The 144,179-nt window shown below is 44.0% G+C and overlaps 3 protein-coding genes, 1 long non-coding RNA gene and 1 pseudogene across 16 annotated transcripts; 4 read left to right on the top strand and 1 right to left on the bottom strand.

Moving 5' to 3' along the window:
• The first annotated feature begins 45,663 nt into the window (after positions 1 to 45,663).
• On the top strand, positions 45,664 to 46,545 carry LOC117030947 (cyclin-G1-like; annotated as a pseudogene).
• Positions 46,546 to 71,593: 25,048 nt separating this feature from the next.
• LOC117030170 (membrane-spanning 4-domains subfamily A member 8) lies at positions 71,594 to 92,136 on the top strand. 4 transcript variants are annotated; one of them, XM_033119982.1, is made up of 7 exons: positions 71,603 to 71,773; positions 72,542 to 72,761; positions 74,725 to 74,850; positions 78,349 to 78,408; positions 79,453 to 79,581; positions 84,196 to 84,309; positions 84,496 to 85,942. In XM_033119982.1, the coding sequence occupies exons 2-7, from the start codon at positions 72,543 to 72,545 to the stop codon at positions 84,601 to 84,603; spliced, it is 756 nt and encodes a 251-aa protein (XP_032975873.1). In that variant the 5' UTR covers positions 71,603 to 71,773; position 72,542; the 3' UTR covers positions 84,604 to 85,942. The 4 variants fall into 4 exon arrangements, with proteins under 4 accessions (XP_032975875.1, XP_032975873.1, XP_032975874.1 ...); XM_033119983.1 differs by having other exon boundaries at positions 72,523 to 72,761; XM_033119981.1 differs by having other exon boundaries at positions 71,604 to 71,773; positions 72,539 to 72,761.
• Positions 92,137 to 96,421: 4,285 nt separating this feature from the next.
• MS4A15 (membrane spanning 4-domains A15) lies at positions 96,422 to 115,131 on the top strand. Of its 7 annotated transcripts, XR_004424335.1 has the most exons (8): positions 96,422 to 96,997; positions 101,698 to 102,924; positions 105,032 to 105,154; positions 107,483 to 107,539; positions 108,281 to 108,373; positions 108,740 to 108,853; positions 109,854 to 110,666; positions 114,796 to 115,131. XR_004424335.1 is itself a non-coding variant. In XM_033119975.1 (7 exons), the coding sequence occupies exons 2-7, from the start codon at positions 102,628 to 102,630 to the stop codon at positions 109,968 to 109,970; spliced, it is 801 nt and encodes a 266-aa protein (XP_032975866.1). In that variant the 5' UTR covers positions 96,422 to 96,632; positions 101,698 to 102,627; the 3' UTR covers positions 109,971 to 112,382. The 7 variants fall into 7 exon arrangements, 6 of the variants coding, with proteins under 6 accessions (XP_032975866.1, XP_032975865.1, XP_032975867.1 ...); XM_033119975.1 differs by lacking the exon at positions 114,796 to 115,131 and having other exon boundaries at positions 96,422 to 96,632; positions 109,854 to 112,382; XM_033119974.1 differs by lacking the exon at positions 114,796 to 115,131 and having other exon boundaries at positions 109,854 to 112,382.
• On the bottom strand, positions 112,982 to 137,418 carry LOC117030172 (uncharacterized). Of its 3 annotated transcripts, XR_004424336.1 has the most exons (6): positions 137,195 to 137,418; positions 135,978 to 136,499; positions 130,003 to 130,115; positions 121,891 to 122,006; positions 120,759 to 120,947; positions 112,982 to 114,340 (listed from the first exon to the last, which is right to left on the bottom strand). It is a non-coding gene; the product is annotated as an uncharacterized LOC117030172 (long non-coding RNA). The 3 variants fall into 3 exon arrangements; XR_004424337.1 differs by lacking the exon at positions 121,891 to 122,006; XR_004424338.1 differs by lacking the exons at positions 112,982 to 114,340; positions 120,759 to 120,947; positions 121,891 to 122,006 and adding an exon at positions 125,973 to 128,265.
• On the top strand, positions 116,300 to 129,349 carry MS4A10 (membrane spanning 4-domains A10). 2 transcript variants are annotated; one of them, XM_033119985.1, is made up of 8 exons: positions 116,708 to 116,975; positions 121,167 to 121,349; positions 121,816 to 121,935; positions 122,990 to 123,046; positions 124,678 to 124,809; positions 125,852 to 125,962; positions 128,210 to 128,313; positions 128,916 to 129,348. In XM_033119985.1, exons 2-8 carry the CDS (start codon positions 121,188 to 121,190, stop codon positions 128,983 to 128,985), a joined length of 756 nt encoding a protein of 251 aa, XP_032975876.1. In that variant the 5' UTR covers positions 116,708 to 116,975; positions 121,167 to 121,187; the 3' UTR covers positions 128,986 to 129,348. The 2 variants fall into 2 exon arrangements, with proteins under 2 accessions (XP_032975877.1, XP_032975876.1); XM_033119986.1 differs by lacking the exon at positions 121,816 to 121,935 and having other exon boundaries at positions 116,300 to 116,975; positions 128,916 to 129,349.
• Positions 137,419 to 144,179: the final 6,761 nt, after the last annotated feature.

Raw genomic sequence — 144,179 nt, 5'->3', positions numbered from 1 at the left:
GTGAAATCTGTGCTCCCAAAAGTCCCCATATATCAATAATCACCTTAAGTGTAAATGAACTGAACTCAGCAAACATAAAGTTGTACACCTGAAACATATGCAATGCAATTAACCAATGTTACCCCAACAAATTTAATTAAAAAAAATCTGTGGTTCCTGTATTTTATAACTCGCTGTATATACACAAAGATGCAGGATATTCTAATTTCTTCAAAAATCAGATGTTGTAGAGCTAGCGAGTTGAAGCATCAGGTATTATCCCAAGAAAAGTTGATACAGAGGGTATTCCATAAAGCTGTATATATTTCTACCCTCTCTACATTTTCTATTCCAAATCTGGGAGACAAAATTTATGTTCAACTTGTGTCACCCCTCACTGATTCAAAGAATTCTTGTCAATGACACATCTGCCTCTTCCACTTCCATGCCAACTGTTCTAAAAACTCAGGTCCCAGACCCAGACTTAAGGAACAATACAAAGGCGATACTAGGTTCCAACAGGAAGAGCGTTTGTCTGTATCCTGGTTCCAAAACAGTCTGGAGAGTCAGGGATTAAATGGGAACAGATTCCAGCACCTGGGAGCATTAGAACTGGAGGAAGATTTGGGGTTGGGGAAGTGCCACAGGTTGGGACTTTGGGAGGCGGGAGGGGACTAGGAATCAGATGGTACCATCGTCAGATACTGCGTATATGTCTCAGTAAAATCAGAGATGCCCGGATAATCCTTTTGTTCTAATCCCAGGATCTCATGGGAATAGACTAACAGCAGCTCCAACTTTGAAATTCATTCATATTAAAGTACAAATGATTGATGCAAGATGGGATAAAAACAAGAAGGTCAAATTGTGCAAAGGAATTACAAGGAACTTTTAGGTATGAGTGCCAGGCTGGGAGAACAGGAAATCAATAAACTCATTTGTAAAATTAGGCCTAAGACTTTTGAGCTTTATTCATAATGAATGTGTCAGATATTAGGGAATATTCATCAGTATGGTAACTGGAATGTGAAAAAAACTTCCCACAGGGATAATTCTATGAAAGAAATCAGTAAGGGGGGAAGAAAAATATGGAAATAATTCGACAATACTGTCTCATTCTTATTGATTAGCCAAATTTTCAAGAACCCAAACTATCTGGACTGACATTAAACCCACACATTTAAAGAAAACAAAGTGTTTTCCACTATTATAAATTAAAAGCCAGACTCTGAGATTGAATGAAAAAGGAAAATAGATTAATGCTACCTCCACAGAAAAAGTTATAATGTCTGATAACGGTCTCTCCCTACTTACCCAACTTTATCAGATTCATTCAAAAATAGAGATGTAATCAAAATGACTTCATATTGCAAAAGCAACTTGACCTGCTCTGACCTGGGAAAAAAGCATATGTTTGCAAAATAGCAAGTAGCTTGCTGGAGATGAACCACAGTGTCTGGAGAGGAGGTGGGAAGTGTTGCTGTACAGGTAGACAAGGGGAGAGCATGACATCAGCTGAATGACATACTCAGGCATTGGAATTTCAGCCTGTAAGTGAATAGTTAGTCTTGGTTAGTTCCCTGTAGGTGGGATGTGGAGGATGGATCTGAGGCAGTTGTTATACTCAAGGCAGGTTATCTAGGTTAGAAGATTCCTAAGATTTTCCAGAGGAGAGAGGATGCATAGTTCAACTAGAAGAGTGGGAGACAAAGACGAGCAGGAAAACTTTGATCTGTATATGGGAGAGAAAATCAAACAGATTGGAGATTGATTAGATTTGCAAGTGACTCCAATGCTCTGGCTAGGGCAGTTAGCAGGATCGTGATGCTATTAATTGGAATTAAGGAAAAAAGAAAAGCTTTATAGACAAGCGATGAATTTAGATCGGACTATTTTTTATCTGAGGTGCTTTTGGATAATCTAGGTAGAAACGTTTAGTAAGAAGTTAAAAATATGAGACTGGGAATTCAGTAGAGGGTTCTAAGATGGAAATTCCACTTTGGAAATTATTTCTAAGATGGTAGTGAACTCTAGATATGCAAATGGCTTTTCCCATCGAGAAAGCCCAGATCCAGCAATCCTAAGGTCCACAAGAAACCAGGTATAAAACTTGACAAAGCAGTGACCAGATGGGGTCTTAGAGAACCAACCCCCACCTAAAGGCCCTCAAAATCAGAGTCAAAAAAATCATATCACAGAATTAATCAAACAAAACCCCTTAACGTTTGTAAATGAAGTTTAATCCAAAAGTCTTTCTAATTGTGATTTCTGAAGAGAGTGAAAGGGAGCCTAGGGAAAAACATCATGTAAGACCGAAATATAAGGCCATAGAAAGGAATCCACAAGGAGTACACAAAGAACTAGGAGAGAGTCAAATGTTGGAAACTAAAGGAAGAGACAGACGGTGGAGAAAAACAAGTTGTTTTAACCATAATTACTTAATTAACTGTTAATAATTTATTTCTAATTTCTATAATTTACAGTAATACATAAGCATAGTTTCTAATGCTACCTAACCACATTTGTACTATTTTCACTAAAAAACTAAATATTCTTATGTTATCATAGATATAACGCTTGTGCTCATTTAGCATATATTTAGGCATCTACCCTTGTTTTAGACCCTAGGCATAAACAAGACATACAAGACCTCTACTATAATGGAGATGAAGGAAAAGATAAATGATACAAAAGTTTTTTTTTTTTTTAAATGAGTTAGCAAGAGAATTTTAGGAACCATGGAATTAGGAAATGCTTTTTAGGAACTAAATAGGATGATGGAAAAGAGATGGGGTGGATGGCTGGCACTATTTTAGATAGGAAATAAATGCTTTTCTAAGAAGGTGACATATAGGGTGAAACTAGCAGGAAGAAGTGGAGCCAGCCATTTTCAAAGTCAGAAGACAAATGCTCCAAGCAGAGAAAACAGAACAAAATCCTCGGAAGGAAAAGGGATTGGCTAGTTTGAGAGGATGGTATGGCTAGAACTCATTGATCAAAAAGGCAGGTGATTAAGGATGAAGTTGGAAAGACAGGCAGAGTCAGCTCACATAGTGCCTTTTTGGCCTTGTTAAGTTGTTAGAATTCTACGTAAATGTGGACAAAATGCATTGAGAAGATGATAAGAGCTAAAAGAGGGAAGCAGTTCATAAGACAGTGAAAAGATCGAGAATAACCACCTATCCATTCGAAAAATAATATGAGCCACATGTGTAATTTTTAATTTTCTAGTAGTCACACTAAGAAAGTAAACAGAAACAGCTGAAATTAATTTTAATTATAGATTTCATTAACCCACTATGTCAAAAATATTTAGATATTTTACTTTCATTTTTATCATGATCAAGTCTTCAAAATGTGTGTGCATTTTACACTTAAAACACATGTCAGTTCAGACTGACTACGTCAGATGCTTAACTGCCATCTGTGGCTGGCGGTTGCTATATTAGATTGCATGGGTCTCAAAGTTTCAGCAGAATTCACCGAAAACATATCCCCCATTCTTCCTACCCAAGGACTCTTGGTTCCTAAGAATGAGCAAGTAATTGGAAAAGTGTTGCCCTCCAGAAAGCTAGGATTCAGGCCAAGGATGTGCAGAAAGTTTCCTGTGAAGAGACTGAAGATGGACAAGGGTCTGTGCACAATAGGAGGCAGGTTCCAGGGGACGCAGTCAAAAGACTTCCCACCGCATCCTCATCTCAGCTGATGACTTTTCCCCTCTCTTCTGGGTTACTCCCACCAGCATATAAACATGTTATTATTTCTGCTGTTTAAAAACCAAACCCAAACCTCATGACTACTTCTCCCTCTGCCTGTGACTCCATTTCTTTCCTTTCCTTAAAAGCAAAATTCAGAAAAACTGCCAATATTGGCTATCCCCAAATTTTCTCCTCTCATTCTCTCTTGAATCCATTGCTCTTAGGGGGGTCTAGCATCTACCGCTCCCCTAAAACTACTCCTGTCAATGACAACAGCGACCTCCGTATTGCAAATCTAATGACCAGTGCTCAGTTCTGATTTTAACTGACCATCCGGGAGACCTCTGCCATAATTTTGTATTTCCCTTCTTTACATTCCAGAACTCTTCAGGTACCTTTCTGGCCACTCCTGACCTCCTGTGCTGGATGCTATTCATTTCCTTGATCTTCTGACACTAACAATTATCACATCCCTTCACCCCAACCTTTCCCACAAGGTAATCTCCATGAGATGCAGGAATATATATGTATTTTCTTCACTGCTTTATTCCCAATTTGCAGAACAATATCTGAAACATATTATTTTAAGACATTTTGTTCCATAAATTATACAATATGTGAAAACACCTGACACCTAAAGCCTCAACAAATATTAATTCCAGTCCCTCTCATAACATCACGTCTAGTTAGCCATCAAAGCAAATCATTTATACTCTTAATCTCAGACTCAGTATAAACTGAGGGAGTTTGAATAGTGACTTGTGATTCATTGATTTCTTTATGTGCCAGACACAGTGCCCTTACAACTGAGTGTTCAGTGGTTTAAAAAAAAAACAAAAACAACAACAACAAAAAATAAGTTATTCGTGGTAACTGGTCCCGTGGAGATGGCCCTTAAGTTAGGATTCTAATACATTAGTTGTTGGGATCTAATTATAGCAGATTTTAAACTTGTGTAAGACGATTTTGGTTGTCATAGTAAATTTACAGAAAAACAATATAAGGAACAGAAAAGGTAAGTATTCTGCCCTCGTATCTAATAACAAGGAGACTTAAGGACTAGAGTCCAGGTCTGCTGACCAATATTCTTCGCTCTACACCTTGCAGAGATTAAAGGTAGAAAGAGTTTTGCTGATCCTAACCTAGCAGAAAAGTAGATAGGAGGGCGTTTGTTGGATGGAGATTCTCTGCAGAGGCAGCCAGGGGATCAGGCGTGGGCCAGATCCGCGGTCAGAGTGTGATGCATCTCGTTCCCTATGCTGAGAGCCTGCAGACTCAGCAGAGCTCTGAGGCCCCCACCGCGCAGGTGCCCACGCGCGCGGGGCTCCTCGCGCAGTGACGCCCCACCCCTTCCCAAGCCGCGCCCTTGGCCACAACCGTAGCGTTGAAACCGCGCGAGAAGGGATGAGAGGCACCACCATCAAGAAAGCAGCAGCCGCCACTGGGCAAGTGCTGCTGCCAGGACTCCCAAGGCAGAAAGGTCTGGAACTCAGGGCTCCAGCAGCTAAATGATGCTCTAGCCCTGTGATCATGTGATCATGTGAATGGAGGGATCCGTGGTGGGTGTGGACCACGCTGCGGGCAAGAGTTCCCTACGCTAGTTTTTCTTGAGTTTCAGTTTTGAACCAGTTTCTCTTATTTGTTCCCCAAGACACTCATTCAGGTTGTTTGTTGCTGAGGACACCGGCCTTTGAAAGAATAAAGGATATGGGCAAGGTCACACAGTAACTGGTAAGGACAAGTTTGAACTCAAGTTTGACTTTTTCCCACCACATCTTTCAGTACTTTCTCAGTTTCAAGCATCAATAGGCTATCGCAGGGACAACTCAAACCTTAAGAGTTCTTGGTTTATGTAAATGGAAGGAAAAGTTTACAAGTGAAGAATTTGGGGACAAGGTCTCAGACTTAAGGTATGGCTATGGATAAAAGGTTGAAGGAAAAAGAAAAGAAAAAAGAAGAAGAAGAAGCATCAGACATTAAAGATTCCAGAGAGTAGATTGTCAAAGCCATGTGAGACAAGTTAGAAGACAAGATGATATTTAAAAACAAAGCAAAAACAAAGAAACAAACCATTTTGCTTACAAGAAACAGAAACTACCTCTTACTAGTTTTAATGAAATGAAGATATATTATTGTAATATGTGAACAGATATGTTTACATAATGTAAGGGCAAGAAGTCAGCCAGGTTTCCAAAAGAAACTGGAACTGGAAAATTGAAAAACCATCAGAAACTCGGAAGTTCTGCTCCTTCTTGTCTCTGCTTTTCTTTGGGTGTCCTCTCTATTCTTCTGACTCTCAAAACTCACTTTCTCTACAAGTCTGCCCGTTAGATTAGAACATGGTAATGTCACTACTCCTAAGGTTTTACATCTTCTTATCGAGAGACCAGCCCAAACAAACTGAGAAAGAGATTTTATAGGCCCAGCTTGCGTGAGATGCTCACCTTTGATCTTATCAGCTAGGCTCAAGGAAAAATTCTCACGGATATTAAATATGGAGTCTAGGGAGGACTGATAGTTCTACAGAAATCCCAAAGGTTATTCATAATTGTAATGCTCGCTATCTGTGAGTTTCAATCGTCTTGTCTACTGAATACCTCCCTACATTTTTATAGGTTCCTAACCTGTGAAGTCCACCTTTCCAAAGGAGAATCTATGAAGTAGCACTTTGTCACCTTCCTGTGCAGCTGATGTGGGCATGTGATTTGGGGTTCTGCCAGTCAGGTGCCCCTGCACCAAACTTTAATTTGGAAGGAAATAACTCGGAGTAAGAGAATAAACCATAGCAAGTAAACGTTCCATTTTCCTGACCCTGTGAACGTGGGATAGGGGTCATTTCTGGAGGGATCGATGGATGGGGGCGCCCACCACATACTGTTTAATACAGTCCAACTTAAGTTTGGCAGATGAACAAAACTATTTGAGAAATAATTCTTGGGGTTTTTTTTTAAGACAGTAATAGTGATGGTTTGAAGAAAAACATCTCTCAAGAGACTATAAAACAGTGCAAACTTAGCACTGTTTTTAAGTAGCTTACCCAGGAAAATAATTAATATTAATCTGTCTCCATATTTTCCTACAGAAAAGAAACACTTTATCCCTCTCACTTTTCTATTGTATATTTGTGAAAAATGCCAAGAAATCGTCTGAGGATAAGAATGGAAACAAGAGTGTTGGGGGTAAGAACTAAATGCTACTTGAATAAATAAATGACTATAGTGTTGCAATTTCTAAATAGAAAAAGACTTTAACCACCTCTTTATGAACTCCCCAAATGGAGGAGAGTTAATAGAAGTGTCCTGAAATGGTTATGCAATATCTACATTTTCCATGTTCATACAGCCTGAACATATAAGCTGTATTATCAGGCTAAAGTTAAATAAAGTAGAAGTGATAAATCTATCACCTCTATTTAAATAACCCCAAACCATCACAACCTAGTCATACTTCTGAGTTTATAAATGGATGGAAAATCCCCCCCCCCCCTTTATTTGGCATCTATAAATTATTTCAAGCTAAACTGATGATGACATGGTCCCAAAGGAGATGATGAGATTGTGGAAACTGTATTTAAGAGAAGGTGCTTTGTGGACAGTAGTGATAATAGTCCTATGTTGATCCCATCCCCGGGACAGGCCAATGTTTCCCAGTCAACTCCCATTAAATCTAGCAGGTTTTATCCTTTTGCGTTATCCATCCGTTTTGTTTGGTGATGGAACCAGATTGGAAATCAAATCAGCAGGATTAACGCTTGGTCCAGAAATATTCCCAGCATCTCAAGTCTATGATTGACTTCACTCATCCAGGGAAGGGACAGTCTAGCAAGGCAGAAAACTTTTAGACAATAATTGTCTTACTCTAGCCAAACACCATAGGAAAAACTATGGCCACCCCCCTAGCCCCAATAACAAAGGCCACGTGGAAACTTGGACTTCCACCATCACCTACTTATAACAAGACACCGCACCCTTTCCCAGGTGATATCAGAGGCAGCTAAGTGGCAGGCTGAGACTTTCATCATCTCAGCAGAAACGAGGCCACTGCCCCAGCCTCCTGTGTCAGCAGAGGCCACGTGAGGCAGCTGCAATGTGGTGACCCTGTTCCAAACAGCCATGGTGGAGTCAGAAGAGGCCTCCAGGTGTCCTTCCCCTCCCCGCACCCAGTGTCAACAGAGGCTGACTGGGGAATTTAACTCCACCTAGCAGTAACAAGGCTGTGCACCCATGCCCTTGCCAGCAAAATACGGGAGAAGATCTGCTGAAACAGAAGATTAAAGTCATATGTTTTTTAATTGTACTAAAATACACATAACAAAATTACCATCAAAACCATTTTTAAGGATATGGTTCAGGGACAGTAAGTACATTCACATTGGTATGCTTCCGTCACCACCATCCATCCACAGAACTTTTTTCATCTTACAAAACTAAAACTCTATACCTATTAAACAATAACTCTCCCATTTCTCCCCCAGCCCCTAACAATAACCATTCTACCTTCTGTCTCTATGAATGTGACTATTCTAGTACCTCAGATAAGTGGAATTATTCAGTACTGCCCATCTGTAATTAGATTATTTTTCTGAGCATAATGTCTTCAAGATTCATTCATGTTGATATATATATATATATATATATATATATATATATATATATATACATATAAATGAATTTCCTTCCTTTTCAAGACTGAATAATACCCCACTGTCTATATAACCACGTTTTGTTTAGTCAGTCATCCATCAAGGGACACTTGGGTTGCTTCCACCTTTTGGCTATTGCAAAATAATGCTGCTATGAACATAAATGTATGAATATGTATTCAAATCCCTGCTTTCAATTCTTTTATATGTATACCTAGGAATGGACTTGCTGGGTTATATGGTAGCTCTGTGTTTAACCTTTGGGAAACTGCTAAGCTGTTTCCATAGCAGCAGCAGCAGTTGACATTCTTGCCAACAGTGCACCCATTTCTCCACATCCTCTCCAACACTTGTCCATTTTCTGCTTTTTGATAGTAGCCACCCTGATGGGTGTAAAGTGGTATCTCATTGCAGTTTTGATTCGCATTTCCTAATGATTAGTGATACTGAACATTGTTTCAGGGCCATTTGTGTTATCTTCTTCAGAGAAATGTCACGTCCTTTGCCCAGTTCTTAGCTGGGTTGTATGTATTTTGGTTGTTGTTGAATGGAAGGAATTCTTTATATTTTCTGGATATTTACTCCTTGTCAGATAAATGATTCAAAAATTTTTCTACCATTCTGTAGGTTGCCTTTTGCACTCTGTGTGTCCTTTGATGCACAGAAGTTTTAAATTTTGATGTCATTCATTTTATCTTTTTTTTTCTTTTGTTGCCTGTGCGTTTAGTCTCATATCAAAAAAATCATTGCCAAGCCAACGTCATGAAACTTTTCTCCTATATTTTCTCCTAACAGTTCGTTTTGTTGTCCCGGCCTTTTGTAGTGATAGTGTCAGCGAGGAATGCCTGAGGCATTTGCCAGGCCCACAGGTACCCATAGCAAGCCCCTCGGACATTCCCACCCCACCCTACCCCACCCCCAGCAGGACCCATATGGTGGCTGGGCTGGCCCTCGTGGTTCTTATGACCACAGGGTGCACTTCAGCAAGATAATAAGCATCAGCAATTTATAAGAACAAGATTTATTACTCCTGGGTCCTGGCGGATACACCGCATACCCAAGTGAGGTTGTGAGGAGAGAAAGAGGGAGGGAGCATGGACCTAGGGCTCCATTAGGGCCCAAGGGCAGGTGTCTGGAGTTCACAGGTTCACTCTTACAAGGGTGAATTGAAAGCAAAAGAGCAGATCAGAGTGATAGATGGGAGGGGCTTGGGGAGCAGGGTGGAAAAGGTGAAGGCAGTAAGTAGACACGGGGATATACAGTAAAGCATAGGGAACGTAGTCAATGACACAGCAGTAACTATGCATAGTGCCAGGTGGGTACTCGACTAGTCAGGGGATCATTTTTAAATTATGTAAATGTCTAACCACTATGTGTATACCTGAATTAATGTAATATTGAATGTCAAAATAAATAAATGTAAAAGAAGCATAAGAACAGGAATTAGGGCATGGGAAGGGGAAGAGGAGAGAAGAGGAGTCACTCACAGCCAGAGCTTTCTAAAGGAAGTGGGGGTGGCCTGAGCCCTAACCTAGTGTTTTGCCAGTACCTGTGTCATACAGCTAGCAATATATTTATTGAAAGGGATGTCTATGAAGTGGATTCCTTGACAATCAAAGGCTTAATGTCAAGCACTTACACTGCGGAATTTTATAGTTTTATGTTTCCCATTTAAGTCTTGGATCCATTTTGAGTTCATTTTTATATATGGTATAAGGTGTGAGTCTAACTTCATTGTTCTGCACGTGAATATCCAGTTTTCTCAACACTATTTATTGAAAACATTGTCTCCCCATTGGATGGTCTTGGCACCGTTGCCAAAAACCACTTGACTATGCACATGAGGGTTTATTTTCTGATCTCTCTGTGCTATTCCAATGGTCTATATGTCTGGTTTTTTTGTTTGTTTGTTTGTTTGTGTTTAGTTTAGGTGCACAAAACAATGCAATAACCAGATATTTTACTCCCCACAAAGTGACAACCCCCACCCCCAATCTACTGCCCCCCTGTGTACTGCCTTTATACCAGTACCACACTGGGGGTTTTGTTTGGTTGGTTGGTTTGTTGGTTTGTTTGTTATTAAGATTTTATTTTTTAGAGCAGTTTTAGGTATACAGCAAATTGAGTGGAAGGTACAGAGAGTTCCCATATACCCCCTGCCCCCACATATGCATAGCTCCCCCATTATCAATACCCCCACCAGAGTGGTGCACTTGTTACAATTGATAAACATATACTGACGTATAATCACTCAAAGTCCACAGTTTACATTGCAATTTACTCGTGGTGGTGTACATTCTGTAGGTTTCAACAATGTGTAAGGACATTTATTCATCATTATGATATCACACAGAGTATTTTTCACAGCTCTAAAAGTTCTCTGTGCATCACCCAGTCACCTACCCCTTAAATAAAATGATTGAGCTTCATATTGTCTTTAACAAGTCTTTGATTACTTAGAAAAATCATCACTTGTGTATGTGTATGTGAACTCTCACCAGATCTTTAATCGTGGCCATTTAAAGTCTTTTGTCATTTGCAGACAGTTTATTATTTCCATGCTTTTGCAAAAGTGTTCTTGAAAAAAAAAATGTTTCATCTTCAAAGAAATTCATGGAAAAGACTCTGACAAGTACAGGTTTCTGATAACTAAGATCAGTAGCCTTCTTGTGGGAGGGACAATAATGAATCTTTCAGTGCTTCCCCAAAGCTAACTACACAGCTCCATAATATGTCATTGCAATGGTAACCCATGGCTTGTCCCTGTTCTTCTTTCCCACATCAATAAAATGGGCCCATTGTATTGATGACATAATGTTAAACATACGAAGACTGCCTCTGCGTCAGGACACCCTACAGGTTTTGCTGGAACATCTCCGTGGGAAAAGATAGATGGTGTCCCAGGTATCACCATAAGGTTTTGAGAATCATTTGGTTGGGTAAGATGCATGTTGTCCCAGAAGCTGTGTTTGAAAAGATACAAGCTTATCCAATCCCTAAGAATGTGAGAGAGATGCAAGCCTTTTTGGGATTTGGGGTTCTGTGAAAGACCCTGTTGAGAAGATGAAATGACAAGCTACAGAGGGGGAGAAAATACTTGCAAAACCTATCTGACAAAGGTTTTATAACTAGAATATATAAAAATTCTCAAAACTCAACAATAAAAAAACCTAAATGATCCAATTTGACGTGGGCAAAAAGACATGAAGGCACATTTCACTGAAGAGGATATGCAGATGGCAAGTATGCATATGTAAAATATTCAACATTATTAGCCACTAGAGAAATGCAAACCAAGACTACATACCTATTAGAACAACTAAAATAAATAGTGACAATACCAATACCCAAATGCTGGTGACAATGCAAGAAATTGGATATCTCTTACATTACTAGTAGCAATATTAAAATGGTAGCCATTCTGGAAAATAGTTTGGCAATTTCTTTAAATACTAAACATACACTTACCATTAAACCCAGCAAGTGTACTCCTGGGGTCTGTGCTGGAGAACTGAAAGCTGAGATCTGTCCAGCTTCTACATGAGTGTTCATGGCAGCTTTGTTTGTGATAGCCCCCAAAACTATCTGAAACTACCTGAAAACTATCAGGTAGTCCCTTAACTATGAATAAACCATGGTTATCTATACCACGGAATACTACTCAGATACAAAAGGAGTGAACTACACTGATACAGGCAAACTCTTGGGTGGATCTCAAGGGCATTAACTAAATTAAAAAAAAAAAGATACGTATTGAATTATTAAATTTATAAAAAGCCTCAAAATAACAAAAGTGTAGTGATAGAAAACATATTAGTGACTGCCAGGGTTATAGGAAAGTTGAAGGCAAAGTAACTATAACGATGTAGCATGAGGAATATTTGTGGTGATGGGAATGGTTCTGGATCTTGATTATGGTGGGGGGCACACAAATATATACATGTGACAAAAAGGCAACAGAACTATATGCACACATTACCAAAGGTCATTTCCTCATTCTGATATTGTACTGTATTTATGTAAGATGTAACAATTTGCGAATCCAGGTTCAGGGAGCACAGGACCTCTCGTACTGTTTTTGCAAATTTGTGTATCTATAATTATTTAAAAATAAAAGTTTTGCAAGTCCTGCATCCTTCACTGGACTCAGACTTCAGAGAAAGTCAGTGTTCCCAAGACCATCAAGGACCTGAAACTGGCAGTAATGGGAAAAGTGCTATCTACCCCAGTGTCCCCTTGCCTCCTCCCTCTGCCACAGCCTGTCAGAAGTGCCACTAAACGCATAGTTCTGTGTTGCCTAGAGGTCAGAGTACTCTCCGAGTGAGCGGAAGTACACCAATTACCCACTTCTTATCTCTCCTCATAGTACATACTAGAACAGAAGCCTATTGCAAATTTGCAGTTGAGGTAATCCTGTTAAGAAGATCTGTGAGAAAAAGGATTGTCAATGTCCCCAGGCATAATGGAAATACAAGTTGAGGTAAAGCAGGAGATGAGGTTCTGAACTCCAATATAACTCCTTCAGTTTTTTCAGGCTTAACTCCTATATTGCGAGGGAGGGTGGCTAATCAGCTGTGGCAGAAGGAGGCACGCCTGAAAAACACCTATCTGAAAACCAACTGAAGATCCTGCAGTAAGATTTAGAAGGCTCTACATAGCAAGCTCAGAATTTCCCTCCTCCTTGGGCTCAGAAACTATCAGAGCTGGCCTGGCTCCTGTGGGCAGAAATCGCCTGCAATCCCCAACCAGCTAATGGTCCCTAGGAAGAACTATAAAAACCAGGTTGCCCAAGGGGTCGCCATCTTTCTTTAACTCTTATATGTAAAGAGCCCAGGACTCTGATATAAACCATAGACACGGATAGGCATGGGAGAGGGCAGAACTAAAGGAATGCGAGTCCAACTCCCAGTTTTGAGAGGATGGAAGAAGGGCAGGTTCAGTCAGAAATACCAAGTCTGCTAGGCTATTGAACAAAAGCTGTATCTACAGGTAAAATTGTTGACCATATACTACTGAGGAAGGTCAATTATTTCAGGACTCCTGGTCTCATGCTTTATGACCTCTTAAACCAAGCAGATAAACAGGCTCCTAGTATAATTTAATTGGACAGGTAAACAGTCATTGTTTCTGTAACTGCTCTGAAATAATAAACTCCCTCATCTGAATTAAATGTTGAGAATACTCAAATTCTGTTAGGTTGTAACTTTCTTCTCTACCTTGGTTTTTTTTTTTTTCTTTTCTTTGTATTGTTTTTTATTACATTTGTTGGGGTGACATTGGTTAGTAAAATTATATAGGTTTCAAGTGTACAGTTCTATAATACATCATCTACATATTGCATTGTGTGTACAACAGCCAAAGTCAAATCTCCTTCCTTCACCATATATTGACCCCCTTTACCTTCTTCTACCATCCCCCCTTCTTCGTTCCCCTCTGGTAACTATTAAACTGTTGTCTGTGTCTATGAGTGTTTGTTTGTTTGTTTGTCTTGTTCGTTTTCTTTTCAGTTTTATATCCCACATGAGTGAAATCATATGGTTCTTGACTTTTTTGTCTGATTTATTTCCCTTAGCATAATAGTCTCAATGGAAAAAATATTCCGTGTTCATAGATTTGGAAGAGTCAACATAGTTAAAATGGCCACGTTACCCAAAGCAATATACAGATTTAATGCAATCCCCATCAAAATCCCAATGGCATTTTTTAAAGAAGTAGAACCAAAAAATCATCAGATTTGTATGGAATCACAAAGACCCTGAATAGCTACCTTGGCTTTTTCTTGATGTGTGCTCCTTTCAATGGTTAGACTGAAATAATGGTAAGTAATTAATGTGTTCTTTTCTCCCAGGCCATACAAATAATGACTGGTCTGATTGTTCACTGGCTGGGACTGATCTGGACATATTTGTTAGTCACACAGTTGTTGCATTTGGAACAGCATATATTCCTTTGGTAGCAACAATAGGATACCCATTTTGGTCATCTTTGTCTGTGAGTAAATAATCTACTCCCTGGTGTTATTCATTAATTTATTCCTTATAGTTAATGACTCTTGTTGAGCCAAGCAGTGTACCCAGAGACAGAACACTAAAACTGCACAATCCCTGTACTCAAGGAACTCATTCTTATAGCTAGTTGATACTACAACTAGATTCTTATCAGTAATGTTTTTTCATAAGAATCTATTTTTGTTAAAGGTCCACTTTTTACACATTCCTTAGATATAGTGAGAAACGGAAGATGCACAAGGGACATTGGGAAACATAAAATGGTTGGTGACTATACAGCTACCCATAGGGCATTTATTTTGCCAGTGGGATAAGCGAGGTGAGACTGGATAACTGCTAAGGAATTAGTGGGACAGACAGAACTTGTGTGGGGAAAAAAAATGAAATATTTTTGTTCTATTGGTCCAAAAAGAAGTTGGTAGAATTCAACAGAGACTTCTAAAGTAAATTTCATTATCCGACATTATGGTGGGTGATGTGTGCCATTGTCCCCACAAAATCCTCAGTGAAACTCAATAATAATATGACGATAATGATAATAATAATATAATACATTTGAAATTTGGTCATTCGATCAATAATTACTGAGTATCCCCTGTGTGTCAGGTGCTTTATTCTAGGTGTCGGAAATATATTAGCAAGCAAAGCAAAGACCCCAGCTCTGGTGGAACTTTATTCTCTCAGAGGGTAGTGTTTTAGAAGATGATGCTATAGACGTAAAAAATTATAAGTAGAGTAGGGTAAGGGGCAATGGAATTTCTTGGAAAGTAGCAAAGGGCTATGGGTTATCATTTAAAATTCAATGGTAGAGGTAGGTCTGTACAGGTATTTATTTCTTACTCACACATCTGTAAGTAGGCAGAATTCAGCCGTTCTAGGCTGGGACAAGCCAGGCTTGGCTTTAAGCTACAGATCAGGTACAGACTTGCTTCTTTTTGTCTGGTGGCTCCTTAGTCTGGTGGCTACAGAAAGCACAGTCTTCTCACAATGAAAAGGCTTGTTTACTCTTTATCTAGACTAAGAAAGTAGAGGCATTTTTTTAAAGTACTTTACAAGTTTCTTCACATTTTTTTAATTGGATTGCCTCCTTTTTCATACTAATTTGCTATAGTTTTTTATATATTCTGGATATAAGCCTTTTGTTAGTATATGTGTTCTAAACATCTTTTTTATTCGGTGACTTGCCTTTTCTCTTCCTTAAGGGTGTCTTTTGATTAAACAAGTTCTTCATTTTAGTGTAGCCCAGTGTACTAATTTTCCCTTTATAGGTAAGTACTTTTTATAGCCAACTTAATAAATCTTTTCCTGCTCTAAATTCAGAACGATATTTTTATATTATATTCAGAAGCTGAATTGTTTTACCTTTGCATTCAGATTTCCAATGTACGTGGAATTTATTTTTGTTTATCATATGAATTAGGGGTCAAAGTCATGTTTTTAAGATACGGATTTTCAAAGCATAATTTATTGGAAGCATATTCTTTTGCCTCTACAAGTCAAGTGTCCAAATAGGTTCGGATCCCCTTCTGAACTCTTTATTTTTCTATAATGTGCTAGTATTACAATATCTTATCTACTGTGGCATTATACAAGTTTTCATATCAGTATAGTGAGTTCCTGCCATCTTGTTCTTCTTCATAGTTATCTTGACTATTCCTGCATCGTTTTACCATATAAATTTTGGAATAAGTGTGGAATTTACATACACACACACACACACACACACACACACCCTGAAGGGGTCATGAGACGCTATTTTTTATGGTCTCTATCACCTGGGACCTAGTTGAAGATGAACTCTGAAGGAGTACATCAGAAGACATGGAATCTATTAAAAGGGCTTTTCACATATTTTTTTAACTTCATTTCTAACGTGAATTATGTTATTTAAATTATATTTTCATTCAGTAAAAAAATATATGGGAGAGGCACTATTGCAAGAACTGCTCTAGGGATGGAAAAAACAATGAAACAAGACATACCCCTCATTCTTGTATGGTCTCCATGCACACCGGTCCTAACAAATAAAGATTTCCTCTGTAAAGGAGGCATTGTCTCTTTCTGGAAAATTGCTGCCAGGCTTCTAGAGAACCTTAGGCACTCTTGTCAAGGAGCGCAGCTGCAGTGACTCGCTCAATGGACCGCCTTGATCCACCTATTTAAAATAGCCCCCAAGTATTCTCTTACATATCACCAGCCCTAGCCTGACAAATATAAATGTACTAATGGAGAAAATGGGAATATACTAAATCAGTTATATCCCATAAAAATCAAGGTTTTTCCTGTCATCATACTGCATCCTGTTAACTCATGTCCATGTCCTAAGCCCTCCTTCAGAGTCCTACATAAATTGGGGATTAACACCTTTGAACAGTTTATGATCTAACTATAAATCATTTGGAATTCACTGTTGCTCAAGACCCCTTTGATGTCTTGAATGGATTACCAGCCAGAAATAGAGCTGCAAGAGAGAATGAAGGAATGTGCCTCAGCCTCTGCACTTCGCGAAGAAGATTCTGCAACATGCAGTAAATAACGACAGTACTTTTGTTTATGACCATGATTTTGCCTGAGATCAAAGAGAAAATATTGTCCTGGTGGTAGTGTTCTTTTTGATGATTTTGTTTTATGTTTTGATTTTCTGAAAGAATTTTTCTAGAATGAGAACCTCAAGTGGAAGAAGTCCTGGATGCTGAGAAGGAACAGTCTTCTCTGGCTATATGTAGACTGTCTAAGATAAGTAAGTGGAAGACAAAAGAAGCACCCATTTCAAAAGTTTAGGAAGAATCCCAAGTAAGCGATGTGGAAGTAGAAAATATAATAGAAAGTAACGAAAATAATATTTGCCATTTGTCCACATTTTGGGCTCTCTGGTAAGTGCTTATTTCAGTATAAGGTTTTGTAAAGAAAACAGGACCATTACAAGATTTATAGGAATAGAGAAAATCGTATGAGAGTTGGAGACTTCATGAATGTGGGAGTTCCTAGAGATGAGAAGATGTAGACCGAAGAGTTAGAGAGTCATAGAGAGAGACACTAACTGCTCCCGCCTAAGACTCGAGAATGAATGGACAAGTTGAAGTTGTAATTAAATCTAGGAAGCCCTGGCCTCCTGATCACCGGAGTGGTGCTGCAAAGGGAAGGTCATGGAGAAGACTGGAAACGGTTAACTTTGGAAGACAAAATGGTAATACAAGAAATGAGAGAGAGGAAAAAAAAGGCCACAGTTGCCATGCCTGATTACTGTGACTTTCTACAAGTAATAGTTTCTGTTTCCCTTCTCCCTTCCAAATATTGCTTGAGATTTTCTCTTGACTAGTTGTAACCTGGAACCATACAAGAAAAGAAATCTGGAAAACATAGTACTAAGCCTCAGGAGGAAGCTGTAGGACCAAACTGACTGTAAATAATTCACCAAATTGCTTTATATGTAACTATTACAACAACAGCACAATAACACAACAACATAGAAAATACTAATCCCCACTTTACCAATAAACAAAGAAAAACTTAACGAGAGGTTAAGTAATTTCTCTTGAGTCATATAAAAAGCAATGAGCAAAAAATTCAAATTCAGATGATTTTGACCCCCAAATACTATTTAGTATTAACATATTAGTAGGCCCATTTTTCTGGGGAAAGAACATTCCTTCTCTCTGCTGCTAACTGAATAGTTTATCTTTTAATGCTGTGGGAAATTTCTATGCATGTATAAAAGTTGCAGCCATGAAAAAATTAATTTATGGTATACCATAACTGCCATCTTTCTAGCAAGTTTTAGGAAATGATGGAAGGTCTCAGAACAAGCTACTTATGGAAGACATTATATGATCTTTATATTTAAATATGCAACATGAAGCTTCAATGTTTTCTGAATGCTGTTTTCTATTAATAAAATATTTTAACATTATATTTAATGTATTCGCATCTGAAGTCACCAGAGTATAATATTGTCTAGCAGTAAATTCATTAACTGGATATATTTTCTTAGAATTCACCTTATGGGCTAAATAAATTATGACAAAAACTAAGTAAAATTTGACACTCTTTTGCCCCCACAAAGTCACCTTAAAGTGCCCCTAGATTCCATTTCCAATACATGTGTTACATTAGTGACCAGAGATTTCATGCCTTCTCTCATCTCTCCAATAGAGAACCCTTGAATTATTTCCTGGATGATTTCCTCAATGTTCCACTAAGATGATACTAAGATGATATTCTTCATGTTACAACATTCCTGAATTCTCTTTCTCTTTAAGTATATTATACCTATAAACATAATGACTGGGTATTAATAAATGTAATTTTTGTTTCTAGTTTACGCTCTCAGGAATCTTCGCAGTATTATTAGAGAGGAGGCGTTCAAGGTTATTGGTAAGTCAGAATGTTTATAGCAACTCTAGAGATAACAGTATTATTTACCAAAAGAAGGAGAGTTAGTAAATTTGGATATCTTGAAATGACCCAGTATCTATTATTACCTTCTTTCTTTCTTCCTTCTTCATATGTCTAGGAACTTTTGGTTATGTGGTAAATAATGGGTAGACAATGAGTATGAGATATTGTAGAATCTAGATTATGCTGATTTCCTTTAGAGAGTGTTGAGTTTTATGTTGACAGGTAGCAAAATGGAAGAATGAATAATTAGAGTAATTTTGAATGTTAATGCTTGGAGATTGACTCTGGAATGGCAGAGTAGGCAACTCCATGAGCTCATTCTTTGACAAACACAAGGAAAATACCAGCAAAACAATTAGAATTCATAATTTCAGAACACTAGAAATTAACCCAAGTCACAGTAAAGACTGAAAATTGTCTACACAAGAGATAACTATTAAACATCAAAATCAGAGGGATCTGCAATGTTTTAACTTGGAGCCATTCCCATTACCCTCAATCTCCAGCTCATTGGCATGGTAGCCATGAAATGCCTGTAGTTTTACAGCCAGCTGAGAGTGTTGATATTCTTTAAAGTTCTCTTAAAATCACCATCCTCTGAGCACAGTCAATATTTTATTTGAACTTGCAGCAACCTAAAAATATCTCTATCCCCCAGGTTTTATAGCTAGTTATGTGGGTACAGATCTCATCTCAGTGAAAACAAAACCCTACTACCAGGGAATTACTGAAACTATATCAATGAGCAGGCAACAGTCTTTCTGGATAAAGCTGTGATTTCAGTTGGGGTCACCAAAGGCCTGGCCAGAAATTTAAAGGAAAATCTTAGGTAACTAGAAAACCATGGGAGATTTGAGAAGCTCCAACATATTCTTAGAGATCAAAAATACTGTATATGTGTGGAAGGTTGTATGCATGACCAGGAAAGACCTGGAAAAGGATAAGGACCCACTCACTCAGCTCTGGCTGATTATGAGGCCCTGCTCAAGCAAGAAATGAAAGCTAAGCCTGTTTTGTAAACTGACTGAAGTTTTAAGGTGTGTATTCTCATAAAGATTCCTCTTGGCAAATGATTATTGACTAGCATTAAATTATACTGATCCAAGGGTAACCTCTAGAAAGCCAGTGTTTAAAAAAAAGGGGGGAGGGAAGGAAGGTAAAAAGAAAAAGAACTTTTAAAAAAGAGATCTAAATATTTAAAAATTATAAATCAAGCTGTTAAATTGAATTTGTCTTCTCTACATTGACAAACATGGCTTTATAATGGCAAAATTTTAAAATTGAAAAACTATAGTTTTTCAACTGAAGGTTGGCAAAATATCAGACAACTGAATTTAATTATTATTGTGCATGTGCTATTGATGGCCCAGAAATATTTGGATGAGTGATAAAATAAAGGCATATTTTATGAATTATCATATATTCCATATATTTTGTTACATTCATGCCAGAAAAAAATCACTAGTTATGTAATTATAATAAAAATATACACATAATTTATGTGCCACTGACAATAAGCCTCTAAAGGATTAAAATTAACATGTAGTTATATTCAAAGAGTATCAAATTAGAATATATTTCCATCAAAAATGTAAATGAAAATAAATGCAAAAAATAAGAAAAAAAAGATATCAGACAGCCAGGAGAGGCACAGTGGACTTTGGATTTTATTCTAAGTATGATGGGAAGCTTCATTAGAGGAGGAGAGTGATATGATCAGCTTTCTGCTTTAAAAGGATTACTTTTAAAATGATTACTCTGTGGAAAATAAAGTGAAGGGAACCAAGAGGAGAAACAGGAAGACCAGTGAAAGAGCTATTACAGAAGGCCTGATAAGTAGTCTCCTGGAAACAATTTGACCAAATGTAAATTTTTTGAGGTCCTAAAAATTTTAATACCTAAGGGGCCGGCCCGGTGGCTCAGGCAGTTAGAGCTCCATGCTCCTAACTCCGAAGGCTGCCGGTTTGATTCCCACATGGGCCAGTCGGCTCTCACCCACAAGGTTGCCGGTTCAATTCCTCGAGTCCCGCAAGGGATGGTGGGCTCCACCCCCTGAAACTAAGATTGAACACGGCACCTTGAGCTGAGCTGCCGCTGAGTTGGTTGGAGCGCATCCTCTCAACCACAAGGTTGCTGGTTCGACTCCCGCAAGGGATGGTGGGCTGTGCCCCCTGCAACTAGCAATGGCAACTGGACTTGGAGCTGACCTGCGCCCGACACAACTAAGACTGAAAGGACAACAACTGGAAGCTGAACGGCACCCTCCACAACTAAGATTGAAAGGACAACAACTTGACTTGAAAAACAGGCCTGGAAGTACACACTGTTCCCCAATAAAAGTCCTGTTCCCCTTCCCCAATAAAAAAAAAAAATCTTAAAAAAAAAATTTAAAAAAAAAAAAAAAAAAAAATTTTAATACCTAAAAATTATGTAAGGGGAAAGAATATAGACTTTGAAATTATACAGAACTGTTTTTATATCCCTGGGATTTATGTGATGTTATACAACGTACTCCATGTTTCTGAGCCTTAGATTCTTTGTAATTCATTGAGTTATAAGGATTAAATGCATAATGCATATTATATGCCAAACTGAGAGCTTGGAATATTGTATACACTCATAAGTGGTAGCTACACTTATTAACCATAAATATGTGATTAACTATTTACTTAGTTTTAAAGTAAAGGATCCAAAACAAGCAAACAAAAAAAAAAAAAAAATCCCATGCAGATGAAAAGATACAGCAAATGAATTCAATATGGCGAGAATGTTGAACTCTAATTCTCTGACACTTCAATAAATGTTAGTACCATAAAAATGATAGCAGAAAACTCAGGGACCCCACATGGAGGAATATAATATTTACAGAATAAGTCAAGGAAAGTCACTAAACAAATAAGCAGGAACAAGAAAAACAACCAAAAGTACAGCAAAAATCATGAATTCTGGAGGGGAGGGAGCAATCTTATACCAAATTTGTTACAATATATTAGGTAAAATGTCCATTAAAAAACAAAGCTTGCAAACACACTGAAACATATTTCACATACTCAGGGGAAAAAGTAACCAACAGCCAATGTCCCTAATGGGGCACAGATTTTGGACTTAATCGTCAATGACATTAACTCATCCGTTATAAATATGTTCAAAGAACTAAATAAAACAGTGTTTAAAAAAATAAAAGTATAAAAGTGATGTCTCACCAAATAGATAATATCAACAATGAAACAGAAATCATAAAAAAGAACCAAATAAATATTCTGAAGCTGAAAAGCACAAACACTGAATGAAGGATATGCTAGAGGAGATAAATAGATTAGAGCTGGCAGAAGAAAAAATCAGAAAACTTGAAGATAGGTCAACAGAGATGATCTAATATGAGGGCAGAAAGATAAAAAAAAATGAAGAAACATGAACACATGCTCAGAAACCTGTAGGACACCATCAAGCATACCAATGTACACATAATGGAGCTCCCCAAAAGAGAAAAAAAAAGGGACAGAAAACATTTTGAAGTTAGCAGAAAACTTTCCAACTTGATGAAAAATAATAATCTAAATATTAGGTTCTCAATAAACTCCAAGTAGAATAATTTCAAAAAGGTTCACACATAGGCTCACCATAGTTGAACTGATTAAATTCAGAAATAAGGAGAAAATCTTGAAAGCAGCAATATAAAAAGATTTATAATATACAAGAGATTCTCAATAAGATTAATAGCTGACTTCTCATTAGAAATCCTAGAGGGTTAAGGCACTGGATGACATTTTCAATGTTTTGAAGAAAATGTCCAAAAAAAATTTATGTAGCCAAACTATCCTTCAAAAGTAAGGGAGAAATTAAGACATTGTCAGGTTTTTTAAAAACTAAGAGCATTTATCACCAGTGTACCTGCACTACAAAATAATGTTAAAGACTGAAATGAATGGACCCTAGATAGATCTTGAATTTGCATGCAGAAATCAGGAGTATTGGTAAAGCAACCACATAAGTAAATTATAAAAGACAGTATAAATGCATTTTTGTTTAACTTTTTTCTTCTAATTTTTAAAAACAATTAAATAAAGCAATAATTATAACCTGTGTTGATGGGCTCATAATGTATAAAGATATAACCTGTAACAGAAAATAGGGGGAGAAAGCAGAAGTATATTGGAGCACAGTTTGACATACTATACAAATTAAGTTAGTATTAATCCAAAATTAATTATTTTAAGTTAATATGGTAATGGCAATCCCCAGGAAAACTACTAAAAATATACAGTAAAGGAAACAAGGAAACTAGTATGATACACTGGAAAATACATGTTTAAGAAAACTGAAGGCAGTAATGGAAGAATAGAGGAACAAAACAGATATAAGACATAGAATAGCAAAATGACAGACACAAATCCTACCTTATTAGTAATTACATTAAATACAAATGGATTAAACACTTCAATAAAAAGCAGACTGAAAAAACTAATAACAAAAAAAATCCAACTATATCTCTGAGAGAGATATATTTCAGATTCAAAGATGCAAATAAGTTTAAAGTGAAAAGATAAAAGGGATATGCCATGTAAACTAACCAAAAGAGAGGTGGATTGTCTATATTCATATTAGAGAAAATACATTATAAGACAAAAATTGTTAGTAGACAAAAGAAGGGCATTGTATAAGGACGTTGTATCAGGAGGATATGCACCTGAAAAAAATGCCCTACAGTAAATGAAGAAAATGGACTTAATTGAAGTGAGAAATGGACAATTCTTCAATAATGTTTGTAGACTCAAATACCCCACTATCAATCATGATTAGAAAAACTAGGCAGAAGATCAACGAGGATATAAAAGAATTAAACAACACTATAAATCAATCATATTTTACAAATATCAATATAACACTCCACCCAGCAACAGCAAAATGCAATTTTTTTAAGTGCACATGGTACTCTCTCTAGGATAAATGACATGGTAGACCATAACACAAGCCTCAAGTCTTGATAAATAAAAGGATTGGACATCAGCATCATGGCACCATATTCCTCCTTTTTGTCTACTCCTTTAACAATTAAAATTCTGCATCCATCTATGAACAAAAGTGCTGCGTGGGAGTTGCGGGATGCAAAATCATATGCCAAGTGACCCTGGAGCAGTCTCACCCATCTGTGCATCAAGTAATAAGCAGACAGACCTCAGTATGGGATATAGAATCAGCAGGAATTGATGAACTACAGTTAGTAGCCCCTCCCTGTTGTGGTTGGGGAACACCAGTTATCCTGATGAGAGATTCCAGCATTCCACTGAAGGAAAAAAAATACATATATGAGTTTGGACACATTGGAGAGGCTAAGAGGAACTTTGCTATCACCACCCGTCCTCCAGAGCAGCACAGCATGGGGCTGAACTAACTACTGACAATTTCTCCTTCACGGTAAAAGGAAAGCAGGTAGTGATTCCCTGGCTTCCCCAGCAGTGTGGGATGCTGCAGGAGAAACCTATTTTTCTCTCTTAGCACCCAGAGTATTGAGGCTGGACCTCCATGACTGGGGGAGGAGATTAGGAAAGAAGCAGATAAGAATGTCAGATGGGGGGCAGCCGAATGGCTCAGTTGGTTAGAGTGTGAGCTCTCAACAACAACATTGCCAGTTCAATTCCCACAGGGGATGGTGCGATGCACCCCCTGCAACTAAAGATTGAAAACGGTGACTGGACTTGGAGCTGAGCTGTGCCCTCCACAACTAGATTGAAGGACAATGACTTGGAGCTGATGGGCCCTGGAGAAACACACTGTTCCCCAATAAAATTAAAAATTAAATTTAAAAAAAAGAATATCAGATGGCAATTAAATGAATGTAGTTTCCTGCTGACTGCATTCTGAACTCCAGCCAGAAGCTGCCCATGAGCCACTGGGAAAACTTCACCAGAGGATCCCCCAACCTGCCCCGCAGGAACCCCAGTACCTGAAGTGCTAAACCCACACCTACCCCACTCTGAGGCCTATTCCTTCTCTGCCCAAGGGTAATGAGAGACTGAGCTCCAGCAGGCAGGGAATGCCAACAGAAAACAGGCCAGGATTTACAGCAAGGGAGAAACCACAAACCTGAGATATAGTTTTGGTAAAACAAAAGAAAGGTTTCCAGCAGCTGGCCTGGTGAGTTGTAAGACCAAGAGAAGACATATAAGCTAAAGAATTCTGCTACAAGAGAGAGCAAAAAGTATGCAATAACTGTATCCATACAAGGTAGGAGAAAACCCCAATGAAAAGAACCAATTAAATGTAAGCAGGACCAACGAAAAGGATCTCCTACCTGAAGAAAACTAAAGATTGAAGAGGTGACTACTATTTCAAATGTGAAAACAGCAACAGTAAACTTCAAGGAACATGAAAAATCAAGGAAATATGACATCATTAAAAGATCGCAATAACCTTCCAGGAACCTAACCAAAAGATATGGAATTCTGTGATTTACCTGATAAACAATTCAAAATAGCTGTTTTAAGGAAACTTAATGAGCTACAAGAAAATACAGAAAGACAACTCAACAAAATCAGGAATATAATACCTGAACAAGATGAGAAATTTAACAAATAAATAGAAATCAAATTGATTCAAAATGGATCAAAGACTTAAGCATAAGACCTGACACAATAAACTGCATAGAAGAAAACATAGGTACTAAACTTATGGACCTTGAGTTCAAAGAGCATTCTATGAATTTGACTCCAAAGGCAAGAGAAGTAAAAGCTAAAATAAGTGAATGGGACTATATCAAACTTAAAAGCTTCTGCAACAGCGAAAGAAACCATTGACAAAACCAAGAGGCAACCAACTGAATGGGAGAAGATTTTTGCGAACAGTGCCTCTGATAAGGGGCTAATATCCAAAATATATAAGGAACTTATGCAACTCAACAACAAAAAAACAAACAACCTAATTGAAAAATGGGCAGAGGACCTGAGAAGACATTTCTCCAATGAGGACATACAAATGGCAAATAGGCATATGAAAAAATGCTCAACATCACTAATCATCAAGAAATGCAAATAAAAACCACAATGAGATATCACCTCACCCCCAGTCAGAATGGCTGTCATCAACAAGACAAATAGTAACAAGTGTTGGAGAGGCTGTGGAGAAAAAGGAACCTCATACACTGTTGGTGGGAATACAGACTGGTGCAGCCGCTATGGAAGGCAGTGTGGAGGTTCCTCAAAAAATTACAAATGGAATTACCATATGACCCAGCAATCCCTCTCCAGGGTATCTACCCCAAAAATCTGAAAACGTTTATCCATAAAGACAAGTGTGCTCCAATGTTCACTGCAGCTTTATTTACGGTGGCCAAGACATGGAAACAACCAAAATGTCCTTCGATAGATGAATGGATAAAGAAGTTGTGGTATATATACACAATGGAATACTATTCGGCGGTAAGAAAAGATGATATAGGAACATTGTGACAACATGGATGTATCTTGAGAGTATGATGCTAAGCGAAATAAGTCAGACAGAAAAAGCAGAGAAACCATATGATTTCACTGATATGTGGTATATAAAACCAAAAACAACAAAAGAACAAGACAAACAAATGAGAAACAAAAACTCATAGACACAAACAATAGTTTAGTGGTTACCAGAGGGTAAGGGGGGAGGAGGGTGATAGATGAGGGTAAGGGGGATCAAATATATGGTGATGGAAGGAGAACTGACTCTGGGTGGTGACACACAGTGGGATTTATAGATGATGTAATACAGAATTGTACACCTGAAATCTATGTAACTCTACTAACAATCGTCACCCCCAATAAACTTTAATTTAAAAAAATAATGAAAATAAATAAAATAGAGTTATTGGGAGGACAAAATGAGCTAATGTAATCAAAACACTTAGCACAATGTCTGGCAAGTCAATTTTCAATAAACAATAGCTATTGTTACTATTAAAAAACCAAAAACAAAAAAAAAAGTCTGGAGCTGAAGAATTCACACAATAAATGAAAAATGCACTAGAGAGCATCAGCAGCAGGATATACAAAACAGAAGATAGAATCAGTGAGTTAGATAATAGGAATTTTGAAATACCAAAGTCAGAAGACAACAAAGAAGAAAAGAATTAAAAAGAGTAAATTAAACCTATGTGATTAATGGGATATTATCGAAGAACAATATCAGAATTACTGGAGTTGCAAAAGGAGAAGAGAGGGAGGAGACAGAAAGTTAAAGGAGTAATAGCTGACAACTTCCCAAACCTGGGGACAAACTTGGACAGCCAAGTTCACAAAGCTAATACATTTTCTCAGTTCAAAATGGTCTTCTCCAAGATTCATTATAATGAAACTGTCAAAAATCAAAGCCACAAAGAGAATCCTAAACACACCAAGAGAAAAAGATTATATAGACCTACAAAGTAGTCCCATTCATCTACTCGTGGAGTTCTCAGTAAAAATCTTACAGGCCAGAAGAGAGTTCAATGATATATTCAAAGTATTGATAGAAAAATGCCAGCTAAAAATACCCTATCCAGCAAAATTATCCTTCAGAAATGAAGGAGAAATAATTTCTCAGACAATAGCTGAGGGAATTCATCACCACTAGACCTGCCTTACAAGAAATGCTGAAAGGAGATCTGTGGGCCAAAATAAAAAAGCACTAATTAGTGACCTGAGAACATATGAAAAATTACAGTACACAGGTGAAGGTAATTATACAGTCAGACTTGGAAAACTAATTCTGTAATGCAATGTTGAGTTTACCACTTAACTATAGTATAAAGGTTAAAGGAAAAGAATGTTAAAAATAACTACAGCTGCTACAACTCGTTAACAACAATATAAAAAGAGGTAAACTGTGACATCAAAAACATAAAAAGGGTAAAGCTTTTACATGTGATTGAAGTTATCAGCTTAAAATGGACTATTTTATTTATAATATATTTTATGTTAGCCTACTGGTAAGCATAAAGCAAAACCTATAGCAGATTCAAAAAAGATAAAGAGAAGGGAATCAGAGTATGCCACCAAGAAAAATCACCGATTCACAAAGGTAAGCAGAAACAGATAAATAAAAAGGAACAATGGAACTACAAAATAGCCAGGAAGCAATTAATAAGATGGTATTGATAAGTCCTTACATATCAATAATTACTCTAAATATAATGTATTGAATTCTCCAATAAAAAGCTACACAGTAGCTGAATGGATTTAAAAAAAAAAAAAAACACAAGACCCAACTATATACTACCAACAAGAGACTTGCTTCAGCTTTAAGGACACACACAGGTTCAAAGTAAAAGGATGGAAAAAGATATCCCATGCAAGTGGAAACCAAAAGAAAGTGGAGGTAAATATACTATATTAAATAAAACATACTCTATGCCAAAATGGTGACCAAAAAAGGTAATTATGTAATGATAAAGGAGTCAACTCATCAAGATATAACATTTGTAAATATATATGCATCCAACATCAGAGCTAAATATATTAAGCAAATACAGATCTGACAAGAGGAATAGACAACAATACAATAATAGGAGGGGACTTTAATTCCCCCTTTCAATAATAAATAGATAATCCAGACAAAAACTTAAGAAGGAAACATTGGACTTGAATCATACCTTAAACCAAATGTATCTAACAGACATATATAGAAGATAGTATATCCAGCAGCAGCAGAATACACATTCTTCTCAAGTGCACACAGAACATTTTCGAGGGTAGATCATATTACAGACCACAAAATAAGTCTTAACAAATTTAAGAAGACTGAAATCATACCAAGTACCTTTTCAACCAAAATGGTATGAAACTAGAAAACAACAAGAGAAAAGCTGAAAAATATACAAATGTTTGGAAACTGGTATCAAACTCCTGAACATCCAAAGGCTCAAAGAAGAAATTAAAAAGGAAATCAAAATATAACTCAAAGAAATGAATGAAAAAACAACACACCAAAACCTATACACTGCAACAAAAGCAGTTTCTTAGAAGTTTAAAGCAATAATGACTACATTAAGAAAAGAGAAAGATCTCAATAAACAATCTAACTTTACACATTAAGGAATTAGAAAATTGAATCAGTAATAAAAACAAACAAACCAACAAACAAAAAAACAAAAAAAAACCTCTTAACACTAAAAATTCCAAGCCCAGATGGGTTTGCTGATGAATTCTACTAAATATTTAAAGAGGAATTAATCCAAATCCTTCCCAAAATCTTTCCAAAATTGAAGAGGAAGGAATAGTCCTAAAATCATTTTATGCGGCCAGCATTACCCTGATACCAAAGCCAGATAAAAATATTACAATAAGAGAAAACTATAGACCATTATCCTTGGTGAATATAGATATAAAAATTCTCAACAAAATATTAGCAAACCAAATTTAACACCACATTAAAAGGATCCTACACCATGACAAAGTGGGATTTATCCCTGGAATGCAAGGTTGTTCAATATATGCAAATAAAGGCAATAAAACACATTAATAGAATGAAAGAGTAAGAATCCTGTGATCATCTCAATAGACACAGAAAAAGCATTTGACAAAATCCATCTTTTCATGATGAAAACCCTCAAGAAATTCGGTATAGAAGGAATATACCGCAACATAATAAAGGCTATATACAACAAACCCACATCTAACATCATACTCAATGGTGAAAGGTTAAAAGTTTTTCCTCTAAGATTAGGAACAAGACAAAGATGCCCACTATTACAACTACTATCCAACAGACTACTGAAAATCCTACCTTGAGCAATTAGGCAAGAAAAAGAAAAAAAGACATGCAAATTAAAAAGGAAATCATTGAATTGTCTCGGTTTGCAGATGATATGATCCTATGTATAGAAAGCCCTAAAGGTTCCACAAAAAAAAAAAAAAAAAGTTAGACTAATAAATTCAATAAAGTTGCAAGATACTAAGTCAACATTCAAAATTTTCTTGTATTTCTATACACTAATAACAATCTGAAAGAGAAATAAAACAAAGAATCTCACAGTAGTATCAAAAAGAATAAAATTCTTAGGAATAAATTTAAACAAGGAGGTGAAAGATCTGTAGAGTGAAACTTTAAGATATTGATGAAATAAATTGAAAGACACAAATAAATGGAAAGATACCCCATGTTCATAGATTTCAAGAATATTGTTAAAATTTCCATATTACCCAAAGCCATAGATAGAGTCAGTGCAATCCCTATAAAAATTACAATGGCATTCTTCACAGAAATAGGGGGGAAAATCCTAAAATTTGAATGGAACCACAAAAGACCACGAATAGTCAAAGCAATCTTGAGAAAGAACAAAGCTAGAGGCATAACACTTCCTGACTTCAAACTATATGACAAAGTGATGGTAATTGAAACAGTATGGTGCTGATACAAAAACAGACACATAGAAAATAAACAACAAGGAAAACAAGCAAAGCTGAAAATGTATTATTTGAAAATATTAATAAAATTTATAAGCCCCTGGTACAACTGATCAAAAAGCAGTAAGAGAAAACATAAATTACCTATATCAGGAATGACAGAAGGAAAATTATTACAGGTACTAGAGATAGTAAAGGAATAACAAGGAAATGCTGTAAACAACATTATGCCAATAAATTGTGAAAAATACAATTTGCCAAAACAGAAACAAGAAGTAGAAAACTGAATATCCCTGTATCTGTTAAAGGTATTGTATTAATCATTAAAAATCCTTCATGAAGAAAATTCCAGGTACACATGATTTAAATGATAAAATTATCAAAGATTTGAAGAACAAATAATATCACGTAATATCACATGGTACACAAAATATTTCAGAAAACAGGTGAAAGAGCATTTCCTGATTGGAGCCCAACATAATCTTGACACCAATAGGAGACCAATATCCTTAATGAATGCTAATGCCAAAACATGCTTTAAATATCATAAATCATATTCAGTGACATATTTTTGAAATTATAATGAAGTTAATTAAACTTCATTCTAAATAAATTATATTCCAGGAATGCAAGCTTGGTTTAACATTAAAAAACCAATCAATGTAATTCAACATATTAGGGTAATTAAAGAGATTAAGAAAAAGCTCTTGAAATTAAAAACAAAAAGACTCTCATCAAATTAGTAGTAAAATGGAACTTCCCCAATACAATATTAAATAAGTCACAATTTATTGCATACAGTATGAATAGTTAGAAATAATACTTGTGTCATGCAGGGTCTCTGGTCCCTCTCCCCACATAAGAATGCAGGATATGGTGAAGCTGAAAAGGAACATCAACGGAGCCATAGATAGGGGAGTCATATTACTGTCTCTCTGGCAGCTGGGTTGGAGACACAGGAAACAGGAGCCACACTGTCCGCAACCTACCGTCCTAACTGCAATCTGCGCTTGCCAGCCACCATCTTCTTGCTAGCCCCCATTTTCTGCTACCATAGCCACAGCAGTTATATTAGTGGCCAATGGCTCACTGGTTACGGCTGACGGCCAACTAGCCACAGCTGATGGCCATCCAATCACAGTTGATGGCCATTTACTACCTGAGCCAGCACTTTTCCACGTGAGGCCGAGCGCCTGGAAACTGCCCTCCTGGCTCTGTCCCCACACTTGCCTTATTCACAAGCATTCTAAGACATCCTAAAACATCCTGTCTACTAAAAAAATTTCAACTAATAATTTCTCACCATTGCAGAATACAATTCACTATGTAAAAATTTTAGTTGTATTTCTATGTTTGGAGATGAAATTTTTAAAAACACCAATTACAATTGCACTCAAAAATAAAACACTTAGAAAATATTTCCCCTAAGTATTTTCCCCTTGAAATATTTTCAAGACCTCTACACAGAAAACTACAAAATGTTGCAGAGAGAAATTGAACAATATCTAAATAAACAGATATGTTCACAGTGGAAAGACATAAACATTTTTAAGATGTCAGTTTTCCCTCAAATCATTTTATAAACTCAATATGATCCCAATCAAAATAGTGAAGGTATTTTTCTTCTAGATGTTGACAAATATTCATTTCAAAATCTATATGGAAATAACCCAAAATAAAAAAGTATAGAACTAACACTACTTGATTTCACATGTAGCTACCACAGTCAACACACATTAGGCAGAGAGATTCAAGATGGTGGAGTAGATAAACATTGTGCCTGTGTCCTTTAGGGCACACATTAAAATTACAACTAAATTATAGGACAATCAACTAGAGAACCATCTGAAGTCTATCCAAACAGAAGTCCTCTATCTAAAAATATAAAGAAGAAGCCATGTCGAGACTGGTAGGAGGGGTGTAGACATGGAACAGGCCCCAAACCTCCCTGCCACAGTTGAAAATCAGGAGGGATATCCTGGCCGCAGAGGTTCCCCCAGTGGAGCAAGGCTCCCCAGCCTGGAGCACTGGTGCCAGGAAAAGGAGCCCCCAAAACATCTGGCTATGAAAAATAGTGTGGATTCCAACTATTTGGGTGGAATGGAAGGCTGTGGGAAACCTAGACGTCCTCTTATATGGCCCACGCACAGACTCACTTGGTCGCAGGTACTCACCTTGGACTCCAGCAGAGGGACAGTGACTCGAGGGGCCTCAGAGATACACGGGGAACAGACTGAGGTGTGTGACTTCGGGGAAGGACTGGAGGACAGTTGACATTTTCACAGTGAGGGGTCCTTCTTCCCTGCAGTCGGCAGGTGGGCACCATCTTTCCTATGTTGAGCCCACCCCCATAGGCCAAATCTGAATTCAATTGACCTGGTGAGCTTCGCTGCTCCATCCTGCTGACTCAGCTGGGACCTCACCCCACCCCACCCAACTCACCCACAGCTGTAGGCACTTTCTCTGTGAGCAGCCAGCCCCTTCCACATTGCACTCTTTCTTGGAAAACTATCAGAGTCCATGGGCTCCAGGTGAATGGAGACTGGCCTCAGTTTGCTCTGAGACTTTTGCTGAATCACTCAAGGCTCAGCACTGGCACCAAACCAGAGTCTACTGGTTTTATTGGTGATTACAGCTCTTCCCACTCTAGTAACTCCCTGGGACCCTGCCTCACCCAACTCATGTACACATAAGGCTTTATCAGTGGCTGAACCTTAAGGGAGCCAGCAGGTGCAGCAGGCCTCCAGGTGTCCTGGCTTTTAGCAGCGTTACCCCAGGCCTGGTACTCATGGCAGCCATCCTCAGTTCGAACCGTGGCCTCTCCCACCCACTTCTAGGTTTAGCACAGGCAGTGAACAATCGCGGATTGCTTTGTAGCTCTTACCAGATAGCCTCTGGCCAGTCACAGGCAATGGGTGACCTTGGCGTGCACCAAAGCCCCTCCCAGGAGGCCCCAGAACCAACATACTTGGAGGTTGGCTTCAGACCATAGCAGAGCACTGCCCAATTAGCCCTACAAGCGGCACACACAAAGGGTGGCCTCAACTGGAACCAGAGTCCACTGGGGCAAAAGTCAGTGGGGTTAGCCTCCCACACAGCAGCCCATAAGCTGTGGACATGGCCAAACCCCACAGCCAGTCGACCTGAGGGTCAATCCCATCCATTGACATGCCAATAGCAATCAAGGCTCAACTATAACAGGAGAACATGCACAACCCACACAAGAGACACTCCTGGAGCAACCAGAGTAGGTGACCAGGAAACTGTGCCACTGGGCCCCACAAGACACCTATTACATAAGGCCACTCAGCCAAGACTGCGAGAAATAGCAGATCTACCTAACACATAGAAACAAACAGGGAGGCAGCCAAAATGAGGGAAAAAAGAAATGTGTCCCAAATGAACGAAGAGGAGAAAAATCCAGAAAAAGAACTAAACAAAATAGAGGCAAGCAACCTACCAGAGACAGAGTTCAAAACAATGGTCATGAAGATGCTCATGGAATTTAGAACTTCAACAAGGAGATTGCAAGCATAAAAGGAGACATAGAAACCATAAAAAAGAATCAGTCATAGGCAGCCGGTTGGCTCAATTGGTTAGAGTGCAGTGCTCATAACACCAAGGTCACTGATTCGATTCCCACATGGGCCAGTGAGCTGAGCCCTCCACAACTAAACTGAAAAACAATGACTTGACTTGGAGCTGATGGGTCCTGGAAGAACACACTGTTCCCCAATTAAAAAAAAAAAAAAAAAGAACCAGTCAGAAGTGAAGAATACAATAACTGAAATGAACAATGTACTAAAAGGAATCACCAGCAGACTAGATGAAGCAGAGGATCAAATCAGCAATTTGGAAGACAAGATAGCAGAAAACACCCAATCGGAACAGCAAAAAGAAAAAAGAATAAAAAACATAAAGATAGTTTAAGAGACCTCAAGTATAACAACATTCACATCATAGGGGTACCAGAAGGAGAAGAGAAAAAGCAAGAGATTGAGAACCTATTTGAAGAAATAATGACTGAAAACTTTTCTAACCTGGCAAAAGAAATAAACATACAAGTCCAGGAAGTGCAAAGAGTCCCAAACAGGCCCACACCTAGACACATTATAATTAAAATGGCAAAGGTTATAAACAAAGAGAGAATCCTAAAAACAGCAAGAGAAAGGCAACTAGTAACTTATAAGGGAGCCCCCATAAGACTGTCAGCTGATTTCTCAACAGAAACTTTGCAGGCCAGAAGGAATTGGCAGGAAATATTCAACATGATGAAAAGCAAAGACCTACAACCAAGACTACTCTACCCAGTAAGGCTATCATTCAAAATCAAAGAACAGATAAAGAGCTTCCCAGACAAGAAAAAGTTAAAGGAGTTTCTCACCACCACTATCACAAGGAATCCTAGAAGGGCTTTTTTAAGACCAAAAATAAATACATACATACATAAATAAATAAATAAATAAATAAATAATATGAATACTAAAATGGCAATAGCTACATCATATCTATCAACAATTACTTTGAATATAAATGGATTAAATGCTCCAATCAAAAGACATAGAAGGGATGAATGGATAAGAAAACAAAACCCTTATATATGCTGCCTACAAGAGACTCATTTTAGATTGAAAGACACACACAGACAGAAAGTAAAGGAATAGAAAAAGATATTTCATGAAAATGAAAATGAGAAAGAAAAAAAAAAGAGCTGTGGTAGCAATACTTATACCAGACAACATAGACTTTCAAACAAAGGCTATAAGAAGACACAATGAAGGACCCAGTAATCCCACTTCTGGGTATTTATCTGAAGAAACCCAAAACACTACTTCAAGGGATGTGTGCATCCATATGTTCGTTGCAGAATTGTTTACAATAACCAAGATGTGGAGGCAACCTGAGTGTCCATTAATGGAAGAATGGATAAAGAGGAGGTGGTACATATATACAATGGGCTATTGCTCAGCCATGGAAGAGAATGGGTTCTTGCCATCTGCGGCAGCATGGATGGACCTGGAGGGTGTTGTGCTGAGTGGAGTGTATCAGACAGAGATAGACGGATGCAATGTGATTTCATTTACATATGAAATCTTAGAACAAAATTAACAAACAAAATAGAGACAAACTCATAGATACAGAAAATGTTTTAATAGTTGCCAGATGGGAGGAGGTTTGGGGGAGTGGGTGAAAGAAGGGAAAGGGATTAAGTACAAATTGGTTGTTACAAAGTAGTTACGGGGATTTAGGATATAGCATAAGGGATATAGTCAATAATATTGTAATAACTATGTATGGTGTCAGATGGGTACTAGATTTGTTGGGGTAATAGATGGGACGGTGTTGGGGTGCAGGATGAAAAAGGTGAAGGGATTGAGATGTACAAATTGGTAGTTACAAAATAGTCATGGGGATGTAAAGTAATGCATAGGGAATATAGTCGATGATATGGTAATAAGTATGTGTAGTGCCAGGTAGTTACTAGACTAGTCAGGGGGACCACTTCTAAAATTATATAAATGTCTACTATGCCATATACCTGAAATTAATATGAAATAATACTGAATTTCAACTGTAATTGATCAATTTAAAAAAAAGGGGGAAAGGGCACCAAGAATCAGATCCAAATTTCCAAGTATGAAATAAGTCTGGGGATGTAATGTACAGCATGGGGAATATAGCCAATAATATTGTGACAGCATAGTATGGTGTCAGATGGTTGCCGGACTTATCATAGTGATCACTTCTTTAGGTCTATAAATGTTGAATAACTATGGTGTACCCCTGAACCTAATATAATAGTGTATGTTAGCTACATTTTTAATGAAAATCTTTAAAAGAAAGACAACATTAGTGTGTGCATTTATATATACGAATTTATACATATGAATATATGTATGAATATATATGCATATATATTCCTAGTCGTGTCACACATACTTGATCAATTGATTTTTGACAAAGACACCAATGTAATTTTTTTTAATTAAAGTTTATTGGGGTGACAATTGTTAGTAAAGTTACCAATGTCATTTGAGAATGAATGGTCATTTAGAGAAATGGTGCCAAAGCAACTGAATGTACAAATGGAATAAGATGACTTTTGACTTCTACCTCATACCATACAAAAAAATTAATTTGAAACGGATCATAAATCTAAGCACTAAAACTAAAATTTCTAGAAGTAATAGAAGATATTCTCTGTGATCTTGTGGTAGAAGAATCTAAAAAGCCTAACTCATGAAAGAAAAGTTGATAAATGAAACATCAAAATTCTGCTTTTTTGTTGTTGTTGTTACCTTTTATTTATTTTTTATGGTTTTTTAAATTAGCTTCAGGTATATAAAACAACTTAATGATTAGACATTTATACCCTTCACAGAGTGATAACCAGCCCCCGGTCTGCTTTTTAAAAGACATTGTTAAGAAAATTAAAAGGCAAGCCACAGACTGAGAGAAAATATATTTAACGTCTGAAAAGTTCTTGCATCCAGAATATATAAAAGAAATTCTTACAGCTCAGTAAAAAGAAGATAAACAACCCACTTAAAAGTTGGCAAAGGTTTGATCAGACTCTTCACAAAGAAGATGTATGAATGAGCACTAAACAAAGGAAGAGTTGCTCAACATCATTAGTAATGAAGGAAATACAAACTAAAACTGCAGGAGGTATCGCTTCACCCACTAGAGTGACAAAAATAAAACAGCCTGCCCACACCAAACAAGCACGTTGACAAGTATGTGGAGCAAACAGGTCCCTCACATTGCTGATGGAACTGCAAAATTATACAACCACTTTGTAAAAATATGTAGTCATTCCTTGTAAATTTAAATATACACCTGCCATATGAATCCACAAACCATTCCTAGGTAATTACTGCAGAGGCATAAAAACCTATGTAAAAAACAAAACTTCCACACAAATGTTTACAGCATTTTTATTCATAATAGCCAAAACGTGAAAATGGACTAAATGTCAGGAACCCTCATTTTAAATGTTTTAGTTCTCTTAGGAAAAAAGCCTGGAACTTTTAAATAAAGATTAATAGTTCGTAATTTTCAGTGGATATAAAAATATAAAAGTGTTTCTTAAAATATTATTTATATATTCCCTATTTTTTAAACATTACTTAAAAAACAAACAAACAAACAAATAAAAACCACTTTATAGTAGATGGCAGGGTCCCAGGGAGTAGTTGATCCCGTGCCTCACACTTTTACCACGATATCTGGAATTCACATAGTGCCCTTCATTTTTTTTTTCTTTTTTTTTTAATGGACTTACGGCCTTATTGAAGTAAAATTGATATACAATAAACAACAAACTTCACAAATTTCAAGTATACAATTTGATAAGTCATTAATACAATCAAGTGAACATAACTGTCACCAACAGTGAGATAACCATCACTCTCAAAAGTTTCCTTGTGCCCTCTCAACCCCTCCCCCCACACTTCCTCTTCTCCAGGCAACCACTGATCTGCTTCTGGTCACGTTAGATTAGTTTGCATTTTTTAGAATTTTATATAAATGGAAACATTTTTTCTAGAGTTTCATATAAATGGAATCATACAGTACATGCTCTTTCTTATCGGGCTTCTTTTACTCAGTATCATTATTTTTAGATTCATCCATGTATACCAATAAGTAATTCCTCCTTCTTTCTGAATCATACCCCAGTACATGGATATACCACAATTTGTTAATCCAGTCACCTGTTGATTGAATTTGCACTGTTTCCAATTTGGGGCTCTTATAAATAAAGCTACAATGAACATTCCTGTACAAGTCTTTGTATAGACATATGCTTCCATCTTTCTTAGGTAAATACCTGAATCATATGGTATATGTAAATGTTTAACTTTTTCAGGAACTGCCAAACTGTTTTCCAAAGTGGTTGTATCGTATTACTTTCCTACTCACAGGCTCTGAGTGTTCCAGTTCCTCCAAACCTTTGCTCTCTTACATTGCATGCCTACACCACCCCAAACTATACCACAACCAACGCATATGCTCTGCTTGTCTTATTCCGACAAGCCTTTGCTAGTAAAACTCCACGCTACACAGAACACCTGCTCTGACTGGTCTTATCGATGCATTTCCTCAACAAAGGTGGCTCTTTTTCTAAATAAGAATTTATTATTGTGGCATAATCATTTTTTCATATAATTGAAAATTCATCAAGTACTTCATTCTAAAGATTGCGTTCCATTTATATACTACAATTTACTAAACAATAATGTTGGATGTTTAGGTTATATGAATTAGTGAACATTTTAAAAAATGTGATTGTCTTCCTTTAAGGGAGATTTGTTCCAAAAGAATAAACTGTACAACAATGAAGAGCAATTTAGATAAACATATGATGTATCCAGTGAAACAGATTTCAGAATTCAGCAGTTGAAGTTGTCATATTTATTATCTAATTCATATAAGATGGAAAGAATTCTACCAGTGCAAATGAGAACAAGGAACAAGAGAGAAGGATCTGTCCTATAGCAATCTCATATGGCTTATTACCTCTCTGACCTCATATATGGTCAAAATGTAATTATGAAGCAACATTATACATATGCATTGTCTGGAGTATATATATACTGATAAGAGTGTGGTCTGAAAACAGAGTAGGCACCTCCAGCAATGTAACTCACCACTGTCTCCAACGTAAACTCCTAAATATATTCTCTAGATAGTGTCTGTCTCTCCAACAAAATTCCCCACAACTCTCCTGCTTGCACTTTAAAATGAACCATACCAAACTCCTGGAATATTAGCTCTCTGGTAATCTGATCCTATATGGCACCATGAATTTGCCTATATGTTAACATATTTTACATTCTATTTACATTTAATATTCATGTGTTTATCTTCCTCAATAATCTGAAAGCTCCTTGAGTGCAGAAGCCATTTCTTTTTGGCCTCTTTATCTACTATCACTAAGACTAGTTTGCATCATACAGAATAAATATTCAATAATTATTTGTCAGTGAAGGAATAGAGACATGCATGCTACATCAAAAGTTATATTTTCTCCAAAATTGTTCAGTCCTATTGGGATCCTGACAAGTTTGGAGATCTGACAGTCCTTTTAAGAATCTTACTGTTCTGAAAAGATCAGAATTTATATAAATTTTCTATTTGAATATACTTGCCAGTGATGCATGTCGATAACTTTCAGTAACCAGGTGATTCTTTTTATCTATTCCAGCTGTCCTGCACTATACTTGTGAATATCATAAGTGCCTGCGTTTCAGTGGCTGGTCTGATTGTAATATTACTTGAGTTTTTAGTATTTGGTTTAAGTTCTAAAGTTCCTATTTGGCCACAGGTAAATACCAGGTTTCTATGAGAATTTCATTATAAATTTAGAATAGCATTTTAAATTCTTTGGTGAGTGATCAAAGTATTTAAGTATTATGCAAGATATGGCAGTAACATTCATCATTAGTTTATTCTTTGGCACCTACTACAAATGTGGTTCAAATTTCAAGGTATTTCACTACACAAAAATGAAACCTAACAGAAATCAATTAAATGGTACATCAAAGAACCATTTTATTGTTATAGGGGATGCTAATATTTTATGGTACCCTGAGGGATACCTTTAACTGAAATCTTAAATAAATATGAACCTCCAGATATTACTACTTAAGATTATATTTGCATAACATGAATGTCTCATTTTACTGAACTGGAGTACAATTGTAGTCTTAACTCTTTCATTTTTCCAATTCATCTCTCGAACCACCAATGTTCATATTAGCAAGAAATCCAAGATCTTCCTCTTAAGGCTGCTTCCAAGTTGACCCCCTGCAGTTATTCAGGAACGTTGGGAATAAAAGGTTCAATATTGACTCCAAACCTCTAGTTAACAGAACCCTGGAGCATCTCAGCACTCCTCCAACATGCCCATAATTTCCACTGCCATGGCTTTAGTTACTCTTAAATGATATTACTATTGAAAACTAATCCAAATAGCCCACAGTAGCCTTGTCACAAAAGTGGTTTGGGTCCTTCAAGCTTGGGTTTCCAATGTTACAGATTCTGTATTTTCATATCCAGCCCAACTAACTGGCAAGGATATTGGGGCTTACACTTAGAGGCACAATCCCAGCAGGAAACCACCTACCCCCAGAACACATAAGCCCTTGTATTGAGCCTAGGTCACAAATCCAAACCTCCTCTTCCTTCACTGTGAGTTCTTCTTTGGGCTCTTTCCTAACAACAGGTCTAATTTTAAACATCTTTCTATTAAATAAGTTCTACAACACTGAACTTCAAGAGTGTCCCAACTCCATCTTCTCCAGAGGTTCTGTGGCTTCAAAGAAAAATGTGCTGACCTTATCCGCAACAACAAACAGGAAAACATAATCAATGATTCTCATTATCCATTTGGCAGAAATTCATCAGCTTATAATCATCTTTAATAATTATCAGTTATCATTATGATCAAGAAAAATATATATAAATAACCATAGTTGTTTATGGTGGGGGATATATTGAGTAGTTTTTCTCTTCTATTTTTCATCTTTCTGAAATTTTATATATCTTTTTCTTAAGTGTTAACATATAAAGATCTGTAAGGAATGTACATTTTCTTTTTGGAAACAGAAAAGTGGTAAACTCCTTTCACAATATTTGTTCCTGTTCAACTTCTTGGAGTTGTCTGTGGCATGTACAGTGGTCCACTGGGCATGCAAAGCAAAATATAGAGGATAATAAAGATGTGGTGAGTATCTAATTTCTCCCTTGGTAAATCAGAAGATGTTGGCTTCTGTTATGAACCCTATTTGAAGAACTAAGATTTTGATAAGAATAAAGTGTAAATAGTGCCTTCTGTAAGCTGTGGTTACAGGCAGCTGAAAACAATGCATTAACTGTTGTGCATTATATGGGTTTCTATACAATTGAAGGCAAATAATTTGCCCTAGACAAAGGTGTTTCTTATTACAGGAAATTTTTATGTTCATACCTCGTGAAAGAATAAGATGGAAGATATATGATTTTCTGGCTTAGGTCTGTTTAATTCAACACATACTCCCCCAGAAACAAAAAAAAACTGTGGGAGTTGTTACCAAGCACAGGAATAAGAAAATACTGAATTCCCATGCCTTTAATTCTCAAAATTTGCCAAAAAAAAAAAAAAGTTGACTATCAAAGAGATTATTTAAGCAAAGCAATCTGCAGATTAAGATGGTAAATTAAACAAGGCATATTTACGGAATAGTAAGGAAATTAATGAGAATGGAGCACATCCTCATTCTTTGTAGGGATGAGTGGTGGGAAAGAGGCGTCAAGCAACTCGATCGGGGCTAAATTATTACAGGAATGAATGTTATGCTATCAGGCTGTCATGCTGTGTGCCGCCTGTCTAGGCTTTAATTGTGGGAGATAACAAAACTCAGTACATAATTTAAATCTATTTAGATCACATCAAACGGATGGTCATATTTTTATCCATTTAAGAGTGCTTCTCAGCTACCTGGCCAGGTTTCGGGTGGTGATGGTGCTCTTAAATGGAAAAAAATTAAATAAAAAAGACAAGAAAATGACTTCATGTGTCAGATGGAGTTCAGTTTGAGACATATTTAATTTGAGGTGTGGTGGGATCATCTGAGTTGAAACCTCTTGTAAGAAGTTGGGACTGTGAGTCTAGAGCTAGAGAAGTCTAGGATAAAAATTCAGCATTAGGATGGTTGGAAATTTACATGTGGTTAACCAAGCTGTTGATGTAAGTGGTATTGCCTATAGAGGGACTATAGAGCTATAGTTGGAAGAGTCAAGGGACAGAATAGCAGCCTAAAGAGATTAACGCCCACATAAAAAGCTGGGTTAAAAGGTCAATTTGTGAGGTTTATGAGATTAGAAAACAATGGCCAAGTAGTAAAATGGAGAGCTGCGGTTCCATCGGAAGGCATTTAAACTCAGAATTTAAAGAAGAAATGGTTTTAGCCAAAAGGAAACAAACAAAAACACACATCACACACACACAAACACACGTCTAATTCTTAATTCTCCTCTGAATAAAGTGAAAAGAGAAAAAAATAACATGAATTCAATATATAATATTGTGCAGTTTTCTATTCAGCTAGATATAATTTAAACAGATAGGTATTTAACATCATACAAAATAATAATGCAATTTAGTTTAAGTAGAAAATTATATGTTCTTATATGATTAATCTGTGTTTGGGGATCTGTTTATTCACATAGCATTGTCTTTGGCTGCCAACACAAAGAAACAAAAAGGAAGGAGGAAAGAAAAGGAACAGAAGGGAAAAAGAAGAAAGGAAAGAAGAGGGAAAAGGGAAAAAAACATCAAAAGCACATGATTTAATCTAAAAATCTCAATCATGAGAATATTCCTATTAGCATTCTTTCCAAAACTCCACCCAAAATCCTGTAGCTCCTTATTTTAGTGTATTAATGATCAATTTATTAACACCCAACTTACCTCAGGTACATGGCAAAATGGGACCGTTTTCCTACGTATTAAAGAACCAGCATGACCTCACTCAAGGAGGAAAGTTTAGTGGCGAATAAAGAACTTCACTGTGTTCAACAAACATCTTCAAAAATGCATTTTAATTAAGTCCTTAGTATTTCCTTTCCTCCATTTCATTAATAAAAATTTAAATTGATAAATATGATTATTATGTCTGTGTGTAGAGGTGAGCATAAATTTATCTCAAGTTAAATCTGGTCAGCCTAAGTTAAAGGATTCTTCCATACAAAAGAAATTCTAAGAATGGGTACATGTTTCCTGAGTAGGATTTAGATCTAATATTGATAGGGTAATATACTAAATGCTAACTCAAGGAAATCACTTCGTTGTGAAAAGGAATATTAACAGAAGTTATAAACAGTCCCCTTGCCTGTGAAGGCCTCTCAGCAGATTAACTCTAAACACAATTTCTAATATTTCTTTCTTACTGTATATTGCTACTGGTATTGCTTCATCAGGTAGGTGGCAGCTGCAATTTTTAAAAAGTCACCTATCAGATTCCACAAACACCCTGGCATAGGGCTTTTCTCATTGACTAAGCTCTGAGTCAGGTCAATAAGTCTTTTCCAAGGAGCTACCATACTGGTCAAATAGTGACAGTTCTCTGGTTAGAGGGCTTTTGGGGGAGTTCTAACTCTGTCAGACCTTGCCAGCTGGTCTGCTGTTTTTCAGTTCCCATCATTCTGAGGCTGTAGTTTCAGAGGCAGGAAGATGGAGGGGGTGTGGAAAAAGGGCAAGTTAAAACACCACAAAGCGTGTTGCCAAAAAAGTCAGCCATGTTTCTTGAATAAGCACTTCTCAGATTGTTGCAAGCCTTTGGTTAATTTCCAGAATTCTGAAAAGTTGACTTTTACAATGTTTTCCAATGTCCTCATTGCTTTCATTGGAGGTCCTTACTGTACTGTTCCAGAATGCCTTTGCCTTTTGACTTTCCTTTACAAACTATTTTTGGAGAATTAAATTCCTTGGGGGAAATTATTCTTTTCAGAAGAATATCAGACAATAAATTAAGACAAAATAACAGCACTAAGAAAACCACAATTGTGGAATCCCCAGTGGTACGGATCTAAGTAAAGAGCATCAACAGATTCTAAAATTCATTAGAAGGAAAGGTCATGAGAAAATATGTAATGATAGCTCGAGACAAAACCTAAATGCACCATTCAATTTTAGTATCACTAAAATAGGCAAGCCATTCATCAAATGTCTCCCAATATGAGGCAAAAAGAAGTAGACTCCACCATGAAGCTTTCTGCCAGAAAATCTGAACCTAAATCTAATCAAGCATCTATATATGACCACTAGTTTACAGGAAATATGGAAAAAAGAGAAACAAGTTAAATGATATCACACAGGAGCAATTAGTAAATTCAGAATTGTGGGAAATTATAAGGGACAAATGAACTACCAGTTTTCTCTGAATACATGGCATTTTTAAAAAGGAGGGAAACTGAAAGTTTTAAAAAGACTTACAACATAAAGCAACTAAATGTAGTAAGTGGATCTTATTTGAATAGTAGTGATTCAAAGAAACCAACTACAAAAAGACACTTTCGAGACAATCAGGAAATTTGGATACATGTGGCCATGCAGCAGCCTACCCGTCTGTCTCTGTGTATCTGCCCCCAAAGAAAGGAGAGTGTGTGAGACGGATCCTTTCAGGGACTTTGCTTCACCTTTGTGTTTGCACCTGCACCTTATATCTCCCTGTTTGGTCCCAGAAAGATGGCTGGTCAGCCAATGACGAGTAAGATTCCCCACGGGGCGGGGGGGGGGGGGGGTCACAACGTAAGCCAGGTGCAGTCCAGTGGGGACCAACAGTGTTACGGATACCAGGACCGGAAAGAACCCAAGTGGCACTCAGAGAGTTAGGAGAGTCAGCTTTATTACACCGGCGGGCTCAGTGGGATCTTTCCCAAAATACTGAGCCCCTAGTAAGGTTTTGAGCAGGTTTTTATGAGTTGGGGACTTCCTTGAGTTGGGGAAGGGGTAGGTGTCGTCTGGTGATTGGCTTGGGGTGTGGCTTGGAGGGGGTTATGCAGAAGTGGGCTGGGGCTTAGGCTGGGGACTTCTCTCTGTGCTCGGGCCACCATTTTAGGTCAGGGAACAATTTTAGGTCAGTTTCTCCATCAACAGGAGAACCCACGGGATTCATAGAGGTGGGCACAGCCCCCCACATTCCCCAGGCTAAGGAAAGCCTCTGTGGCTGCTTTCCTTCCCAAAACCTGCAAGGGAAGTGATTGGATTATGTGCCCTCCATCTATTCATATGCATATAGGTTTTGTCCCTTGGGGAAGTACAAACATTCTGAGACTTATGGTTCTGCAGCCTGCAGGCAAGGGTGATTGGCTTGAATCGTTTCCTATTATAATGTATAGGATTCACAGATCTTGAGATTTACAAGCTTTATCTCCTTTACTTCCCCACCTAACTAATAAAAGCTAATGCATTGGCCCCATTAGGCACCCAGCCCAGTCCTTGAGGCTGCAGGTCCCTTGGCCCTGCTTCATTTTATTCATGGCTACTGTCTTTTCTTAACCCTGCGCTGCCCTCCTCGCTCCCCACAATCCTCGTAGTGCAGTGCGGAACGCGACAGATATGGATTAGGTATTAGATAAGATCAAGAAACTGTTGTTAATTTTATTAGGTTTAATAATGATATGGGTTTTTTTTAAAAAAAAAGTTAGCTAAAGAAGAATATAGTGACTTGGGGATCCCAGGGTCATGGAGCAAGTAGTGGCAGTACTGAGTCTTGCCTTCCATCTTTTGACCACATTCCTGTATTCTTTGTGGTTTAGGAGATGAGCGTTAGATTTTACAATGGAGACTATATAAACTGCAACTCATATACTTGTGGTTGATTTCCAAGAATGATGAGTTAAGAGTTTCTCTGACTGAGAGGAGGGCAGTGTCGCCTGGGCGGCGCTGGGGAGACCACCCAGGACAGCTCCCCGGACCCCTCCCCTTTTGCGTGAATCCCATTGGCCTAGTAGGTGTCTCCCAGATCTGATATCGTGGGCTGAGGTGAGAGCTCCGGGAGGGTGATTAGCACTGAGGCTGAGGACCCGCGTTTGTGATCGAGATGATAGAGGTACTGCCAACAACTGACTCTCAGAAAAGCTACACCAGCTGAACGCCCTATTGGAACAGGAGTGGAAATGTCGTCTAAAGGTCTGTGGCTTGAGACTAATTGAATCTGCACATGATAACGGCCTCAGGATGACTGCAAGCCTAAGGGACTCTGAAGTAAAAGATCTTCTTAGTCTAATTCAGTTCTTTGGCTTCAGACACCTAGACGTTTTCTAGCTGTGAATTTACTGGACAGGTTCCTGTCCAAAATGAAGGTCCAGTTCAAGCACCTTGGGTGTGTTGGACTGAGCTGCTTCTACTTGGCTGTAAAATCCATAGAAGAGGAAAGGAATGTCCCACTGGCAACTAACTTGATCCGAATAAGCCAGTCTAGGTTCACAGTTTCAGACTTGATGAAGATGGAAAAGATTGTGTTGGAGAAGATGTGTTGGAAAATCAAAGCTACTACTGCCTTTCCATTTCTGCAGCTCTATTCACTCATTGGAAAGAACTTGCCATTTGAAAGAAGGAAGAGCCTTAATTTTGAAAGACTAGAAGCTCAACTTAAGGCATGCCACTGCAGGATCATATTTTCTAAAGCAACGCCTTCTATGTTGGCATTGTCTATCATTGCTTTGGAGATCCACACACAGAAGTGTGTAGAGTTAACAGAAGGAGTAGGAACATTCAGAAACATTGCAAGATAAATGGCAGAGATTCGACTTTCTGGCAAGAGCTTATATCCAAGGGTTTAAGTGAATATTCATCAAGCAAGAGTTCCAAACCAAATGTTCAGAAGTTGAAATGGATTGTTTCTGGGTGTACTGCCTGGCAATTGAAGCATCATTACTACAGAATAACGCACCTTCCCACAATTCATGAAATGGTCCCTTAATTGGATTATTATAGCAACAAAACACTCTTCTCTGAAGCCTTTCTCCACAACCCTGAGCTATGCGTTCCATAATGTTGTCATGGATTTAAGCTATGAAGCCTCAAAACATCACAACTAGATTAGCATTGATGTTGTCAGATTTGGGAAAACTGCCTAATTAATATTACGCTGTAATGGAATTAAGCTTAAATTTGAATTAATCTGTGAGACATGCAAACAAGAACATAAATGTGAATTGTTAATGACAGTCTGGGAAGGTACTTGAGTCTTCATTTCTAACACTGATCCAACTTTCTACATTGGATCAATATATTTAGGTGGTATTAAAAGTGGTAACCTACTTTGTTTAAATTTTAATTTTAAATTATGAGGTTTACCTCAAAACCATTTCACATATGCACTTTGAAGGCATAACAAGGGTCACTATTCTGGGCAGTGAAAATGGTTTTTTGGCATCTGGAATGCAAGTCACAGATAATGCAGAGATGTGGGCTTTATTGCTACATGGGAATTACATTTAAATTTGGGGCATTTTATATAAAGCCTATTAATTTGGGCATATTAAGTTATATTTAACATATTTTCTAGAAAGCAGGTGGAGTTTGTATCCATGATAATAAAGGTTTTATACAAAATCTGCTTCAATCTAGTTCCATCGAGAAAATTAGTTTTCGTTGTATTAGTAACTCAAATAAATTCACATCACTCTGAAAACTTGCCGATTTAACACTCCAGAAGTTTTTACTAAGGACTGTTTTTATAAAACTGCCATTGCTTCTCATTTAGAATTATGTTTAAAATAAAGAGACTATACTTTCACTAATTGCACCTATTATGCCAACTGAAAGTCTTAAGAAAAGTAAATAAGCATCTTCATAATTGTGAGGTTGCTGAGGGAGTGTTCAGGATTTTTTATGCAGGCAGTGAATATAAGGAGATCTACAGTGTTAACAGTGTTGTAAACAGTTACTCAGTGCAATGTGTAGTCTGAGGCCATCCAGGATGGCTGTATCCGATTTGACATCATATGATGGGTAAATATGCACTGGAAAATGAACCAAAGAACTACTGCATCTTATACTTTCATAAACCATGTTTTGTAGATAAATTTTCAGTTTTCCCAAAAGGCTGATATATTTCAATATTTTGATTATATCAATGTTAATTTTGAGTTGACAGAGGTAAACTAACCAACTACCATTATGTTTTGGTACTAGATATACATTTCAATAAAGTTACTGAAATGCAAAAAAAAGAAGTTTCTCTGATTGTGTATTCCCTTTCCTAGCTGAGTTTGCAAGCATTGCTTGGGAGACTCTTTAACCATGATTTTAAAAAGCAAATTCTGCTGTTGCTCACCTTTCCCATGCAAGAGGTGGCTCTTCTGAGACTCACTTCCCGCAATTCAGTTCATCTCAATGCTTCTTTTTCCCCATTCTGTAATTAAAAATTAAAATGATAACTCTGGTTTGTATTTTCTATATGGGACACGTTGAGTATAAAGTTTTCTCAGCTTAGATCTGGTTGTCTTGAATTACGGAATTATTTCACTCTAGAAAACCTCAGAGGCCGCTGCCACCACCACCATCACCCGCAGAGCACCCAGCACCTTCTTCCTGCAAAAGAGGCCCCACAGCAAAAAGCAAACATCTTTTGACAACATGCGTTTAGAAGTACCACCAGATTCTGTCCAAAGGAAGAAAGTGAAAGTGAATAAACATCTTTCAGCGATCAACACCCCAGGCAAGACCAGAAAGGGGGCTCCATGGTCTATTCATTCATTCATTCATTCATTCATTCATTCATTCATTCATTCATTCATACTATGTGCCAGACACAGTGGTATACACTGGTAACAGCTGATTTCCAGCGGCTAGGGAGAGTGAGAGGGTGAATGGGGATGGGGGCCACAGAGGTAAAGAAGTCAGACAGGGTCTCTGCCCTCATGAAAATAGCCATCTAGGAGGATTCCAAGTATTTGACTCATGGTTTTTACTTAATCAGAATAAAATGATAGTAATTATAGTAGTAGACTATATAATAGCTTTGATCTTCAAAGTTCTGTAGCAGGAGCCTGTGAGGTACCTGAGCAGGTATTTTCTCCACTCTACATAGTAAACTGAGGACCAAAGAAGCTAATTATTCTTCCCAGTGTTGTACCCACCAAGCATTTGGAAGATTCTTGGTGGCAGGGAGTTTCCCTGAATACACTTCTTCAAAGGGGTGCCTCTGCAGAGTTATCAAGCACAGCTTCTTCCCCTTGGGACAGAGTAAGATGCTGACATAGCCCAGGGAAGGGTGGCATCTCTGTCATTCCACTACTCCGCCCTCATCCTGGGTGCTTGCCGGCTCATTGGAGCTGTGGAGGTTCCACTGCACCGCATGCGTCCGCGCGGGTCTCCACGCACAGTGCCCCACGCGGCGTTGCCCGTGATCACAACCACAGCATTGTTACCGCACGAGGCGGGGTCAGGAGTTCATCCAAGGAAACAGACCCCACCAGGCTCTTCCGGCTGGGAGGCCCGGAACTGAGGGAGCCACCTACAGGATCACTTCCCGCTGGCCATATGCTGAGGGCACGACTTAAGCGTAGCGAGCCTTGGCCCGGTTGCCACTAGAACTCAGACCCAGTTACCCTGAGATCAGAGGTTGCCAGGTCCTGGCACCTCGGGACTCCCTCATCCTGGGTTCTCCCATCTCCAGGAATGTTTTACTGGTACAAGTAGATGAGTTGAGAAGATCCATGCTCATCCTACACTTTTCAGCACCATTAAGAAGGCTGCGTGGCTTAACACGCATGGCCTGGGAGCGTCTTCTATCATTTTAAGTAAGTAAACTCCAGCGGGAGAGTTGACTTTGTGAGTTGGCAGCACCATTATAAACCAAGGCCTACCGTTCTTAGCCTCCACCCAATGTGGGTTCCTGTTTCAAACCACTGTTTGTTTTCTCTTTTCATCTTAATGCTTCGGATCTCCATATGAGATCCTCTTGAGTCTGGGTTTCAGCTATTTTATATGATTACTGTTTATCACCTTGAGGTGTGTCTCCAGGGTCCCTAAAGGGAATCTTTTGTATTCACATAGCTTTGATTTAAGTCATTCCATTCCAGACATACCATCCAAATTTGATGAAATGTTATCTGAAGTTTCAGCTTGCTCTTTAGGATAGTAGTAATAATACAACGATGGCTACATTTGTTGCACATCTACTATATACCAAACACTTTTCTAATTTTATCTCTTTAATATTAATTTCATGAATGGTATGAGCCCATATACAAAACCTATCACCTAAAATACCATGAAATGAAAGTCAGTTCAGTTGTTTGCAGGCTGCAGGAACACATAGAAATTTGTTTGTATTTATACAGTTATTCAACAGTCATTGAGCTCCAAAAATGTGCCATAAATAGTGCTTAAAACACTTAAGAGGTAAGTATGATAAATTTGGCCCATTGATGGAACTGAAACTCATCAGAAATGGCTGGAATGTGGTTTGAGAAACTGGGCTGGAAAGGAAAGCAGAGGGCACATCATGAAAGGCTTTGTATGTTTGGATGCTATTTTGAAGACAGTGGGGAGCCTCTTAAGTGATATGATCAGATTTGAAAAATTGCTGACTGAGATGTGGGCTTAAGGGGCAAGGAAAGGAATAATGAGATGTTAGAGGAAAGGAGACCAAACTAGAGAACTTTGCAATAATCCAAGCATAAAATGAATCCCATGTCAACTCAGCTACTGATCTCTTAGCTTTTCTCCATTTTCTAGCTCTTCACCTACCCCTCCACATAGTAATAGATTTGGTTTTTGGCTTCTCCATGTTTTAGTTGATGGGTTGATTTGTCAAGTTGGGCTGGCTTTGAAGGAAGAAAGGTGAAGGGGAGGAAGGTGAAAAGGAGGCACAGGGCCAGAGGGTGTGATCCCGCAGGGGGTGCTCTCTGTTCTGGGACTCTCAGCCGGAAGAGCCTGGTGGGGTCTGTGTCCTCGGATGTGCTCCTCATCCGGCGTGGTGCGGTAACAATGCTGTGGTTGTGGTCACAATATGCCTGTGAGCATATCCAACCTTAATGATACGTCAGTCAAGTTTCTGGTCCTCATCTTAATTCCACTGAGCTCACAGAGATTAGAGGAAAGTTGCAATACAGTGAGCATGTGGGAACCCACAAGGCTCACTTTTGGATATGAGACTTATGGCAATGAGACTAATTTAAAAAGACATGGAGAGAGGTAACATAGTGAAAATGGCAGAGTAGGGAACATCAAGCAATGAATAAGTTGGCAAAAGCTGTCAGAATCAACTGTCTCCCAACTCTGAAAATTAACTGAAACTTGCAAGAAGGGAATGAATGCTTAAACAAGAACACAAAACTGAATCTTGGTAATAAAGCTTTGTGGAATTTTAGCTTATCTTATTCTCATCTCCCACTCCCCAGCTCATCAATGATGGCTTTCAAGAAAAGAGTCTGCATTCCCAGTGCAAGTACCAAGTGCTAGAAGGAGCAAAACAAATCTTATCCTCAAAGAATTTGGGCTGTTTGTTTGACCTGTCTGGTGGTTTCCTGGAAGACGTGCTCAAAGGACTCACCATGGTCTCACCTAACTCAGAACTATTCCAGTGCTAAGGTATCAAACCTAATCTAGCAGTGTATTAAAAGGATTATACACCATGACCAGATAGGATTAATCCAAGTAATACAAGGGTGGCTGAATATATGAAAATCAGTCAATGAAATATAACATATTAAGAGAATGAAGGGGAAAATACATGATCATTTCAAGTGATACAGAAAAGCATTTGGCAAAACCCAATACTCCTTAAATGATAAAAATATTCAACAAACCAAGAATAGAAAGACTTCCTCACCTGATAAATGACTTGTATGACAAACCACAGCTAACATCATACTTAATGGTGAAAGACTAAAACTTTCCTCCTAAGATCAGGAACAAGACAGATGTCCACTCTCTTCACTTTTATTTAACATTGTACTGGGAGTTCTACCTGGGCAAAAAAATAAAATGCATCTCCATAGAAAGTAAAAAGTAAAACTATATTAGCATATGACATGATCTGGTATAGAGAAAACCCTAGAGAATTCATACACAAAAAAATTAGTTAATTAATAAGTTCAAAAGGTCTCCAGGTATAAGATCAATACACAATAATCAGTTGTATTTATATACACTAGCAATGAACAATCCAAAAATGAAATTAAGAAAATAATTCCATTTACAATAACAATCAAAAGAATAAAATACTTTGGAATAAATTTAATAAAGAAGGTGTAAGACTTACACACTTAAAACAACAAAGCATTGTTGAAAGAAATTTAAGAAGACCTATATAAATTAAAATATTTCTTGGGCTCAATGGGTTGGAAGATTTAACATAGTTAAGACGCAATACTCCCAGATTGGCCTACAGATTCAATTAAATCCCTATCAAAATCCAAACTGTTTTTTCTTGAAGAAACTGGACAGCAAGGGACCCTGACTAGCCAAAACACACTTGAAAAAAGTATAGAGGGAAGGACTCATACTTCCTAATTTCAAAACCTACTACAAAGCTATCAAAACAGTGTAGGACTGGCATAAAGGAAGACACATAGATCAATAGAGTAGAACGGAGAGTCCAGAAATAAATCCAGGCATCTATGGTCTATTGATTTTAGATGAGTGACAAGACCATTTAGTGGGGCAAAAAAATAGTCTTTTCAACAAATGGTGCTGGGAATACTGGATATTCATATGCAAAAGAATTTCAACCTGTACCCCATATAGAAAACTAACACAAAATGGATCAATGGAAGAGCTAAAAATATGAAATGCCTAAAAGAAAACATATAAATCTTCACGACCTTGGATTAGGCATAGATTTCTTAAATATGACACCAAAAGTACAAACAACAAAAGAAAAAATAGATAAATTTGCCTTCATAAAAACTAAAGACTTTTCCCCAGCATTATTGAGGTATAATTGACAAATAAAATTATAATATATTTAAAGTGTATAATATGATTTTATATGTGTGTGCTTTGAGATAATTACCACAATCAAGTTAATTGATACATCTATGACCTCACATAGTTATATATATTTAAGAACACTTAAGGTCTACTTTCTTAGCAAATTTCAAGTATATAATACAGTCTGTATTCGCCATGTGCCATGGTGACTGTAGTCACCATGCTGTACATTAGATCTAAGAACGTTGGTACCCCTTGCCCAACCTCTCTCTATTTCCTCTACCCACACAGCCCCTGGCAACCACCATTTTACTTTGTTTCTATGAATTTGATTTTGTTTTGTTTTTAGATTTCACGTATAAGTGATACCATATAGTATTTGTCCTTCTCTGTCTGGCTTATTTAACTTAGCATAATGTCTTCCAGGTTCATCCATGTCAAAAATGACAAGATTTTCTTTTTTATGGAAAGTTTTGTTCAATGCTATAGATAGGCTGTGAGTCTGCTCCATGTGTCTTCATTCTGGGATCCACACTACAGTACAGAATAATAATATCCTGGGAAGTGATAGTCTCACAACAGAGGGAAATGAGCAAGAAAACTGATGGAAACTTACAATACCTCATAAGGTTTTGGCTCAGACGTGGCATGTGTCATGTCCCTCATATAGTGTCAGTCTAAGCACGATACAAAGTCAAATCCAATACCAGAAATGTAGAGAACTGCTCCTTTCCTGGAGTGGAGGGGTGGACACTGCAAGTCACAGGGCAACGTATGAAGGTGTATGATTCTCTAACAGAGAAAAGGGAAAAAATAATTGGGGACAGTGATTCAATTGACCATAGCCACTTCTCTGAACTGTCCCATACCAACAAGTCTTTGGGGAAGCTACTAGCCATAATCTCTGGCGTTTTTATGAACTTAACATACAAAATATTGCCTTTTGTCCCAACCTTTAAGACTCAGTCATTATTCTGGAACACTATGAAAACTCTCACTTCATGTTCTTTCTCTTACGTAAATTGTAACAAAATAAAGGGGACTTTATTTTAAAGATGCAAGAGTGTCTCATAGACAGGCCTAAAAAAGCAACTAAAATCAGGGAAGTGAGGACCAGCAGAATTTTTAGGGAGTACTCTCCCTGTATCTCTTTACTCTGGGTGTTCCTCCACTCTTTCCAAAAGGAGGAATGTGTCAATACTACCTCTTCTTGTTCAAGAGACAAGCCCAGATTGAGACTGGATTGTGTTCGTGCTAAATACAATTTCCTGGGAAGGGAATTATGATTGGCTCAGTCAGACAGTCAGGTGCCCATGACTTCCTCAATCAACTATGGCTAGATTGCGAGACATTTTTATGAAGACCAAACATGGCAACCAGGAACCCAAACCTGGGTGACCCTGGGGATCTAAGGGAGCAAATAATTCCTAGAAAAGGTGAAAATAATGGTAGTGGGGAAACCTATATCAAAAGTTATCTACTCAGTCTCATTTTCAGACCATGATGGAAGCATAAAATCTGAGAAGTAGCTCTTGGTTTTTGACAGGAAGTTATTAGCTATGTTGCAGAGAGTAATATCAATAGGTTGATACAAAAAGCTTCTCAAGAGACTGTAATATTAAGTGTGTTATCTCAAAAATAATTACTACTGCTTTTCTGTATATTTCTCCACAGGAAAGGAGTCCATTCATTCTCCATAATTTATGTATAATATCCTAATTAAAATGCCAAGCAGATACCCTGAGAGAGGAGGTCAGAGCAACGGGGGTAAGGACTAAGTACTGCCTGGGTTAATAAATGATGAGTGTTGCATTTTGCTAATAAAGGGAAGAGACCAGTCTGCAATGAACTCCCCAAAGGAAGGAAAGTTGATGAAACTGTTCTGAGGTGATGCCAGTCAGGCCAGAGTAAATTAAACCAATTATAAACCCACAAACCATAAGTAAATAGTTCAACATCATCATAACCTACCCAGGGTTCTAGCAAATACACTCTGAGATTGCTTGTGCGTGGAAGGTCCATTTTATGCCTACGTAAACAGTTTGAAACAAGCTCATAGATCATAAATGAGGTGGTCAGGCAATGGACCCAAAACCAGGCGGGGCTGTAGACCCGGGGGCTAAGTGGCCAGTGGCCACTTGATAACATCCTGCCCTCAATATGCTCCCCCTATATTTACCTCAAGAAAGTCATAATCTGCATCATTGAGCATCCTCACCCGTCCTCAACCCTAGAACGCTGTCCCCTTTGGTATTATCCACGAATATTTATGGGGCCTTGACACACATTTTGATCTATGCTTGTACTAGAAAAATTCCCAACATATCCAGCGGGTTGGTGACTGCCTGGTCCACTGCCAGAATGGAGGGCACACCTTAATAGCAACAAGGCCTCACACAGCAGGAGCCAGGGGCTGTTGGTTTCCCCACCCCATCTCCTAGTACCATGGCATTTTAGGTCTGGATCGCTTGCTCTTTGTTTCCTTATCTGGCCTGGAGGGTGGTGACAGCAATATGTGTGAAAAGGAATAGACCTGTCACACTACACACTGACCTACCCAGTAAGATCCACCACCTCAGAGAGGGTAAAGCTTTTAGGATCAAACCCTCCTGGTCCTTCACTGAACTCAGAGTACGTCAGTGGTCAGTGGATTCATGGCCCAGAAAGGGACTGAAACTGAAGAGCGTGGTACTAGTGTGTAAGTCCGTCCCATCTCATCCCAAATTGCCATCCCCCATGTGCCAGATGGAGGCAGAAGTCACCAATACACGTATGGCTTTGTGTTGCTTCAAGGTCAGGGTAATTTCTAAGGGAGAGGAGTATTATCACCCAATAGCCACTTCTTGACTTTCTGTGATGGTTAATTTTATGTGTCAACTTACCTGGGCCATAGGGCACACAGATATTTGGTCACACTATTTGGGGTGTTTCTGTGAGGGTATTTTTGGATGAGATTAACATTTAAATCGTTGAACCACGAGTAAGGCAGATGGCCCTTCATAATGTGAGTGGGCCTCATCCAATCAGTTGAAGGCCTGATAAGAACAAAAGGCTGACCTTGCCTGCTTGCAGGCATCCTGGTCACTAATGTGTTTATATGGCTCTACTCCAGCTGGAGAATAAGGCCCAGCTTCACGCATGGTCCCTGTGAACACTTCACATGAGAGTTAGAGAAAACCAGCGCTCTTGTCCAGATTGTGGTTACAAAAGTCAGCACTGGGTGTGGGCGTGGACAGAGCAAACGGAAACCAAAGCCCAAGACTCAGGCAAGAGAAGATGAGAAAAGGAAGGCAAAGTCAAAAAGTACCTAGTTTGGGTGGGTAGAAGAGGATAAGAACTGAATCTGCCAGCTGGAGTGAGCCTCATAGAACCAACCACAGGAAGAAGAAGCGTGTCAAGGTCCCCAGAGCCAGCAGCTCTCTTTTTAGCTGTGTGTCCCCCTGAATCACAGACAGAGGCCTCTGCTTTTTAGTTAACTAGAACCAACGAGAAAATTAAATACTAACTATCTATGAAAATTGCTATGAAACAAAAACAAATTCTTCCTATTTAAATAAACATGGCGACCCCACCACCCTATTTGGTGGCCCTTTTTTCTTCACCTTGGGTCCTCCCTGACACATAAGCCTTTCACCACTACTTCAGAAATACCAGGGTAAGCTGGCATTCCCGTGACCCTTCAGTCACCCAAATTGTAATTGTCTGTGATACATTTGGCTTGAGTAAGAATGATGGCTCTCTCTTCTCACAGGCTGTGCAAGTAATTATTGCCCTGATTCACCGTGCACTGGGGATTCTCTGTTTTCGTTTGTTTTTCGAAGAGGAGAAAATAACAAATGCTGCTTATATCCCTGTAATTGTTAAACTAATTTATGCGTCTTGGTCATCACCATTTGTGAGTAAACCATGGTATTATTGATTTCAATTCTTTTTTTTTCCCCTGATGTATCAAGTGAAATACTTAAGAGATCAGACAAAGGCTAAAGACTCTCAGGAGCTCATTTTACTATGGAAACAGCCTTTACAAAATGGTGAGGGAGAGTGGGGGGTTGGGAAGTGTGTATACTTAGCAAAATTTTTATGTTTGCTGCCTGGTTTGATAAGTTCCTTGAGAGGGTGGGGTGTACATGCAGAAAAGGTACTGAAGAATAATGAAGAGTGACTATTTGGATAACTATACAGTTTTTCTTTGGCAGAGTGAAAATACAAAGGCCTGAGCTATAGCAGTGATTTTTAGAGATGTAACATAAAGAAAAAGAAGATACATGGGGGGCCCAAGAGGAATTTGGAGAAATTAAACAGAGATTTCCAAAGTGGATGTTTCGAGTAAGGCTGTTGTAATAATTCCATGGGCGTAGTTGCCAAGGTCCCTACGAGGTACGTCCTCAATTACAAACCACCGCACTGGTGGAAGCCTGGCTTCCCACAAGTTATTCTGGAATGACAGTTACAACCAATCCAGGAGCAATTTATCAACTAGGGATCATTTTATTAATAAGCAATTTGGCCTAATAATACTACTGATATTCCAATTGTTTCAAGTTTCCAACTGAACAGAGCTAGAAAGTTAACCAAAGGCCAAATTTCTTTTTGGAAAAATTTTTCTTACCCACCGTTTTGCACTCCTCAACCAACAAACAAAGCTGCAAGGAAGAGAAGATTTGAATGTAACCCAGTCCCTGCACTTTGTGAAAAGGCCTGAGACATGCAACTACAGTTACTTCACCTAGAGAAGAGCCTGGTCATCAGTGCCCTGGATGAGAGACATTTCTTCAGGCTTTCCAATAGCTCAAGTCCTCAACTGGAAAACGCTTACTAACATTGAGAATGTTCTGGAAAGGGCTTGTCATAAAGAGAAGCATGTCATAAAGAGAAATGCTTTAAACTGAAAGAATACAATGAATCACCCACTACAAGGCATCTAGAAAGAATCCTAAGTCCAAGATAGAAGAGAAGCTTCCAGCTGAAATTAGCCACAAACAGTAATTATCCCATTTTATTTTATTTTGTATCAGGTACCTTCCAAAAGTGCCTCAGGTTTGTTTTACAAAATTCCCACAATAACCCCATGAGATAGCTATCACTGGTCCCCATTTTACAAATGAGGAAACCAAGACTTAGAAAATGTAAATCACTTTTAAAGAGTGACCCAGCAATAAAGTGTCAGAGATTTTAAAAATCAGGCTAAGGTACTTCTGCTTCCATGATAGAATCTTATTTTCCTGGGATGCAGGAGTCTGAGTGCCCTTCAAATGAGTCATCTTTTGTTAGTGCTGTCAGCAGATCGAAAGCGGTATAAGATATATTAGTGGGGGAAAATATTGAATTCTTGACATACCAGAAACAGCAATCCTTTCAACTGGTGCCAGGTGATAACACTTAGGATGTGATGTTTATGGTCAACCTGTAACTCTTCAGATGAGATGCTTTGTGAAACTAGTTTCTATTGATGAAATATTTTTTTCTACAAATTATGGGGGGAAATTTCTTGCAAGTGAGAGCCACCCCACTAGTCACTAGGGATTACTTTCTAATAACTTAGGTCATCACTTTAATAACTGACAATCAAAACAAGTGAAGTGCCTACAGCTTGTTCCTATAAAATCACTGTGAGGTCCCTAAGTCTCATCACCAATACAAAGGTTTCATTAATGACCAGACACTTTAACTTTTCATCTCGGTAACCGAGAAATGGTGAATCCATTTCTTAGAAAATCGTCACCACAGAACTGCAATAGTTTTGTTGTTTTTTTTACCTCATTTTTTTAAATTAAATGTATTGGGGTTACAATGGTTAGTAAAATTACATAGGTTTCAAGTGTACAATTCTGTAATACATCATCTATATATCACATTGTGTATTCACCACCCAGAGTCAAGAACTGAAATAGTTAAAACCCGTTTTCTTCAGAGAATTCACTGATAGTTCAGATCTCAAGAATACCACTGGCATTAGGACAAGTACTTGTTTAGGGGACCATCAGCAGGAATGGGTGTTTACAAAGCCTGTTTCTATCCGCAGTTCCTCATCTCAGGATCCATCAGTGCAAGGGCATAGAAGAAAGCTACACAATGTAAGTTATAGCGGAATGTTTGGAACAATGCCAAAGATAAAAAGATGACCTGACACAAACTGAGGAGAAGAAATTATTACTTCTGAGCTAACTTTTTTTTTTGGGGGGGGGGGTGCTTTTTCAATCGTTTGGATGGGGAAAACAACATTTAATTTTGATAAGGATGCACTCCAGTGTGTCTTTTGTGAATGGCTGTTGAGGGTGCAGTGTGAGGAACTGGTTTTATAAGGTGTCAGATGTGCGGGTTTTTCTTCTTCTTTAAATTAAACTTCATTGGGGCGACAATTGTTAGTAAAGTTACATAGATTTCAGCTGTACAATTCTGTAATACTTTATCTATATCTCACATTGTGTGTTCACCACCCAGAGTCAGTTCTCTTTCCATCACCATATATTAGACCCCGTTTACCCTCTTCTAGAGCCCCACTCCCCCACCCCCCTTTACCCTCTGGTAACCCCTAAACTATTGTCTGTGTCTATGAGTTTTTGTTCTTTCAGTTATTTGTCTTGTTCTTTTGTTGTTTTCTGTGTGAGGGTTTTGATGGAATAAGTCATTTCAACCTATCCAAAGGGGTATATGTAACCATACAAAACTCTGAGCTGGGAGTCAAAGCAGTGGGAAGGGAGGAAAAGTAGATAGAGTAGGCTTAGGGTAACAGTGTTGAGTTAGAGAAAGGGATATGACAAAATAATGTTTGAAAAGAGAAGTGGCTTCAGCAAGTCTAGAGAACATCGTTAGAGTACAAATCAGATATCATTAAAAATACATCCAACAAATGACAGTCACTTTCTCCTTTAGAATTTCTCCCCTTATGGTTACGATGACAGCTCTTGAGGTAAATTGCCTGAATTCAGATTCTGAGTCCCCTACTATTGGCTGTGTGAACCTGGATAAATTACTTCACTCTGTCCTTCACTCGCCTCATCTGAAAAAAATGTGGCTAATAATAGTACCTGAAAGGGTGTTGTGAGAATTAAATGAGTAAATAAGCATAAAGAACCACTCCTGGCACACAGTGAGTTCTCAATAAACGTTAGCTCTGCTTATCAAAACCTACTGAGGAAAACAAGGTGCTTTCAGGGATTGGTGAAAGAAGAAACTGAAGAAATTTAGTTTAATAACTCAGCTAAAGTCTGCCTTTTTTTCCCCTTAAAGGACAGGGTCAAAGAGACACAGAGGCTATTTTGCCCCACAGCAGCTTGGTGGCTATAACTACGGGCATTACATTTTTATACCATCTTTTACACTTGTACCATCACCTAGGTAGCTACTATTAACATTATTTTCCATTCTAGTCCTTTTCCCAAGTTTGTTTACAAATATTTACAAACATCGGGTACATGTGACCCAGACGTTGCTTGTTGTTGCTTCCCCCCAGAAATATAAGTATAGTTGATCTCAAAGCCCATGAAGCCCTTATGTGATTTTGCAAATTTCTGGAACTGAAATCCTCCTGGTTTAATTTCTGTATGTACTCATTCTGTCCCAATTTTGCTTAACAACCTCCAAGAAAACAGGTGTAAATAAACTTGGCCCCCTTTACTGGTTTTCACAAAAAGTGTTTGGTCTTTTACTTGAGGAATAGTGGGAGAAGATTATGACAGTAATTTTCATGTTCTAGTTATGATCTTGCTCCCCTAGTAATTCTCCCCCCAACCTCCAACATCCACTCTATCTTCTGCCCTCCCTTTTCCCTCTCCTCACACAACCTCAAGAAGAAAAAACTAAAGTCCTCTTCTTGTCTCATACAGAGAAATTTTATTTCCCTCTCTCGAAACACTTGACATCATTCCTCACACAGAGATTCATCTGCAGCAAGGATGCTTGTCCAGGAATTTTCCAGACCAGTGTGGTTCAGCTCCACAAGAGGAAATCAACTATAATAATTTACCAAGTCATGAAAAACATGCCTTGGAAAAATTATTCTAGTGGCAGCATAATATTCCATTATATTTAGGTACCATAATGCACCTAACGTATCTAATGTACCTAAATTCCAATAAATGAACTCAGGAAGTATTTATTGAGTATGAGGCATGTTTTTGGTATGTAGGATGCATCACTGAACCAACAGACAAATATTTAGTGACCCTGTGGAGCTTATATTCTAATAGGGGGTAAAGACGATAAACATGACAGATAAGGAAATCACATAGTGTGTTAGAAGGTGATAGCTGCAATGGAAAAAAAGACAACATTAAAGGGGCTGCCATTGGTAAGCTACGTGTTTAAATAAGATGATCCAAATCAGTCTTACTGAGCAAAGCTTGAGGGAGAAAGACAGCCATGCAGATATCAGAGGACACAGCATTCTGCGCAAAAGGATCAGCCATTGGAAAAGCCCTAAAGTGGGAACGTGTCTGGCATTTCTGGGAAGGAGACCCATGTGGCTATAGGAGTAGCTCAGGGAAGATAGCAGGAAATGAGGTCTGTGTGTTATGGGACACATAACGACTTTTGTCCTAGGGAAAATAGGAGAGTATTTTGAGGAGTGACACGATGAAGTGTGTGTTTTGAAAGGACCATTCTGACCTCCCTCTGGATTTCGTAGTTGAAGTTTGATAAACTTCTTTTATATAGACTAAACCAATGAGGAGAGCTCCCAAAATAGGAAGGGAGCTGCCTGCTAGACAACCAAAAATTAATATGTCCACTTAAGACCTTTCCTTTGGTTAACCAATACCAAATCACATCCTCCTTCCTATTAGAAAAAAAAAATATATATATATATATATATATTCTTTAACATGTAACTATCCCTCACACATACCCTTCTAAAAGGGGCACAGCCTTCTTTCACAGCTTATGCAAGGCTATTCAAGAGTTTGGATACTGCCTTCAGGGAAGTTGGGAAGTATGGAAAGGCTTGAAGTAGTAAAGTGACATTACTGAGGTAGGAATGACACTGACAAATCCTAGACTTGAAGCTTATCCATATCATGATATATTTATTAAATTATATTAAATCAAATTTGTCATTTTGTCTCCCCCATTAGATTGTAAGATTCTTGGGTAGAACCCTTAGCTTAATCCCCAGTACAATATTTAGCATGTTGTAGGCACTGTGTAATTATTTGTTGAATGAATAAATAAATACTTCATCTGAGGTATTTTTTTTGTCCTATTAGGTTTTAGACAAAGTTGAAGTAGAATCCTGCTATCAACCACAGTAAGATTCCAGCAAATCAAATAAAAAATTTCAATTTGAATGTTCTAGCAAATACAACAGACTGAGTAAAACCTGTTTATGCCGTGTATGACCAGTTTTTTTGTATGTCTATTACAGTTTATGACTGCCATTCTTATGGCAGCATAAGGGACTGCTTTGCTCTACTTGGTACAATTATATTAAGCATTGCGTGTTTTACTTACCATTCAGAAAAGGATGACTATGTTTGGTCACTTGTAAATACCAAGTTTAATAACAACTGGGTGAAATTTTTAGAAATAAATGAAAAACCATGGTGAGTGATGTATGGTGTCCTGAGCAAGATATGGAAAAGGCAACCAAACTTGTAAACCATCTTTGGTATAGAAATATAAAAACAAACTGCATTTCCTCCAAAATTGTCAGTCCTGAGCCTTAAGAGCCTAAATGAGAACGTTTTCATAACAAAAACTGAAACAACTGGAATGGAAGAACCATCTACTCACCTCCACTCACTATAAGAACTGAAATATCACCAGCTCCATTGCATGAACCTGAGCGACCTTTCCCAGTCCGATTGCCCCGCCTTTCCACAGCGGGTAAGCACTACCCTGAGTGGTTTGGATCCTCTGCTCCATTGTGTGTTCTCTTCTCACATAAACGGGTACTCCTAAGAAATTAGAATGCATTGGCAAACTTAACTAATACGTTGTGGTACCTCACACAGCGTTTTTTAACACATGAATTCCTGCCAGTGGGTGGCCACCAGAGCAGTACCCAGCAGTCCACAGGCCTGCTCAGCATTTCCTGTGGGAAGATTCCCAGTGTTCTGTTTGCTGCAGAGCTCCTGTTCATAAGAGTTAGGGCAGAGCCTCTCGACTCTTTAGCTCCCATTCTGCTTACATTCTGACTAGTTCAAAGTCCATTTGCATGCTTCCCTATCCTCACAGATCCCTGATGATATGCACAGTCGAAGGCATTGATGAGTCAGTGGAGTTTTACAAACTTTCTTTAGCGTCTTCCTATAAAATGTGCACCTTGATTACTATTAACAGCAAAGGAAAGTCCAAACCTAGGATGATAATCTTTATAGAAGTATTTTGCTGCCTGTCGTGGTGTTAGTTATTGCATATGGGTGTGCTTCCAATTCATCCTGAAAAGGCACACCTCAGCAGTTCTTCAACAAAGAAGGCACCATGCCCTAGTGAGATTCTGGGGTTTTTATGAACGTGTTATTATTGGGCACAGTGAGTAGAGGAGATGATGAATCACTGAGAGCATTTGGAGAATAAAGCCAGGGAAGCTAGACTTTCTGAATGTTCAATACAGTCCTAAACAAGGATGAATTGTTTCTCGTGACTTTGGAATGTTCCACCAGACATCCACGAAGAAGATAAACCTATTTATAATTATCAGAGCCCAGAACTTAATGAATAATTTTCATGGCTTTATTCTACACCAAAGTTTCCGGGAACATGGTTGCCAACGTACTTTGCTTTAGTTGGGAATTCACCAAGAGTGATTCACCATGTAAAACAATAGGAGAAAAGGCAATGCCACGTGTGGCATTTAAGTTACCAATACAGCACAATCATATCAGTCTACGTTTGTAACTATCTCATGTGAAGATGTAACAGAAAAGATCTAAGACACCTTCTACATAAAATCAATTATTATTAAATTGGAATAAACACATGAAATACAGGAAGCTCACTTAATTTAATTTAAAAAAAACAATCACAAAGATTGTTTTAAAAATACTTCATATTATTGCCATTTGTGATGGTTAATTTTATGTGTCAACTTGAGTGGGCCACGGGATGGCCAGATAGCTAGTTAAACATAATTGCTCCGTGTGTTGTCAGGATGTTTCCAGAAGAAATTAGCATTTGAATTGGTGAACTGAGTAAAGCAGATGGCCCTCCCCAGTATGGGTGGGCATCATCCAATTCATCGAGGGCCTGAATAGAACAAAAAAGGCAGAGGAAGGTTGAATTTGCTCTGTGCCAGACTGAGCTGGAACATTGTACTTCTGCCCTCAGCACTCCTCGTTCTCAGGCCTTCAGACTCAGCCTGGTATCTACACCGTCAGTTTTCTGGCGGTCAGGCCTTCAAACTATTCTACCAGCTTTCCTGTTTTTTGGGTCTCCACCGCGCAAACAGCAAATCGCAGGACTTCTTAACCTCCACAGTGAGGTGAGCCAACACCTTGTAGAAACATGTGTGTTTGTTTCTCCAGAGTACCCTGACTAATACATCATCCTATGTGCATATTTTAATATTTTATAATGATAGAATGATTTAAAATCTCTATTGTGAACATTACATATTGAAGTTATATGTTTGGGTTTTCCCTGTTGTTTTTCAGGCTTACTCTGATGCTATTTCCAGGGGTCCACATTCATCTTTTGCAAAACCTCTTTTATTACCATTTCTTCTTCCATTCTTGATACCCCATTGCCCTTTGAAGGTGATGGCAGCCAAAATTAATGTTAATGTCCTCAGGTGAATATATGTCTCAGCCCATGGTGGGATCTCTCATAGTTCATATATTTTCTGGGATATTCTTCCCTTCACCATCCCATGTCATAACACAAGGGATTATACTGCTTTTCCCTTGGTTAATTATGAAAATACTCATTTTCTCTACTGCAACATTCTGTAATTGGCTTTGATCTACTCTTCCTATGTAGATTGACATTTTATCCTTCTTTTCCCATATTAGACTAATAAGTCTGTTCTTTTATTACTTTTTTCTACTCATACCTCTGCTTTTTTGTTTTTTTTGCACAGATGGCTTCTGACTTCCTTCTCTTAAATCCAAACTTATTATTATAAAAATGTACAGACATCTAACTATTATGTCTTCTAATATATTTAGGCATGAAATTTTACACAATGAAATAGACATTTTATTATAAACTTTCTCTTTTTTTTTCCCTTTATATCACAGTGAAGGCATTTCTCTGGGCTGGAAGATAGTTGGACAGTCCTGGTTCTGCCACTACCTAGCTGGAGGCGGTAAGCCAATCACTGCCCTTCTCTATGTGTCAGTTACTTCATGTGTAAAGTGAGAGGCCTAGACCAAATGATTGCTAGGTTTTTTTCCCCAAATATGCCACTCAAAATTTAAATATAAAATAACATAATAGACGATGAATCTTACTGTCTAATTTCACGCTATTCTTTTGATCTTTTTAGGAATGAATTACTTTTTTTTTAAGTTTTATGTACAGTGTTTGACCTTCTGTGGCCTTATCTAAGTACTGGTGGGCAGTCCTTGACTTTCAAAGGGCAGTTGCTCCTCGCATTAGCTGTACCATAATTTCCCCCTCCATAATGTAAACACTGTTTCTTAGTGATGAGTGAATCGTTCCAGAATTCTCTTAGTTTATGGAGAATTCAAGAAGGGATTAAGAAGCAGAAAGTGCCCGTTATGAAAACAGTCATGGGGATATAAATTACAGCACAGGGAATAGAGTCAATAATATTGTAACAACTATGTCAGGTGCCAGGTGGATACTAGACTAATTATGGTGATTACTTCAGACAGTATTTAAATGTCTAATCACTATGTTGTATATCTGAAACTAATATAATATTGTACGCCAATTATAAAGGCAAAATAAAAAATTTTTTTAAAGAATTCAATAAATATAGACTGAGCTGATAGAAGCCACAGAAGCATCTGGATTCCCCTGAGACCACTGAGCATTTAACAGTATAAGTTTTTTGTGCATATATACAGGGAAAGAATTAACCCACAGAAAGGAAAGCATTCTGAATTAAGAACATCTTTGGGAATTAACAGGTCAAGAGAGAGTCCACTGTTGTTTTCAAGAAAATGAAAAATTGAATTACCTATATAACCCAATATTTGAGATATAACTTCATGTAATAAAATTGCATTCAATAACAACAACAACAAAAAGAATATGCTGCAGTCAACTATATATGTTTGTCTTTTTCTAAAATCTCATCTTTATGACTACTAATTGTGAGTTTGTTGTCAATTTTCAAGCTTTTGTTCTTTATGTTATAACTAGGCAGAGAAGCTGAGACCTTCGTACGTACCCAATGTTAAGTTGTCTTTTTTCTCATTAAAAAATTGTTAGGGATAAAAAAAGGCTTATGCTTTTAAAAACTAAACCCTGTTTAAACTTTTATTCCATACAATATTTACACATTATTTCATTTTACAATTTCCAAGTGTAATCTTTACTTGTAAACTACAATTTTGTTATTTAGGTTTTCACTTGGGAAGTATCTTTTCCAGGTAGAAAATCATTACAAAATTCAGTCTGACAACCAATTTTTTAACCTATTTAACATATTTGTACAAATAACAGAGTATAATTCACTATCTGCCTTTCTTTGTAAACAGTGACTACAGAGCATATCATTTTATCCCAGAATAGAGAAATTTTCTTATATAATTTCTTATTATTTTTCTTCTTAGGAGTTTTTGAAAACTTTTGCCTTATATTTGCATATAAGGGCTAAATAGTTTCTTGAAACCAATCAAACTGGAGCTCCACTGCTCTGAGAGACTTGACAACCTTTATTCTTTCGTGCCCTCCAAGGATGGACTATCAATCCAATTCAGAGGAGACCTTCTAAAGGAAATGTTTTCATCTCCATCCTTCATAAACCCATCTTAATCTTAGAACTAGAAATTAGAAACTCTTGCATTTATTTTGGGAACAGGAGAATCTAGGCATTCAAATTTAACAGTTCTAGAACTTAAACAGATTTATCTCTCTGTACACCGTGGTTCTCTTTGATGTTGTTTTCTTGGAAAATATGCAGGTCTTGCACATCTAATACTTTGAATCAAAAGACTGCAGTCTCTACTGGCATCCTAACATCCTCTTAGATTCCTCACTCCCATCTCTCAATTCACAAGAACTTTCACCAAAGGAAAAAAAACTTGCTCTAACAATGGGGAAAAAAAATGTTTAATTATTGGGCAAATTGGAGACTATATACACTTATTTTTATCCAAAGAGAAAGTAGAAAAATGTATCCACTCAATTGGAAAAAAAAAATCATATTCACACAGTTGCCTGGAGCTTTCTATGAGCCAAGCCTTCTCCAGGGGAAGACAAGTAGTCATGTACTTACTGGAAGTCCTGTATTACTAGGCCTCCGAGTTCTTCCTTTAAATAAAAAATTATACAGTCATAGGTATCATGTTTGCCTCAATTTATGGCAAGGGAGGGGAGACCAAAGGGGTAAACAAGTCTCCACTTGCCCATCCAGATCCATTTTCTACCCTTAGAGTAGTCAGGTAGCAGGTAAGACTGAGATGGAGCCTTCAAATGGGATAACTTGAGGGACATTTAATACAAAGCCTTTCTACAAAATGTGGGCAGAGTGTAGAGAAATCACAACTGATAGAATAATATCCCAAGTTGTTCAGAGGAGAAGCAAATCATAATCCTCTAAGCATGAATACGCAAGTGAAAGGAGTGGTTCCCCAGACCTCAAGGAGAAGACAGTCACATGGAGAGGACCGCTAACTTGAGTGGTGACCTTTGGTCAAGGGACCGACCAGCCCTTGGCAACAGCACAGGGAGGAAACTGGGATAATGAATAATTTGCTCTTTCTCTCCTCCAGTCTCCTAATAGGGTGTCCAATTGTTTGAAAACAATTGGAAGCCAGAGGATAAGGGCGCCTGTTAATGAAATCCATATAATATTAGTCCCCAAGGACACAATAGACTGGAGAAGGATGGAGAGATCAGGAGAAACAGGTGAAAGATAGCCAGCATAGCCCTGCCCTGCCCTGCTCCGTACTCTACTCTACAGCCTATGTGCACAGCATCACGTACACTCCTTGGTTCTGATCCTTCTGGTGATGTTCAGCCAATAAAATTGGAAGTCAGGAGGAGAGAGAAGTCAGAGTTCACCCTCCCTTTCCTGGTCATAGTTTTGGCAGTAGCTGAGTTCCCCGTCTAAGGCCTCAGCTCCTATTAGGCAGCTCACGTCCTTGGTTACAGCTCTTCCTGATATAGTAACATGGTTCATGTCCCTTGTCCCTTAAGTCTTAGGGGAACAGCTTCCATCTATTATTGGTTCCGAAGTGTGTCAACATCTTTTACCGTCCCCATGACCCTGCCCACATTTCTAAAAATACTTCCTTCATTAATCCACCTTCAATTAAACAGTGTAAGACTGCCTTCTGTTTACTTCTGGGACCCCAAGTGATACAAGAATACACAAAAGTATGCATAAGCTATCAGCATACTCAGGATGGGTGTGATCAGTGTCAACTGACTGAATCTATAGGTCAATAGGGGAAGATAATCCATTCACCACATTTCTGTAACAAGATAATTTAGAGTAGCAACAAGTTCTCCACTCCTGGAAGCATTCAGCACTGGCAAGTATGCCACAGAAGGGACTTGAGCATCATTTGGAGGATGGGGAGGGTTGAACTAGATATACAGCCTCCATAATCTATTTTGGTCTTTAGAGTCTTATATTCTCTTATTCTTGGTAGTTATTTCAAAAACCAAGGCAGTACGTGTCTTATTTTGGGTTTCTCAAAATAAAAGACCCAAAAGATTTGGATATTGTGAGAGAATGGAAAAGTGATATAAGAAGGAAAGAGAGCTGATAAAGTATGCATTGATGAATGGGTTCCTGTTATGAGGAAGTGGGGCTCAATCTTTGCAAGGACTTTCTAAGAGTTTGGATTCATTTCAGGATTATCAGTCTGGGGGGTAAAGAAGCTAGAGTAATTACCCAGCAATGCCCACCTTTCACTTCCCAGTATATTTGGCCTCACCATACCCAAGCATCCTCAGGAAAAAAGAGGTAGGAATTATCTGTAGGGATGGAAACTGATGATGACATCCAGAATGGGCCGAGGGAGTGTGGATGAGGCATGAACAGCATTTGCTGTGGTGGGTTTAGACAACAATCCTCTTTTCTGTATGTCTTCAGTTTTCTTCTAGGAAGTTGGTACCATTTCTGAGAACTCATTTAAAAGGTGGACAATTCTGTCCTCTAAAATATCTAGTTAAGGTGGGTCCCCAAAGAACTCAGGTTTAGTAACCTCTATGTCCCCATTTAGATGTCTCTTATTACTGTATTCAAGGCAGATTGGTTCATGTGACTCATCTTTTCAAAAAGTTATCAAGCTATTTTATGGAGGCATACAAATTAATACTAAAGTTTATATGGAAAAAGAAACTTGCATGAATATCCAGAAAAATAATGAAAAGGAAAAAATTATGAGGGGAGACAAGCCCTATCTTACATTAAAACATACTACAAAGCCTCTATAATTAAAACATTATTGGAGATCCAAGATGGTGGAGTAGATAAATACTGTGCCTTCTTCCCTCCATGAACACATTAAAATTACAACTAAATTATACAGCAATAAACCTAGAGAACCATCTGAAATCTAGCTGAACAGAAGTTTTATAACTAAAGATATAAAGAAGAAGCCACTTCAAGACTGGTAGGAGGGGTGGAGACAGGAAATGGGCTGGCCCCAAACCTCCGTCTGGTGGTTGAGAATCAGGAGGGATATCTTGGCAGCAGAGGATCCCCCAGAGGAGCAAGGGACCCTAGCCCACACCAAGCTATCCAGCCCAGAATACTAGTACCAGGAAGAGGAGCTTCTACAATATCTGGCTGTGAAAAACAATGGGGTTTCCGACCATGCTGGAGAGATGAAAGGCTATGGGAAAACCAAATATCCACTAAAGGGCCCATGCACAGATTCACTCATTTTCAGGCACTCACCCTGGGCTCCGGCAGAGGGACAGTGATTCAGGGGTGTCGGAGGCATTTTGGAGCAGACTGAGGTATGTGGCTGTGAGGCGAGGGCTGGAAGACAGTCACCATTTTCCCTGTGTGGGGTCTTTCTCCATGCAGCCAGCAGGCAGGCACCATCTTTCTTGTGTTGAGTCCTCCCCTCACACAGCCAGAAATGAATCTGATTGGTCTGGTGAGCTCTGTTGCTCCACCTGGCTGACTCCCTGGGGCCCAGTCCCACCCAACTCCCCCAATGTCAGAGGCACTTTCTCGGGGAGCAGCCAGCCCCACCCACGTTGCACTTTTTCTTGGAAAACTATCAGTCTATGGGCCCCAGGCTGGCGGTAACTGGCCTCGGTGTGCACTGAGACTTTTGCTGAGTAGCTCCAGGGCCAGCACTGGCACCAAATCATAATCTACATTAACTTGCTGACCACAACTCTTCCCACTCTAGTGACTCCCTGATACCCTGCCTCACCCAACTTTACATACTGCACAAGGTTTTATGAGGGGCTGAAACTTAAGGGAGCTGGCTACTAGACTAATCAGTGGGATCATTTGTTAAATTATATAAATGTCTAACCACTATGCTATACACTTGAAATTAATATAAAATAATATTGAATGTCATCTGTAATTAAAAATTTTTAAAGTGGTGGGGAAAGATGAAGGGGAATAAGAGGTCCAAATTTCCACGTACAAAACAAATAAGTCATGAGGATGTAATGTACAGCATAGGGAATATAGTCAACAATATTGTGATAGCATGGTACAGTGTCAGATAGTTGCTGGGTGTATCACAGTGATCACTTCTTTAGGAATACAAATATTAAATAACTATGGTGTACTCCTGAAACTAATATAATATTGTATATTAGCTATATTGTTAATAAAAATCTTTTTAAAAACATTATTAAACTAACACATGAATAGATAATAGGCCAGTGGAATAGAAGAGAAAGACCAGACTTAGAACCAAATAAATAATAGAAATTTAACATGTAACAAAGATGGCATTTCAAATCACTGAAGATAGACTATTTAATAAATGGTGCTGGGACAACTAGGTAGCCTTGGGAAAAATATAAAATTACATCCAGTAGCAAAAGATTGATAAATTTTACTACATAATTTTTTTTATTTGCACGATAAAAATAACACCAAAAACAAAATCAAAAGACATTGTCAAACTTGGAGAAAATATATCACAGATGAAGAGTTAATATCCCTAATATATAAAGAACTCTTAAAAATTGAGGGACAAAAATCCAGAAATTGAACCAAAAAAGTAGTTATAGACATAAAGTTTGGCTCTGTCTACCTTTTCATCCTTATTTATTTCAAAATCCTTCACGCACAAAATGCTTCAACCACCATTCACCACACCCAAAATATATCCTATGCCTTCTCTTCTCCCTGCCTTTGCCCGCCTCTATGCCCTCTACCTGTAAATATATTCTTTCTATCAACCCTTTCACAAAGTTCTGGCCATCTCATCAGCTCCATTTGTTCATACAGTAGGCATGTGTTTAGCGCCTATTATATGCCCAGAGGAGTACAAAGGTGAATGAGTCATGAACGATTCCTTCAAGATACTGCCTAGAGCAGCAGTTCCTGCACATTTTGTCTGTGCAGTTCTCGTGGTGTATATCGTAGGTACATTGGGTGCCCACCCATGGGTGTTTCCTGATTTTCTACAGGCTCTGACTTAGATAAAAATGGACTTCAGTTGATGGCAATTCTCATTTCACATGCTGTGACTCCCCTTTTCTCATGCAGTATATTGATGTCAAAATTCCACCTTCTGTTTGAAGTCTTCCTTAATCTCTTCAAATCCAACAAATCAGTTTCTTCTCTGTTCTCCTGCAGGGGACTCTTGTTTCTCTCCTGTGGTGTTTCTGTCGTTCTGTCTTGCAACACAGCTATATACATTACCCCCGAGGGCCCAGTTTGTTCCTGTGTCTCCCAGGGCACCAAGCACAACCCTTTCTTCTCCACACAGAGAGCTCTTAAGCACTGCCCCAATTGAATTGCATTTAACTGGTTCCTTGGCCAATACAGGAAGTAAATATGGGTGGGGAAGCTGAGCTCTGAGCAGTTGGTGACCTGGCCTGAACCTAGGAGAAAGTGGAGAGGACTTTGGATCTTTTAAATGTATCACTCAACCAACTGAACCCAGTGCATTCATTCTCTCGGGAAAAATAAGTTGCCTACAGCGAAGCACTAGAAAGAGGGGCAAGAGAGACCTAGCCACTGGGAGAGCAAAGTGAGTATGCTTAACCTAATGATTTCTATGGATAACTGAAGGATGCTGATAAGGTTTTTCTGCCAAATGAGACTTACGGTGAATCTGGGTGTTGAGTAGAGCCAATGGCAGGGTTGATTGTACTAGCTTTTCGAGGGCTGCTCCAGAAAAAGAGAAAGAAAAAGAAAAAAAAAATTCTTATAATAAAACCAAACAAAATGCACAAGAAAATTGAGCAGCATGGCAGACCCAATGAATGTGTACTGCACTGGCAATGGGCTTCCGTTGAGTATAATGATCTCCAATTAACTAATATTTATATGACTGGGACCTAGGGGAATTCACGTCCACTTTCCCAGCCTCAGTTTTCTTTTTCAGAAATTGAGAGAATTGGACTCAATGTTCTCCAGGAGACTTTCCAGCTCTGAAGTTTTGTTATCAGACAGTACTAGTAGGGCAAAGCACCATGATAACTGGGCAAGAGGAGAGATACAAGAATGAAAAAGGCACAGCCTTTGCGCTCCGTAGTGCTTATCTTGCTTGGGCCTTACTTTTCTCATCTGTGAAACAGGGCAAGTGTGAGGATTAAAGGAAGTGTATTTGTAAAGCACTGACTGTGTGGCACTTCATAAGTGCCCTATAACTGGTACCTGATGTCTCTAAAAGAGGATTAAGTAACTCCTAGGGGGTTGAGATGCTCAAACAAGTTGATGACAGCCAAAGTCCTTAATCAATGTAAACATTAGTGCCTATGTGAGTGACGACTCTAGCACATTTATGTTTTAGCAGCATGAGTTCAACGACTTCAGCAGGCCCCATGGCCAATTCTGTGTTTGTGGTGGCACCACACCACGGGTATCCTGTGGCCCCGGGGGGCATGCCTCAGGTGCCCCTGTATCCACGCAGCCAGCCCCAAGTCCACCTAATTCCTGGGAACCCACCTGGTTTGGAGAGAGCTGTGTGTGTGCAACCTGCCCAGAGAGCCTTGAAAGAGGGCAAAACCTTAGGGGTAAGTGAGATTTCACATTGCAGACTGGGGGCCACGTGGCTGGAGTCAGAGGAGGGAGGAGGTCTGGAAATACAGAAGCTCCAAACCCAGCAAGCAGGGTTGGAGCTGACCCGGCCTTGCCAAGCTCAGGTCTATTAGAAAGCTCAGCTGTGCGGCATCACCAGGGCCGCAGTGGGCGGCCTTATACTTTCTAACTTAGGCATTTTAGGAAAGATGAAGAAAAGCAACAAAAAAGTAATACATGGGAACATTGGTTGGGTTGTCAGTATCCATGCTGATCTGTGTGGCTTGTGGAAGAAAATGGGTTCTGCGATCCACAAGGGTGAGTCTAAACCCAATGTGCTTAAAAAGAATCTTTGCCGAAGAAGAACAAAAGCAGCAGGTTAGACAACCAACAAAGTAAGAGTTCATGATGACTTTCCCCCTGAAAGGCTGTCCGGGGTAGGACAAAAGGAGGCCCAATTCATTGCATAGCCTAATGATGACAAGCGTGGATTCTGACCCAGGCTGCCCAAGCTCAAATCCTAGCTCCACCCTATTTATACATTGCTCTTGGGAGTGTCAATCGACCTAGCCTGTATGGAGAGTGATTTGTACCTGCCAAATTTAAAAATACCCAATAAAATAATTACATAAATAAAAATAATCTCATTTCTGAGACTTTGTCCTACAGATACGACTGTGTACGTGAGAAATGTGATGTGTATGAGCTTATTTATTGCAGCATGCTGTGTGATAGCAAAAGAATGAAAACAACCAAAATATCCATCAATATAATACTTGTTAAATCAGTGTATTGTATATCCAAAGAATGACATGTTGTGGAGCTATGAAAAAACAGTTCTTTATGTAATGATATGGACATATCACCCAAGATACATCATTAATGGGAAAAAAAAACAAAATAAGGGCAGACATTCCATATAATTTGCCACGATTTGTGTAAATTTAAGGAAATAATATAGTTGTATTCACTGCCATGTTTGTAGTATACCATTTGGGCAAGAATATATATATTAGTTTCCTAGGGCTGCCATAACAAAGTACCACAAACTGGGTGGCTTAGAACAACAGAAATGTGTTGTCTCACAGTTCTGAAGGCCACTGTTTGTAATCAAGGTGTCCACAGGGCCGTGCTCCTTCTGAAGGTGCTGGGCGGCGGGGAAAGGTGGGGATCTGTTCCAGGCCTCTCTCCTAGCTCCTGGTACGTCCCTGGCTTGTGGCAGCAAAACTCCAGGCTCAGTGTTCCCCTGTGCACATGTGTGTCTCTTCACATGGCATTCTCTTTAAATGGACAGCATTATATAGGATTAGGGACCACCCTACTCCAATATACCTCACGTTACCTAATTATTTCTGCAGCCACTCTATTCCAAATAAGGTCACTTCTGAGGGACTGGGGGCTAGAACTTCAACATATTAATTCGATGGGGTAGAGGCAGACACAATCCATAACAATATCCCAAAGAAATAAGAGATGAGCACAAAGATTTATCATAAGGATGTTTATCCCAGTGTTATTTTATAAAATGAAAACATAGAAACAATCTTACCTACCTGATATCTCTGTTCATACTAGTCCACAGAACATCCACACGACAGAATCTGGGCAACCTTTATAAAGCATATGTTTGAAGAATACTTAATACCGTGGGGACGTCTTCATGATGAAATATTAAGTTAAATATGCAGAGTCATTTCATATTATCAAAGTATATACGCATATTTGAAAATAATAATGGAAGATTAAACACCAAAATATAAGTGGTTGTTTCCTCCAGGGGGTAGGGGGAAGAAATTATGGGAAGTTTTTATTGCATTTTTATGTTTTTCATTATTACCTTTTAGACCAAGAAGACAAAAAATTCATTAAAATAAAAAGGAGGCAGAAAGGGGGTGAGGGGGGGCATGCAGCATCCAGCGTCAGAAGCAAAGGTGTCAGCTTGTGGCTCTGTCCTGACAGGCCATCCAGATCCTAATCGGCCTGCTACACATCGGCCTCGGCAGTGTCATGGGAACCTTGCTTCACGTGTACTACTATGTACCTGTCTCATTCTACGGAGGCTTTCCTTTCTGGGGAGGCATCTGGGTAAGTCATGTGAGTCACCCTGCAAGCGAGTTCCCAGAAATCACCAACACGCTCAGGACCGCCGTGTTAAGTTGAGTAGTTTGTTGCAGAAGTTTTCCAGCCCAGAGAGCGTGTGGGGTGTGAATCCAACTCAGGCCTTGTTCTCCAGGCATATTAGTCTACTAGGGCCACCATAACAAATGCCACAGACAGGGTGACTGAACAACAGACATTTATTATCTCACAGTTCTGGAGGCTGGAAGTCCAAGGTCAAGGTGTCAGCAGGGTTGTTTCCTCTGAGGCCGCTCTCCTTCGATTGCAGATAGCCACGTTCTTCCCTGTGTCTTCAGGATGGGGTCTGTGTGTCTGTGTCCTAATAGCTCTTCTTTTTTTTCAACTTTTTTTTTTTTTTTTTTATTGGGGAACAGTGTGGTTTTCCAGGACCCATCAGCTCCAGGTCAAGTCATTGTTTTCACTCTAGTTGTGGAGGGCGCAGCTCACTGGCCCATATAGGAATCGAACTGGTGACCTTGGTGTTATGAGTACTGCACTCTAACCAACTGAGCCAACCGGCCGCCCCCTAATATCTCTTCTTTCAAGAGCCCCAGTTATATTGGATTAGGGCCCACCCGTATGACCTCATTTAACCTTGATCACCTCTTTAAAGACCGTGTCTCCAAATACAAATACTCCTCAACTTACGATGGAGTTACAGCCCCATAAACCCACTGTAAATTGAAAACACTTCCGTCAAAAATGCATTTAATACTCCGTTGTAGAGTACCGCTTGTTTACCCTCGTGATCACAGGGCTGTCTGGGAGCTGTGGCTTGCTGCCACTGTCCAACATATTGCTCGCCCAGGAAAAGATCAAAATTCAAAGGACAGTTTCCACTAAATTGGACATTTTCACACCAGCAGAAAGAGGAAAAAACCATATGTCAAAACATCATAAGTCAGGGACCATCTGCACAGTTACATTCTGAAGTATTGGCGGTTAGGACTTCAAAAGATGAATTTTGAAAGGACACAATTCAGCTCATCACACCAAGCAACAACCCTGCAAGGTGCCAACACCCAGAGTGGGCACCTTTTCTAATTGGCCCACCTCAGATATCAGGGAACCTCTTTCTAGTTCATCAGCCTAGAGGTGGCCCCTTTTCTAATTTACACAAAAATAATCTGTAAAAGATGTATTGGGAATAGCCCTCGAGTGCTGTTCAACGTAGGCCCACAGCCTGAGCTCCAGGAGAAAAACATTTCCAGCAACGGTTAAGAGTGGCTGCCCAGCCAGAGAACAGTCATTAAGCAGTGGGGACTCAATCTAGAGTCACAGATGGCCTTCAGAGTCCCCATTATGGCAAACTATTTGGTATGTTAATTGTGGGTTTCTTTGGTTTTTTTTTTGTTTTTTTTTCTGGAAAAGTCCATAGCTTTTATCAGATTCTCAAGGTGATCTGTGACTCCATATAGGGTTAAAAACCCAGGTCCTTTCTCTTCTCTAGTGTATTGCTTTTAGGATTCTTTTGCATCCTCCTTAGTGTCCTCCCTCCTAAACACACTCACACACACACACACACACACACACACACACACACACAGGCCTGCACTCAATCCCTCCTGCTCCTCCCCTCTCCCCCATCTTCTTTTTCTCTTTGCTGTTCTATGGTCTGTCACTTGACACACACTGTGACTCAAATGCAACTCTTCTCACACATACCAAAACTCCAGAGTCACCTGGATGTCAGCCAGGTCACCCTATCCCATGAGATTCAAATAAAACAGCCGAGAGTTATGCCCCACCCTCATACACACACGCACACATCGTCTGCAGGACTGACGTTCTTGGGAGCGTTTTTGTTTGAGTACCTGCTCTTTCTTGTTGCCATTTGTGTCTCATCTTTTGAGCTGCGGTGTTCTCTCTGTTCGGCCCAGACGCAGACTTGGAACTCAGCACCTATTTTTCCCCTCAGCCGCAGGCACCTGTGTCTGACTTTAGTGGAGTTTGGGGCAACGGAGAGGACTAACGCCGCAGCCACAGAACAGCTGCCAGTGAGTGCTAGATGCTCATGAGTATTCTTAAGTGCCCAGTGGCTGCCCGGGCATCTCAAATGGCTCTTGGGCCATCTCGCCTTCCGCCAGGTCACTCAGCTCCCGTCAGCCCTCATGATCCATCCCCTTTTTTTCTGCAGGGCAGTCTTGCTTTTTTGTTGCCTTCTTGACTCTTTTTATTTCCTCAAGATCATTAATGTCTTCCTCCAACCAAAGACCCATCTCCTTTGGCACCTCAAAAGGACCAGCAGGGACATCAGAGTCCAGCCTTTTGTTCCCTTCCTTCCCCATCAAGGCGCTCTAAACAGAAGGGTGTAAGATTGAGATTTATTTTTCCACTTACAGGAAAAATGGCATTCCCCTTAGAAGGCATAGGCAGCTAGAGTAAGTTTTCATTGTAAATACCCATGTCCACTCCATGGTACGTGCGTCTACTGTGAGAGGAAGGGGTTATAGGATGAGGGGTAAGAATCTGGGATCTGGAGTCAACTACGTGGGTTTGATTCTCAGCTCTGCTATTTGCTGGATGGTCTTAGGTGAGGTATTTAAAATCTCTAAGCCTCAGTCATCCATCTGTAAAATGGGAATAATAATAGTGCTTGATGGGCCATCACGCAATTAAGTAAGGCAAGGTTAAAAAAGCACTTCACGTAGTGCTTAGCGAAGCTCTTATCAAACCCTAATTGACAGCCTCTCAGACCACTGTTTACAATGACAGCAGGTGATCTTATCAGCCACTATGCCTGCTGAAGAGCTGCTGTTGAAATAAATTCATACAGTCTACCCCACTGTCTTTATATTTGATGTTCAACATTGTAGAGATGCAGCATTTTTCTGATTAGCTAAAAGGTACTCATCGAGATGTATAGACAGGCAAAGACTGACGGTGGGCTTATACCTAAAAGCAATGGAGGTGGTGGCCCCTTCCCTCTTCCTTCCAGAGACCGTAGGCCTGACTGAATCCTGAGATAAAGATGGGAAGCCAACAAGATGTGCACATGGGAAAATAAATGACAAAGAAAGAAGTAACTTATTGAGTATCTACTATGTACTTATTGAGTATCTACTATCTACCATGTGCAAGATATACCAAATGCCAGATGCAAGGCACAAATTATCTCATGACAATGACATATAGTTTTTCCCATTTTTTAGGTGAGGAAATAGAGACTTCGAGAAATAAATAACTTACCAAAATTATATAAGTTTCAAGACAGGATTTAAACCAGTTCTGCTTGATCTTAAAACCTATATATCCCACTTCATTATCCTGTCATGTGGTGCAAAACAGCTCATTCATTCATTCATTCATTCATTCACTCTTTTCCCCATATTGAGCTGGAGGTCCCAGCAGAAGAGCCTATGATGTGGGAGAGAATATGTGTGTGACCAGAATCACAGAAGCCTGAAGATGGGGACCCTAACCTAACCTCTGACCTCTTTCTAAACTCCCTCTCTTCTGTGCCAGTTCATCATTTCAGGATCCCTCTCAGTATCAGCAGAAAATCAACCAAGGTCTACCTGCCTGGTAAGTCACATCCTGAGACAGGCTCTCCCAGCTGGGGACCCATAGGAGAGACACACAGAGGGGAAAAGAAGGCTGACACGCAATCCCTCCCTCATCCTTGCACTGACACAGGGCACTGACACTCATTCTCACTCACACTCATGTACAGGACCACATAAACCTGGCCAGAGTCACAAGTCGGAAAGAGTCCAGAGGATTCGGGGAAAGAAGAGCAACAGGGCCACACCTTAGTTAACACATCAGAGGGTGAAGACAGAAGAACTTTCCTAAGAGGCCCTTACAGCAGGAGGCACAAAGCTGCCAGGGACCCAGGGCCCCCAACCAGCAGAGCAGGAAACTGAGAGTACCTGCAGCTCACAGAGCCGGCCTCCTGCCATTTCTGCGGGCCCCAGCTTCTCTCAGGAATGCAGCCAACCAAGCTCTGCAAATCAACATGGAAAAGACTTTGTGGTCCGCTAACCATGGACCAAGAAAGTACCTTTGTTTCTCTCACAAGCAGGTTATCTAAGGCAAGGGGCCCCAGTATAGCTAGGTCTCCACACCAGATGAGATCTATTTGAAAATCTCCAAAGGGAAGCTCAAAATTCTGGGCATGTCTCTATACATGGCCCAGAGTCATGGAGCAGCAAAGCCTGCTGCATCCCAAGACACTGGGGCCAAGTCTTCTGCCTATCTCCTATGGGATAAATGGGTCGAGTGTTTCCCACTTTGGGGACCACTTTTCCCACAAGATACTCTATGAAGATGGTTAGGGAAACTTGGGAAAAATCTCTATTTAGTACTCCCCTCTCTGGAAGATCCATAATTCTTGTTAAAGACTCTCCGGAGTCTTGCACCAAAGGTTTTTTCAAAGTTAATTTACCGCCCCCCCCAAAAAAAAAAAAAAAGAAAAAGAAAAAAACTCTTTTTTGCACAGAACACCTCTTTACTTGCTGCAAACTAAGGTCCCGGGGATTCATATTAAGAAACACTTAATGTGAGTCTCTGCTTATCTCAGCTGTAATAGTTTTCCTGTCTCACCCTGACCCTCTGTGTCTTCTTCAGCTGAATGGCAGCTTGGGCTTGAACATCATCAGTGCAATCTGTTCTGTGATTGGAATCATACTCTTCATCACTGATATGAGTGTCACCAACCTGTCTGTCTACCCCGACTACTATCCTTACAGGGAGGTGGTAAGTATTCTCCTCAACCAATGCTCCTCTGGCTTCCAGTTTCAGCTATGTTTAGAAAATCCCTGGGAAGAGCCTGACCACGGATCTTCTTCACCAAGCACTGTAGGTGGTGCTGTCAGAATCAGAACAGCAGCACCCTGACCTGAAGTCCCTGACCTGGAGCTTCATTGCTGTGTTATTCTAAGCACGTGACTTTTCAGAGTCTTAGCTTCTCCCTATATAAAACAGTACCTACCTGATGACATTGTTGAGAAAACTAAATGCAGTTCTACAGACAATGCTCATGTACCCACCAACCTGCACCTCTACTCACACGCTCACCTTCCTGCCCATTACTATAGATAAAGGTTTTCTGTAAAGGGCCAGAGAGAGCAACTATTTAAGGCTTTGCAGACCATCCAGTTTCTGTTATAACTATTGAACCTTATCCTACAGTGTGAAAGGAGCCAGAGAAAATATGTAAACGAATGAGCATGGCTGTGTTCTGATAAAACTTTATTTACAAAAATAGGCGGGATGGGAGATTTGGCCCACAGACCATAATTTGCCCTCCCGTGCTGTAGACCAGCACTGTCCAATAGAAATATAATGTGAGCCACGTATGTGATTTTAAATTTTCTCGTCGCTACATGAAAAAAGAAAAAAAAAAAACAACCGGTGAAATTAATTTTAGTAATACATTTTGTTTATAATAATAATCAGCATGGGGATGTAAAGTACAGCATAGGGAATATAGTCAATGATACGGCAATAACTACGTATAGTGCCAGGTGGGCACTAGACTAGTCAGGGGGATCACTTCTTAAATTATATAAATGTCTAATCACTAGGCCATACACCTGAAATTAATATAAAATAATATTGAATGTCAACAGTGATAGAAAAATTAAAAAGGCAGGGGGAAGGTGAAGGGGAATAAGAGATTCAAATTTCCAGGTACGAAGCAAATAAGTCATGGGCATGTAATGTACAGCATAGGGAATGGAGTCAATAATATTGAGGTAGCTTAGTACGTGTCAGATGGTTGCTGGACTTACCATGATGATCACTTCTTTAGGTACACAAATGTTGAATAACTATGGTGTGTACCTGGAACTTATATAATATTATATGTTAGATATATTTTAATAAAAACCTTTAAAAATAATACATCTCATTTAACCAATATATCCAAAATGGCATTTCAATATGTAATCCATATGAAAATGGATTAATTCAATATTTTGCCACACCTTTGAAATCCAGTGTGTATTTTGCATTTAGCAGTATATCTGAACTTGGGACTAGCTACCTCTCAAGTCCTCAACAGCCACAGGGGACTCGTGGCTACTGGACTGAAAAGTGCAGCTATAGACGAGTCCTGCATCAACTCAATTTCTCCATCTGCACAACAGAGCCTGTCCTCTCCCACCCACCCAATGTTATCACTCCAAGTTCTTCTCTCCACCCACTCCCCCCCCACTGCCTCTCCTCTGCATCAATTTTCCCCCTTTACTAGAGCTTTTCCATCAGCATCTAAACACTCTTTGCTTCTTTCATCTTAAAAAACAAACAAAGAAGCCTTCTCTGGGTCCTACTTAAGCTACCACCCTATTTCTCTGGTCATCTCTGCAGAAAAATCCCTAAAAGAATTGTCTATACTCGCTGTCTCCAATTCTCTCCTCTCATAATCTCTCTTGAACCCAATCTAACCATACTTTCAGCCTCACCTCTCCAAAAACCTCCACTGCTCAAGGTCCCCAGTCATTCCTCCTCTTTGATGGACTGGCCTGGAATGCTCCCTCTGCCTGGAATGCTCTTCCCTCCGATATCCCCAAGGCTCCCTCCCTTCCTCACTTCCATCAGGCCATTACTCAGTAATCACCTTCTCAGTGAGACTCCTGAACAACTGTACCTAAAGTCACAAGCATCCACCCACACTATGCCAGGACCTCTCTCCTCCTCCCCACCCCCCAATCTACTTTTCCATAGTCTGAAACATCTTCTAACACATTCTATAATTTGCTGGTCTATTACATTTTATGCTTACTGTCTGTCTCCTCCCACTATAATATAAGCTTCATAAAGGCAGGCATATTTCTCTATTTCATTCATCACCGTATTTCAAGTACCTAGAACTATGCCTGGCAGTATTTGACACTCCAGAAACATCTGTCAAACGAATAAATGAATGCACGAGGTGTGGTCTGTACTTGACAGATGGTAGCCATTAACTATTAGTTGTATTCAATCAGAAGGGCCTCCCCAGGACTTTCCTCTCCAAGATTCCTGAGAAAAGCCTCTCCCCAGAGAACCTATCCTCAACCAAGCCTGTGTCATTTACCAAAAGTACCTTGAAACCTTCCCTTCCCAAACATATTTTCTGGCTACCAGTTGCTTTAGGATTAAAGTCCAACTTCCTCAGCCAGCTCTTTCCTGTTCCCCAGAAATCTGGCTCCAACTCTCCATGTCCCTCAGCTCACGTCCATTTGAATCCCTCAGTCACCCTGAACTCCAGCTACTCCAACCCACTAGGAGAGGCAGGCATTGATGAATACTTAGGTTTTTTTCTTGGTGGGAAAGAACCTACCAAGGAGGCACAGATTGCCCAGTGTAAGACATTAGGAAGCAAATTGTGAAGCAAAAGGTAGAGGAAGATGGGGAAAGGTTCAGAAACAAACAAATACCGGAAGCATAGTCAGTGTCCTGGTGTGGAGAGAGCAGTAATTTTTGAGTCAGAAAACTTGGCTTCTAATCTCAGTTCTGCCGATGTCTGATCTTGGAAAGAGAATTCCCCCATCCCAACCAGCCACCCCATCTCTGGGCTCAGTCCTCCCGTCTGAACAAGGAGGGCTGGACTTCATCACAGCTTTGCAAATGATGACCCCAGGGATGGGGCACTCCAGGGGCTCCACAAGCATGAATTAATGCCCATCAAATAATAAATATCTATGTTGCTTGTGGGACCCCTTTTCTCTCGTGGAAGGCTTTTTCTTTTCAATCTTTTAAATTTTTTTAAAATTTTTCAATTACAGTTGACATACAATATTATATTAGTCTCAGGTGTATAACATAGTGATTAGACATTTATATAACTTATGAAGTGATCACCCGAATAAGTCTAGTACCCGTCTGACACCACACATAGTTATTACAATATTATTGACTATATTCCCTACGCTGTACTTTACATCCCCACGACTATTTTCATTTGTGCTCCTTAATCTCTTCACCTTTTCACCCAACGCCCCCAAACCCTTTACATTGGGAGGTTTTATTTATAAAGGAATTTCGTTGTTAAAAACACATTTGAAAAGGACTAGCATCGCTTGTAAAGGCCCTTCCTCCCTAAACTTCTGTGGTTCGTTGACTAAGACATCATCATCCTGTCTTTCCCTTTGCCTGGGACACCCTGTCCTACCCCCTCCTTCTGTAAATCTTCTAGTAAGAATGAATTTGTCTCTCCTTAGTGTCCCTGAGGCACTGTTTTGTCTGTGTTACAACTTTTACCATATCTGATCTGAATTATAATTATCCATATCTGTATCTGCCTCCCTCACTAGATTGTGCCTCTCAGAATCCTTTCTCAGCCACGTGTACCAAACAGATGTTTAATAAATGCTTGCTAAGGTGAGAGGGAGAAGGAAAGTGCTAAGACGGGGTCTCTCCAGAAGGGAAACTTCTCTGAGCAGCCAACAATCAACAATGCTGTTTTAAAAATTAGAATTGACAAGCATTTGGTACCTGCCATGTTGCACTTTTACTCTCATATTTATTATCTCGTGTAATTGGAATCCAAATGGTTATTGCGGTGATTCATTCCTTGCCCTTTAAGATCAAATGTATTCTACCCAAACTCTCTCCACAGATACAATGGGGAAACCCCATTCTCTTGGGTGTTCTTGGAGAAGAGCAAAGGGAGGGCTTAGATGTCTCCTGCTCTTTAGATGAAATCTACTACTGCTGAAATAGTTCAGGGGGGGATCCTTTCGCTAACTCTTCTTGCTAAGCTAAAGACAGCCCCAATTATTTCTCTCCACAAAATGCCACTCTCATAAGCCAGGAAGGTTCCCTCAGCAGCCAACTTTCTCTAAAGGTTCAGAGGGATGGTGGAGGTTTACATCCAAGCCCAGCAAACTCCTGCTGAGTGAAGATTAGACATCCCCATTCTGTAAGTCTTAATTTCTCCCAGGATGCCTTCTTCTGCAGCCTCCACCTTCCTGCCATGTTGTTCAGTCCCATCTTACCTCTCTAACCATCTCACTTTCCTCTCTGTGGCTTGTCCATACTCCCAAATTTCTATTCACTTCCTACACAGAACAGTTTCACTGTTTCACTGACTCCAGACCACACCCTCAGGTCTCATCCCCTATACCTGAAACAAGTTATCAAGGTCTTTCCCTAAACAACAACTATTCTTTCCCTTAGAGGAATACCGATAATAAGTGTAAAAATAACAATTCTCTTCAGACACACTTGACCCTTACAAAAATCTGGTGAGATATTTTCTCCACGAGGCTGAGGTGAAGTTAGGGGACTTCCTCAAAGCCATGGCCCGTTGCAGAGCCACGCTGAGAGCCAGACCTTGGACTCTTGGAGCAGCACTCAGGACTTCCCGATTCCTTCTGGTTGCAGGCCCCTGGAATGGCTATTTCTGGCGTGCTATTCATCTTCTGCCTCCTGGAGTTCTGCATTGCGTGCACATCTGCCCACTTTGGCTGCCAACTGGTCTGCTATTCACCCAACAGTGTGAGTCTTGGAGGCTCCTCCAAGGGGTGGAAAGATTTCCCAAAGAGGGTGGAGACTAGAGTGGTCTTCACACTTCCCCTTCTTGCCCAGGAACATGAGGAGGTCCCAGAATGTCTAAAGTCCTCCATGCATGCCCGCTCCTTCTTGCACCCTTACTAGCGCCCTTCATGGGCCTGTGTTTTCCAGGTGGACGTGGTATACCCAAATGTCTATGTGGCAAACTCCATGGTCATCCCAGAACCAGCAAACCTGCCACCACCGATGTACTCCAGTGAGGTCCAGGGCTCCAGATAAGCACAGCCAAAGGTTCTAGAAGCATCTTTCACTGGGATCAACAGAAGACCATCCTTTTCTGGGCTTCTGAAACTCAGCTTCTTTTTTCCCTGATAATTTAAGGGCAATGTCTCTCCAACTGCATGCATCCTGACTTCATTCAATTCAGCCTGAACATTCGTGCTGTTCCTTTATTAACTCTTTCGCTGTGTTCATTGATTTCAAGGTTTTTTCCAAAATGTGTCAGAAATCCACAAAAAAAACAAAAAGTTGTTATTTTGACTGTTATGCACTTAATAATAACAATTTGAGCTGCTTTGTATATAAATGACATTATTTTTATGTATAAAAATTTCCTATTGCTATTCATTATTGAAAAACGCAAAAATATAGAAAAATGTACATCTGTTTTCCTAAACTTCCTTTCTGGAAGTTTCCATCCACAGTCAGCAGATGGAAATAATTATTCAGATATATCCGACCATCGCAGCAAAAGGAGGCAGGGATTTAAAGTGGATTTTAACAAAGAGGTCCTTCCTAAGGCATCTACCTGTGGGGTCTTTGTGTGCACATATTCATGTGCTTACCTGTGTGAGCTTGTGTGTTAGAGGAACAGATGTCTAGACCACCCAAGCTTCATTGTTTCAATCATTCACTCATTGAATAAATATGCACAGAGCATTTGATATGTTCAAGCTTCTATACATGGCAGGAGGAGGGTGAACACACAAAACCCGTGACTTCAAGGCACTTCTCACCTCACAGAGAGGACGACGTGCAGGCAGTTTCCTCTAACACAAAGCTGAATGTGGGGATACACAGAGAAGGATATGCTCTATTCTGGCAGTGATGGGGAAAGCAGAGAACAAGCCTGGTTAAGGAAGCAACTTTTGAGGGGGTCATTAAAGGAGAGAGCATTTTGTTGTTTTTTTAATGCAATAAGAAACCACACTGTTGGGAAGACCTGTGGAAAGAGTGAGCCATCCAATAAAATGATCAGTTCTTTTGTATCTTTTATATACTCTTACCACTGATGCAATAGTTCTTGTGAATAAACATTGTCTTAAGATAACTTCCAAACTTATGAGGCTAGTATATCTTTCTTTATAAAAGGTTGGGGACTAATTCAAAGAGAAATGGCTAAGTCTCTAACTTCTAGATTTACACACATTAATTTTAATATTGTTATCCATGATGGCCAATTGGCTTCCAAAAAGTTACATGGCTACAGATTATAGCAATAATCTTTAAAATCCAGGTGCCATCAAATTTCTCTTTGCTACAGAAGCCTTGCAATGATTTGTTGTTGTTGCTGACCACAGAACATGATTTTACTCTTGTAAATATTTTTCAGCTCTGACTTTATCTAAGAAGTTTTCTCTAAGTGGCTTGCTCTTATTCACAGTTCCTTCTCCTTCTGCTCCTGCTTCTTCTCTGACCAGGAAGGTTTCGGCTGCCCATCAGCGCGTCAGGAATGGCTGAGGTTCCAAGGCCTCCAGTGGGTTTTCATTTGCTAGAACTGCGTGTGCCTTAGGAAATCACAGCCAATAAAAATGGAATCTGGGCATGTAATATACTGGTTCTAGACCAGCGCTTCACTGATCTGTTTTGTAAGCTGAGATGTTAGCACATTGGGCTCCCAAAAGGGGCTGGCCTGTTTGGATCATTCTCAGAGGGCTGGATGGTCAGAGTGAATCTGGCCCTCTCTCCATCTTCTTCTTTACTGTTGCCTCTCACTACCCCACCCGATTCCACACCTTCTCACTCTACAGATCGCTAATCCTCAACCTTGACCCTCCACTCTGTTCTCAGAGCATCCTTCCTGACTTGTCTGGCCTGTGAGTCAACTCAAATGGTCCAGATGTGTCTCACCTCCTACAGCATGAGTCGTCTCAGAGAAAGCATCTACTCATACACTTGGTGCTTCTCCAGAGAGGTGACGCCTGCTATTTGCCACCTGCCCTGCTGAAATCACCATGGGGCTTGTTGGAACAGTCCCCTCCCTCTCCTACCACCTACCTTATTAGTTCTTGTGCTAGGCCCCTCAGCCCAGAGGGCCCCTTCACCAACCTGGGGTGACAGTTCACTGTCTCCTGTGAGCGATAAAACTGTGCACAGCGTCCCACGAGCCATCTCTTTCTCTTTAAAGAGAAAGCCACTCTCTCCTTAAAACACTGTCTGCTGTTCTGCTCCAACTTCTCCTACACCCGCTCCTCTTTCTCCTCTCGTGCCTCAAGCATGGCTCCCCGTTGCACTGCCTTTGGCCCTCTTCCCAGCTTGTGTACTCAAGCCTGTCTCCTGGTGGCTTGAGAGTCAAGTCTCAGGTGAGATTGTGAGATTCAAAAGATCTAATCGGTGCACAAAAGCACTGCTCAGCGTACATACTGCTTTCCAATCTGGCCCTGCATCCCAGGACTCATCGTCGTCTAATTTGGGGTTTCTTATAAAAGAGACCACTCCAGTTCCTGCTCGACATGCCTACCTCCATCTTCTCCACCTGGCAAGTTCAAAGGCCACTTCCACGAGGAAACTGTCTTTGTTTCCAACAGCCTGAAGCATCCAAGTGAAAAGCAGGCCTGCGGTGGGAGCAAGGAAGGAGGCACGCAGTATGACCTAGCAGAAATGACATTCAGAGTTTAACTCTGAGGGGTTTTTCTTTCCTTGACTGAGAAAAATCTGATTTTTGTATTGCAGTTAAAATAGAACTGTGACTTTATGTTTCACAGTAGCTAATTCACACTCGCAGCATTTAAAGCTCCTCCCAACCTCCCTAAGAACTTTGGGACATTACATTGGGAAAGTCTGTTCAGTCTTTGGAAGGGGCCTTATGGTATCAGCAGGTGTGTCACGTGTAGGAAAGGCATGTGCGCCCCAGGACCCAGCCACCCCCACCCCAGTGCCAGGCTGCGGCTCACACCACCCTGACTTTTCCTTCCCAGGACGCTTACTGACCACAGTTTGTGCCATTCATATGGACTCAGTCTTCACGGGTGCGCACAATGTCTCCACCAGCTCCAAGCTCTCCTGCTGGGCTCTGGATAAGGCTCAGAACAAAACAGCTGTTCACTGACTATTTCCTAGCATGAAAAGTGTCCTCTTACTTCCAGGAAAGAATCCCTGACATATCCATTCACTCAGTCGTTGAGCCGTCTGAAGTGCCGATTGCATGCCAGGTGCTGGGTATACGGTGGTGAAGGAAGCAGACCTATTTCCCATGCTCCGGGAGATGACATGCCAGAATGTCACACAGGCAAGTCGCATGATCAGTTAAGTGGTAGAAAGTGATGGGGAAAACAAACAGGATGCTCACGCAGACATTATTGGGGAAGGGAAAAAGGGGCAGTTTCTGAATGGAAGGCCCCTCTAAAGAGGAAAGAAGTTAACTAACCACACAGGAAGTGCAGTAAAAACCTTTCCAGGAGGAGAGAACAACCGGTACTCAGAGTGTTCAGGGAACTGAAAAGAACTCCAGTGCAGACGGAACACAGTGACACAGATGGAGAATGACTCAAAAAGAGACCAGAAAAGCCAGGAGTGGCCACATGAAGAATTCGGATTTGATTCTAGGGCTAAAAGCCATTGGATGGCTTTAAACAGGAGAGTGATGTCGTCAGGTTTACAAGTTTGAAAGATCATTCATTCATTCTGCCTGCCTTACAGTCCAGAGTAGGGGCTGGCAAACTAAAGCCTATGGGCCAAACCTAGCCTCCATCTGTTTTTGTAAACAAAATTTTATTGGAACACAGCCACACCCACTCATTTTGTCCCTGGCTTTTTTGTGCTATAACAGCAGAGGTCAGCGGTGTGACAGAGACCATACAACAGTAGAGACCGTAGGTACTAACAGTAGAGACAAAGAGGCAGGTTTGGGACATGGTTCGGAGGTGACCTCTCTAGGGCTCATGGACTGTGTGGGGTAGCAGAGGAAGGCAGCGAACTGGGGCAGATGTCAAGGTTTATGGTTCAAGTAATGGACTGATCAGCCACTTACTGACATGGGGAAGGCTGCAGTAGAAAAAGGCTTGGGGAGAAAAACCAAGATTTCGGCACTAATGACCTCAAGAACTTCTAGGAGCATAGAATTTCAGAGGTGGCCCAGCCCTTAAACATAACCTCCATTTGATGCGTGAATATCCTTTATAATTGCCCACTGGATTTATAATATCTCATCACCTGGGAGCCTGTTAGACATGCAAATTCTTTGACCCTTCCCCAGACCTACTTAATTAGAAACTCCAAGGGTGGGGTCCAGCAATTCGTGTTTTAACAAACCTGCCCGGTGATTCTGATGCTGACTCAAGTTTGAGAACCTCTGCTCAACCTCAAATGATTCTTCCTTCTATTTTGAGCACCTCACATGCTGTTGTATGTTATGATGGTGTCTCCAAAGGCAGCCTACGTCATCCTCAGATAACTCTACTGAGACGCTCTTCCAAAGAATGAACCAACTCTAAGTGGAAATCCAAATAGGACACCCCCCAAGTGATCACCTGGGAGATAAAAAATGACCCTTCCCCCTTCAGAATTGATCAACCTGAGTGAGTGTCAGAAAGGACTCAGTCCCAGCACATCCATTTCCTGTCAGAGCCTCTCGTAGGCCCAGGTTCCTCACCTTCCTTTTGGTCACTCTCTCACCTTCTGACACAGGTGAGGCTATTGTCAAGTACACATTTTATTTTTCATAAAGTAAAATCACCAACCAGGAATCAATAGAAAGAGGCTGTACAGATGCAGAAGGCAATGAAAGCAAGAGCAGCCAGGTTGGACTTCACCCAGAGAAGAGACCAATAAACCTCTCCCCCTGGACGCTCCCCCACCCCCGGGCCAGTCCAAAGGCTGCCAAAAGTCATCCTGTCATCAAAGAATGCCTCCCACCCTTCACTACTGAACACCGAACAGGGCATGTAGGTGTTCAGTAAATATCTGTTGAATGGACTCAATCTTCTGGGGAAAACAAAAGAAATTTACATTTATTGAGTCCTTCATATCTACCAAGTTGTTCTGCTCAATACTCTTCCATGTGCATTATCTCATTTCACATTCAAACAACGCAGAGTGGTATTATGTTTGTCTTAAGAACAAGAAATCTGAAAACTCTGGAGCTTAGAAAGTTGACGTGATTTGCCCGAGTCCATGCCACTAGTAATTAGTGGACCTGGATTTGAATCCCCTGCCTCCAAATCCCATGCACTTTGAGTACTTCATCCTGTCATGTGTGCAGTGCTGGGCCCAGGACACAAAGAAAGCAGGTGATGATGGCAATGATAATAAAATCAAAGTCCTTCATGTCCTAGAATCATAGTGTTCCAAGCTATTTGCTCATGGTGGCATGAAGTGGCTGTGATCCACCCACCCTCTCTTGCCCTTGACAATCAGAGGTTTCCCCTGGTGATGAAATGATAAACATAGGACCATGAATAAGGGAAGGGCTCTATTCACAGAAATAGAGCTTGACAGGCAATTAAAAAGGGTAGAGTAGATAAATGTCAACAGTGGTGCATCCATTAGTCTCTAATGGGACTGGGTTACAGCTTTCAGGGACTATTACTCAACAAAACACAAACCAACAGGAAATAAACCAGATGGAAACATACAATCAGGCAATAAAGAGCATTTTCTCCTACAACCATCGGCCCCACACAAATAGGAAAAAGGAAAAACACAAATAGGGCAGAGGCAGGCAGGGGAAAGGAGAACAGAAAAAGGCTTGTGAAAGTCACCCTCGGCGACCTCCTTTTTCTCTGAATATAAGGAAACGAGTCCTCCTCTCAAACAATACAGAGTGGCATTATCCATGTTGTAAGAATTTACAGGCGCGTAGAATTTCAGAGGTGGACAAGAACTTAAAGATAACCTCCATTTGGTGCTTGAATATCCTCTAATAATTGCTCCGGAATTTATAATATCCCGTCGCCTGGGAGCAATGATCCCTGCTTCCCGCCCCTCCAATCTCAATCACTCGTTCCCATGATCACACCTTTACCTGGTCATTTTCACAATGGCACCCCCTCCCCAACCTCAGTTTCAATGCCCATCTCTCCAACCTCCACCTCCTATCTTTCTAGCTCACCACCCCAAGTCCTGTAGTTCTCGACTCCAATAGGACCTGCAGCCCATCAACATCCCACCTTTTCACGGACTGCTACAGCTTTGCCCCCATTGCTCATCCTAGACTCCATGACTCATCATCACAATCATTCTCAAGTCCCTTGCCCCCCTCTCACCTCAGCGTTCTGTCTGCCAGAATCCCAACCCTGGTTTAACCCAACCAAATGTCCCGAAATAGTTGTCTAGCAGTTGTTTTTCATTTCCTTAGTCTATACTCTCTCCCAACCTCTAGACAACTATTTCATATCTTATCCCCTTTCTGCAAACCCCAATACCTGCTCCCCAATTCTCTGTCTCACATAACGAGCTTGCTTCCTGCTTCCCTATGAAATTGGATGCATTCAGAAGACTGATATTTCTATACCCATAGCGTCCCACCAGTTACTGCAGGCTCCTTCCACCTGGCAGCAGACTCCACGCCTCTCCTCTACTGTCTTTCCCACGTCACAGCTTTCCACAACCCACTGAATTATTCCCAACAGCACCCAAACATGTTGTCATTCCTCCCTTTTGAAAAATGAAACCCTCTTCTAACCCCAGAACCCCCTAGAGATGCCGCCCTATTTCTCTATTCCCCTTTGCAGAAAAGATCTCCTCAGAACCATTTCTGCTTGCTGTCTCCAATTCCTCTCTTCCCATCCCTCTTTAACCCTGCCCAGTCAGGCTTTTCTACCTGTTCACTAAAACCACTGTTGTCAAAGTCCCAAAGGCTCCACCTTGCTAAATCTGTTAGCAGGTTCTCGGTCCTCAACTCACTTGATTTATCAGCAGCATTAATTCACTTGGTCTTGTCCATCCCCTTTAAGCCTTTCTGCACTTGTGGCGAGGGACCCACATTCACAAAACCTTCTGTGTTTTCCCTTACTTGGCCCACTGCTCCTCCTCAGAACCCTCCCCTTCTCCCTGACCGACCACATATTGGAATTTCCCAGGACTCAGTCCTTGGGTCTCCTCTCTTTAGCTATACTCACTCCCTCGTTGATGTTATCCAGTCTCCTGGCTTTCAATCCCATTTTCACGTAGATGACTATATCTTAGTATAAATGCCACAGGTTTTTCCCTTGGGAAATTTTCTTTGGGAGATTCATCTGTGTCGCAAACAGCTGTAGTTCATTCATTTTCACTAGTATATAGTATCCAACATACAAATACACTACAATTTATTTGTTTATTCATTTTCCCGTTGATGGACATTTAGGTTGTCTCCAGTTTTGCGCAATACAAACTATGCCATTGTGACCATGCCTGTGCGTGCTTCCTGGTGCACGTGGCAGAAGCTCCCACGCGAGCAGTCTGGAAATGGTTCCGGGTATGTCCTGAGACGCTGCCCCACAGCCAGGTGTGGCGTGAGGAGACCAGACCTCCTGTTCAGATGCCTCTGACTGCAAGGAGACTTCTGCTGGGACTCCTCTGAGGGTGAAAGGAGATGGTGCCATTTGGTTGAAATAAAATTCAACCAACACTCGATTGATACTCAAATTCCAGTCCTTGGACCAGCAGCTTCGCCTGGGAGCTTGTTAGAAATGCCGACTCTTTCCTATTGAATCTGCATTTTAACAAGATCTCCAGGGTGTTTGTGTGTACATTCAAGTTTGAGAAGTGCTGCTTTAGATTATTATTAAGGGTGGAATGGCTGGCTATGATGTGTGAACTAAATTCAGCCTTGCTAGGTAGAGTCAATCTGCCCTCCAAACAAGTCGTAGCAATCAACATTTCCACCAGCAGTAAGAGTTCCAATGCCCCACAACCCCTCTCAAACCTATTATCCAACTTTGAAATTACTGCCATTCTGGCAGATATCACACCATCCATCACTGTGATTTGATTTTTCATCTCTGATTACCAATGAGTAGGGCATCTTTTCATGTGTTCATTAGCCATTCAGTTTTCTATCAAATGCCAGTTCGTTTCTTTCTCCTGTTTTTCTGTTGCTTGCTTGTCTTTTTCTATTTGATTCTTTGGAATTCTTTGTATATTCTGCATGTTCCCCCTTTGTTAGTTATGTGTTGCAAATATCTTCTTCCAACTTTTTGGCTTCTCTTTTTACTTTCTTTATGGTAGTTTTTGATGAACAAAAGATCTTAATTTTAATGTGGTCTAATTTGTCAAAATTTTTATGGTTCATACTTTTTGTATCCTGCTTAAGAAATAGTTTCCTATCCAAGGTCATAAAGAGATTCTTCTATATTTTCTTCTAAAATTTTAGAAGTTTGCCTTTTACATTTAAATCCTTAATCCTATAGGGGATTGATTCTGGTTTATGTTATGAAGTGAAAGTCAATTTTATTTTTTGCTCTGTGGATAATCAATTGTTCCAGCATCATTTACTTATCAGTCCGTCCTTTCTCCACTCAGATGTCAGATATCTGTATACATATGGGTCTGTTTCTGGGATTTCTAATCTGTTCCAGGTGTTGCCTTGTCTGCTCTTTACTGATACATTACACTGTATTAATTACTATTGTTTTATAGTAAATCTTGATACAGGTGTCCTCCACTTTTCAAAAGTTCGCTTTCTGCCACTTCACTTTTACAAAAGACCTACATTAGTACCTGCTTTTGCGAACCGAAAGAAATCCAAAGAGAATTTTCACTTTTACGATAAAAGGCAAAAAGCAAAAATAGCAGTCAGTATTTGTTTTGCAATGAGCCTTATAGAGGCAGCGCTCACCAGAGCGGTGAGAGTGGGCCCCCAAGCTCCTTGTCCGGGAACCACACTCAGCATCCAGCATCAAGCCCCACAGCTTTGAATTGTGTCTGTGAGCACCTGTGCTTTATCTCGATTTATTTGTGCATCTGTTAGCAAGCTGCGTCCTAAAGTAATTGCTTCTTCGCTTCTCACCACTTCAGCTTATGAAAGGTTTCGTAGACGTGCTATACTTTCAGATAGTGGGAGAAACCTGTATCTAGAACTTCCCTGAATTCCTTCTTTTCAGGAAAGGGTGTCTTAACTAATATTAACTTTTGATCATCCATCTAAATTTCATATTCCATGAAAAACTCTGTTGAGGTTTTGATTTTACTTATTCTGAATCAACAAATCAATTTAGGAAGAACTCACATCTCTTTCTATTGAGCTTTCTGATGTGGCTACCACTCTATTCACTAAGGTCAACTGTAATATCTTTCAATAAGGTTTAACCAACTTCTCCATAAAATGTCGTATCTTTCCTTAGATGTTTTTTCCTAAATGTCTTTTATTTTCCTTGCTTACTGTGGGGACAGAGCCAGGAGTGGTTTCCAGGCTCTCGGCCTCACGTGGAAAGGTGCTGGCTCAGGTAGTAAATGGCCATCGACTGTGATCAAATGGCCATCAGCTGTGGCTAGTTGGCCGTCAGCTGTAACCAGTGAGTCATTGGCCACTAATATAACTGCCGTGGCTACGCTAGCAGAAAATGGGGGCTAGCAAGAGGATGGTGGCTGAGCCTGCAAGCGCGGATTGCAGTTAGCAAGTGGGGTTGGTTGGCAGGCAGCAAAGCGGACGGCAGGTCGCACGTCGTCGTGTGAATCCAGCCTCCAGTGAGACTATAGTGACATGACTCCCCTACCTATGGCTCTGCGGGTGTTCGTTTTTGGCCTCACCATGTCCTGTGTTCTTATGTGGGGAGCGGGAGCTGAGACCCCGCAGGCCGCCCCACACGACACTTAACAATGATTTCATGTTTCTTGTGTAAACAAATTTTAAAGTTACATTTTCAAACTGCTCATTCCTGGTGTGTGGACATGCAGCTGACTTTTGCATTTTGATCTTATATCCAGTTAAGTTGCTAAACTTTCTTATTAGTTCTAGTGATTTGCATGTAGGAATTCTTAGAATTTCTGTGCAGACTATCATGTCATCTACTAATAATGACAGTTTCTCCCTTTTCAGTCCTCCTATGTTTTCATTTCTTTTCCACGTCTTATCATCCTGGCTAGTACCTCCTTCCTGCATTCTTAGATTTCAGCTACATTTTAGGTTTTAGTTCCTGAATTAAACCATCTGGAACTAGGTTATAATTTTCAGGATTTCAGATTATCCAGTTCAAAGCCTCCCTCCAAATGTACAAGGCTTAGTCACAATAAATGTTTTCCGAGCACTTCAGTATTTACAAGTATTTCTCAGACAGCATCTCAATGATCCTTACAAAAAACAGTGTCAGGTAGGAACTATTACAGTGACCACTTTACAGAAGAGGAAACTGAAGTATTTAAACGGTAGTTGAGAGAGATCACCTGGCTAGAAAGCAGGGGAGCTGTCCCTGGGCCGGAGTGACTTTCTAGATGCCCCCCGTCCCCCCGCCAGTGTTGTTTTTCTTTCTGAGCTGGATAGGGCCTTGGTGGCATGTAGCTCCAGCACTGTCATGAGATCATCAGACATGTCAAAGAATTTCCTTAATCCATTGTGTGTGGAGTTTTTTAATTTGGCATTTTTGAAATTTATTTGACACACCTGAATTGATTGTTGCATACCAAGTTGATTAAAAATTAAATGGAAAAGATGTCAAATACCTTGTCCTAGAAAGATTTACATGTAAAAGACTAAATTCACAGTAAGAAAAATTCAGATTCAGTCAATATAATCTGCTCTTCCCTAACTACAAACTTAGAGTTTTCCACTTTGCCCTTGAAACGTAGCCCGGGGTTCGCGGGATCTTAGAGTAGCTTGTCACTCTGATGACTTTGTTCCAGGCTTGTTTGCCTTGCGCACAGGTGACAGGAACAGCTGCCCCTTAGATCAACATAGATTAAACATAAACGAGTCCCATCTGTGAAGAATGCGGTGACAGCTGGAAAGCCGAGGGCTGCTTTCCGGAGGTGACGTTATAACCATGGCAGCCTTTGGGGAGGGCAATTACCCATCATGCTCCTGTCCTCTCTGAAAGTCCCACGGAGCCTTCCAGCAAGCCCTAAATCTGCCCTTGGGGCTCCAACCCTCCTGCCTTCTGGCCTCCCCAGTGGTAGAGGAAGTGACTTCCTTTGAGGGTTAACTTCAAGAGTGCCAGCAACGCCCCGTCCTCCCATTTGTAATTTCCACCTTTGTTCTCCCCTTCTATCTGCATGACCCACTTGTAGGTCGAGAGGATGGGGATTGTTATCTCACACCCATTTGCCTGATGAAAAGACTGAGGTTCAGAGAGGTTAGGTGACATGACACAGCCTCATAGCAGGAAGCATTGGAAGAAAGAGGACAGAAGCAGGAGAGGCTTCCTGAGGTCTCAGGCCAGAACTGGAACGTGGCCACTTTTGCCACATTCTATTGGCAAAGGAAGTCCCAAGGCAGCCCGGATTCAAGAGTTTGGGAAACAGATTCTGGCTGTAGCTGCAAGAGGTGTGGATACACGGAGGGGGATGAAACCAGGGCCATTTCTGCAATCAGCCTGCTACACTGTTCAGCTGAGAGCTCACCCAGGCCATTCCTGAGCATCTGCCACACCACACTGCACCCACGATCCTGGGTCGTCTCCCCGGCTTTGCACAGAGGACTCAGGGGCTACTTTGGTGAGAAACTGAATCCAGAGACTGATGCACAAATTCTCTGTGCATATGCCACTTGAGTACCACTCTGTATGCATACACACACATTCACATGTGCTCAGATACTCAAACATATACACACATACACTCCCATGTTCACACGCCCATACATGCACGCAGTACACCCACATTCACATACAGTCACACATTTACACACTTACACATGCTCACATGCTCACACTCACGTGCACGCACACTCACGCATGCTCATACGTTCACACACACGTGCCCTCTCACTGACACACCCTCACACGCATGTTCTCACACTCACTCACATTCATGCTCACACTCACTCTGCCCCTGCCCCAGGACAGCTGTGGACTGACCACCTGGCCCTTCTTATCTATCGTCAGACAAGTTCGTGGGGAAGAAAGTCAGGCCGCCTCCTGATTACACTCAGAGTTTCCCTCCTCAGCTGCAGGAAGGTGAAAGCCAACGTGGATCCCGCTCCCAGCTCTGAAACAAAGAGTGAGACCCCAGCAGGCCGCTAGCTTCCCTGGGCCTCAGTTTCCCATTCTGTACATTAAAGGAAGGAACTAGACCCTCTCACGGGGCTTGTGGCTGGAAGCCAACGATCCCACCAGCAGCTCCCTCTGCTCCTCTGTGGGGCCAGTGGGTGGTGGCCTAGAGCAAGAGGGACTTGGGAACTTCCCAGAGGCAGCAGCTCCCAGCAGAGCGGAGTCCCAAGCCCCACACGAATAGCAAGGTTTTCACATGAAAATGTGTGAACTCAGGAGAGGCAGCTGCGGAAGCGCAGAGGAGCAAGGAGTAAGCGGCAGGTGCAGCAGCGGTGAGTACCCACAGCCCTTCCAGGAGCAGTGGCCCAGGCCACCCAGGCCCTGCGCCCAAACAGGGGAAACGGGGCAGGGGCGCATCAGGTCCCAGACAAGGCGAGAGGGAGAGACTGGGGGCAGAAGAGGTTGCGACCCATGGGACTTACCCAGCCTGGCACTAAGAAGGCCAGGACAGCTCCCAGGGCCATCAGAACTACTGGCCTCCCACTGACAGGGACCCGCCAGCTAAGGACCCTGAACGGGTGACGGGGTGGTAAAGGAGGGTTGTCTTTCCTCCAACCCAGTCACTGAGATGATTCAGGCATCCCCTAGAGATCTTGGGGCCCTAACCATCCTCCCAGGGAACTGGAGTCTTCCTCTCCACCCACTCCCCCCGCCTTAGGTGTGACTCCAACCCAGACGCAGATGCCCCACCGTTTCCCTTCTCCAAGGGAAAGAGAAGGACCTAGCAGGAATTCTGAGCTGGAAAGGGGCATAGGGACAATGTTATTTCACCCATCATTTATAGATGGGGATACGGAGGCCCAGCGAGGGGGGAAGGGGCTATCCCACCCCCAGTCAGTGGGAGGTGGGCAGCAGAGCTGAATGAAGCCCTGCTGAGGGGCTGGGTGATATGCATGATCCGATTTAGTGAGTGTGGGCACTGGGAGGCCTGCCCCCTCCTGTCATGTGTTTGCATCTGTTGGCATCTTTTCCAGGCTAGGGAAGCAGGTCTGGGCAGTCTTGGAAGGGCTGGGATTGGAGGAGCTGGGATGGTCTGCCAGCCCAATGCCACAAGTCAGATTTAGATAGGAGCAAATTCCTGCCTGTTGACAATGTGGTAGGGCCAGAAGGTATGGCATCCTACAAAGCCTAGAGCACCTCTTCCCCCACACCATCAAAGCCACCCATTTGACAGATGGGGAAACTGAGACCCAGAGAGGTTAAGCAACTTGCCTGAGGTCATGCAGCTGATTGAGCTTGCAGAGTGGTGGGGTGGAGTCCTCCCCGGCTAACCCCAGGGCCGATGACCTCAACCACTAAGCACGGCTGCCTCCTCCCAGATGTGCAGATGTGCAGCCCCTTCCCAGATGTGTTCCTGTGCGTTTCATCCAAGACACGCTCAGAGCCTCTCTCCTCCAGCTGGTAACACCTCCCCACGCTGCTCCAACTGTGAATAAACACAGCTGCTTCTGGCTGCCTGTGAATAAAGATGATGCCGAGAGGCTCACAGGACCACACCTGGCTGCTCAGGGGCAGCTGAGCCTATGACTCTGGGTGGCCTGTGACAGGGCTCTGCCTGGCCAAAGGCAGTGAGGTTCATGAGTTAGCGCAGGACCCGGCGACCTCGGATCAGCTGAGGGAAGCCAGTGGAGTCAGCATCCTGGGGCTGGCAGACGTCATCTGCTGCCCCTTTGTCCCGACTGTGTGGCCCCTGGATCAGAGGGGCCACAGGGAGCTAGGGAATAGCAGGGAGTCAGAGGACCAAGGTTTGCATACAGCTCTATCCCTTATCTTGACCTTGTGACCCTGGGCAAGTCACCTTGCTCATCTTCAAGGTGACAGGTAATGAGCCCTCTGTCCCGGATGGAGTGGGCTGAGCCGCTGTGTCTCCGCCTGCCCAGCAGGGTCCTGGACTAAAACTCCCAGGAAGAGCGAGTTCACCTCACCTCAAGTCCTAGAGGGGATTTCAGGGACCCACCAGGACCATCCCCCTGCTCCATCTTACAGATGGGGAAACTGAGGCTCATGGAGAATAAGTGACTGGCCCGAGATCACACACCTCACTGAACGACTCTGAGCTCAATTTCCTCATCAGCAAAAGGGGAAGAATACTAGTACCTACCTCCTAAGGTTGTTAGCAACAGTAGGAGCTAAAAGGCAATGAAGGCCTCCTGCGTGCCAGGCACTGGTGGGCACTAGGTGGGCATTGAAAACTCCTTTAAACTCACAGAGACTATGCCGGGGTGAAATTAGGGCAGCCCCGTGGCTTTTCTGGCTGCTCTCAGGTGAGGCAAACGTCCTGAGTTAGTCTTTGGTGTCCAGTCTTGTGTTACAGCACAGCGTGATTTGGGGCACCTGGGTCCTCAGCCCAGCACAAGGCAGGTAAGAAGGGGAGTTGGCGGGCTTCGCCCTGACTCTCCCTCCCCCACAGCAGGCTAACTGGGTTTCCACCCTCACCGGGGCCACAGGGAGGAGGAGATGAAGGGGACAGGGAAATGCACTTGCCCGCTGCACCACACACCTCCTGAGACAGCGGACTTGAAGCTGACTTCTCTGCAGAGGGGTTTTACAAGATCTGTGGAGATGCCACCATCACTGGGGATCTCTCTCCTGTGCACCTCCCCCAATAATCTTCCCCAAAAAGAGGGGTGCATATCAATTTCTCCAAATCTCCTTAAAGCCAGCCTCCCTATCTTGTCCCCAGGTGAAAAGGATATAGGCCCCACCTACACAGACAGTGCTCGCATCCCTCTAAATCAGGGGTGTCCAAACTGCGGCCCGCGGGCCAATTGTGGCCCATGATCCATTGTTAATTGGCCCACAGCAAATTCCAAAGATATATTTAGTTTACTTAAATAAACCAGGTGAGGCAATACGTACTTCACCTCGAGTGAGTGGCCCGGCTGTTTGTGTGTTTTACCGCATGTGGCCCTTGGTGAAAAACGTTGAAAAAAGTTTGGACACCCCTGCTCTAAATCTTCCAAAATCCTCTGTCTCCACTCCCGACTGTGTGGGTGAGGGTGACAAAGTCATCTCTGCCACCTGCTTTTTGTGAGTCCCTGTGGGCCATCGGTGGTACAGCTCACTGCAGGATCTGGTGTCAGCTGAAATTTCTATTTTAACATCTCTAACAAATATGCCCAGTCTGAAGGCCCACAGCCTATCCCACCCACCACACTGCTGTTTCTGACCCTCAGTTTACAGGTCGGCAAAATGGGCTGAATGACACCTACCTCACAGGGCTGTTGTAAGGATATATGGTCTCATACAGATAACAACACTCTGTAGACTGTAAAAAGTAGGGCCATCCAGCCATTGATAACCTGCCCTATTGTGGGTGTCTGGGTATTTTCTGTGTCTCTGCTACAGGCAGCAGTTCCTCTGGTAGCTACCTTATAAGCTACTGGAGGCAGGGGACCGTGAGTTTTCCTCTTTTTCACCTGCCTGTCTATGGCACACATGTATTAGTGTTTAGGGTTGTCCCTGGCTGATTGGTTAGTAAGGAAAAAAGTGTTCTCTTTCTGGTGGCATATAGCTGGGGTCAGGGTCCAGGTGGCCTCTGGAACAAATGGGTGGTCCCTGGCCTGAGAGTACAGAGATGCTGATGGTGGCTGCTGGGGGTGGGGAGTAGTAGAAAGAAGAGCTAAAGAGTCTCAGGAACTATGTGACACTTTCTTGCCCGGGATTGCCACTTAACCCACCTTATCAGCTGAGAGCCTATTTTTATAGGTGTTTTCTCCTAAGGAGGGCAAGGTCTCAGCTCCTGTCTCACCACCTCCCTGGGAGTGATGTTAATTACACAAGTGCTCCCTCCCCGGGGCTATTCAGGCCCATCAGCCTGTTGGGGGGGGTCAGTCCAGCCATGGCGCCCGCCCTTGCAGCCCCAGAGAATGTCCACAGACACGCCCCAAACCACCACGGATCTCAGGCAGTTTTCACCCGTCCCTGGTGAAATGACAACTATACAGGCAAGAGTGATGTTTTCGCCCAATTAAATTTGTTCTGCATAAAGCTTTTGTCCTTCTACTCTCAAAGTATGTCCTTCCTCCCTCTCTGGTGTCAAATATCCCTTCTAGATGGTGGTGATAACATGGATGATCTCTTGACATGAACTTACTCAAGAAAGTGGAAAGTTGGCAGACTCATTCAGTCCCCATTTGTTTTTAATTTACTGCTCTGTGAACGCTGAGCATTTTAGAACGACTGCTCCAAGGAGCAAAGTACAAGCCTTGGTCTCACTCTGACAAAGGCAGGATTCAGACCCAGGAGTGGATGAATTCCATAAAGTCAACTATCCTACTGAGAGATGGGAGTCCAGGGCCTACCCCAGTTCTTTCACTGAGGTGCTGTGTAACCATGAGAGACACCCTCACCCTCTCTGAACCTCTGTTTCCTCATCTCTAAGCACAGCTAATTATCCATGCCTGTGTCTCCCTGAGAATGAGATGTGGGCTTAAGTGATCATTATTCACACCCCAAGAAGCAAATACCCGTGGGGTAGGTGGGTCCTCCTCAGCCCAGACTCCATCGTTCTGCCACCTCACTCTCTCATTCCCATTTTCCTGGACTGTCAGACCAGGCCATCTTTAGCACTGTCCTCAGCAAGTGTCTACTCTCCCCCAGTATGTCTGGCAGGGAGGGAAGCAGCCGATGGGTGGGGAAGGAGAACAAGATGGAGGAGAGAAAGAGGAAAGCAAAGGAAGGTGGGGTGAGGGAAGTGAGAGAGGAGAAGCAGTCACGTCTGAGGACCCCTGATTTAGGTCCATGTCCTCCTTGAAGACATCCCTGAGTTCCACAACCAGCTCAAGTCATTTCTCCCTCCCTCCACCGACCTCTCTCTCCTAGCAGTGGCCCTGCTCTGCCTTGGGAGACCCTACGAGGACAGGACATCTGGTCTTGATTCATTATATCCCCAGCCCCTATGGTTGGTGCTCATAGTAAAAGTTCAGTCATTTATTGGACTGAATTGCAAACCTCTTGCTTCTCCTACTAGACACGAGGCTCCTGGAGTGCAGGGACTCGGTGTTTGATCCATAATTGTATACATTCTCCAAAGGAGGGCTTTTATCAGGTTTGTGTGTTATTTAATCTAATTCACACCAAGTCCTAGGCGACTGGTGCCAGTGTTATCATCCCCACTTTACAGGGCAGGAAACTGAAGCAAGCGGTGAGGGCCATCTTGTCCCATGTCTCACAGTAACTGGGGGGGTGCGGGGGGTGCGGGGGAGCGGGCCAGGATTCAAATCCTAGCTTCTATTTCCAGATCTGTGTGCTGAATCAGTTAATGCCAATGAGAAGTTTGCTTTTAATTTCACTGTCTGCTCGGGCAGATTCCTCACTCTGCTGTTTCCTGGTAAACTCATCTCCTGACAGCTGGGCGGTTTTCCCCAAAGTGTTTGCTCAGGCCCCCCGCACATACATCAAGTTTCCGTAATCCATAATCCATGCATATCTTGGCTACATTAACAGTGAATGCTTCGGTGGCCAAAGAGAAAGCCTCCCACAGCAGGAAATTCCCCAGGGAATTATTTACACAAGCTCCTTAGCCAGGGCCGAGGGTCAGGAAATGGCCGCGAGTTCTGGTCAGATGAGGACATGCACGCCACCTCAGCTCTGCCTGCCTCGCACTGGCTGTGTGTTCTTCAGCAAGTCACCTGCCCTCTCTGGGGGAAAGGAGGGGGTTTAAATGCATGCTCTCCTCAAGGTCCTTTCCGTGTAACACAGCAGAGATTAAGAAGGTGGCTTCTTGGGTGAGAGAGACCAGAATTCAAGGCTCGGCCTTGCCTCACTCAGAGGCCCTGGACCTAGGATATCCCTTCTCTGAGGGAACCTCCTCCATTGACGATCAGAGATTTTGGTGCCATCCTAAGGGGGCTGCAATGAAGGAGGTTGGCAGCATATTGTTTATCAACTAAACAGTTCTATGCAAATATGCAACCATCATCACTCTCACTATTATCTCCCAAGCCTTTGTCTCCCAGGGTCTCTGACCACGATGTCTGCAGCTCCCACGAGCAATGGGGTGTTTGTCGTCATCCCGCCCAGCAATGCCAGTGGCCTCCGCCCTCCTGCAGCCATTCTGCCCACCTCCATGTGCCAGCCTCCTGGGATTATGCAGTTTGAGGAGCCACCGCTGGAGGCTCAGACTCCAAGGGCCACCCAGGCGCCCGACCTGCGGCCCGTGGAGACCTTTCTGACGGGAGAGCCCAAAGCTTTAGGGGTAAGAACAGCCTCTCCCGACGACCTGAGGCGGGTGCTGGGCCAGGAGGGAGCACCCCAGCACTGGAGCATTAGTGCCCACCTTGGAGAGGCGGCAGAGAGTCGATACATAGTGAGGACTTGAGGACTCAGCTGTGCTCCAGACAGCGACCCTTCTCCAGTGGAGCTCCCAGAGATAAACCAGTAAAGTAATGACCGAGATAGGATCATGGGGTTAAATGGTGGGTGGAGGAGGCGAAACACTAGAGGGGGTGGACAGGGAGGTCTCTCTGGGGAGAGGGCATTTAGGCTGTTGGGCTGAAGCCAGCCAAGGGAAGATTGGGGGCCAGAGCTCCCCAAAAAGAGGGAACAGCAAGCGGCGTACTGTACCCGAGGATGACCTGACTGTCAGGTTCTACTTTCAACCCCACTGCTTCATTGCATCCAGGAGCTTTGGTTTGAACATGCTGAAATTTAGGATTCTACACTAACAGCCGCACCAAGTCCACTGGTGCCTGAATGGACTAGAGACCATGAACAGAGATGCGGTCATCAGTTGCTGGAATCCTGAAACCTCGGGGCTGACCCTAGGAACCCATGACCTCCAAAGGAATTTGATGACAGAAATACAAATTGCTGAAGAACATAGAAGTGGAAACCATAAACAGATGTCAGGGACTGTCATCCGGTGAGGAGAACGCTGGCTTTAGAGTTAGCTGGCCTGCCACTGCCCAGCTGGGACACTTTGGGCAAGTTACTGAGCATCTCTGAGCCTCAGCTTCTCCATCTCCAAAATTAGGATAGTAATAATATCTACCTCATCACGGTAGGGTTCAATGAGATAATGCCTGTAAAACATGGCTTAGAGTAGACAGGCATCAGGTCAGTGGCGGCTGGTGTTTCATGAGGAGTAATCGCCACAGCAGTAGTGGTGGTCTAGTGGCAGGAGAAGGACCTGCAGAGAAGGAGAGCAGTGTTGGCTGCTGGGCCACCGTGCTCCATAAGAAAGCTGAAAAGATGAAAGACATGCAGCCAAAGAGAAAAGTCAAGGGGTCATGCCTGTAAATATCCAGATTCTTGGCACTCATGTTAGAAAGACATATAAATATTCCACATGCCGCCAACAATATTATTCTAGCGGTTCACAGTCAGAACTGCCCATATGTGGACCACGCTGGTTTGGATGGTGCTGAGTGCCTCGTCACTGAGGGCGCCGTTTAGAAGTCAGGGGATGGAAAGTGTTCCTGGATTAAGCAGAAGTTGAATTCAGGGGCCTCCAACATTTCCACTCAGTTCTGGAATTCAATTGTTACCAAAAAATTTGGAAAGACATGACAGAAGTTACTAGAATCCCACATGTCCCCATCTTTGGGGAAATCATCCCATTTCTGGGAATGGGTCAATGGGGAGCTAATAAACCACCTCTAGAAAGAAAGAAAGGAGGAAGGAAGGAAGGAAGGAAGGAAGGAAGGAAGGAAGGAAGGAAGGAAGGAAGGAAGGAAGGAAGGAAGGAAGGAAGGAAGGAAGAAAGAAAGAAAGAAAGAAAGAAAGAAAGAAAGAAAGAAAGAAAGAAAGAAAGAAAGAAAGAAAGAAAGAAAGAAAGAAAGAAAGAAAGAAGAAAGAAAGAAAGAAAGAAAGAAAATACAAGTCCAGACTTCAGCTGGGTAGGGTCAGCTCCAACCCACAGCTGGATGGAGCAATGATAGCCACTGAAATGAGAAATATGCTCAAGGAGATATTCAGTGCAGGCAGTAAGGGGAGGAGGAAGGAAAAGGTGAGGCGTTTGGCTTAGGGAACGCGGTGTCCCTGAAATGCCGGCAGAGAAAACCAGGGACAACACACAGCGACGCTTGAGAGCCATGGGTCAGAGCACAAAGCAGGATGTAAAGCTGTAGAGACATGGAAACAAGCAGCTGGATCCCGTAGGCTTTGGGGAAACTGCCTGTCCTTCTTAAAACTGTCCCTTATGGTTGTTATAATGGTATCTCCTCAAAAGAACAGAATCGAGGTTTGGTTCTCAGTTGCTAACAGTTGGCTGGGGGAGGAGGGCGCTCCCTGCACGCTCTCCTCCGGGGCCGGCAGGGGGCGGTGTGGAGCCCCCTGTCTGAGCAGCCTCCCGCTTCCCGCAGACGGTCCAGATCCTCATCGGCCTCATCCACCTGGGCTTCGGCAGCGTGCTGCTCATGGTCCGCCGCGGCCACGTGGGGATGCTCTTCATCGAAAGCGGCGTCCCCTTCTGGGGAGGAGCCTGCGTGAGTGCGGGGCCATCTGGGGGGCCGTGCTGAGGTCCACCTCTTTCCCCTGTGCCCACCCCCCACCACATTCTCCTGGGCACAGCCGCCCCTAGGTGGAGGCCTGAGCCTACATCTACCTCCTAACCACAGACCCTAATCCTAAAACTGGGCCAGACCCCACTCCTATGTACGCCAGGCTCCCAGCAAAGAGCCTGGCACAGAGAAGGTTCCCAAAAAGGATGGATGGAGGACACTAAGCACCTGTTTTACCCGGATCCTGCGCTTCACCCCACATCCAAACCCCGTCCTGCGGAAACCCGCCAGCGCCTCTGGTGGGTCCCAGCCCCCTGGGAGTCTGACCAGTCCTGAAGCCCCTGAGCCCATTCCTCTGCTCGTACCCTGGCCGGCTTGACCAGCCGGCCCTGCTGGAGTGTCAGGGAGGGTGTCGTTATCACCTCCAGCCTGAAGACAGCATTTCAGCGTTTGCAGCGCCCTGTCCACACCCGGGCCTGCCGGGCCCCCAGGGGAACACAGGCTCTGCGGTCAGGCCAGTGGGGTGTACCACCGAGTCCCTTAGGCGAGCCGCTCAGCCTCAGGCCTCAGCCTCCTCATCTTAAAATCGGGTCCATAGTTCTGGCTCTGCCTCCCCCATAGTTTGAGGAGATGAAGAGCTAGCGCGTGTGGGAGCCTTGATTCCGCACCAAATAGTGGCTGTCGTTTGCAATGATTTCCCCTTTAGAGAGAGTCAGAGACTTGCACGAGAGGGACCTCCCTGGAGTGAGTGAGGCTTTCTGAAGCCAGGGCACAGTGACCTCCTGCCCCCGGCTGCCTCCAGCAAGAGCTCAAAACCCTCAAAAGTGGGGGTCAGAGAGGCAAAAGCAAGTGACACATAGAGCAGAATGGTCACCTGGCCATGCTCTGGGGACAGGCTGTGGCCCACAGGAAATGGGCGGAAATGTCAGCAATGGGAGAATCTAAGGGGGAAACCGCATCAGGGAGAAACGAAGGTGTCATTTCCTTCTCTGAGCTCCCTCCTGCCAAGCTGTATCACAAGATATGCCCCAGTAAAGATTTCAAAATTGGTGAGGAGTAGAAGTGATACATGTCTAACTATTACATTGTTTTGTATACCTGAAACTAAGCAAAAACCCTGATTTTCAATCATAAAAGCCATCAGGGTCAGGAGACCCAGGCGGGATGTGTGTGAGCCCCAATATTTAATCATTCAGTTGGATCTTCACGTAGTTGACCTCCAGGGGCCCCTGTAGGTATACATGTATTGTGCATGTTTTTCTAGAGAGGGCTCATAGCTTTTACAAGATGCTCCAAGGAGTCCTTAGCTGAAAAAGTCCCAAAAGCCCAGAAAAGGATAACTTGTACAGAAGGAGAGGGACGACATAGCTGGGATGCGGTTCCGGTGCCGATTCGGGTGGGTCTCCTTCTATTTGACGGGCAGATCATTGCCTCTCGCTGGGGCTCAGCTTCTTTGTCTATGAAACATCATGTCTGTCTCCGGCCCTGAGAGCTGGATTCTAAATCCAGTTTCCATCTTCACATCTCCTCTTAATGTCAAAGAGGCAATATATCAAAATTAAACTCTTGTTTCCCCCTATTTTCCCACACCCTCTCCTCAGCTCAGCAAATGGCACCTCCATCCCTCCATCCCAAGTCATCCTAGATTCTTCTCTTTTCCCACTCCCTGTCCACCCCACCAGCAGGTACCGTCAGTTCACCCTCCCAAGCAGAGCCTGCAATCGTCTGCGTGTTGCCACCTCCACTGCCCCCACCCTGGTCCACACCATCTGGACAGTTGTAGTGGCTCCTTCCTGGTCCTCTCATTTGCAGTTTAGCACGGAGAGGCCTTCCCTGACCGCCCAACCTCAGGTAGCCCACCCCCCCCCCAGTGGTTTCGTATGTCATGACAGCTCCTGTCAAGACTACCACCTGTACTTCTTGGTTGTTTATTTGCTAAGTGTCATTCTTCCCCAATTAGAATAGAAGCCCCGTGAGAGCAGGGGTTTGCCTGGTCTTACTCAGCTCTGCTTTGTCTTTGGCACACACCTCCTGCTCAGTAAATGTTTCGGGAGTGAATGTTTAAAGGAACACTGCCTTCACTTTGAGGCTCTGACGAGATATCAATGAAAACAAGCTACGGCTAGTACCCTGGACAGGGGCCCCTAACCAGGGGACACGCTTACAGAGAGAGCCCAAGGAGGCAGAGAAGGTGGCAGCCTAGAGGCTACTTCCCTCTCCCGAGTACCCACAGCCTCGACAGAGCCCAGGCACAGTGTGCCCTGCCCAGTGTCCCAGCCAAAGCCTTACCAGGGTCTCCTCTCCCCCACACAGTTCATCATCTCTGGGTCCCTGTCAGTGGCAGCCGAGAAGAACCAAACCAGCTGCCTGGTAAGTCTGATCGGGGACCTGGGACGAGGGTAGGGCCATGAGGATTCCACTCCACTAGGACCCCAACCTCACTCATTTGGCTCCTTCAACACGCATTTCCTGGGGGGCTGCTGAGTGCCAGGCGTGGGACAGCATCCAGACAATCCCTGCCCCTTACACTGGAGAGAGGAGGAGCCAAGATCTACTTTCAAAATACACAGCAAAGCAGGAAGTGAGGGTCTGCAGGCAAAGTGCTCATGGTTGTTGAGAGAAATGGAAGACGCAAGAAGGCCCTCCTGGAAGAGGAGGTGGCTGAGCTGGGCCCTGGGGGGTGGGAAGGACGAGTAACTCTGAAGGGAAAGCATGAGACCTCAACGAGGAGCCATGGGCAGGGCTGCTGAGGAAACCATGTGTGGTTCTGTTGGCCCAGGGCAAAGGTCAAATGGAAGGGAAGAAATCAGATGGAGAGATGCGCTAGGTCCATCTCACCAAGGAAGGCTCTGGTGCCTTCTGCGGGCAACAGGGAGGCGACTGAGCTCTTGGACAGGAGATTGCTGAGCAGGGCCATTCTCCCAAGGTCCAGGGGGAGGCTAGGAGGAAAGGAGGGGGGTCAACAAGAACTCAAGTCAATGGGGCCACTGCCCCTGGCCAGGGAAGGCTGGGCTGGGAGGCGTGGGACGGGGAGAGCTGTTGCCTTTTGCCCTCTCTCCTCCTTGCCTCTTCCCTCTGCTCCTTTCCCTCCTGTCTCTGTCCATCCTGCAGGTGAGAAGCAGTCTGGGGACGAACATTCTCAGTGCCATGGCAGCCTTTGCTGGGACAGCCATTCTGCTCATGGATTTTGGTGTCACTAACTGGGTGTGTTTTCAGACACCCCCAGCAGTGGGGAGATGTGGAGAATGGTAGAGCCATGTCAGGGGCCAGGTGAAGCAAGAGTTTGCAGCACCAGGCGGCCAGGGCCCTTTGCACCGGCAGGGCCTGCCAGTCCCAACAGACCGCATGAGCATATGGACCCCATGACCCTGCCCCCAGCATGGGTTTGGGGAAAACAGAGAGACAGCCTGGTGGAGTGGGGGGAGGGCACAGGACGGGCAGCAGGAGGACTGGCCCAGTGCAGCTCTGCCACCAATGACTGTGTGACTGGGTACGTTATTCTCGCTCTGGTCCCCCTTCTCGATTCTAGAATTCTCGGCTTGCCTTAACTGTGGGTTTTTTGGTCGCCAGGATGTGGGCAGGGGCTATCTGGCTGTGCTTACCATCTTCACCATTCTGGAGTTCTTTATCGCAGTCATTGCCGCCCACTTCGCATGCCAGGCCACCCGCGCTGAAGCCAACGCGGTGAGTGCGTGCACCCCAACCTGGGCCTCTGAGGAAGGCTGTAGCTGGGGAGGGTCCCTGTTTCCAGCCCCTCCCTGCTTCCCTCTGGGAAGCAGTCTAGGGGACTGTGCTGCACTGAGCTCCCCACTCATAAATCTGAGAACCCAAAGAAGTCTCTGCTGAAAGATGGGACTATTTTCCTCATGGCCACAGAGGGGTGCCAGCAGCAATGGACCCGCTGCTCTGTGAGCCTTGACACCCAGCAGTCAAGGCCCTGGGCACAGGGGATGAGGCGGGAGTCTGAACACAGTTGAGTAGAAGCCTCTAGAAGTTAGTTCATGGGCCATGGAAGAAACAAGAGGCGTCAGACAAGGCAGCACGACAGGTGGGAATTGAGCTTAGTTTCCCAAACACTGGAGATCAGTGAATCCAGAAAGGTGGTGAAGGAGGGCATTCATGGCAGGAGAACCAGTCAGAGTAAAGGAGAACCAGTCAGAGTAAAGAGAGAAAATGCAGGCCACAGTGTGGGGGAGGTGGCTTTGTGCAGAATGGGAGGTGAGACTATTGACGTCTCTGAGCAGAGACAGATATGTCCAAAGCGAAGGGTGAGTAGAGCGGGGCTCAGGGAAATCAATCAAGAGGGTTTGTCCAATGCAGGGGGGTGGAGGGTTCAGAGAGGCGGGGGCTGGAGGCAGGCAAGCAACAGGAAGCCAGTGCTGCTGTTATGGAAGGCTTGAAGCCGTGCAAGGCCGATCAGAGAGAAAGAACTTCAGCTTCTAGAGATATGGGACTTCTATCTGTTTTGTTCTCCCCATTGTACTCCCCACACCTGGGTCATAGTTGGCCCCAGTAAATATTTTTTAAAATATTAGTTGAACGGATGACAGTTCTGAGCCGGCCTATTCCGACTTGCAGATTAGTAGGGTGTTCTCAGAGTACCCGCCAGGGGGCACTATTGCAACACCTCCCTGCAGGGAGAGAGCCCTCTAGAGTTGTCATTGGATTTTCCTTTTTTCTGCAGCCTGTGATTTTCCTGCCAAACGCCTTCAGCACAGACTTCGACATCCCCAGCCCCGCAGCCTCCCCACCCCCTGCCTATGACAATGTGGCATATGTGCCCAAGGAGTCGTCTGAGTAGTTGGTCACGCCGGCCTGTTGGAGTCCAGCTTTTCCCCTCTGCGTCCATGCTCTCCGTACCCCAACCTCGTTAATCTAGGGCAGCCCCACTCCCACACCCTGTCAGTCTCCATAAATGTGACACCTGAGTGAAGTCTTCCCTGATGTTGTCTGTCCCACACATTTCCCACAGTGATTTCTTTCCTAGGGGTGAGTGTCCCTCGGCAACTTGGACACGCGCCGTCAGCCTTCCGGAAATGCCCCTCTGTGAGGCTATGCATTACTCTCTGCTCACTGGGGAAATCCCGGCCTCACTGGGAGACAAGTTCAGGCCTGGGGAAGGTCATTAAGCTCAGAGAGCCCAGGAGGGACTGCTGAGCCCAACCGCTGAGGCCGCACAGCTGAGTGGCCTGACCTGAGGTGTCCAGGCCCCAGGACCAGCTCTGTCCTTGTAATCTGCTACCATGTCTCTAGGCCTCAGTTTTCACAACTGGAAACAAAAGCATTGAACCAAATGCCATAGCACGCCCTCCCAGCTCCCCTGGGCACCCTGAAGTCCTGGTCTGAGTCAGGCACTGTCCCCCAGCTGCTCTGGAAACACTCATTTCCTGATCTGTAAAATGGAGTTGATATTGACCCTGGCCCTACTCCCTCCCAGGGCTGCGGAGGTTGCAAGGAGGACTGAAGCCAGCCCACTGTACCCCGTCAGCATCCACAGGTACACAGACATGGCGGCTCCTCCCCAGGAGGCTCAAGACCTCCCTGTGCCTTTCAGTGCCCCCTCTTACTGCCCCAGCCTGAGGAGCAAGGCTGCCCCTAAAGGTTACAATGAGCTATGCTGGATCTGGGGCCACGGAGACACCTCCACCTGGTATCAGAGGCTCATCTCATCCACACCACAGGGGGAAATAATCAGTGTGGCTTACATTTTAAGCTGGTCTCATCGCAATGACTTTTCAACTTCAGGAGCTTCTAAGGGTTGTCCCGTATTTATCAGAAGACCTGGGTTATTGTCCCACTGTCACAGCAAAGGACTCTGTGTGTGCGATCCTTACACTTGTTCTGTCCCCACCTAAGCCCAAATGAGCAGGCATTCATATCCCCACCCTACAACTGAAGACATGGAAGGTTGAAGAGGTGAAATCAAGTGCCCAAGGCCACTGAGCTAATAAGAGGCTGGGATTTGAACACAGCTCCATCTGAGTTCAGAGTCTATGCTCTTACCTCATGGCTCTCCAGAGTCCAAACATGAGTACTTCCCACAAACCCCTTCCCCTTCCTCCTGTTCCTTCATCCCAAAGACTGGGACAGGGCTGCATTCCTCAGCACCCCAACTTCTTCCTTCTTCGTCTAACAAACTCCTGCTTCTACTTCAAAACCCTATTTTAATGTTGCTTCTTCTGTGATGTCTTCCCAAAGGAGGGGTAGTCAGCTAGGTGGCTAAGTGCCATTCAGCCACAGGGGTGGGGCAAGCAAGGCCCCATTTAAGGAGGCGCTCTCTCCCAGAGCTGTGTACGTGCAGAGCTGGGGTAGGGATTATAAAAAGCTTTGACTTTCAGAGGAGACTTGAAGACTTGGAGCTGAGAACTTAAGACCATAAAGTATAGAGTTGGAGGAAACGTGTTGGCAGATTTGAGACCAGATTTTCTCACAGAGGAGAACAGAGACATTTTTGAACAAAGGGCAGAAGTCTGGAGACAGAGAGGGAGAAAGGAAGAAAAAAAGAGGAAGAAAGGGCTTAGCCTCAGTTTACTGGGGATTATCATGTCTGTCCCCTGTTGACTAAGTCCCTCAGGGGGTGGGGGAACCAAAACCACAGATCAAGTAGAAGGAATTATACAGCTGGATGCTTTTTCACATCCCAGGCTGTCATCTGGAAAGACTGCAAGGCAGATGTCCCACGTCTAGACAGCAAGGAACCAGGATGTAGAGCTGAGGTGGCTGAGGGCCGTGCCTGGTAACACAACATGGAGTCCTACTCTCCCATAGGGGTATAAATAAAAACACCAGAAAGCTTTCTGTGTCCCCAAGAGGGAGTACAAAAGACTGAGAGGGCCAATGTGCAATGTGGATTGTATGAGACTGTAGCTTTATAACAAATAAGAATGGAGACAGTGGCCATCGGTAAGAGAACAGCAAGGACAGACCATGGCTTGTGGATTGCAAGGCACAGAAGTGATCACATTATCCTTACTCGGCAAAATTAAGTTTTCTACCACTGAAAGGAAATGGGACTTAAAGAAGTAATTACCATGAAGAAGAATTCTGAGAACTACAAAACATTACTAAGAGACATTAATTAAGATCTAAATAAATGAAGAGATATACTATTTTCATGGATTGGAAACTTCAAAATTTTGTTAAAGTGCCATTTATCTCCAAAATTTACAGATTCAAAATAATGCCATTTAAAATTCCAGAAGCTTTTTTGGGGGGTGGGGCAGAAGGCGGAATAACAAGCTAATTCTAAAATTCATATGGAAATTCAAAGGATCTAAAATATCCAAGAAAACCTTAAAGGAAAACAAAGTTGGAGGACTTAAACTACCAGATTTCAAAAATTACTATAAAGCAATGGTAACCAAGACAGCATAGTTTTTAGTGCAAAAACAAACAACTAAATCAATGGAATAGAGAGTCCAGAAATAGACCCTCACATACACAGTTCACTTAATTTGTGACAAAGGCTCCATTGCAACTCAGGGGACAGAAGATATTCATTTCAATAAATGGTGCTTGAGAAATTGAATATTGGGATAGGGGGGAAAGGGTCTTAATTTCTACTTCATACCACACATAAAATTTAATTCAAGATGAGCCATGAACCTAAATTTGACAAGTAAAAACCAATTTTCTAAAAAAATAGGAAAATATCTTTAGTACTTTGGGATAAGCAAAGAGTTCTCAAACTGGACACACACACACAAACACTAGTCGTAAAAGAAAACATGATAAATGAGAGTTTATTAAAATTAAGACTTTCTGTTTATCAAAAAAAACACCATAAGTGTGAAAATGCTTCACAGACTGGTAGAGGATTTTGAAATACATAATATCTGACAGAGGGCTCATGTGCAAAATACGTAAATCACTCCTGAAAATAAATAAGAAAAAGAGAGACAACTCCACTGAAAATGGGCAAAGAACTTGAACAGGAACTTCACAAAAAAAGGATATCAAAATGGCCAATCAGTGTGTTCAACATTATTAGTCATTAGAGAAATACAAATTAAAACCACAATGAGCTACCACAACACATCAAAGTGGCTAAAATTAAAAAGGCAGGCTATGCAAGTGTTGATGAGTTTTGGGAGCTCCTTTTCTTAAACATTGCTGGTGGGAGTATAATTTGATATAACTAGTTTGGAAAAAATGTTTGGCAGGGCCAACTAAAGCATACAATATAACCCAACAATTACATTCCTGGATATACACCCAAGAGAAATTAGTATGTCAACCAAAAGAAAGATACAGAGTTTTTAATGGCAGCTTTATGCATAATAGGCAAAAACTGGAAACATCTCAAATGTTCACCAACAATAGAACTGGTAAATAAATTGTGGTGTATTCATAAAATATGAACAAATTAAAATGAACAAACTACCAGTACATCTAACATGCAGATACATCTCTGAGTGAAAGAACACACTGCATTATTCCATTGATACGAATTTCAAGAACAGGCAACATAAACTGATGGTAATAGAAATCAGCAGAGTGGTTTTGCCCTAGAAAGTGGCAGTATTGACCAAGCAGGGCATGAGGCAGCCTTCTGGGTCATTGAAAATGCTCTATATCTTGATCTGGGTGATGGTTACATGAGTGTATACATAGATAAAAATTCATTGGGCTGGATGTATTTGTGCACTTTATGTAATTACCTCACCAATTTGTAAAGTGGGGAAAAAAAGAAATGGAAAAAGTTACTCTATTAGTTAACTGTTTCTATGTAACAAATTACCACAAACTTAATGGCCCAAAACAGCACACATGTATTATCTCGCAGTTCTGTGCTCAGGGTCCAGGCACAGCTTAGTCCTCTGCTCAGAGTCTTGCAAGGATGCCGTCAAGGTGGCAGCCAGGCTGCATGCTCATCCGGAGGCTTGACTGGGGAAGAACCCGCTTCCACGCTGACGCTGATACAGATCAATGGCAGCACTCATTTCCTTGCAGCGATAGGCCTGAGGGCCCCAACTTCTTTTCCGTCAGCTGTCAACTTCCCTCAGCCCCAGAGGCTGCCCTCAGCACCTTGCCAGGTGGGCTCTGGCACATGACCATTTACTTCTTCACAGCCAGCTCGAGAGTGAGTGTCTCGAGCAAGTCTGCTAGCAAGATGAAGTCTTAGGGAACAACGTAATCCTGGAAGTGACATCTCATCGCCTTCGCAATAGCCTGTGGGTTAGAAGCACATCATGGGTCCCGCCCACACCTGAGAGGAAAGGTTATTGGGGGCCACCTTAGAATCTGTCCACCACAATACCTTTTGCCCATTTGAATTCTGCAAATGTGAAAATGCAATGTTTCCTTCTCTCCCAGCTTAAAAAGTCCCATCTATACCCTCTAAAACCTTTCAGCCATGGGTTTTTGGGTTTGTGTGTTTTTTCCTCTTCTTACCAGAGTCCACCTCCTCACCTCCCACTCACTCCACTGAAATTGCTCTCTCTCTCAGGCTGTTGTCGTTGACCTCATTGTCGCCAGAATCAATGGGCTTTTTAAAATCCGTGTGATAATAATAATGACTCCATCTGTTCCTTAAGTGTTGCCTACCCTGGCTCTTCTCTATGCACTCTGCACATTCCCTAGGTGAGCTCATCTGCTGCTGTGGTTTCATTCAGTGTTTTATTTAGCAGGTGCTCCCACTACGTGCTCTGAGGACGCCAGATGTTAGCCAAAGTCCCTGCTCTCATGGAACTCATATGAGCCGTCCATCACCATCCTGGCAACTCCCACATCTCTATCTCCCACTCCAATCTCTTCTTGAGCCAGCTTCAGCATCTGCTTTCCTGTCCCCCTGAAAAGGAATTTACATCTTCTCTTCCAACTCAAACCATTTGTCAGGCAATGTCACTACAGACCTGGCTGCTGCCCAAGCCAGAATCCAAGCATCCTTCTTGGCTCAGCCCCATTTGTCATTGTCCCTCACTATTCTCCTTGCTCTCCTTTCTCAACTCAGTCCACCCTCCGCATCCTCCCTCCCAGCACCTGTGGACTACTGTCATCTTTCACCGGCATCGTGGCATCATCCTCCGGACCTACCCTGTGTCCCCAGCTCCAATCTGGCCCAATCCATCTCTGGGTTACGTAACAGCCAGGGAATTATTGCTCTGCCCAAAGTCACTTGGGCCTCTCCTATGCCCTCAGGCTGAAGTCCAAATGCCCTGGCAACTTTACACACCCCCAGAGCTGTGGCCTATTCACCTCTCCAGCTCCTCTGCTCTCCCCAGCCTCCTCTTACACTTGACCCAGCAGCCATACTGAACCTGTGAGACCCTTCTGCCTGGAATGCCGTCCCCTGCCTGCCCCCTCCACTCTCCTATTTGTCCCTCACTCCCAACCCTCCTTCAAACATTGGTATAGATGCCACTTCCTCCAGGAAGCCTCCCCTGGCCCCTCACGAGAGAGCTGCCCAACCCAGCAGGCCTGAGAGAAGGTAAGGGACCCCTCAGTGGGAGTGACAGCTAAGTGAGTGTGGAGACATTGCTCTCTGCCTGTGTGTGACATGTGTGACATAGAACATGCATGGTAGCTGAGTATGAGTGGCCCCTGAGAGTGTCCGGTGACTGTATACTGATACACAGCAACTAACACATGTCAGGCACTGCTTTAAGCACCCTACATATTCTAACTCATTTAACCCTCTAGCAGCTCCATGGGTGTTATTATCCCCATTTTGCAGAGGAGAGAACTGAGGCCAAGAGGTCAGATATCTTGCCCTAGGTCTCACAGCTATGAAGCAAGGTTTGAACTCGGGCAGCCCAGACCCAGAGCTGGCTCTGAAGGGCTGTGCTGTGCTCAGCAAGCTGAAGTCATATGTGCTGGTAGGTGTGACCCTCTGGGAGCCCCCCACCCCCCAGCATAACAGGGGGGGCCAGATGGAAAAGGAGGATCTCAGGGTGGGAGCTGGGCATGGTTCGAGCCCACCCACTCCAGAACTGCCACATCAAGGACCTGCACACCTCCCAGGGTGTGGGTGCCACGCTCAAAGGCCGAGTGGGGACAGGGTGCCAGGGCAAGCACGACCTCCACCAATCAGCCCTACGGAATTTGTGAGCATGCCGGGATCCTGATTTGAGCAAATCAAAGGTCACAGACTCTTATGAGACAACCAGAGAAATTTGCACACTGCCCAGATGTTTGATATCTGGTAGGGAGCACAGACGGGACGAGAAAAGTTTTCCCTGCCCCCTGGTGTTGAGCTTTTCCTCCACACAAGCAGTCTCCCTGTGCAGCACAGAGCTGTGCAGAGCCACAGGCTTACTGCCTCGTGCAGAAATGTGACTCCATGAGCGCCAGGACTTACCTCGTTTTAATCTTTTAGTTGTGACATTGGTCACACTTTATTTTTTAAGAGTCCTTATCTTTGAAGGAGTAATACTAAAGAGTAGGGTGTCAGTTTTGATCCCCGATGGGGGAGAAGACAGAACAAGATCGGTGGAGAGCTGGGGGGGGGGGTGGGCGGGCATGTACGTGAGGCTCCCTGGGCCGTTCTCCCCACTGACTCTATGAAGATTTACAATCGTCTTCACTCCATCTGTCCAGGTTAAATGGTCAGCCTTTGACTTGCCAAGGAGATTTGCAACTATAAAGGAGGGTGCTAAGATTTCAGCTGCCTGGGTTTGGGGCATGACTGAGACTTCGACAGCTCACATGTAGCTAGGCATGAAGCAGCAGGTGGGGCCAGGAGGGAAAGGATCCAAAGTCTAGTGTCGTAAAGATATCCTGACCTTCTGGGGCTGCCTGAGTGTGGCTGAGGTGGAACAGAGGGCAGACCGTGCCTGGAAGCTCGGAGTGGAGGTCCCGGGGCCAGGTGAGTGGTCCGCCATGGCTGGAAGAGAAGGGCAGTGTCTTTGCTCAGATTTCTAGAAGCAGAGCCTGAGACAAGGATTTTGCACAACTGGTCTGTGAGGGTGTGCTTTTGGGAAAAGAAAAGCCAGGGAAGCAGGACGGGGCAGGTGAACTCAGCCAAGGACTGATGTGGGCTGAGCTGCCCTCTGGCTTCAGCCTGATCCCACGTGGTGAGCTGCTCAGAAGCACAGACTTGGTTCCACCTTGATGCAAGGAGGCCGTGCTTTTATATGCTCTGGTGCAGGGTTGGGGGAAAGGTATCAGTTAAACTCCCAGGAGGGAGCAGCTGTGAGCCTTTAGCACCAACAATCCACTGTGTCCACCCATGAAGAGGATCTGGGGCGTGGTGGGGGCACCGACAGCATGAATCCCACGGCGGCATTCACCACCTAGGGCCTCGTCCTGCTGTTGCCAGTCACTGAGCTGGGTGGGGGCTGCTCAGCCATTTCCGTCCCAGTCCCAGGAGCTCATACACACACAGTCAATTCCGAGGAAACAGAGTCCCAAAGAGGAGATGGGACTTGTCCAGAATCACTGAGTCATGACTGGAATCCAGGCTCCTGACATCCCAGAGTGGAGGCCCCAGCTCCTTGCCGGTGAACCTCTCTTTCCACCAGCCCTCGGCCTGAAGCTGTGGGGGAGCCTGGCTTTGGCACACTCACTGCTGTTTTCTAACTGGCATCTCCTGAACCCAGATCCTCTAAAGGGGCTCCCGGTCCCCCACCGGCCCCTCTGTCACATGGTGTGACTCGATACCTCTCAGTTGCTGCCTTTCTCTGCTCGACATGCGTGTGCACACACACGTACATGCACACACGTGCACACACACACCCTCAGAAGCTCCCCATGTCCTCCAGGTCTCCACAGCACAGTCTGACTAGGTCACAAGTTTTCTCTGCCTGCTCCACCACAAAGCTCCCGTGGACACATCTTACTCCTGCTGCCCGAGGCCCTGTGGTGTTCAGCTCAGAACGCAGAGATAAATCTCAGACCTCTGTGCTCTCCACACCATTCCTCACCATCCCCAAGAGCCCAGAGGTCTCATGGCCCTATGGTCACCCCTCCAGATAATGACAGGTGCCATGTCTTAACCAAGAACCAGACGAGGACCAGATGGAGGGTGGTTGGCAGGATTCCAGGCACGTGGCGGGCTGGTGGTAATGGCTAACAATTATTGAGCATTTGTTATGTGCCAGGCCCCAAATGTTGCAGACCTAATCCTATTTAATCCTTACAGCTCCTGCCCCCCACCCAGCTCCCCCAGATGACAGGTGAGGAGACTAAGATGTAATCAGCCTGCCCAAGGTCAAAGCTCTGGGGACAGAGCCAGGATCTGGCCCAGCTTGTCCACTTCCTGTGCTCATGACCTGGTCCACTCTCCTGGGGGCTGGAGGGTCCTGCCCTGCTCTGTCCCTGCCACTCTGCCGTCTTGGAGCTGAGGTAGCAAAGGGTATATGTGCAGGATGCAGGGAGCACCCAGGTCCTGGCTGGTTTTCTGGGGGCTGCCAACCTGGCTGGTCCTGTGGGTCCTGAGCTGCCTAAGGAGAGTAGGGAGGGGTCAAGCCTCCCCATGCCAGGTATAAGACTTCTAAGGGCTCAGAGTTCATGACCTTCTTTACAACAGACTTTTGCTCTGGTTATCTAAGCCCTGCCCTCTGCAACTCCTTCCCTCCTGGTTGGATAAAGTTCCTTGTAGCGGCTTGTTATCCTGCAAGAGAATTATTTGGAATTGGAAGTAACCCTAGAGATCACAGTCAAGTCCCTGTCCCCTCCCTAATATGCACCTGAGAAAACCAAGAGGAAGGCAAAGAAAGCCCAAAAAACCCAGAAGCAGAAGGCTGTCAGTTTTAGTCCACTTTGCCCGAAAGTGTTCCTCACAGGAAACCAAATGAGAAAAAGGTTCCATGGCCAATTAAGTTTGGGGAACGCCCTTAAATTAAAATAGAATGCTCCACTGCAGGAATTCTCAGGGCCTTTAATATACAAAGGAAGGGGAAGACGATATGCAGGGTTTCCCAAACTTATCTGAACATGGAACCCTTTTGCTGCTGATCTGTCAGGAACAGTATTCCGTGGGACATACTTTGAGAAAACTTGCTCTGGCCTCTTGACTCTAATTCCCTGCTGGATATTTGAACCACTCCCGCTGCCACAACTCTGAAAAGTGAGTGCTGGGCAGAGGCACTCCTCAATGACCGAGCACGTACTGTCTCCCTGAACAACCTGTTCCGTCCAAGACCCCCCTCCAGCCCGGCCTCCTGACTTCCTTCTTTTGTGCTTCCCGGTGGCGTCCAGGCTCAGGTTCAGGTTCTGTCCTCCCAGGTGCCCAGGGGGAGTCTAGCTGCAGCCCATGTCTGATTAGTACGGCCTCTGCCACTAGCTACATCCCTCAATCCAGCTACTTGCTATGTCAGAGGGGCTCTGAAGAGCTGGGAATTGAGAGAGGGATGAATTCCCAAGCATAATGGGGTCAGGTCACAGAAAAAAGTCACACAGCAATGTGTCTCTGGGCTCAGCTTCCAGACCCCAGGAAGGAGAAAGGCCCAGCCTCCCCTCAACCCTCTCCCCTAAATCAGGAGCTGTCCCTACAGGCACTGGAGATATTGATCAGGGGTCCCAGCAGTCTGGTCACAGAGCGCTGGAGTCAGACCACACGCTTCCTTGCTGTGTGATTTTGGCCAAGGCACTTGATCCCCCTGGACCTTGGTTTCCTTCTCTATGGAATGGAGTCAAGCTCCTGGGGATTGAGGGGTGTCCGCACGCACAGTGCCTAGCACAGAGCTGGTGCTTACCAACCCTGGAGCCCGTTGACGCTCCGACACTATCCCTTCCTTTCCACCCTGTTCAGGATTTGGTCATCCAGATTACCTGTCCCTCCCAGCCTCCCAAGGCTCTCTCCCTCTCCCAACACCACCATCTCCATGGCAGGAAAACTGCAAAGTATGGATGCTTAGACAGGACCTCCTGGATTCACACAGACTTAAAATCCAGGGGCATGTGCCCCCCCCCACTTTCTTTTTGGGGCTGAAAACAGCCCACTCGCTTTAAAGAATTTTCTCATTAGCCCCGTCCCCATAGACAGCCATCTCCTGCTGTGATCCCCACATCCAGTACCACTCTCCTCCCCTCCCGACCCCCCAGCTCCATTCTCCTGAGAAAGAACTTAGGGGCTGCCTTTTCTTACCAAGTCACCAGTCTACGCCCAAGTCCTGAAGCGCCCACAACATCCACATACCACAAAATAAGCAGGGCCCTCAGCAAGTGGTGCTTTTAGCTTCCTGCAGAGTTTTCCCCAACCCTCTCTTTGTGCTCATTAAAACACCCAGAACATTCCTTTTCATTCATTGAGGCAATGGTATGTGAAGGATTTAAGCCCCCAAGCTCTGGAGCCTATCTGCCAGGCTTTGAGGCCCAGTCCAGTCATTCGCTGGCTCTGTGACCTTGGACAAGTGGCTTAATTCCTCAGAGCCCGATCTCCAAATGGGAGCAAGGACAGTATTTATCTCATAGGGTTGGGATGAAGATAAAACCAGATAATGGTTATAAAATGCTTATCCCAGTGCCAGGAAAAGAGAAAGTACTTGTAGACGTGGACATATTGTCTTCTTTAAATACTGACTTCCTAGCTCAACTTTGGCTCATAGCAGGTCCTCAGAGAAGGTTCTTTCCTTTCTCTTCCCCATCACCCCAAACCCAGGAGGCACTACCATGGCCACAGGTGGTGGGACAATTATTTGATTCTCACCTGGTCTCATCTGGCTCATCCTGGGCCAGGAGGTACGAACTGCTTACAAAGTTGCCCACACCTGCCCAGGCCTCCTGTGCCTCCAGGTTCTTGACAAACTGTAGTCGGCCAGTTTGGGTGAGCTCTGTCTTTGGATGGTTGGGAAGTTTGTCTGGTCTTCGTTTTTCTGCCCCAGGAGGAACTGTGTCCCTGTAAACCCCACAGAGGTTGTGAGTGGCAATTTCTCCCCATCCCTGGGGGCCAGGTTACCCCAGGTTAAATCAAGTGCAGGGGCTGCTGGGCAGGGCAGCCACTATTCTGGGGAAGGCTCTGGCCCTGAGGGCAGAGGGGACAGACACTGAGTCTCACGCAGACACAAGCCCCAGAAATAAGACAAGTTCTGACTTGGCCTCTCTCCTTGGCCCACAGCCAGGTTCCTTGACCTGAGTCATGGCTGCAGAAGCCCCTGGAGAAGCCAGAGTGATTCCCACATCTGGAGCTGGGGGGCTCAAGCCGTGGCAGGCACTGAGTCCAGCCCAGCCTGGCCACCTGCCTCCAGACTGGCACCAGGAGAAGTCCCAGGAGCTGAGTGGCCTTCTCAAGGAGCTGGGCGTGAGTGTCCACTTCCCGGGGCCCTGGAGGGAGGGGAGGGGGACATCTGGGAAGGATGCTAAGGAGCCCTGAGGACAGAGGGCAATGACAAGAAACCCTCCAGCGTCCCTCCTTCACACTCATCCTAAAATTGAAAAGGCCGTGAGAGGTGGCAGAGGCTATCGACACCTACACCTGCACCAACCCTGGCTCAGGTTCAGCCATAGAAAATCCTCCACAGAAGACATTGTCTCCCCTTCCCTTCTCGCCCCCATCCCTCCAAATCTGGGTGGTACCAGCATGGCCGCAGGTGGTAGGACAATTACGTACTTTATCCCCTCCTGCTTTCCGGAGGCGTGGTCCTTGCTTACGGACCCACCAGGAGCCCTTAGGAGGTGGAAGCAGACTCATTTCAGGCAGTTAGTCCAGGGCACCCATGACCTCTTTCAGGGCAAGTCCCCTAATGGGTTCACTGTTCCCTGCCCAGGCCTTTCACATTGCCATCGCTCTGCCACACGTGTTCTTCGGGGGTTACCTGGCCTCTACAGTCAAGGGCCTTCACCTGGTGGTGCTGAAGTCCTGGTATCCATTCTGGGGGGCTGCTTCTGTGAGTAGGAGCCAAACATGGGCTGGGTGTGGAGGCCAGCAGGTGACCTGGGGGATCCTGGCATTTGGGACCTGATGCGGGGGAGGGGGAGACAGAGAGAACTCATAGGAGGGAAGCACCGCCAGCACCTTCTCTAGTCTCCCTCTCTCTGCGTCTGTCCTCCAAGCACTCTGGGAAAGGCTCTGTCCCAGGACGGCGCTCCCAAGCTCTGTGCTCTCTCCTAATTTAACATGTGCCTCCAGCAGAGAATGGGGTACGTGTGAGCTGGGGGCAGCTCCACCTTCCCCGGGCTTCTGGGCAGCCAGGCTGCCCTTGCCTGCAGCTACACATCCCCAGGGCCCTAAGTCTCTGTCAGGGCGAACCTGCCAGAGCACAGGGTGTGAGGTGTGGCTCCTGTCCTCTCAAGGCCATCAGCCAGGGTGGGAGATGACAGGAGACCAGTGAACGGTTCCCCAAGGCTCCCCGGGGTGTCCTCTCCAACCTGGGTCCCTGGTGGAGGCCTGCTCACACTCTGTCCCCATTCCACAGCACCTCTTGGGCGGGTGTCCTGGCCCCCACTGTTACTCAGTCCACTGCACCAGCTCCAAGCTTTCAGTGCACAGGGATGGAACCGTCGGACATTTGAAAGAATTGCAGAAATACACCAGAAACCTTAGAAATGAGAGTTAATCTCCTCATTGTAGGATTCAGGAAGGAGAAAGGGTCTGTGTGGAGGGGATAGTGCAGCCAATCCCAGATGGATGGCTTGGGCGAGTAAAGGGGGGAAGCGGGAGGGGCTGAGAGGCACAGCTTGATGCCAGGCATGGAGGTTAGTGTGCAGTGGGCACAGCACCCTGGCTAAGCGGGCCTGAGATGGGCCATGTGCTGGGCAAGGTGAGCTCCCTTTGTTGTCGAAATGGTGTACTCGACACCAATAGCCACCAGAGGTAGGTTTTGTTTTTTTTGTTTTTTTGGTTTTGTTTTTTTTTTAAGAGAATAGCAGGAAGGGAAGGAATCTAGGGGTTTCAAGGAACCCCAGCTTCTCTCTTACAACTGTTTCAAATCTGGCCTGCAGTTCTTCATTTCAGGGCTCTTGGCGATCACAGTGGACATGGTTTTGAAAACTTACCTGGTAAGTGGGAACATTGAGATTATTCCCTTCCATCCCCAGCCTGGGGTGACCTTATGAAGGGCATCTGTGAGCGGTAGAGATTTGGGAGGCAGCTGGCCAGGATTTGCCAGGAGCGGGCACGAGTCTTCAAAACAGCAGAAAGGTGCCCACGCCCAGGACGTCTGCCCCTCACGTGACTTACTCCATGCCAGTCTCTCCACCCACTGCCTTCCCTCCACCCCAGTCCTGTCCACTGTCGTGTCTGGCCTTGGGGTGTCCTCCAGCCTGTTCTCCACATAGCAGCCTAGAGACTGGTCTGACTGCAGGTCTGACTGCGTCACCCCACTGCTGTCAGCCTCAGTTCCCTGCTGTTCTTGATTTGTCTCCAGCATCAGCGAGTCTGCAAGTCCCAGCCCCAGCCGGTTTTCCATCTGCTTCTCATCTCTAAGTGCCAGCCAGACACAGCCATTGTCTTCCCCTGTGCTGTTCTATCCCCTGCCCCAGCACCTCTGCCTCTTCCCACCCCCACGCCCCGCACGGTCTCTCCCAGCTTTGACTTTCTCCTGAACATTGTTTAAGACTCAGCTCACATACCTCGTCCTCCTGGAGGTCTTCCCTGACCTGCCCTGACTGGCTCCTGTGTCCACAGCTCCCGGGACCTGCCCGTCCCCTTGTCTCTCTCCCATACATTAAGCTGTGTGGGCAGCAGGTGTCTGAGCATGTTTCTAGCCAGGGGGGCCTGGGCAGGCACAGGGTAGACACCAGCACAGGACTGGCTGATGGCCGTAGGTGATGCAAGGACCATCCCTACCCTCGCATGTCATGGCCTCAGCCCACCTTCTGCCCCAGAAGGCTTGACCTGCTCCACATTTGTGCCCTCAGCCTGGGCTGGGCTGTGGCTGTCCGTTGCTCTCACAGGGGACGTAGAGAACAGGAGGCGGTTGTGCGATTTACCTGGCAGAGGCAGGAGATACATGGCAAAACCTGCCCAGTCCTCCTGGGCTGGGAACTTCAGGCCCACAAGCCTCCCCCTTCCTATACCTGAGCATAGGGAACCTCTTACCGTAGAGAAATCCATTCTAGTACAAGACATTGGTGATTCCCTATGTCCATACACTTCCCCTTTACAGGGGTTTGGACTTGGAAGAGGCTCTTGGAATAATGCTTAACTCAAGATGATGACGAATGGAGGTCTTTCAGGGACCACGGTAGGAAGGGAAGGGGGCAGGCCTGGAGTGCATGAGGACAGGTCACGTCCAAGGCTCCTCCCGCCCTTTCCTGTGGGAAATGGGCTGCGTGAGTGACCATGTGGGTGTCGAGTCCCTGATCAGTTGGCATATCTGATGCCAGGATGGTCAGGGTTGGCTTTGAGAGGAAGATGCGGGGGGATGTCCGTCTTTGTCACAAAGCTTCTAGATTTGGAGGCAGCTCCTGGGTGCTGCAATCCTATCCCGTAGAAGGTGAGGGCCACCAAAGCCTCCTCAGTGATCAGCTAGCTCAGAAATCATGTTTGGATGAGGAGCTTTTAGCCCAGAGACGGGCAGAGTCTTTCCTGAGATCACAAAGCAAGCTGCTGGTAGGCCTGTGTGGGGACCTAGATCCGGAGCTCTAACCTTTGGACAATGGTTGTCACTTTTATTTTGTGCTTGTAGAAGGCGTTGTGCCTGATAACAAACATCACCAGCTTCTTCTGCGCGCTGGCCGGCCTCTATGTCATTGCCAAGGATCTCTTTCTGGAGAGTCCGTTTGAATCCCCGATCTGGAGACCATACCCCAACAGCACCGTGAGTGCCCAGGTCCCCAGAGTCCTCTGACTCCCAGAAGGTGCGGCCTGGGGCTCGGCTGAGAGCAAGTTTCTGGCTCTCAGAAAACCTTTCCTGGAGCCCAGGTGGAGGTATTGGGGCCCTCGGCAATCTGTTCCCGCCCCAATGCTCCCGAGGCGTGATGCAAAGGGAATGCTGGCCTTTTCTCACTCACATCACTGAGTCCAATCCCAATTTTATAGATGGGGAAACTGAGGCCCAGGGAGGGGGTCCCCATCTGAGGTTGAGCAGCAGTTGGCAGCAAATTCAGACCGACAACCTGGAACTGCTGGTTCCCCGTTCAAGGCTCCTGAAATATCAGAGCCCCAGGGACCCCGTTATCTGTAAGCCTCACAGCAGCCTTGCAGAGCTGGCTGAGTCTGCTTTGCTACCCGCATTCTATGGGAGTGAATACAGAGGTCCAGAGAGGCTAAATTCATGGACCAAGGTCACACAACAAGGCAGGGTGCAGGGAGGACTCAAAGCCAGATATACGACTCCAAGCCCAGTACTCTTTTCAGCACAGCCACCTCTGAAGCAGGAGGTGGACCAGCCACTCCACGTGGGTGGCTGCAGGCCTCTGGGTCAGGTTTCAAAGGTTCTGACCACGCGGGCTCGCTCTTCCTGATCGCTTTCCACCGAGCACAACGCACATGTGAGCCGCATGCAGACACACACGTGCATGGACCCACACACACTTCCCCACCGAATGTTCTGGCTCCATGAGATGTCCCAGCAGCATGGTAGTCCGCAGCCCAGAATTCTGCCAGGGACCCACGAGGTTCTCTAGCCCTCAAATATCAGGCAACTCTCACTGAGGACGCATGGGGACCAGGCGTTGGGTGTAGAGCAGTGAGAGACAAACCCTGTCCCAGCCCCAGACAGTCCCCCACCCACCACATGCACCCCTGGGAGCAAAGCCCCCATTGCCCTCTGACCCCGCCTGTGCCACGCAATGGGTGCAGGCATCCGGTGAAGCCTCACCCTGTCTCTCCCTCTTCCTCCCTCCCTCTGTCCCTCCTAGGTCCACATCCAGAGGCTAGAGCTGGCCCTGCTCTGTTTCACCTTCCTGGAGCTCTTCCTGCCCTGGCCCACGGCTCTCATAGCCTACAGAGATGACTGCCAGTCTGCAGAGGTGAGGGCCCTTAACACATGGGGACGGAAGCAAGAGGAGGTTCTGAAAGGGGAGGTGCAGGCAGGGGGCACGTGAGGAGCACGTCTCTCATTGCTGAGCATTTATTTAGCGGGGCCACAGAGGCAGCTCACGGTCCGGGATGGACACAAGGCACAGGGGCGACAGAATGCCAGTTTGAGGTGACAAATGCGGAGCCACCAAGAGAAAATGCCATGGGTGTTCCAAACAACAGGCCACTGTACTCCCAGCTCCAATGGCCCTGGGAGATCTGTGGAGGCCGGGCAGGATTCAGATCAGGATGGGAGAAGAGACCTCCAGCACAGGAGACAGCACGTACAATGGCCTGGCAGCAGGACAGGGAAGGCCTGGAAGAGCTGCAGCATGTTGTGGGGTTTGGCTGTGGTGGGAAAATCGGGAGGGGGTCACCAGAGGCTGAGCACTTCAGGCGTACCGGGTGCTCTCTCTGTTAAGCACTTTAGATAAACGGTACCTTTATTTAACTGAATCTTCTCAACAACCCTCTGAGTTAGGTACTTACTTCCCCATGCTACAGATAAGTAAACTGAGGCTTAGAGAGGTCACAACATTTCTCAAGGTCAAACAGCCAGTAAGGAGATCCAGGCCTTACCCCAAGGTGTGTCTAACCCGTGGCCAAGCCCTTGTCTACATGGGCAGATGGCAGAAAGGCAGGCTGGGAAACAGAATTCTATCTTTGTTCCAATGTCCCTGGCGAGGAGTGATTTTCTAGGCTTTTTTTTTTTTTAAAGGAAAAAAGTTTATATTACAATCTTAACTTTAGAACACTATAAAAACATATATTTTAAGTCTCCCATAATTATGCAAATGTAACACTCGAATTGTTTTCATGTTACTGTCATCCCTCTACTGTGTTTTCATATAACACAGATATGAGTTCATGGCCCTTAGTTTTATTTAACACCAAGCAAATAAGTTGTCCAGTTACTGCCTGGCCATCACTAGGACTAATGTCCTTCTCATTAGGACATCAGAGAGCTGGAAGGGGTCCTGGAGCCATTGAGGCCAACCCCACTTTTAAGGACTAGGAGACCGAGCCCCCACCTGGCTGCAGAAATTAACAGTAATTGTGCCCACTTAAGACACTTGCTGTGCCAGGCACTGTGTTAAGTGCTGCAGGTGACTGTATCTGTTTCCTACTGCTGCTGTAACAAATGATCACAAACTCGGCCGCTTAAAATGACACAGCTATGTTACCTTACGTTTCTGGAGATCAGCAGTTTGAAATGGGGCTCCCTGGGCTAACATCAAGGCATCGGCAGGGCTGCCTTCCCTTCTGGACACTCTAGGGGAGAATCTGTTTCCTTGCCTTTTCCAGCTTCTGGAGGCCAGCTGCCTTCCTGGGCCTGTGACCCCTTCCTCCATCTTCAAAGCCAGCGGCCCAGCATCCTCAAACATGTCTCCTCTGTCCCCCTCTTTCTCCATTAAGGACACCTGTGATAACATTGGGCCCCGCCAGAGAATCCAGGATCATCTCCCCACCTCAAGGTCACCTGATTAGCAACGTTAACTCCCCTTTGCCACGTAACCTAAGACAGTCACAGGTTCGGGGATGAGTCCATGGATGTCCTTGGCGGCCATCCTGCTGCCTACCACCCTGGCTCAGACCTTGAACCTCGCAGCCCATCTCGGGAGGCAGGGTCGGCTTTCTCGTTGCAAAGAGGAGGAATGAGGCTCAGAAAGGTTAAGCGATTTCCCGTGGTCACACAGCCAGTAAGTAGCCGAGCCGGGCCTCCTCCAAATCCCTTTGTGGCCTCTTCCAGCTGAGAGGACAGTGCCAGGGGCTGGCTCTGCAGCCCGCGTTTGGTGCCACCCCCGTCACAGATCGGCAGCAGTCGCTGGGGACGCTGTCAGCATTAACAGGCCCCTAGAATATATTCGGCTAGGAGGAGCCTTGGCGTATCAGCTGGCCCGCCCCATCGGGAAAGCCAGCAGGGTAAGTGACGTTGGTGGCCAGCACAGGTAGCCGGCCTGGCGTGAGGACCCAGTTAGCTGACTGCCCCATGAACCTCTCCCAGCTCCTTTCTCAAGAACAGGGAGGTAGACAGTCATGCATCACCCTCACGGGAGTCCATCTGTCTCTCCAGCCTCAGTTTCCCCATCTTCATAGCGACCTTAAGACTTCAAAACTTGAGCCAGTGGAAAAGTGCTTTGTAAATGGCCACTCGCTCCTATGTGTGAGCAGTGGGAACAGTGGCTTTTCTTTTGCAGAAGGATGACTTGTTTCTTGTTCCTGACACAAACGTGCCCATGGGGCCTCCACCATCCTATGAAGAGGTGACTCAAGGTGACACACAAGAGGAACAAAAGCAAAGGTGAAGAGGCCCTGGGTCCCCTTCACACCTATCATCAGAATTCACTCCGTGGTCCCTTCTCTCTAACCCATTCCCCAAGGGGCCATTACCTGAAAGGAGCAAATGGTGCTTTTGCAAGAACTGTCTGCCCCATACTAGTGGGCAAGATGGAGTGGTCCCTAACCCCTCAGTTGCAGGAGGGGCCTCCAGGTCCCCACCCCCTAAGACCATAGCACCTGACAGGTTGGCCCGAGCTGCCTCAGCTGGACCAGAGCATGACCAGGTCCTCCCCACCTGCCCTGCCAGCTCGGGAGCAGACCTGAGCTAGCAGACCTGGGCCAGCAGCCCGGGCGCCCATCTCACACCCATTACCTTCCCTTGTCTATGTTCTCCAATCAGTGGTGGACACTCAGGGAGCTTGTGAGGCAAGCCAGAGATGGGTCCTTGGAGCCCAGGCGGCCTGGCTTTCCCTAAACTCAACCTACTAAGAGTTTCTGGGGGAACTGTGGGTCTGAATCCATGGATTCGGGGTGGGGTCAGCAGAGGTGTTGAGTTAGACAGAAACCATGGCTGGTTCCTCCCCCTAAACTGGCAACAGCTGTCTCTGCTTCCCTGGGCCTCAGTGTCTCCATCTGCACGATGAGGGGTCGGGAGGGTGAAATGACCAGGACCTCCGCACTGGAAAGCTCTTAAATCAGGAGTCGAACTCAGGATTCCGGTGGCGACATCCAAGGTTGCCAGTGAAACCAGAATTCCACACCTACTTGCGCTAAGTAAATACGGTGAGGGAGAGAGATCGGCCTCCCTCTTTTCCCAAATTTCAGTCATCTGGGACAATCCTCATGACTTTTGTTTATTTGTAAATTGTACTCTATTCCCTTTATGTTTTCTTAAATTGATTTTTTTCTCATAATATTATTTTAGAAGGGTACTTTTGTATCAGCAACAAACAGGAAGTCAATATCCTTCCATGAAAAGAAGCTAACCATAAAAATAATGTAAACACAATGAAAATAAACCCAAATTGATTTGCCACCCACCTCTGTGATCTCACCCTTTATTTCTCTGCCTCTTGGCTTGCTCTGCTCCAGCCACCCTGGCTTCCTTGAGGTTCCACAGACACCCCAGGCACAGCCCTGCCTCTGAGCCATCCTCTCGCCCTTCCTCTGCCTGGACTCTCTTCCTCCAGTTATTTACAGAGCGCACTTTTTGAATCTTTACTAAGTTACTGACTCTGGGCCAAGGCTGCTGTCATTTCATCTTCCCATCAATCTGTGAGGTAGGTTCTATTACTATTCCCATTTAACACAGGCTCAGAGAAGTTAAGCAAGTTGCCCGAAGGTGCAGAGCTGGTAAGTGGCAGAGCCAAGATTTAGATCTAGGCAATCTGGTTCCAGCCTGAAGTGCTGCCTCCTGACACCCCCAAACATGGCTATAGTGTGGCCCTGCTCTCCAGGATCTGTTCAGATGAGACCTGCACATAGTACAAAAGGCTGCCACAGTGGTCTGCACAGCAAAGCCAGCCCTCGCAGCTCATGGGAACTCTGGCCTCCCTGACAGGCCATTCCCCCTGTGGCAGCCCACGTTTTTCATTGTCTGGGACAGCAGTCCTCTCTACATTGTCTTATGATGCACCCTTTGTGTAGAGATGCCCTCTGGATCACTTGCCTTGCACTGGAAATTCCCAGGGGTCCAGGTTCTCCTATTTACCTTGTCACTTCCCTTGCTGCCACTTCTGGCTGTCACCTCTGGTTCCAATCACCGGCTTGCCCGTAGCCTCTTTTCTCCACTTCTGTTCTGCTGCTTCTGTGGGTTGCCGCCAGCTTTAGAACAGAACATAAAGTAAAGATCATGGGCTCTGAGAAAGCATCAGAGAGAGCCAGGAGCCAAGTTTAGGACAAATACAAGCTTTCAAAAGAGGAAAGGACAGGAAGGAAAGAACCTCAGCGAGGAGACCTGGGTGCAAAGTCCAGCCCTGCAGTGACTTACCTTGTGATCTTGACTCAGCCCCTTCCCCTCTCTGGGCCTCAGTTTCCTCATTTGTGAAATGAGACGTTGTACTAGACTGGCGCTTTCCTTCCATAAAGGTAGAAATGGCACCTTCTTGATTTATATATTTTTTAAACCTACAAATAAAAGACTTGTGGAAACAACTTCCCTTTCAAAGGGCACGATGTCCTGGCCTCCTCAGGTGGCTGGCGGGAGGTCACGCTGGGTCAGACGGCCTTGGCCCAGTGTGCTCACGGCCCAGTCCCTCCCCGGCTGGTCGACACCATGACCTGCTGGGTGGCTTCCACCACTACACAGTTGACACCTTGAGCACAGAATACAGAATGTCTAACACCAGGTTAAAAACTGAGAGCAATCTTTGACTACTGTTGATGCTGTTGTTAGGTTTTAATCAATATTTTGATATGTATTCCATCCTTAACCTAAACCTGATACTTTTCCCATTGTGAAAAAAATTCAAACATACAGAAAAGTTTAAAGGGTAGTACGATTGAAGGGTTAACAATGTGCATATTTGCTTCCTGTCTTTCTCCATCTGTATCTATATCCACACGGTATACACATATACATACTTACATGTCTTATATGTAATTTTTTGTTAAACCATTTGAAAGTAAGTTGCAGATATCATAACCCCTTGTTCTCAAATTCTCCCACCTGCATTTTCCCTAAGAATATGGACATTCTACATAACCACAATATCATTATCACAGTAAGAGAATTAACACCACGAAGAAGCTGAGCTGAGTCTCAAAGAGAGGAACAGTGTTCCTGGCAGAGGGAACAGCATGGGCAAAGGCATGGGCTTGAGAAGCAGGAAGCAATTCTGGTTTCCAAGTACAGGAAGCCCCCTCCACACGGGGGTTAGCATCCACAGTCAGCAGGTAAGGTAAAAACCATTGCTGTGGACTGGATGTTTATATCTCCCAAAATTTGTAGGTTGAAACCCTAATCCCATGAGGGTTGGTGGAGACCGACTGGAGGTGGGGACTTTGGGAGATGATTCGGTCATGATGGAGTCCTCGTGAATGGGGTTAGTGCCCTTAGAAGAGACAGGAGAGAGTTGCTTTCCTCTCGGCTCTCTGCCATGTAAAGAGACAATGAGAAGGCAGCCGTCTGCAGGCCAGGAAGAGAGTCCTCACCAGAATCTGATGACGCTGGCACCAGAACTCGACTTCCAACCTCCAGAGCTCTGAGAAATAAATGTCTGCTGTTTAAGCCACCCAGTCTATAGTACCCTGTTCTAGCAGCCTGTGCTAAGACAATCAGGTAGGGTCAAGGTCATGTAGGGACTTGTCCTTGAAAATCGCATAAATTACCCAGAAGTTCAGTCACGTGAAGCAGACTGCCTACGGGAGCAGCACGTTCCGTCCGCCAGCAAGGCTCACGGCTGGGCACGAGCTCGCAGAGAAGGAGGTGCTGGGCGTCCTCTGCCTGTTTAAATCCTGACTTATCTCCCTAACCCCGGGTAGTGTAGGGAGCAAGGGGACAGAGCATGAAGAGTTGAACCTAAGGAAGTTAAGGGTCACAGCGGGGGTCTGCTCTGGATAGTGTGACCAGCCTGAAGCGAGGGGCAGACGGGGGCAGCTCAGAAGTCTGATGTGGATCAGAATCACCTGGGGAGCCTTTAAAATGCACCTCTCCCAGGGCTCTCCCCCCAGAGACTCTCATACAACTGATGTAGAGCAGTGGTTCTCACCAGCAGCGTCTGGAGACATTACTGGTTGTCCCAACACGGGGGAGGGTGCTCCTGGCATCTAGTGGGTAGAGGCCAGGGATGCTGCTAAATCCCCTGTAATGCCCAGGAAGCTCCTCCACCCTGAACCAAGAATTATCCAGCTCCCAACGCCAATATTGCCAACGTTGGGAAACTGTGCTAGGATGAGGTCTGGGCTGCCATAGTGTGCTGTAGGCCACAGGAAGCCACTGATTTCTGTTCTGGAAGGCTCTCTCTGGGATCATGGCATGCAGAGTCCAGCGAATTCCCCACCTCGATGGAAGCCAACAATAGCTCCTCTGGCTCATGAGCTCAGGTGCAAACCCCTTTGCCTGGGACACAAGACTCAGGTAATTGTGAGCTTCTTGACTGTTTAATTCTGCCGAAGGGCAGGTAAAGACCCCACACATGCACAGTGAGTCCCCTGCCCTGCTCCAGCTGTCAGGTCTCACCCTCAGAGAGGTTGAGTGACTTGCCCTAGGGGGCACAGCAGCTAAATGGCAGAGCTGTGTCAGGGCTGTGTGTGGCCCTGACAAAGGCAAGGAACCTTGGACACTATGCAGGGTCTCTCTGTCCTGGGGCGTCACTGGCCAGCAAATCTGGGGCCAGTCCACCTGAACAGGTGAGGAGCCAGCTTAGCTGTATGAGGATGCAGGAAGGTGAGGGACAGAAGGAAGAAAGGGCTGAGAAGAAAAACTAGTGTTGGAGTAGGGATGAGCTTAATGCACAGAGGAGGGCACTGAATCTCTGGGAAGCAAAAGAAGCTGTGGGATGAAGAGAATTTCGAGATAAGGAGGATAAAAAGGCCTGGGCAGAGCAGGAAGGAGACAGTGGGAGCGGGATCCTGGAGGGACTCACGGGGAATGTGCAGCACAGACCTTCACCTCGTGCCGGGATGTCAGCTCACCTGTGGCCCAAGTCACCTGCAGAGTCTCCCCGTTCCTGCTGTCAGCAGCGGCCTGCACAACTCGAGCATCACCCTATGCCTAATCCCCGAGCTCCAACTCAAAGAATCCCAGATGTCCGAGCCAGAATTCAGGCCATCAGCTGGTCTACCTCCCCTTTGATGCAGCAGAGGAAACTGAGGCCGGTGGAAACGACCGGTCCAAGGATTAGAAAGCGACTTAAAAAAAAAGAACGGAACTAGCCCTCAGGCTGCACCCGTGCCACCACACGCATCTGTGGGTGCTCCGTGACCTTGTACTGCAGCCATGTCAGCACCAGCAGAGGCTGGAGAAAGTAGGTGAGGGTCTTCAATGGTTTTAGCAGCAGAACTTTTTAAAAGCAAAATCTTACGTAGCTAAAACAGATAAAGGTGGTATTTTATTATTATTATTATTATTGTATTTTACAAGTTCAAGTTTATAGCATTAATCTGTGATCAATGAGAGCAACGTAAACGAGCGTCCATGAGAGCAACAAGGCAATTGCAATGAGCACAAAATTTGAAGCTGAGGCGTGTGGGGCATGGCTGCATCCACATAATTTCTGACTTTGACTTGATTGCACGGTCAAGAAAGACATAAAGCAAACAGACAAGTAACTGCGATTGATAATTGATTGTACCAGCTTGTCTGACTAGCTCAGGGTGCTGTTCAATGAAACGGAGCTGGCAGGAGAAATTGTAAGTCCAAGCAGCACAGAAATGGGCGCGGCGTTTGCAGTGGGCTGGATGACAGTGAACCTGGGGCTCTGGATGCCTTCAGCAGGCGGAGGGGTGGGGATGCTGGCCTCACCATCACCTGCTCAGGTCTAGATATGGCCCTCGCAGATCTGGGGCAGGGAGACAATCATCCGACACCCACTTATAAAAAGAAACTCACAGTCTTTTATAAGGGGGTACAGCCATCTCCTGCGAGGGTAGGTGGGCATCGGGGAAGGAAGGCCGTGTAAGACAGGTCCACAGGACCCAAGGGTGAGTACAGTTTCCAGCCTCATTATTCCTGCAGCGATTTGTATCTGGCAGGAAAGAAGCTCACATGTATGTTGCCAGAAGCTGTGCTGGGCACTTTACATGTATCATCTCATTTCATCCCACAAGATCCCCTGGGACAAATATTTCCCCCCACTTTTGAGATGAGAAAACGGAGGCTCAGAAACGTCAGCTGACTTGCTCAGATGTGGGCATTGAGACGGCGGTGCAGAAGCCTCCCACTCAGGAAACCTCATTCAGACCAAGAAACACAGCAGGGACCAAAGGGCCAGAGGGGGGGATGGGCCAGTGTTCTGCAAACCGGCCTGATGAGAAGGACCACCAAGGGGTGTGTTCAAGACAGAGATTCTCACACCCCTCCCCTGGGGGTCTGGTTCCCACGGTCAGGACTGAAGCCTAACTGTCCATGTTTATCAAGCACCCAGATGATTCTTATGATTGAGCAAGCCCGGGAGACAGCAGGTAGGGAAAGGGCATGGCTCGCAGGCTGTAAATGCAGCTTGTGCGGGCTCAGAAGTGGGACTGAGCAAGGTATGTTTGGAGCAGTGAGAGGTAGCAGGCTGGGGAAGAGAAGGAGAGACGCTGGGAGAGGTGAGGAGGCCACCAGGCTGCGGGGGGAGCGCCCCTCGGTCAAGTGAAGGCTCAAAAGCCACAGGTCTCAGACCCGGGGGGCGTCCCAGCTCTCTGTTCCTGTGCTCCCTTGTAACTTGAAGTGTTTGGGGGAGTTTTAGTTGGGTTTTTTTAATGTCTTCCATTTTCGCTTAGGGAGGCAGCACGAGGCAGTGGACTGAACACTAGATATGGGGATCAGAAGGTGGGGGGATCACATGTAGACCCACCTACTTACATCCGGTCTGACCTGAGCACACGGGGAGGTGATGCTCCTGGTCCTGCATGCCTCATAAAATGCTTAGTCATCAAGCAGGGGACATACCTGCAGACGCTAGGTAAGTGGTAACAAGCTCTGCAGACAGGTGTAAGCCGTGGAGTTGGCGATGGTATTAACCAGCCTGCAGAGCGGGAACAGAAGGGGAGGGGGTGGGAGGGGCTGTGCTAAAGCAGGAAAAGCCCAGGTTTTGTAGCCAGCTGGATTCTGGCCGCAGCTCCACTCTTCAGTAACCGTGTGATCCAGGCAAGCTACTTGCCCTCTCTGGGTCCTGTTTCCCTGTGAGGGAAACGGAGGTTGGGTTTATCAAATGATAAATGTGTGTTGGTAAGCATGAGCCCAGGGCAGTTGTCACCGACTCCCAATTCCTTCCTCACCTGTTTCACTCACTCCTTTATACCTGTGTTCCCCACCCTCACAGCCCCAGGCAGTGACTTTAGTGTTCTCGTGTGTATGGCTTGTCCGTGAATTGTTTCGTGTGCAAGTATTTAATTTACACAAAGGGCATTGTGATGTCTCATTATTTCTTGCTTTTATTTCTCACTCAGCCCCATGTTTAAGATCCATCCGTGTGGACATCCTGACTTTGCTTTAACAGCTACAAATCACACACACACACACACACACACACACACACACACACACACACACGTTTTACCAATTGCTTCTCCTGGTGATGAAGCTTTACTTTTCAAATGGGGAAACTGAGACCCAAGACATGGAGATCGACCTGGCAATGCTCCGCCCCATCCTTGGGTCACGTACAAGTGTCCACAGGTATTCCGCAGTGAAGATGTCTCAGACCCCAGCTCCAACTCCCTGCAGAAAGCTTGCAGCAGCTCAACCCCTGGCCCTGCTGCCCTGGGAAACCAGCTCATCAGTGGTGATAAGCCCGGAGCAGCAGTCAGTGATGGTCCCTCCCCCTGAAACTCCAAGGGTGCATGGCAGAGCCCAGAGGAGCCACCCTCCCAGGCCAAGACCCTCGAGAATGCCCATCCCAGCAGGGAGGAGCTCTTCTTCCAGGGACGGCCAACCACCATGGGAGTAAGTGGACACCTGGTCTTCCAGATGCCCCCTTCTCCAGGCAGACACGAACAGCCACCACCAATCCCAGCAGCCGCATAGTGGGCAGGACTTACAGGGCCAAGGGTGTGTCCCAGCGGGAGAGTTAGAACAGCAGGGAAGCAAGACGACCATGGCGACTCCGATGGCTTTGTGAGGATGATTAATGGTCTACCATGGGCACAGGAGGAAGCAGCAGCCTCACGCATGCTGTCTGCCCAGCAGCATAGAGCCGCCGTCCTCTGGCTGTGAAGGCTGACTTGGCGCCTATGGGCCAGCAGCAGGTCTGGGCGTCTATGACCCACGGGATCCAGCAGTCGAAGCACAGGTGTCTTTCTCACCTCCGGTAGTTGGTTCCCAGAGCAGGTCAGTGCTTCTTCCCAGATCGAAATCCATGAAGGAAGCCTGTCACGCCTGTGGTATGTGAGGCCAGCACCCTCCCTGCTGGCTGGGCAGTGACAGGTGCTCTGTTGTCCTTGGCAGATGAAGGTCAGCACGGGGCTGAACCTGCTCGGCTGTCTGTGTGCCAGCCTCGGATGTGTGCCTGCGCGGTGGAGATGGCTGCCAGCAGCAGGGAGCCCCAGGTGGGTGCCTCAGGCCTACACAATGGAGAAAGTTAAGGGGCCGGAAAACCAGCACCTGCCCTTTTGTGCACCATTTGAGCCTAAAAACGACTCCCCAGAGAGAGATGTCTTATCATTCCCCCATTTACCAAAGCTGGAGTTGGGGGATGAGACTGAATTGCTTTAGCAATTAGCTGGTTCAAGGTCATATACCCACAACGTCCCCGAGGCAGAACTCAAACCCAGATCTGTCTGCTGCAGGATCTTACCTGCAGGAAAAGCTAGGCTTGCTTTTCCGACGGATAAAGAACGTTTGCATGGAGTGACAGACTGAAGCCTGTTGCCACCTATGGAGGGCCCTACCACCCAATAGAATATAGGGTGAGGGGACTTTGGGAAGACTGGAGCCACAGGCGACTGGGCTCCATCAAGGAGTCTTGTCTCCTCCCAGCTGGGGTCCAGGTCAGATCTGTGGGATAACATAGGAGTACCTCGTGGGGTCGTTACCATGGCTCCGGATGTGGCAAGAATCGGGGGTGGGAATGCCAGGGGACGAGTTCCGTCCGCCGATATCCTAGGGGAGGACTGGGGAGGGGGCAGCACTACCCCATCAGGTCTGACACACTGCCTGGGTATGGGGGCGGGAAGCACTGTCCACTCATGCCCTGTCCTGCCCATGTCATCAGCCCTTCCCCCACAGCCTGACATCCCTGGGCAGCCCCAAGACTTACCTGGCTTCCTGCCCTTGGCCGCAGACGTACCTGAACCTTCACACGGCCCTGTCTGTGCTTTCCTTACCAGCAGAGGACAAGCTGTTACGAGTCCATAGCTTCCACCTTTCCAGTCTCTCTCTCCTTCATCCATTCTGGCTCCCTCCTCTGGCTCCTGAAGCCCAAGTCTCCATCTTGAAGTCTCTGAGACCCTGCAGCCCTGTCTGACTGAGGTCCTCTCTCCTTTCACAGCCACCTTTCACCAGGGACTTACTGCCAAATACACTTGACACACTGCCATGTACTCTCTCACTTGACCTTCCTGTATCTGCTGCTGTTGGAAGTCAGTCTGGCTGAGTAGCTGGGATTTGGAGCTGGACAGCTGTGTCTGAATCCCAGGCTTTAACTTACTGGCTGTGTGGCTTTGGACAAGTACCTTAATTTTCCTGTTTCGTCCTCTGTGAAATGGGGCTAATACTAGTACCAACCTAATAAAGTGATTGGGATTTAAATGAGCACAGAGCTGGTGTTCAGTGCACATTGATGACTTGCCTCTCCGTGAAAGCTGCTCTTCCTCTGCCTGTCCTCTTCCTCTGCCCGTCCCCTTCCTCTGTCCATCCTCTACCTCTGTCCTTCCCTTCTTCTATCCATCCCTTTTTCTATCCTTCCCCATACCAGTTTTCAGCCTAGTACTTGGTACATGCTCTTCTGGTCAGATCTGTTCACTGATTCCTGGGACCTGGGGCAGCCCCTCCTGCTCTGAGCGGTGCAGACTGAGGGGCTTCCTGCCGCTGTACTTCCAGGTACCCCGGAAGAGCTTCTCAGTGGTGCTGCTGCTCTTCTCCATCCTGGAGCTGGGCATTGCCTCTTTGTCCACCTTCCTGGGCTTCCAGGCCACGTTCTACTACACCTGGCGGGTGAGGGGGTCAGTGAAGTCTCTGTGGGATAGGGCAGGTACACCCTTGCTCTGTCCCCAGGGCCTAGACGGGGAAGGCAAAGGGAGGAACGACAAGAGCGGTAGAGGTAGGGGACAGAAGTCTGCCCTCCTGCACCCAGTGTACACTGGCGTGGTGAGCCCCGCTGGACCTGTGTTGGGGAGCCCTGTGCACTGGCCATGGTGAGCCCCGCTAGACCTGTGCTGGGGAGCCCTGTGCACTGGCTGTGGTGAGCCCCGCTGGACCTGTGCTGGGGAGCCCTGTGCAGTGGTCATGGTGAGCCCCGCTGAATCCGTGCTGGGGAGCCCTGTGCACTGGCCATGGTGAGCCCCGCTGAATCCGTGCTGGGGAGCCCTGTGCAGTGGCTGTGGTGAGCCCCACTGGATCAACACTGGGGTGTGCTGCTCTGAGGATCCTGTAAAAACAAGGAGGGTGTTGGGGAAAACGTACTTACAAAAGCGTACAGCTCAGAGCCAATGTAAAACTCTGGGGATAGCAGCCATGTGGCCAGGCCGGACCCAGGTTGGGGCAGCAGATGCCACAGGGAGGAGCGGAGGGGACGCCTCTGGGTCCTGGCTGAGCGTGTAGCTTAGCAGGCACGGTGGAGGATGGCCACAACAGCTCACCTTGGCAAGACGCTTCCACCAGCTCGTTCCCCTGACCCTCATGACAGGCCTAGGGGCAGGGAATGGAGGTGACCTGGCTGAGGTCACAGCCAGCCCCAGACTCCAGGTATGACACCTGGGCAACCTTCTCCCCAGGGAATACTATGGCTATAGGACGGATTGAGCCCAAGTCACACAGCCTAGGGGCTCAGACCACTGCTGCCTGGCCTGCAGAGGCAGAAGCCTGGGTCACAGGGTGGCAGAAAGAGAAGGATCTGAAAGGATCACGAGATCATAGGGGCTTCTGTGAGAACTGAAGGCAAGTCCTGGTTCTTCCTTCCTCTCCCAACTGCAGTACCGGAGCCCAGATGAGGACGTGCCCATGGCTACAGCAGCCCCGGCCGAAAGCCCATCATAGCAGGTGCAGCAGCCCCCAGCCACTACCTGAGCTCAAAGAACCTGCTGTCCCCAGGAGCTGAGCTCAACGTGACCTCCAAGGACTCTTCTATAGCACCTGGCCTCTCTGGGACGCTGCGCTGCTGTCTACCTCCCATGTCCATGGAGGTGGCCCTCCCTTGATCACACCTAGCTCCATAAATCACTACCCCAATCCTTACACACACACACACACACACACTGGCATGGAGACAGGACCCTGCTCTTGGTCTGTGTATCTGGGGACCCTGAGCATATCATGTCGACGTGTGTAGACAGATGAGTGGGCAGCAATACCCACCTGTTCCTTAACTTAATCCGTGCTGGGGAGCCCTGTGCAGTGGCTGTGGTGAGCCCCACTGGATCAACACTGGGGTGTGCTGCTCTGAGGATCCTGTAAAAACAAGGAGGGTGTTGGGGAAAACGTACTTACAAAAGCGTACAGCTCAGAGCCAATGTAAAACTCTGGGGATAGCAGCCATGTGGCCAGGCCGGACCCAGGTTGGGGCAGCAGATGCCACAGGGAGGAATGAGTTGAATTCCTTCCTGAAGGTGCTGCTGCTAAGTGGAAAAGCCATTCAGTAAAGCCACTTTCATGAACCTGAACGTCCATCCATCTATCCCAGCCCAAGGTACCCAGGCTACTCTCAGGAAAACGTGCGTAGGGAGCAAGCAATGTGAACCTACATGCACTTCCACAGAACTGGACTGTTCCACTATATGCACCAAAGGAAAGAACGAGTTATGCGTAGTGGGTGGAGAAGGGCTGACAGGAAGTTCCTGCCCGGAAGCTTCATTGATCGTCTTGACCAATTTTCCAAATTTGGGGGGGCTCAGGAAGAGTCCTCAAGCTCTCCTAAGAGTTGTAGTGCAGACAAAAGCCTTTGAGGCAAAATAACAGCTAAGTTCTCCAGCTGCTGGACACACATAAAGGAGAACACGTGCCCACGGGGAAGAAAAGTCTTCATATTCTTCTTGGAAGACCTTTTTTCCTCTTAACTGACATGCCTCAGTTTCCTCAGTTTCTGAAACATGAGGGAGCTGAACCAGGTGGTTTTAAAGGGTCCTTCCAACTCTGGGAATGAACTCATTCCCTCATTCAACAAACGGAACCCAAATGAGGCCCCAGGCCCCGGGAGTCGGACTCGAGAAGTGCTGAGGCGTTTGGAAGGCTTTTACCGTAGGTTTCCTTAAGGGGACACCCCTGGGATTTCACCCAGCCTGCCATACAGAAAGCATCCCACAGTCCTTCTGGGAACACTGTCCCTTGTCCCCAATGTCTCGCACTCACTGGAGCCACCAAACTGCCCACTGTCTCCTCCACTCCCCCTCCCCCAGGCTGTTAGTGCTCCCCTCCTTCTCACTTCCTCATCCCCACCTGTACTGGTCAGGGCTCTCCAGAGAAACAGAACAAAGAGGTATGTGTGTGTGTGTGTGTCCTCCAGGACACAAGGACCCCTCACCTCTTATTCACACCCCAAATCCTTCAATAACACAGACCCAAACTTTGTTCATCTATCGTGACTTGCATCTGAAAAGGAGACCAGTGTGAGTGAATGAGCATGTGTTTGATGTCAGGAACTTCGGATGGATCCGGGAGGTCGCTGACGTCCCTGAGGAGGCCAGGGGCACCCTGCACCAGCGCTGACTGCGTGCCAGGCCCCATCGAAGGTCTTTACACGCATATCTCACGTCCATCCTCACAACACACGGTGACAGAGGTGCCGATCTTCGCCCCATGCACACGGGAGGAAACTAAGGCTTGGAGAGGTAAAGTAATATCCCCCAATCGCACTTCTGGGCCGTAGCTGAGCTGAGACTGCCGGACTCCAGAGCCAGCTACATTAACGCTCGGTGTATCCCTGGTTCCAGAGGACCTCAGACTGACTGTGGAATGGCAGGAGCCGGCCACCTCATCACAGAGGAGGGAGAGGGCTTTTGACAGATGTTACAAAGAACATCACTTCCTGGTACCCACCTCTGTCACACGACAGTAGATTGTAGAATGCACACCCCAGTACTGGGAGGTACCAAACCCAAGTGACTGTATGTCCTTGGTGCAGATCTACGTTGCACCTGTCGTTCTGGTGTCCCACCTGGACAAAAGCTCCCATTCGGTCGACAAATTATAGGGTCAGAGTAGACCCTGGGAAAGTTGCTGTCAGCTGTCAGATGCTTCCAGATGACAGTCCCCACCTGTCAGGTCACTCCCAACTTAGAGTCTGCCTAGCAGAGGTTCCAGAAACCATGGGGCAGAGACAATCTCCTCACACTGTGCCCGTCCAAGTTCTGTGCTACAGAATCTGTGGGCATAGTGAAATGCTGACCTGACAGGTGGGAGCTGTCATCTGGAAGCACCTGGGGCACAAAGCCCCAGAGACAAATGACTAGAGGCCTGTCATGCAAGGTGCCTGCGGGGTCTCTCGTCCCGTTCCCCGCATAAGAACGCAGGATATGGTGAGACCAAAAGGGAACACCCACAGAGCCATAAATAGGGGAGTCAGACCACTATCTTCTCGCTGGTGGCTGGGTTAGAGACACAGGAAGCAGGAGCCACACGATCCGCAACCTGCCGTCCACTTCTCTGCCAACCAACCTCACTTGCTAACTACAATCCGCTCTTGCAGGCTCAGCCACCATCTCCTTGCTAGCCTCCACGTTCTGCTGGCATAGCCACAGCAGTTATATTAGTGGACAATGGCTCACTGGTTACAGCTGACGGCCAACTAGCCACAGCTGATGGCCATCCGATCACAGTTGATGGCCATTTACTACCTGAGCCAGCACCTTTCCACGTGAGGCCGAGGGCCTGGAAACTGCTCTCTGGGGCTCTGTCCCCACAAGGCCACCAGGTGGTAGTGTGGCATCAAGCACAGAACGTGGGCACGTGCTGAGGTTGCTGGTCCCAGTGGGGTCAGCCCCACACAAGGCTGCACCCAGAAAGATAATATTGGCCGAATGGAACAGAATTGGGCAAGTGGGGAACAGCTAGGAAAGTCACAGGGCAGAGACCCCAAGTTGGCGCCTTCCTGGGCTCTTCCACTGACACCTATTCCTACAGTTGTGGTCACCCTGACCCCCGGCACTAATCGTGGCCTCTAGAAGGTTCTAAAATTATCCCACATGGATTATTTGTCCTCTCTCACCAACAGGACAACGTGGCCTGGCAGAAATCATCCTGCCTGCACGGAAGGTCAGAAACACTTAGGCACCCTTTTGAGGACAGGCTGAAAATCGGGCAGTCTTTGAATTCATAATCTTTCAATGTTCGTCTAACGTTAACTTAGTGAGGATGGAAAGAAACCACTTTCCCGTTAATGAAAACTTCAACCCTCTTCCTCTGTGTCCACAACGGGGGGGGTGTCACGTGCACCACACAGCACTCCCATTTGTGTGGAACTGTCTTCCTCTCCTGGGTCTCTCCCTCGAACCTGAAGAGCACTATTCACTCCGTTACCAATGGCGGAGGTGACCCGAAGGAGCATCCCAATGGGTCTGATTCTCAACATCTTCAAGTGTGCACGGTTGAGTCTCTGTAACTGTTACTCTCTCTGTAGTTGTCCATTGTAACCAAACAGCTTTTGAGAAGACATTTTAAAGGCTTGCAGATATGTTCTTGGTAAACAGCCTGTGGGGACAGAGTCCCAGAGAGCGGTTTCCAGGCTCTCGGCCTCACGCGGAAAGGTGCTGGCTCGGGTAGTAGATGGTCTTCAGCTGTGACTAGTTGGCCGTCAGCTGTAACCAGTTAGCCATTGGCCACTGATATAACCGCCGTGGCTGAGCTAGCAAGCGGGGATTGCAGTTAGCGAGTGAGGTTGGTTGGCAGAGAAGCGGACGGCGGGTTGCAGATCGTGTGGCTCCTGCTTCCTGTGTCTCCAGCCCAGCCACCAGTGAGAATATAGAGGCATTACTCCCCTATCTGTGGCTCCGTGGGTGTTCCTTTTTGGCCTCACCATGTCCTGCATTGTGCGGGGAGCGGAACCAGAGACCCTGCATGACACAGCCCCTGCTGTGCACTGTTTGGTTTCAGAATGCGGGCTGCTCAGCAATGCCCACTCCAGGGGTGGCCAGCTGGCTGGTCTCACAGCTGGATGAGCCACTGGGTGCAGCATCTTACAATGCATATCACAAAAGTGTCCCACAGACATGGCTGGTGCTCGGGAGAAGGTTTTCTTTCTTCTTAAGGGTATTACCTACTTAAGTACCTACTTAAGTACTTACCTATCTACCTACGGGTATTTTGGCAAAAGGGACACTGATTTCCTTTCCACCAGCTATGTGAGAACCTACAGGTGGAAACCTGAGTTAACAGGCAGCAGATTTCTGATGAATTCCGGTGGTGTTGTAGTGTGTCTCTCTGTATCAGTACCTGGGAAAGCTGCCCACCTTGCCAGTCTCTCAATCCCCTGGATCTGCCTCCTCCAGGAAGTCCTCCTGGACATTCTCACCCTCAGGAGCCTCAGCTGGTGAAACCCTATCGGTTTCACCACTGGGCCTAGCTTTCCTTATTGCGCTGGCCACCTCACAGACTTCAGTCTTGTCTCTCCAATCGGACTCAACACAGCTTGAGGACCCCATGACACCCAGGGTACACTGGGCAACAAAGAAATCTTGATTGAATAGATTCATATTGTTGACTGACCCTAAGTCCTTTAACCAGTGTCCAGGAACAAATTCCTTAAACAAACTCCTCAGTATATAGTTGAAGTCCCCCTACCACTCATCATACATTTAAAGATTCTATTTTTTTTCTTTATTTCAAGAAAAAGTTGGGACTCTTAACTATTCTTAACTATTAACTCCTACCTCTTTTAACTATTCTCTATTATTCTCTTCTCTTCTCTATTCTGTTCTCTACTGTGATTCTCAAGCAATTCCCACCACACTGAGCTTGCCATTGTCCAGAGAATACTTTTACATTATCACAATAACTAGAACATGGTAACATTAACAAAATTCTCTTGAGAAATCATTATCAAAAACTGTGCTCACTTGATGTTTCTTCATTCACTCAATATTTTTTTAATTGAG

This window comes from Rhinolophus ferrumequinum, chromosome 11 (genome assembly GCF_004115265.2).
Source record: "Rhinolophus ferrumequinum isolate MPI-CBG mRhiFer1 chromosome 11, mRhiFer1_v1.p, whole genome shotgun sequence".
Classification (NCBI taxonomy): Eukaryota; Metazoa; Chordata; class Mammalia; order Chiroptera; family Rhinolophidae; genus Rhinolophus; species Rhinolophus ferrumequinum.
This window is presented reverse-complemented; position numbering and strand designations above follow the sequence as displayed.

What these genes read in the sequence shown, in the direction of transcription:
- LOC117030170 (XM_033119982.1), top strand. Translation starts at nt 72,543, where the DNA reads ATGAGTTCAACGACTTCAGCAGGCCCCATGGCCAATTCTGTGTTTGTG. An exon ending in CTTTCTGGGGAGGCATCTGG is followed by an intron (nt 74,851 to 78,348) that starts GTAAGTCATGTG and finishes CTTCTGTGCCAG; the next exon opens with TTCATCATTTCAGGATCCCT. An exon ending in AACCAAGGTCTACCTGCCTG is followed by an intron (nt 78,409 to 79,452) that starts GTAAGTCACATC and finishes TGTCTTCTTCAG; the next exon opens with CTGAATGGCAGCTTGGGCTT.
- MS4A15 (XM_033119975.1), top strand. Translation starts at nt 102,628, where the DNA reads ATGCAAATATGCAACCATCATCACTCTCACTATTATCTCCCAAGCCTT. An exon ending in GAGAGCCCAAAGCTTTAGGG is followed by an intron (nt 102,925 to 105,031) that starts GTAAGAACAGCC and finishes CGCTTCCCGCAG; the next exon opens with ACGGTCCAGATCCTCATCGG. An exon ending in CCCGCGCTGAAGCCAACGCG is followed by an intron (nt 108,854 to 109,853) that starts GTGAGTGCGTGC and finishes TTTTTTCTGCAG; the next exon opens with CCTGTGATTTTCCTGCCAAA.
- MS4A10 (XM_033119985.1), top strand. Translation starts at nt 121,188, where the DNA reads ATGGCTGCAGAAGCCCCTGGAGAAGCCAGAGTGATTCCCACATCTGGA. An exon ending in CATTCTGGGGGGCTGCTTCT is followed by an intron (nt 121,936 to 122,989) that starts GTGAGTAGGAGC and finishes TCTGGCCTGCAG; the next exon opens with TTCTTCATTTCAGGGCTCTT. An exon ending in ATGACTGCCAGTCTGCAGAG is followed by an intron (nt 125,963 to 128,209) that starts GTGAGGGCCCTT and finishes TTTCTTTTGCAG; the next exon opens with AAGGATGACTTGTTTCTTGT.